The sequence below is a fragment of the Danaus plexippus genome, chromosome 10 (assembly GCF_018135715.1).
Source record: "Danaus plexippus chromosome 10, MEX_DaPlex, whole genome shotgun sequence".
Lineage (NCBI taxonomy): Eukaryota > Metazoa > Arthropoda > Insecta > Lepidoptera > Nymphalidae > Danaus > Danaus plexippus.
In genome coordinates, this window is record NC_083543.1 from 282,355 (window position 1) to 426,533 (window position 144,179).

General features: G+C 35.7%; 5 protein-coding genes, 1 long non-coding RNA gene and 1 other non-coding gene across 11 annotated transcripts; 4 read left to right on the plus strand and 3 right to left on the minus strand.

The window, feature by feature from the left end:
* Positions 1-8,021: 8,021 nt before the first annotated feature.
* Positions 8,022-10,866, plus strand: LOC116766739 (NKAP family protein CG6066). The gene is made up of 5 exons (XM_061521537.1): positions 8,022-8,693; positions 9,013-9,154; positions 9,230-9,444; positions 9,835-10,084; positions 10,338-10,866. The coding sequence occupies exons 1-5, from the start codon at positions 8,156-8,158 to the stop codon at positions 10,498-10,500; spliced, it is 1,308 nt and encodes a 435-aa protein (XP_061377521.1). The 5' UTR covers positions 8,022-8,155; the 3' UTR covers positions 10,501-10,866.
* LOC116766736 (GA-binding protein subunit beta-1) lies at positions 10,745-16,013 on the minus strand. The gene is made up of 10 exons (XM_032656814.2): positions 15,623-16,013; positions 15,283-15,441; positions 14,882-15,072; positions 13,958-14,148; positions 13,749-13,805; positions 13,569-13,642; positions 13,325-13,445; positions 12,890-13,176; positions 12,633-12,776; positions 10,745-12,313 (listed from the first exon to the last, which is right to left on the minus strand). Exons 1-10 carry the CDS (start codon positions 15,683-15,685, stop codon positions 12,143-12,145), a joined length of 1,458 nt encoding a protein of 485 aa, XP_032512705.2. The 5' UTR covers positions 15,686-16,013; the 3' UTR covers positions 10,745-12,142.
* A 709-nt stretch (positions 16,014-16,722) lies between these two features.
* On the plus strand, positions 16,723-17,858 carry LOC116766737 (transmembrane protein 138-like). Of its 3 annotated transcripts, none has more exons than XM_032656815.2 (4): positions 16,723-16,992; positions 17,060-17,132; positions 17,202-17,373; positions 17,487-17,858. In XM_032656815.2, the coding sequence occupies exons 1-4, from the start codon at positions 16,865-16,867 to the stop codon at positions 17,594-17,596; spliced, it is 483 nt and encodes a 160-aa protein (XP_032512706.1). In that variant the 5' UTR covers positions 16,723-16,864; the 3' UTR covers positions 17,597-17,858. The 3 variants fall into 3 exon arrangements, with proteins under 3 accessions (XP_032512706.1, XP_061377424.1, XP_061377425.1); XM_061521441.1 differs by having other exon boundaries at positions 16,883-16,973; XM_061521440.1 differs by lacking the exon at positions 17,060-17,132 and having other exon boundaries at positions 16,729-17,011.
* Positions 17,855-33,480, minus strand: LOC116766735 (E3 ubiquitin-protein ligase listerin). The gene is made up of 25 exons (XM_032656812.2): positions 33,293-33,480; positions 32,922-33,122; positions 32,583-32,714; positions 30,114-30,248; positions 29,849-29,961; positions 29,514-29,726; positions 29,234-29,390; positions 29,091-29,157; positions 28,830-28,947; positions 26,953-27,781; positions 26,565-26,754; positions 26,066-26,253; positions 25,545-25,648; positions 24,818-25,262; positions 24,408-24,743; positions 24,155-24,327; positions 23,737-23,917; positions 23,306-23,492; positions 22,894-23,124; positions 20,962-21,088; positions 20,727-20,867; positions 20,171-20,316; positions 19,610-20,004; positions 19,179-19,346; positions 17,855-18,260 (listed from the first exon to the last, which is right to left on the minus strand). Exons 1-25 carry the CDS (start codon positions 33,338-33,340, stop codon positions 18,201-18,203), a joined length of 5,085 nt encoding a protein of 1,694 aa, XP_032512703.2. The 5' UTR covers positions 33,341-33,480; the 3' UTR covers positions 17,855-18,200.
* A 1,732-nt stretch (positions 33,481-35,212) lies between these two features.
* On the minus strand, positions 35,213-44,683 carry LOC116766696 (zinc finger protein 1). Of its 3 annotated transcripts, none has more exons than XM_061521487.1 (4): positions 44,554-44,683; positions 40,067-40,239; positions 37,774-39,820; positions 35,213-37,690 (listed from the first exon to the last, which is right to left on the minus strand). In XM_061521487.1, the coding sequence occupies exons 1-4, from the start codon at positions 44,645-44,647 to the stop codon at positions 37,497-37,499; spliced, it is 2,508 nt and encodes an 835-aa protein (XP_061377471.1). In that variant the 5' UTR covers positions 44,648-44,683; the 3' UTR covers positions 35,213-37,496. The 3 variants fall into 3 exon arrangements, with proteins under 3 accessions (XP_061377471.1, XP_032512630.2, XP_032512628.2); XM_032656739.2 differs by having other exon boundaries at positions 40,049-40,239; XM_032656737.2 differs by having other exon boundaries at positions 40,049-40,239; positions 44,374-44,680.
* A 31,428-nt stretch (positions 44,684-76,111) lies between these two features.
* On the plus strand, positions 76,112-77,116 carry LOC133318996 (uncharacterized). Its single transcript, XR_009752710.1, has 3 exons — positions 76,112-76,229; positions 76,570-76,718; positions 76,946-77,116. It is a non-coding gene; the product is annotated as an uncharacterized LOC133318996 (long non-coding RNA).
* A 26,688-nt stretch (positions 77,117-103,804) lies between these two features.
* Positions 103,805-103,877, plus strand: Trnav-aac (transfer RNA valine (anticodon AAC)). The gene has a single exon. It is a non-coding gene; the product is annotated as a tRNA-Val (tRNA).
* Positions 103,878-144,179: the final 40,302 nt, after the last annotated feature.

Consider the following 144,179-nt stretch of genomic DNA (forward strand, 5'->3'; position numbering starts at 1 on the left):
AAGACCCGTGTTGTCACCGGATCAAAGCTATTATTAAAGAGATTGCTGTTGAACATTGCAGAGATTTGGCCGTCGTTCTTTTCATGTCAACACTAGACTGATATTGTAATAAACATATTTAAAACAATTTTAATACAGAAAGCATTGCATTACGTTACCTCAGTTTTTTTTTTCATTCAGTCTCTCAGTGAGTTCCCCGACTCCAAAGGTATCATACATTCTACTTATATTATTATAATTTTCAATAATTAAGAAGTTTCAACATGTGCCGTACAAATGTTTGTGTTATTTACATATTTTCCAGTTTCCTGTTAATACTTTAATATGCTACATTACTTTTAGGGACATTTTCTTCAGTCAAACAGTACTTCATCCTTAAATTATATTGAACGCTAAATCCTACTTCACTTTATTTGAGCCAACAATGACAAACATGTAAATGTTTATATCTGGTTGAGTTTTATAATACCAGTTATGTTTTGTGTCTGTAATTAACTAATAACTAATAACTAATAATATATATTGTAATTCTCGTCTTTAACGTCTACAATTTCAAGTGACATCTATGATCACTATCGGTTCCTCAAATCGACTCGCGATATTTGCTTTATTAAAAAATATTCCTTCAAAAGGAAAATTAATTAAGGTATCAGTTCAATGCTGTCAGGTAACTCGAGAAGAAAATTTATATTCGATTGATTTCTTTATTATCTTTTCCTTGTTTCATCAATTTTCCGGCTTCGAGTTTGATTGATAAATGGACGGGAAACTGACGGTTGAAATAAAATTCAGGATTCCTAACTAAATCCAATTTTCTTAGACACCTTTTTATAATACTATCTGTACTGCAGAATTTCTGACTGTGACTCGGTATTGATCGACGTGAAATAGATTTTTTATATTTGAAATTTAATCCATATAAATAAGATCTATTTATAACTCCTTTTTTTCGGTTAGAAATATTTTATCTGTTTAAAGTAATGTTTATGGAGACTAACTATTCTGGATGATGCTTTTTAGCTGTGGATATATTCTTAGAAATATAAACATTATTTATTTAAGACTGAACTTCAATTATTCTTCCAGCTATCATTGTTAGTATGGAATAGTCAAAATGTTTCGTTGAATTTTAGAGAGACAATTAGGTTTATCAAAGTTTACGTTGTCAATTAGATGCTAGCCTTTATACTTTATAGCCTCTCCTTTTCATGTTATTTGTATCGTCTATTGAACTTAATTATTTTTAGACTTGTTTTTAAAAAAGACTTATAGGTTCTGTTTATTATGTTAATCAATAAAAATAAATTATAAAAGCACAGATTCGGAAAACGTCGAGTAAATTTCCCATCTCTAAAGACTAACCCAGAAACAAATGCAGTAGTAACCGAACAATTTTTAATTGTTCCAAATACCTCTAAATCAATTAAGTGACTAGAATTATGCGTAATATGGATATCGGCGCAAATTCTATTATTTTAATAATCAATAATTGAGGGTAGTTAAAATGATCAGGTGTTACTTGCAGTACCAACTGTGCATATGCAGTCACAACAATGAGTATTGGTTGGTATAAATAGAGGCGAGGGTACAGATTAAAGACATTTCTCTCGAGCCCTTGCAGTGATCGGACCTCGACATAAAGGATTCCTCTAACCGTCTACGAATTTACCACTAAGGCATTGGTGACATCAATTATGCTGACGTCACTGTTTTTGAAACAATAATGTGGCTTTAGTCCCATATATATGTATGTTTAAATGTTTGAGGTTTTCGTTTGCTTCGCTATCAACCATTCTAATTAAAATACTTTTCACTGAAAGAATTCTTTTAAGAATAAGATTATTTTAATAGGTTTTCTGAATTCGTTCAAATAACTAATATAATGTATCTGTAGTCAAACATCTTATAAAAGTTTCTTTTACATAAATAAAGACTTGTTTTAGGAATCATAAAACTAATCAATAAAATATAAGACGAATTAAACTATTTTGTGGTCTGAAAGGTGCGTAAATATAAATCTATACATCTCTGAATACGATTTCAATAATTTTCTTAGCTTCAATTTGGCATTTTATGTATTTTAAAATAGGTAGTCAAATAAACTTCACGAAGTTTGTAAGAAATGTTCGTCTATCATATACTTTAATTAGTCCTAACACCAAAATATAACGCTTCAAGTGTTACTTTTCCTTTTTTATCGACAATATAAAAGTTGTTTACTGTAGAATGTAAAATAAACTTGACAGTTATTAAAATATATTTTTATTTATTATATGGAAAATATAAAGAAAACGAAAAGTTGTAGGATACAATGTAAAAAATCCGGTTATTTCAATTTATATTTTTGCGTGTTATTAAAATATCATCGTACAACGAAAAGTTGAGTGTCAAGGACCATGGATAACATAAAAAAGGACTTAATCGCCATAAATCGGCTGAATTTGAAGTAGTAGTTACTGACATACCTCATTTACATAATATACATAAATATATAAAAATACTATAAATAAATAAACATTACATATCAGAAGGCAAAAGTGACAGAAGATGTCTCTTAAGTTGATGTTTAAATGCAAGTGTACTTGGACTCTCTTTGTAAACAGAAGGTGGGAGTGAGTTCCAAAGTTGTACATCTTCAACAGAGAAGGATTTAAACAATTTGTATAAAAGTAAGGGATTATCATCATCATCATCATCAGCCTATCGGAACCCACTGCTGAGCAAAGGCTTCTTCTCACATGAAGAAGGTTAGAGCATTAAACACCACGCTTGCTCAAGACGGGTTGGCGATTTCAATCTTATAATTTGAAATTATAAGACCAGATTCCTCACGATATTTTTCTTTACCGTCCGTCAGTGGTGTCTAAGAACTCTTGGAAAGTAAATAGGACTCGGAAAAGATTACATTGGTACTTGCCAGGTTTCGAATCCGCGCCCACACGTATGAGAGGCTGGCCTTTAACCTCCTGGCCACCATGACTTCCAGAAAAGAACCAGGAAGGAAGGGATATCAAGAGGTTTTTTTTAACACAAGAGCGATTAGGAAGGATTCTGAGGGAGAAAAATTTAAGTAGGTACAGGGGAGAAGAATGTTTGAACATATTGTATATTAGCGTTAAAACATGCTTTCCGGTGGAAGCGGATAGGGAGTCACTTTAACTTACTGCGGAATTCAGAAATGTGGTCGTATTTACGCAAGCCGAAAATAAAACGGATGCATAAATTCAGAAGCCGATCTAATTTATCGAGCAGCTCATCAGCGGCATCTAAGTAGCAAACATCTCCGTAATCAAGTAAGGAAAGAATAAAATACTGTAAAAGAATAATTTTAGTTTTAAAAGGAAGTTTTGCTGACGTTTAAGAGAATGTAAAATAAGGTGAATTCTTCGACTTAACTTATTCTCTTGAGATGTCATTCAGAGGGCAAGATGTCAAAATTAATTTTATTGTACATTTGCCTACTTCCAATAATAATTGCCTGAGATTTATTTGGGTTCACTAGCAGACCGCAATCATTTGCCCATTTTTGTATAGATTTCAACTCCTCATTAATAGCCTCGATAGCTACCTGAAGTGTAAAAGGGGGACCCCCCCCCCCCCTATAGGCACCCGCCTATAGAGCTGCATAGAAATGATAGGGAAAAGAAATATTTTTGGAAAAAATATTTATGAATATCGAATAGAGTAAAGGAGGCAGGACGCCGCCTTGTGGTACCCCGGCATATGTGTTATTCCAATCAAAGGAGCTCTCATCGGATTTCATCATCTGCGTACGACCAACGACATAAGATTGAAACAATTTAATAACAGCTAAAGATATCGAGAGAGACGAGAGGATTCCTAATAAAATGTGAAAGTCGACCGAGTTAAATGCATTACTGAAGTCTAGGACAACTAATATGGTTAGTTCCTTGTTATCCATAGCTTACCGGACATCATCTGTTACTTTCAGATCCGAAGTAAAGCATAACTGGTACTATGGTGGGGTCGGAAACCGGATTGAAAGGGGCTAAGAAGATTATTGCGGTAGAGATTTCTCAATAATAAATTAAAATATATTTCAAATACACTTGAAACACACACCTCGTTGATACAGTGATATTCGGATAGAATACAATTTATATATTGTCAACATCGCTCCGCTCTGTTATACAAACACAATTTATTATACAACATATGAATATGCAACGGATTTTGATTCAATGTGTTTCAAAACTCACATGCTTCAATTATGTTTCTTGATTAGCTATTTTGACCATTTGCTGTAATTTAAAAAGAAATTTAATACCTATCATGAATTAGTTTTTCTTTTAATTAAAGGAGAGAGAGTTTTCGGATTTACTTACACTTATTTATAATATTATTAAGATTATGTTTGTGTGATTTTATAATTAATAATTAAATAGTTTTCCCGTTCACTGCGAGCACTACAATATTCTTATTATTTAAATTATTATATAATTAATATTAAAATTGAAAATTAAACGATGTTTGCAGACGGATTAATAAAACTGCTATGTGACAGCTTTATTACCAACAATGGGCTTTGTAACAGCGGGCTGTGAACGTTTATTACTTATTATTAATATAATAAATAACTCATAAAAAATCCAGTGTCATAAAATTGATCAACTTAAAGTTGTAAAACGAATTAAATTATAATTAATGAAGGCGATAAATTGCATCAAGACCTCTAGAATTGCCCTTTCTTAAACTCATCAAAGGAAACACTTACTTATGGAAATATTACGTAGAAGAGCCGGACCACTGCGACTGAACCAGAACTTTCTATGAGTTATATTCCCTTAGTTGTAGGGAAGGAATAAGGAATAGTAATAAAAAAATATATATTTTTTTCAAATTACAGCAAAAATTTTACTTACTGGCATACTTGAACATTGTAAAGTCATTTTTGTCAGTATTAAAATATAAAAAAAAATAAGTTACTTGAATTGATATCTTGTAACTTAAAAACAATCTAATGTCTATGTCGGAATTGAAAATGTTACGTAACTAGTCCGATATGATACGTCCGAACAAATGTATTTCTGGCAGGAATTCAGATACGGCCATTTTATTAAAAAATGTAAAAATCTTTCCTATTGGTTTTAAAACAAAAATGAGTTTTTTTTATTAAAGTTTTGCCAAAGAATTTGTTTCATTATTGAATACCCAGAAATGAGTAAATTATCAAATGAGTTAAGTAATAAAATTTTAAAAAGTTTTGCGTTTTTGACAGTAGAAACTTTTCACGCCTTTTGGAATACAGTTTGAAATTCTAATCTTCCATGCTACGGCTTATTTAATAATGAATTATCCAAATCGACAGCTATTGTTGTCACATTACTAATCTAGAAGTTCGAGCTTTCATATTCATTCTTTCTGATTTATTTAAACCATTTCTCATAACACTTATCTGTAATAGAAGGCATTAGGCACTACAAATGTTTCTCAAATCTAGAAAAGTAGAATAAAAAGTGTCGTATGTATGTGTGACTTTTAATCGTTCGGAAATTTCAAAAGGACTTCGAACACCTTTATTAAATATTCATGTTATATGTGTTTTTTTTTTCAAAGCAACTGTCACTTGAGTTGTACACGGCTTAAAAAATACAAGTCCGGCAAAATTTAAATAGCGGGAGAAGACTCACTCAATATTCAAAGGCTGATGAATATTCATCGATGAATGAAACATTGTTTATCGAAACAAAATCCTTAAATGTATTCAAGATTGATATTGGCGATACGTAACAAATGAATTCTTAAAAAGTATTAATTATTACCTACGTAAAATTCATAGTGATAAAATTTCGGTCGAAAAGCATTTTGTAACGTGAAAAAATAAAAGTAAGCGCGTCAATAAAATTTCCTCTTATAGACTAATTCCGAATATCTGTATCAAATAAACTCTCTGAATGTGTTTTCAATTCCGAGTCTCCAATTCCAATTTCAAACCAAACGAAATTTCATTATTTTCATATGTACCTAGCCCAGAATTTTATATATATTTTTTAACTATTTGTTATTCCTCTAGCGATTAATAAAGTTTTAACGAAAACATAATATTTGACCACTTTTGTGTGAGTTTTAAAAAACTGGAACAATGTAAGCACTCTATCAGAAAGGCAAATGAATTAGTAATGCTTAATAATAGATAGGCGTTCTCCCCTCGATCCATTATTTATCAACGAAGTTGTAAGTGCTAGTTGGAACTCGTTACGAGTGAATATTTACCACATAACAACGTTAAAGAGTGCTTTTATTACATTCTGTTTTATGAATAAAGAATTTTTTTACGTGTGATGTATAAAGAAGGGTTTGATGAGGTACATGTAAAGTAAATTTAAACTTTTATACCACTCAACTATTTTTTATTATTTTTATTACATAGTGTAGACCCTTCAGCCTCATTACTGTCATGAAATAATACTTTTTAATAGAAATTTGTGATGAGGAAAAAAGTGATGAACATTATATTCAACAATCATTTTTCTCGATTAATTCTATCTCATGCATTTTATTATTCAAATTGTTACAATATTGATTTACAGTCTGGGGACATCATATCATATCTACTTAAACTGTCTTTCTATAATATTCCGTACGTGGTCATAGGTTTAAAACAAATCCTCTCCTCCTCAAGAGACGTTACTATTTTATATTAAGGAAAAAAAAGTACCCTCGGAAAACCTCATTTAAAAAGTTTTCGTATAAAATGTGATATGTAACAATAAACAAAGATTTCCACCTTATTATCTTTTGAACTACTAGTGGATCAACTAATTCAGTTTGCTTTTATCAGAACCACTTTATAAAATAATTAACATCTCTTGTCTACAATTAAAAGTTGGAAAGCACTTTCCCTATCACATCCAAAAAAATAAAAATTTTGCTTTCCTTTAAAAACGTTATTTTTAGTCTAAGATCCAGCAGTAAAATCACTACGTTCATTATATTGTGAGCCAAACGTATATTTTCCATACGTTTTTGAATAGTATAAAACACTGACAACATCGCCAGTAAAATGGCCGCCAATTAATTTTAATTGAATTATTGTAAATGAATATTCTTACCTAAATTAAATGTCATCATTCATCCACATTATAACATTGTATGTAAAGAATTCTACAATCCATAGGTGCCATTGCTGGTCGATGCATAGTATTCTCAGTCGACGGCTCAAACAGTCATAGGAAAAACTATCTTTAGTTTTTTAAACTTAATGAACTTGAATAAATAAATGATATAAACTCAATGGTATGAACTACTTCTCAGCGGTATAGGCCTGAGCTGCCTGCTAAATGAAGTGGAAAGCTTAAGCCTGTCATAAGAGTCGTGTTGCTAAGTGTATCATAAAACTAAAATCTGTTTTTTCGAGTTACTTGAAATTGTAGGGATCTTGAACGATTATCAAGTTCAAGAGGTAGCCGGCTAACCATTCTCATCTGATGTTCTCATGACAGTCCTCTTGCCCATCCGAATTAGTGAGTAGGATGACCATTCCCTCCGGCGTTGATATATATAATCACCTCCATTCTATTTTACATTTCACATTCTATTTCTATTTTACAGAAAGACCAAAGACGTCGGGAAATAACATGTATACAATACAATGACAAAAAATGTATATTTACCAAAAAATAGAAGAAATCTATCAAGTACGATTCAAAACAAATATGATGCTATTTCGTATCAAATATAAAAGGTGTCAATTTGTAACTCGTTGATGAAAATCCTAACTAAACATTTAAATTTTATAGCCCCTTTAGTAAATAATATATTAAGTATTTTTATTTCTATAACAACTAAGGGGTAAAAGGGGCTCTGTAGGTTAACTAAATTGAGAAAAAAAAATATTGCAACGAATTGAAGACATTATGAAAAATATAGCCAATAAAGAAATTATTTAAAAGTCAATATCTCAACGTCACTTGTATAAACCATAAATTAAAAGCTAAGCAAAAACAAACAATGTATTCATTATCTATATTCTGTCTTGACAGTTGTCAATTTTTTTGAAATATCACTTTGACAATTCACTTTGTTGGCAAACTGTTTACGCTTAAAAATCTTTTTAGAAACATAGAGGTTATAGGTAATCACTTGAACAAATTTTCGTTTCTATGGTTTTGCTTCTTAAAAGAACATAATAGATATGGCTGGAGATCGTGACAAGCACAGGCGCAGTAGTTCAGAAAGACATCGAAGCAGAAGTCAAAGTCGAGATCGACGTAATAGTCGCGATCGTGAGAAACGGAACCGTAGTAAGGATCGGTCCCGGAAGAAGAGCAGGGAGCGTCATGGGAATAACCGGGATAGCAGAGAAAGACGCGGTAGCAAAGATAGACGAGATAGCAGAGAAAGACGAGATAGCAGAGAAAGACGAGATAGCAGAGAAAGACGAGATAGCAAAGATAGACAAGTTAGTAGAGACAGACGAGATAGCAGAGATAGACAAGTTAGTAGAGATAGACGAGATAGCAGAGATAGACGTAACAGCAGGGATAGATATAGACACAACAGTAGAGATAAGCGAAGAGGGAGCAGCGAGAGAAGTAAGAGCAGAGATCGACTGAAAGATAAACATAAGAGTCGAGATGGTGGTAGCAGAAACACAAGTAGTACCAGAAATATACATCGAGACCGAGGTCGCAGTTCATACAGAGAATTTAGTGGCGGGGGATTAGGAGGAGGTATGGTGCTTAAAAATACTCAAAAGATATTGACTCGTGTCATCTGAGCTCAGTTCTGAGACCTCACATAAACTTGTACTTATAAACAGTTTTTACTAAGTATTTTTAATGATAAAAATTAAAATACAAAAACAGATGCTTACCTAATAAGGAACTTTGTTGTAATAAGGAACTTAAAATAGGCTGTAGTTACAAAAACTAAGTAAAAATTATAATTTCATATAAGACATTAAGATTTAAATATCATGATCAATAAATGATTTTCTGTATTTTACTGATATACATATAACAGAATGTGTATGAATAATTTATTTTATAGGACTCGGTGGAGGAAGCCTTGCACCTCGTAGTCGCTTCAAGCCTCAGGAGGAAGAGTTCCTTGATGCTCGGAGAGAAGAGAGAGAAAGAATTGGAGAAATTGGAGTTTCATCGGTATGGGGCAAGTCACCCATAAGAGATGAGTATGTCAACAGACTTCAGTAGCATGTTCATGTGTTTTACCTATATAAGCTTTATATTAATGAGTTACTTTTTAGTTCAGACGAGGAACCTCCAGATTTGCCATCTCATAATGGCAAAGAGAAGAAAAAGAGTAAGAAATCAAAAGAAAAAGACACAAAACAGAAGTTAAAGAAGTTGAAGAAGAAACTCAAGAAGGCAAAAAAGGCTCGTAAGAAAGCAAAGAAGAAATCCAAGAGTTCCAGCAGCGACAGTTCTAGTAGTGAGGAGGAAGTGTGGGTGGAGAAAGGAAGTAAGGAATATAGTTGTCCTCACATAACTTATAAGTGATATGTTCTATCAGTTGTATGAATCGCTTGTATCTAATGTGTTGTACGATCACTAAACGTGCTTCAGCTTATAGTCACAAGTAATGCTACCAATGAAAACTAATTGATTAATATTTTAAAGCCCTGTACCAGTAATTATATTAATTGCGGGTCAAATATTCATTCGTGTACAAGCCAATTTGTGTAAAATTTTATTTCATTAATTAGTAAAATATTTGTAGAATCCTTTTGAAGGTCTTAAAACAGTTGCCCTTTCCTGGTATTGTAAATGACATTAATACATTTGTTATGGAATGTTGACAAGTCCAAGAGATGCAAGTTTAAATTTCAATTACATAAAATGTTATTTTCAGAAGAGGATGAAGTCGCAAACAAATCGTCGAAGACAGATGAGTTAGCATCAGAAGCGTTCGGTCCGCTACCGCGAGTGGGCCCGGCGCTGGGGCACAAAGACTTCGGACGAGCGCTGCTTCCTGGAGAAGGAGCGGCCATGGCGGCCTATGTCGCGGAGGGGAAACGAATCCCCCGGAGAGGAGAGATAGGACTCACCTCCGACGAGATCGCCTCATACGAAGCTGTGGGATACGTCATGAGCGGTAGCAGGTGGGGTTCGACTAGTACCTATCTATCTATCTATCTGTCATATACTATACTGTCACAGTGATACCGGACGGACTCGCTTAATAAAATATGTTCACCATGACTTAAATATTCATCTCATAACGTATGTCTATTCATCCGCCACCTATTCAAAGAACATAATTGTAAGCGCGATGAATGGACGGGTAAGATATATTGATAATAAAGTATACTATAATATATATATATATATGTCTGTATGTCGTGTTCTGTGCAGACATCGTCGTATGGAGGCTGTTCGTATCCGTAAGGAGAACCAGATCTACAGCGCGGACGAGAAGCGCGCGCTGGCCGCCTTCAGCAAGGAGGAGCGCTCGAGGAGGGAGGCCGCCATATTGTCACAGTTCAGAGACGTGCTCAGCGCCCGGGCCCGCGAGTGACGTCACTACCAGCACACTGATACTTGTACGATGTACCGAACACACCTGTGCGCTGACCGCGTTACGATTGTATTTTTGATGTTTCACACTTAAACCTCCGTTTGTACTGTAAAGTGGCATGTTTTATATACGAAGGCACGCACAAGGAAACGCTCCGTGTGTGGTGCGACGGCAGCGAGGTGAGGCGAGGTCACTGTCTGCTGTAGTTCTATTGATCGTTGTGTCAAAAATAATGCACTGTATATGAATGTAAGAAAAAATGTATTTGTTTTATAAACGCTAATTAACATTTTATATTAAAAATATACATTCTCAGAATCCTAATCTATGGCATATAATTTTGATAATAAACCCTAGTAGTGTCAATTCCTTGTGTCTTATTGAACATTATTTCCACGTCTCGTGTTACCATTACTACGAGTATCTATACATTAAACATAGAGAGAGCTTTACTTAAACTTTATTCAAATGATTAACATTAAAAACAACCGAATAGTGAAAATAACATCAAACCTGCGCTGTGTTCCGAGCGGGAGAGGAGTTCACAATATGTTGTGATATTATTTTCCTTAACATCTTATAAAATCTTTGTTTAATCATTATTTACATTTACAACACTACAAGTATTTGCTAAACAATAAAAAACTCTTTAATATTACAATAATTTTCAAACGAGTTCAGATTTTTTCATTATTTTTACAATATTTGTACATGTTGTATCGTTTCTCAACATCACCAAACAATACCTAAGGATATATACAAAATTATAAAGGCCTGATGTATCACATCTTGTGCTGAATCACAGCTATCATGTGTTTAATTAAACCTATATCATTGAACGAGTGCAGGGTCTGTGTGAGTAGGGGAAGTCAATAATGAAACAACGAGCGCTATGACTCATATAAAGTTACAAGTCAACTGAACAGATTTCGTTCAACAATCCTTTACATGCTTATGACATAATTTGGAGTAAGGCAGTTGTTCCTAGATGGCTAGTATGATATACAAGTTCACAGTCGCTCATTCATTGCTCTTTCTCTAGACACATTCACTTTCAGTCTTGAATATACTTAGTCCGAGTCCTCAGCGCCACACTAAACACGGACCGTTCCCCGTTTTCTCATACAATAACCTACGTCAATACTGTAATGAGCAAAGATTCAGTGATGAAAATCATCAAACGCTCCGTATGTCGCGTGACGATGCGAACTTGAACATGCTGTATATAGCCTATGGTTCATGTAAACAACCTTATCAATTGTTTACCTTCAACTTATTCTTTTATTACATCTATGAATCTATTTAATTACTGCGTTTTCTTCTATTGTACCCGTAGCGTCAGAGACTATTCATAAACTTTACCTTTAGTATTCAATGTATAATTTCTGTCCTGGTCAGTACATCCGTGATAGGGATGAGTTTCTCTGTTTTATACCTTGAACACGGTTCTATGACGGGATCGTGTCTGGATGAACGTGATCTAAGTATCTTCCTAAAATATATGGATGTAACATTATTCCGTCAACAGTCTGCGGTACTGTCGTCTGAACGCGGAGCTCGCTTCACTCACACCTAACAAGTCGAGTCATTTTACTCTCTGTTCTCATCAAAGTCCACATACAGCGGATTGTCGTATTTGGCATCAGTGCGTGTGTTCGTATTTGGCCAGTTTAGCCTTACAGTGTCGTAGCTCGGCGGCCAGGCTGGCCAGGGCGGCGTGCGCTTGTTGCAGTTGAACCCTCAGGGACGATTCCGACGCGTCCTCCATCACCGCGTCACTTTGAACCGGCGACTCGCTCAGCTCGCCGGACGGCTACAAACATGTGAACGGTAAATATCACTGACATTAGACTCGGGTTGAAAGAAAAAAAGATGTTCTGATACAGAGAACAACTAGATAGTTCTTAGTTAAATATAACTGATATATTCGGATGTACTACGCGTTTTTTTATTATTTTAACTACATACTGCCGACGTTTCGGTTACTCTGCAGCAACCGCGTTCACGGCAGACGGTAAGTGTCTGTTCAGTTGGTCTTGTTATGTATCGTCTACCGCCAACGATTTCTTAGTTTTCTTAGTTCTCAGTAAGGTTGTTTATATAGTTTCCTCTATGAATACATGTTCGTTAACCTCGATCGATATCTGTGTGTTGTTGGTGGTAGCAGCGTTAGTGGTGTTGGCGAGTAGTCGTGTGAGGTTGGCTTTGTTGAGAAGGATCTTGAGAGCTGGACGGCGGGGTGACTTGTTCTCTTTCACGCCGAGTAATTTTACTTTCTGAAATATAATGTGATGTTTAACACTGAAGCTTCATAGTTGGTACATTCTATTGACACAAATACAGATTAAACGAGCCCAACCACTGTTTAAAGTTTAAACTCTCAGTGTACCTGCAAGTCATGTGAACTGATGACCTTCTTAACAGTGTGGTCGGATCTGTTGACGGAGAGCATTTGCAAGCCTTTGACGCCCTTGATGGTGTTGAGGGTCCTCGCTCGGACCATGACCCCTTTAGCGTCGGTGATGTTTGAACTGGTCACTATGTTAGTTGTGGGCAAGCTTGACTGACTGTTGCTGGCTGTGTTGTTGCTGTTGTTGCTCGCGTCCACAGAGGCGCTGGTGGCGCTGACCATCACCGGGGCGTTGGTGCTCTCCTTCAACATCAGCTTCCCGGCATCTATCAGTCATTCATCATTGCTAAAGTCGATTATTATTGAAAACCCAATAATGATTATTCGCTTTTCGCTGTATTCTTTTATAAGTAGTCCACGGTGTGAAAGTTTACGGTTTAATCCGTGATATCGTTATAAAAGTATCCATTATACCGGACAGTACGACGGTCCGTCCGCTCCTCAGTGCGCTGAGTACAGTGGAGCCGCGGTCCCGGGGTAGGAGAGTGATGCCGTGTGCGCGGAGTAACGCCGCCCCGGACAGACCCGACGCCGGCTAGATGTGCATAATATTACATGTATAACATAATTCACATACGATGCGACCCTAAGATCACGGTCAAATAAATGTAGGAACCCTTTTTATTGATGTCTGCAATGCGTTACATTAGACTCATACCTCAGTCTTAGATTCTATTACGATAGTCTTCTCCGGAGGCTTAGCTTTGGTCTGCTGTCTGACCTCCTGTAGTCCTGGAACACGAGAATTAATAAATTTATTAGCTTTTAAAATAATTTCAATCCTAAATTAGTCTTTTGTGAGCAAGTTTAACGCGTTCTAGATCTCGGATATACTAACTTTGGATTGTTTCAAAATGTTGAATCTTTGGCGTTTCCTCAGTCACTGTGGGTCGGTCTGTAAACAGAAAGCATAATAGCAAGTGTGCATCATTTTAGACCCTTAACGTTCTTTGGTTTATGTCCGACTGTCGACTAAATATTAACATATCTGGAACAATAGTCATATTATTACAATGTCTTCGACACGGTGTCACATATCCTACATACCGTGTTCCTTGGCAGCTTGGTCGAGGACAGCCATGACGTCACTGGCCCCGGCGCGGACGGCGAGGCAGCGCGGCGTCTTCCTGAACTTGCAGCGAGCGAGCAAATCCGCGCCGCGACACACTAGCTCGCGGACCACGGCCACGTGACCTCGAGCACTCGCCCAGTGCAGCGGCGTCATGTGGAGCATGTCGCTGGAATGACGACCAAAACAACTAGTACACATTCTAGTAGAAAGACGTTAAAATTAAACTAATATTTTTCGGATTATACTAAGCGTATTTTATTATTTTTGCGAGATCGTCTCGTCTGCCCGTGATCACGGTTGCTGAAAAGTAACCGAAACGTCGAGTGTGTAGTTTTTAAAATAATAAATTACGCGCAGTATAAGCCGAAAAATATTAGTTTCATTTAAATGAATACTCGCGAAGGTCTTAGATCTCATTATAAAAAGACATTGTTACCACAGATTTAGTACCTAACACCACACAGACTCTACCCTGCCGGTGACGCTGTCAAAGCCATTAGGGCTAACAGCTACAGTCAAGTTGAACTAAAAAAACAGACTACTTGTCTATGGTATCACATTATTGTGAATAAGCTTGCACTGATACCATTTTATATTGTTAATTCTGATATGGACTTTGTAGATGTGTGATTATAAATATTACTCAAGCAAAAATATTTATATGAATCACAAACTCTACATCTCTCTTACTTTAGCATCAAACGAGAGCGATAGTCCATGGAATAATATAAAAAATATATAATTATAATGATAACATTAAATTGAACAAAGTTGATTTTCATTTCTTAGTTTAAAATTACCTTTTTCACCATAGCCACGGCTAGAAGTATCGCCGACTATTCCATTACCAATTTCTATGAATCTATAAGAATCTCAGCGTGAACAAATAATTCACCAACCGACAGTCCACCATAGCTCCATGGTCGAGCAGCAGTGCAACTACAGCGGCATGCCCAGCATGTGCGGCCAGGTGCAGCGGTGTTCGTTCAACTTTAGTCCGAGCATCCCGAGACACACCCGCCCTCAGTAATACACCGCATGTCTCCACATGGTTGTTGGCAGCAGCCAGGTGCAGCGGTGATGTACCCAGCTGTGAGACATATAGATAAATATGTTTAGTATTAATGTATATAGAGGAAATGTATAAAAGAGAGAAATATGACAAACCGACATTGACCCAAAGGCTTCACATATAGCAAAAATAATTTTAAAACACACAAGATTTAGATAATTTTAGTATTGTCACACATTTATATTTCTTTTATATGTAACACAATTTAAAATGTTCTAAGATCCTCACCCAGTCAGTGGTAAATGGTGCACCTTTGGCCATGAGATCAAGTACAGTAGCGGTATCTCCTGCTCTGGCTGCTAAGAGCAGTCTGCGACCCAGCTCCACTCCTCCGGTCTGTATTCGTCCACCGCCAACATTACTGGCAGCTGGTACTATCGTCTCTGACTGTAATAAAATAGTACATAATGCCTTCATTATCTCTAAATAAAAAGTATTTAAGAATTAATTTATTCTACCTCTTTATATGCACTATAATATAAACAGCTTTTTTGATACGGTCTGGTGAAGGATTCAAGTATATACTTAAGTCTTAAAATTTTATTAGAAGTTGTAATTAAACACTTACTGATATTATATGAGGTGAGGATAATCGAACGACTACATCTTCTTCACAGAGATCTGAAGTCATCTTGATCACCTAAGATATTATCATAGTTATTTTAACAAGCTATTTCGAAACGTCGATAGTAAGTTTGAAGTGTAATTTTAATTTTAAAAAGATGAAAATAATATTCTCTATACCATTTAATTCATACAACAATCTACATTTACATCCAAGTATACTTAGAATTAATTTATTGGTATGAGAAGAATAACAACTCTTTTTATTCATATTGTAATTTAATGACAACTTCGAACTTTCTAACTAATTTCAACTTTTTGTTATGAAAACACGCAAACAGGATAAGGATGTTGAAATCTAAGCGTTTTGATGCAATTGCGATCACTGATCTCAGACTTCCTTTTCCTGTCGTAGCGGAAGTTCTTCTATTATAGATAAATTTTCCCTTCAGATAGCAAAAATAGAGCAAATTAAACACTTACACGAGAACTTCTATTAATAAACAAACAATTACAAAGAGAACATCTTTGATGTTATTGCACTAAAATATGTAGACGTCAACTAATTTATCTGATAATTTCGAGGCTTATTTTTATACCGCGAAAAAATATGTCAAATTATTTTTAACAATTTTTTCAAAGTTTATCAATAAAATTGTGTACATCATATCACTCAAATTGTTATTTGCAATGGTTAAATAATATAAATAAAAACAAAGAATTAAGAGTTTTACTATATCAGATTTTAAGGTTATTTCTAGCAGTAAGGTTGGTACACCTGATATGATAATGTTTTGTTTGAAAATAAAACAAAAAAATGTAATGCTGTTTTAAAAATTTTAATAAAATAATTTTTATATAAAATATATTTATGTTAACCAGAATTCAATTAATTTACATAATCGAGTTAACTTACAATAATAAATGTAGAATTGTGTATTTAAAAAATCATTTAGTTATTTTAATACAAACTCATACATTCTTTTTATTTTAATTATAGTTATTTATTACAGAATTACAAAGAAATGGTTTTTATACTGCAAAAATATCGATTCTTTACATTAAACCTTAGTCATAAATAATTTAGTCTCGTATGTCAATAGTGGTAAAACTAAATTTGTATTTTGGTACTTGTTATAATAAATATTAAATTGCTATTAAATGGAAAACTTAATTAAGCCAAATGTAAAGCAACTAAATTGCCAATTTTATAACACGTAAACAGTGATTTAAAAAAACATCTATAATGAAACTATCAACTCCAAGATATACGTTCTGCTTAATAAGTCAACTAGTGTTCATGTTTTGCGATCTAATATTTAATTGCGTTAGTTTATTTCCAAAAACCCGCGATGGTTTGTTGGTATTATTTATGTACGTAAAATACTTAACAGTAAGTACTTGATGCTTATTTATTATTAAGCTTATTCTTTAATTTTAGATTTCAAGACTTATTTCTTATCTTGTCGATTACAATGATGTTGATGACTTTCTTCTCGACTTATTTGTTTCAAGTAAGTTCGATAAAATATCTGTCTTTATAAAACCAAAGACTTTTTTTTATTGTATATTATAAATTGCAGGCTGGCTTAGTAGAAGTTTTGATTCGTAAGTTCCGCGCTGCTGGTTCTGTTATCGTGTCGTATCTGGCTGCTAGTGTATTGCTCCACACGGCATGGTTGATGCAGAAGTGGTCTGACCCAGAATCTGTGTCAACTCCATTCCTTATCGTGTTATTTACATTCCAGAGATGTTGTAAGTTCAAGAGATATTCACCATTCAGTGATTCATTTCATTTATAGAGACAAATTTTAAAAATTCAATTTGAAAATCGAACGATATATTAATTTCTATTATTAAATTTCCAGTGTCCCCGTGGTATTACTTTTTCTACAAACGAGCCGCCCTGAGGGTTAGTGATCCTCGGTTTTATGAAGATATTGACTGGATAAGCCAACAGTTACAGCCTAACCATTAAAGCAGTCATGATTAAATAAGAAAAAATACTAGCGCATTTCATCAAGAGCCGGATCTTTGTTCTCTCTACACTTCCAAAGACACTTATTTAGCATATCCCAAGGACAGCTTCAGTATTTCAGTCTAGTCAGAAGAAAGAATATTTATTTATATATACTTACTGTAAGCTGAGTCACTTAGCATGAAGGTTCTAGTCTGCAGAAACTTCTCTAGTTAAACATTTGTCTCAAAGAATGCTGGAGATAAATAAAATATAAAATGAACATGATTTTCTTTATTTATTTCAAAAACTCAGTATTGTTACAAACACGACTGACAAAACAACAAATATATACAACGACCGTGACGGAGGAACATTCAGATAATTCAGTTTATTGTATTTACATTGAGATATTACTTTAAATATGGTCTGTGGCCTTACATCCTACATTAATGAAGACGGAATAAAAACACACTTAAAAAGGATTATTGAAAACTCTGAAATACCTCATATATTTAAAACTGATAATTTTCTATGTAGCATGTGATTAATATTTCAATGACGTCATCTAAACACTTCAACATTCACTCATGCTGTGACTCCTGGAAACTTAGCAGTTCTTGAATTAGAACTTGGAGCGGCAGAGGGGACAGTTGGACTTGTTGCTTGTGCTGAACCATTTTCTCTGAAACATTACATTAACATTAAAAGCAAATAACCAGCCTGACCTGTTCCTAGACAGGGTTTATTTGTTACGTAGATAATGATAAAAGCCATGACAGTATCTATTAATGGCAAAACATACAATCCGGGTAGAACTGATCAAGCGAAAAATGCCGGAAACATAACATTTATACGCCGTCTAAAATAATAAAGCCTTCATCATATATAGACTCTATTAACCAGAATTACTGCTAGATTTGAATACAAAGGAGGTCGGAGGAGTTTAATTGAAGAATAAACAAAATCTTTGCTACCACTATCAAAAAAAATATAGCAAACTAATATAAAAAAAACTTATTTAAATTCTGGATAAGTAAGCTAAGCATAGATGGATCAAATAAATTGTAAAGATGTTAAGAGTACGTCCACCGCTGACAAGAAAGTTAGCAACACAAGCAGTATAAGGATTTGAAGTATACGGTCGAATATAATGAGGGTGGGGTGCGGTCATTGACGGCCCGATACAGGGCGTCGGAGCTTAGGCGTGCCATTATCTGGATACTCAACAAGGCGAAAGAAACTCAGAGAAATGAGAATAAGAAATACAGAGATCTTCGGAGTCTTCGGACAAACAACGACAACACTCTGGACAGAGAGGGGAATAACACGGAAGATATACATTACATTTGTGGTGGGATTGAGACAGAACTGGTCGTGGAGTTACGGAGATGAGACATGGGATGGAACGAGAACTTGAACACTGATAACACGCCCTAAAGAGATGAAGAAATTGTGTGACGAAGAACAGGTGTGCAATCAGCAGAGTGTTTTGGACCGAGAAGGTCTCCGCCGCAGCAGGTTGAGATCACAGATTATAATTCTATCGTGAGAAACTTTCATCTCAGACGCCATCTCGCAACACATTGTTGTGTGAACTCACGAGACAGGGCGAGTGGAACTTGTTCCGGCACTGATGACACGGCACCGTGGGCAGGCGGCCGCTGGCGGGGTGCATGCGGCAGTAACAGATGTAACACTGGGGAGACGACTCCACGCGCGCCGTCACCGCAGAGATCCACATCTTCAGGGCGTTCAGTAAGGTGCCGTTCTACAGGAAGACATATGGAGGGCGGTTAGAGACGGTCAAACATGCTGCTATTAATAATTATGCAACATTAATGGCACATATGAAAAGAAAATAAAAAAGCATTTTTTCTAAGATTTTCCCAAGTAGAACATTTAAATAAGAAGAATCACAGTCCGTGAATTTTCTCCAAATGTAGACAATTTTATTTATTCGAAGAAGACACTACGTCTGTGAGAGGAACAATAGACAGGTTTTTAGTAAAAAAAAAGTCGGCCGAGTTTCACCTGGTAGGCCAAGTACAGCACGATCCAGTGCGTGTCCGGCGCGGGAGAATTGGGTGGAGTGGACACGTAGGGCAAGGCCAGGGGGTGGGACGGGGCGAAGCGGACCGTCAGCTCCAGCTCGCGCTCCTCCAGCTCTAGCACGCAGCGGACCTCGCCCCGCATCCAGCGGATGGACACTCGCGCCCCGGACAGCTCGCCCGCGCGCTCTCGCAGCTGGGTGAGGTGGCGCCGCACCAGGGGCGGGGTCACCGCGGCCGGCACCAGGCGCTGCAGGGCGCGCGCCGTGCGCGGGGACGCCAGGCTCCAGCCGCGCGCGCCGCCCGCCCCCGACCCGCCCAAGGTGGCCGTCAACACCCAGCACGACAGGCGGGTCACCGTGCGGCCGTTACACCAACCTGACGGATCGTTAGAAAAGATACGAATTGAATAACTGAATACAAAAATGTAAAATTTTTGATTCTAATTTTTGCTTGACACGTTCGGGACGATCCTCGTGTCGACCGTGAGGAATGTTCTTCATTAAAGAGTTAACATTCATTTGTCAGTGTGTAGATGTTTTACCGTAGACGTTTAGTTCGGGCAGAATGTCAAAGTCCTTGAGACAGTGGTCGGGCAGCGTGTCGGTCTCCTCGAGGGCGTAGGCCGCCACTTCCTGAGGCAGCAGTTTGAGGGTCGTCTGCATCCACCACTCCGCGTACTTGTTCTCCCTTCAAACACAGAACATCTCTTTGTAGTATATTAAATCATTTGTTTTTTTTTTATTACAAGTATTGCCAGTGATCACACGAGGATGAGAGACATGGTCGAGGTCCTCGGGTAAACGGAAAGGTGACATTGGGAGTTTCAGTTCGGGATCGGATTAGAATCGCAGTAACCGAAGATGTAGTAGAAAGAACCGAAGTTACCAACAGATATGAACCGGACATGAAGCTGGAACAAGTTACGGCCGATGGGATCTAGAGGTCACTGAGTAGCAATCCCGTACTTATAAACTAAAGTGGGTTACACAAGAGTTGGAGCAACGATCGAGTCAGTGTGATAGGGTCGAAGGTCAGGGGAGGTTATCGAACTAAGCGAATCGTGAGGAGTACGTAGTAGTAGTAGTGAGCGGTGGTACCTGAACAGTTCTATGTACATGTGCGCGAGGTCGGTCCGGGCGGCGGCCGCGTGTCTCAACACGGCCGCGGCCAGCAGCAAAAGGGAGCAGGACACGCGCCCCCCCGCAGACAACCACACCACGCGGGACCCACAGACACCGCTACAACATACATCACATACAGTCACTGCTCGTGTCGATGCATTTTCCACTGCGTACAGCATTACATGTCCCTAACCCCGGTGTTCATACTCACTCGACGTGTTCGAGCGCGGCGTCCACCATCTCCTGTAGCCGGATCAGCGTGTCGTCGTAATAGGACAGGGAGAACTCGGGCCGGGGACTGTCGTCCGACCGGGCGCTCCACTCGGATAACTTTTCAGCTGAAACATATAACACATCGTCTGATCGTTAAGTTACTCGATTAAAATAATATACGATTTTCTGTACTCTTAGAATGAAATTTATGCTCTATATATGTACATACATATCCTAATATAGGGTTTTCCATTAAGGGCGCTTGATCTTTGAAATGCAAAAAAAAAATACATGTAGGAAAGATATTTGCGAAATTTTTTTTTTATTTGGAAGGTCTATCGACCCCATTATGTATGGAATATGACATCATTCAAATGACCGCCACGGCTTCGGTTGGTGGCGCGCACACGAAAGGTCCAATTTTCGATGACTCTGGCGCACAAATCGGGCTGTATTTGATCGATGGCGTGGCGTATGTTGACTTTGAGGGCATCGGTGGTTTGCGGCTTGTTGGCATAGACCTGCGACTTAAGAAAACCCCACAAGAAAAAGTCCAGCGGGGTCAAATCGCACGATCTCGGTGGCCAGTTCACGTCGCCTCCGCGCGAGATGACCATGTCCAGAAATTGCTCGTGCAGAACTTCCATCGTAGCGTGTGCTGTGTGGCACGTAGCGCCGTCCTGTTGAAACCACATGTTGTCCAGATCCATATTCTCGATTTCAGGCCAAAAGAAGTTGGTTATCATCGACCGGTATCGCTCACCATTGACGGTGACGGATACACCATTATCGTTTTCGAAAAAATACGGACCAATCACGCCTCCGGCCCAAAATCCGCACCAAACAGTCACTTTCTGCGGGTGCATTGCCACTTGGTGAACCTCGTGTGGATTGGTCTCGTCCCAAATACGGCAATTTTGCTTGTTGACATAGCCATTCATCCAAAAATGCGCCTCGTCGCTGTAGATGATTTTTTTGCCAAAATCGGCGTCAACTTCCAACTGCTCTAATGCCCAGTCAGCGAACACACGGCGCTGTCTATGGTCATTAACCTTGAGCTCTTGGGTCAGCTGGATCTTGTACGGGTGCAGGCTCAAGTCACAACGCAAAATTCGCCAAGTTGTCGTCTGCGAAAGGCCGAGTTCCTGTGCGCGACGCGGAATTGATTGCCGCGGGTTTTCGAGGACACTGTCGCGCACAGCGGCGATATTCTCGGCAGATCTCGCGTTACGTTGACGCACGGGAACCAGCTGATTGTTAACTGACCCGGTTGACTCGAATTTGTCCACCAATCGACGGATAGTCGACTCGGCAGGACGATTATCGCGACCGTAAAACGGGCGAAGTGCGCGGAACGTTGCTCGAACTGAAGACCCATTTTCATAAAACAATTTTATGATTTGCACGTGCTGCTCGACACTGTAACCTGCCATGGTGGTTTGGGAGGACGGAATGAATATAACACACTGCATTTGACAGCTGTCACTCAAACAACATGGCCGCAATCAGCTGTCAAAGTTCAAGCGTCCCTATTGGAAAACCCCTTATTTTAGTCAATGACCCCGCCCCCTCTCATTCAATTTCATCTTACAGAAAAACAGTAAAGAATATATGTGATCTCTGAGAGCGACATTTTTTCCTTTACCATATCTAAGCTTCTCATAGTCCACAATCACCGTCATTATAACATTCTGCCTGTCATTCAAAAACTTATCCATACAATTTGCTAAGTGCGGCCAGTAGTACCTGGCCGATGTCAAACGTTACTTACGTCGTAAGCCTGAAGATGTCACAACTCACAACTACCAAATATGTTATTACATACGAGTCTAGTATATCAGTATGTTATTCATAGAATGTTATTGTTTATATTCCTACTATTGAAATAATACTTGTCAATCACTATACGGTGACTGACTGACTGACTGACCGTCGTCCAGCACCATGTGCTTGGAGATGAGGTCGAGCGTGTGGAAGGCCAGGTACTTGTAGGCGTGGTGTGTCATCCTGTCCAGCACTCGTATGGCGACGCTCGCTATGTTCCTGAGCTCGGTGTCGGCGCTCCTCGTCTTCACGTGCTGGTAGTCCATGTGCTTGGTGGCCGTGATGAGGCCGGCGATGGTCGCCACTCTACTGGACGTCATGTGCTCGTCCGCTGACTCTGATGATTAAATAAGGGAAATGAACACTTGTTCTCAGGAACGAGTTATTTAATTGGTGGAAAGACCTTATGATTACCAGCCAGCGATGGACGTTTAAGACATAAAACAGGTTTCCGTACTCTATAAGGCATTAATTTAAAAAATTATAAATATATCTATTTGGATCCGAGCCGTTCTCACTGAGTACGATGACGAGCATCTCGAACAGGTTCCTGTTGATGTCCGGTGCGAAGATGTCCTTCCACTCGGTGACGAGCGCGGCCACGTGCGGCGCGGGCTGCTCCAGCACGCAGCGGCGAGGGAGCTCCCTGATGAACGACGACACGCACGACAGGAGCTGGAGCACGGGACGGGCCAGGGCGGACACCTGGAGGGGGAGGGGGGCGTATAGAAGGTTTACCAACAACAGTGTCTATCAATATCAATTAAACAATTCTTTCTGCCCACAGCCTCCAAAAACTGTTGTGATCGTTTTTATTCTTACGTTTGTTTTACGACTACAATATTCCCCTTGGTCGAGGCGAGACAGTCGGTAATGTTTATTGATTACGTTCTCCTCTCTATCTATTTTATATACGGGGAGTAAATAAATAACTAGAGCGAGGCCATACCTTAGTGGCCTCCCAACCCTCGGCGCTGTTCCTGAGCGAGGTGATGAGCGAGCAGAGCGTGATGGTGGTGAAGTCCCACTCCGCGGCGGACATTTCCCAGCCTCTCTCCACGGACTCTATGAGGAAGTCCACGATGGCCGCGTTGCTTATTATTTGGCTCCAGGGCGCCGCGATCAGCTCTCTACGTATCAAAATAACTAATGTAGAAAATAGATTTGATTTGATCTAAAAGGAAATCAACCAGACCACTGCTGTTGATGGCGGAATGGTTCAGTCTCGTTAAACTTCTCTCCAAATTGTTGTTTCAATTTTGTTTTTGTTTTTAAATGAAGTACAACGCAGCGTCTGCGTCGGCTTACTATATGATGAAGAAAAATATAAGATTCGCTGATGCCAAATATAAGTACTCCTGCATCACCTCTCATACAGCATGACGTGGTTGTGTGTGTAGTAGAGGTCGACGGGGGTGTGTTTGGAGCCCCAGCCGGGGGACAGGGCGGCCCGCAGCACATCCGGCTCGTGACTGTGAGCCGCGAACACACTCCGCAACATCACCATGTAACGAGTACGCTGGACCCCGCCGCGCTCCGCCTGCCGAGAACGAGCGGAACAATTATACAACTCTTAGAGACTTCGATCACAGAAGACTCAGGACAAGGTGTCGAGCTCACCTGTAAGCTGTGGAAGAAACCGTTGCCGGTCATGATGTCCTTCAACTTCTCTATACACATGGAGTCCAGAACCTGCTTGGAGAGGTCCGCCTCCACGCAGACCTCCTTCTCGACTTCACAGATGGGTTCATTGTCGGGGTTCATCTTGACGTACTCCTGTACCTTGTCGTCGAACAGCCTGGTCGCGTACGACCAGTAGTAGCCCTTGGCGGCCGCTTGCTCCGACAGATATATCAACAGAGACGCCTTGTGTTTGTACGGCGTCTTGGTGAATATGTCGTCCAGCACGAGGTCCATGCGGTTCTTGGTCTCGTATATAATTTCATAGTGGCACCACTGAAATAACACACACGTTATTGTTGGTAAAGTTTCAGGTAAAATAGACTGTTTCTGCTCAGAACGACACTCACGAAGGCGTATCTGTCATACAGAGTCTTGATTATGACGTATTCGTACAGGCAGAGCGCGTATTGTTCCCGGAAGAACACGTCCGCCATGATGTCCGCGTGCCGCGTGACGATGGCTTGGATGAAGAACGAGCGGAACAGACTCTTGTACACATGCACCATAAGGTCCATTTTGGAAAGTTCCGCGTGGTCCATGTCGGAGGTGGCAACGATGGTCTTGACGACGTCATTGTCGTCTTCTATCGGACAGTTGATGTTCCCGAAGATGCAGTCACATCTCAGGGAGAACACCTCGAGCGGAACGGTCGGCCGGAGCTGGTCGTCCATCAGGGCGCGAGTGAGGGCGGACAGGTCACTGGTGTCTGCGGGCACGGACTCGCTCGGCAACAACACGTGCGGACACAGAGACGCCACGTGCTCTATACGACTCATGTCCAGTTCCTCTATGCTGCAAATATGCGCGTGTTTTTGGTTTCGAAGCTTAAGAATAACACACGCTTGATTAAACTAAAATTGAAATGTATCAAATGGATCAAATTGAGATGTCCTAGAAAAGTTCTCCTTATGGTCCCATTGCATTATTTTTTCGCAGAATTGTTGTAAGCTGCCTGAAATGTAGTGGATTGAACATTATAGTTCGGTTTCGGATACGGCGGTGACTCGGAACACTATCGCGTTATGATAACGAGGTTACCATCATTTAATATCGTGATTTTGTTTGTGTTCTCACTCGTGATATAGCCAGGCCCTCGCCCTGCGGAGCGCCTCCGACGAACACTCGCGACCCAACACGCGCAGACAGTCGAGGAGCGAGGAGTGAAGAGAAGACGATTTCTGATACATATACGGATGATTAGACTATTATATACTATGATGTATCATGTCTGTTGGTCCGCCGACACACACTGTTATGAGATCTGAGACTTTCGCGAGTATTCATTAAAATAAAACTAATATCACGGTAGCTGAAAAGTAACCGAAACGTCGGGAGTGTGTAGTTTTTAAAATAATAAAATTCGCGTAGTGTAAGCCGAAAAATATTAGTTTTATTTTAAATACATTCTTCGCGGATTTTGCATAAAACTTAATAGGAAATTATTATATGATAGAAACAAAGTACAAAGATCTGCACCACGCAATTGTATCTGTTAACACAATACTATGACGGCATTAGTATACTCGTATATATTATTATCGTCTCTATACAACAGATAAAACTATTTGTCTTAAATTATAAGTACTTCTACTGACCGGATGTTTTAGCACCAGTTCGAACATGACGAGGACGAGTTGTTGACAGCGGTCGGACACGTTGGTAGCGTGCAGAGAGAGGACCAGGGACGAGGCCAGGGACGACACCTCGCTCGGCGGAGGCACCGGCATTAGGGATGACAACACACTCAGCACCTTCACCACCGTCGACTCACTCACGCGCAGCTCTGGAGACGATGACGACGATAACACACGCAACACACGAGCACAGGGACCTGACCACTAGTCAGTCCGCCCTCTAGACACGGCGACTGATACTACGATTATCGTATTTATTTCGCATATTTTATTGTTCAGCCGACGTTTACAAGACGGGAAGTCGATCGATTGCCACTTGTAACACCTTGCATCGGTCGATTTATAAGATGACACAGTAGCTCAATTGTTAAAGGGACCCATAGCGACAGCCGGAGTCCGAGGTTCGAGTATTGCTCATCATTAGTATTTTCTAGTAAAGTATTATTATAGATGTACGAACCTCCCCGTTCATCGACAGCCATACATTCCAGTAACAGTTGCCGGGCCGCGGGGTCCTCGGGTCGCTTGCTGAGCCCCACGACGGCCGCCTCGCACACCGGGCCGCGCAGCCAGCTCGCTGCAATAGACGACGATCCCCGCGAGAGAGACAAGGACGGAGACAGACACCACTCCACCACTTGAGGAGGAAACTGAAGAAGAGCGAGACAGGTTAATGGTAATACACAGCGGAGCGAGTTGTTTGGAAACTATCGACAGTGACGATTGTTTACATATCGTCGTTTACAACTTATACGAATTCTTTTTATCACTTTATATGTTGTGAGGCATATTTACTATGAGCCACGAGATTTAATTTGGAGACAGAGCAAAAACGCAATAATAAGTACCTGCTGGAAGGAGTCGTACATGGCTTCGAGTTCTGATTCATTCAAATACTGAGCCAGAGTGAACATCACGTCGACCAGAGCGTTACATCTCATCGTGTCTCCGGACAGCCAGGTCTTGAGCACTTTGTCGTAAAAACCGAATACGTTCTGGCAACCGAAATGCCTCGCCAGAGATCGAAACAGACGCTCGCACTCGAACTCAACCAGCAGAGGCTGGAGCGACGGGAACACCCACTTGGAGACTTGCTTCGTTTGAGCAAAATCGAAGTAGCTACAACACGTGTTGTCCGCGACGTCGTGCAGGTTGTGCTCGAACCGCTCCTGTAGGCGCCGGTCTAGTTCCACTTTAATTGGTTCCTTTTGCGTTTTGTCATCTTCGTCAGCGAATTTGATGCAGCGCTGCTGCCTGGCGTCCTCGTGGTACCCCGTCTTTAACGCTTTCAACATTACAGTGTGAGCTTCGATCGAGTTTGCAATGTCGCTCCGTTCCAGGGACAGGATATCGATGTGCGAGGCGATCGTTGAACCGATGTTCTGCCAGTAGTTTCTTATGAGTTGGTCGTATTTCTCGTCGCTTAAGTCTTTGGAGTTTTGAAGCCAGTGTTTGACCAACATCGCCATCTGCGTGCCGGAATGTTTGATCATATTGGTCTTTGTCAGCCTGTCCTGTGCGGTAGCGACCAGCTCCAGCCACGTCCGGTGCACTTCCGTGATAACTTCAACGACCCAGTCGTCATTCTGCTCGCTCACATACTTCAGACATTCCGCTATATTTGATATCCAACCCTGTCTCTCACTCCTCGAACTCAGTAGATTTTTGTTTTTAAGACTGAAAAACACATTTACGAATGATAAATAGCAATCGGCTTTTATTACAGGGAGTGATCCAACAGTGACGGTAATCCGATATTTGTAGAGTGTATAAAATTATGAAGAAAATAGTATATGCTTCAACATATATCACCTTAGTTATGCAAAAAATTCATGTGAATCGGCGAGGACGTATATATCGTGGTGAGGAGGAATAATTATTGGAATACGAGCTGTCGTTGAGGAAAATCTCCTGAAGATATACACAGTGATGTAATAAAAACATGTGGATACTGAGCCTTTCCATATTGTGCAGTAGCGCGCTCAACATGGGAGTTCCAGCTTGGTCGACGAGTGACCATAAGTCATGTAGCCGGGTAACGGGGACTTCATAGGGCTGTATATTAATAATATTTCCGTTGATAACAAGATAGGAAGAACAAAAGAAAAACGAGTTGACATTTCGAGGGTGAAGTTGAAAAGTTTCATCAGAAACAAATAACTTGGACACCAGCTTCTTCCCGATGCCGAAGAAACTCACGGTGTGATCTTTAACAGGAAACATCCGTTTTTTGGAAAGGAGAAGGAATCAAAATGATGGAAAACATTGAGGAAGAGACACAACGACAGGTTCTTACCGCGACAAAGAAATGAGATTCGGCTGAAGTAACAACTCCGAGACAGCAAATCTTACAACTACAGAGAGATTTTAATTTCATTAGATCGTTTTTGTATAGTCTCGGAAAATTTTTGTCCAAAAGGAATTAAACGTCCAAAGAAAACAGCGCAAAAATGTTCCGACTTGCCAAGACGCCGCGAAATAAATAGAAAAATAAATGTATTTTAATTACAATGTCCTTATTGCATATTGACCATCACTGCTTTCGGATCGCCCTCGTTAATATCAAACATAAAGGAATCATACGCGTGTATGTTCTTAGGAATTCCTTAAATCATTTGTAAACATTAAAAACAACTTTCATAGCAATAACTTGTATAGAGTTAATTCTGATTTTCCCGCACGTTACATGTAGCGAGTCGATCACACTAATACTAATTCCTCTCACCCCTTGAAGGCGGCATCGAAGAAGGTCGACCAGAAGTCTTTGGTCTTCATGTCGCGAGGGAGTGACGACAGCAGGCCGCGCAACGACTCACACAACACACGACACTCCCCTCCACCACCTACACCACACACGGCTCTTAATATATGACGCTTAGACGACAGAAACGATGCCTGACACATCAACAACATTAACTATACGCTTCATATATGTCTGGTGCCAGTCTGTATGGCGGTACTTATGTTATATAATATTTAATCTCACCACTCTCTAGAACACCCACGACTCTCTTAACCAGGAGATCCTTCTTGTCTAACCACTCGTGCCAATTCTGAAGGGAATGATAGTATTAAATCAAAAGCATTCATCAAAAGGCTGTCAATATATAAGATATCTCTGTGCCGTACTGGGTGACTGTTAGCTATCAGCAACATGGCGCTCCAGGGCGAAGCGCCGGACTCCGGCCTGTTGGTGAGCGCCCGCAGCAGGCGGCGGGAGTGACTCGGGGGCGGCGCCCCGGGGTACACCGACCACAGCGAACCCATACAGGAATACCAGGAGTATCTATGGGAGGGGGGAGGAGTTAGGTTATTAGTGAGACGAACCAACATATAGGGTAGCGGTAATAGAGCCACACTAAGCAATTAATATGTATTTCATCTTATACTTAAACACTTATATATTCACCGGACATGTTGGGACTCGTGTGTGGCCAGTTTCCAGAAGGCGTTATTCCCGAGCAGGTGTTCCAGCTGTCCTGTCAGCCAGTCCCGCTGCTCCTCCAGCTGTTCTATATGTTGCAGGTGTTCCGTTAGTTTCAACAGCACGGCTCGCAGCGCCAGCAAGCTACAGCCCAACAGACGGGACACCTGCATACTTCGCTCTTCAACGTCCTCCACCCTGACGAGATAGAATTAAATGATTCCTATTATTGCAATATACACAATAATATTTGCACATACAAACACACACACACGCACGCGCGCGAACCCACACACACATATCGTATACAATACACTCACTTGTTACTGAGCATAGCCTCTGCATTTCCAGTGAGGTTGTCTATTAGTAATGACAGGATTTCCGACTTGCAGAATGATATGGCCTCAGCTAATTTTCCATCAGGGAATGTGTTCTGTCAGAAAGAAATTATTTACTGAGTCTCTAGCTAAAAATATGGTTACATTTATATTTTAACAAAACTTAAACATGGACCTATATAGTAAATGTATCCTTCGACTATATATAACAATAATATGACCAAAGTAATCATCATATTAATACAACCTGAAGACTATTGAGAGCAGCAGTCTGTGCTGGTCCGTGGTCGTCCACGCTGGCCAGCAACCAAGCGGGGAGAATACGTCGCAGTACTGGAGCCGCGCGACGACCGCACGTTGAGATAACAGCACTGTGACATGTCTGGCAATATGATGTGTTATTGGCGTTATAATTAGTCAAAGAAATTGAGTTTTTTTTTTTTTTGGTATAATCACATAGAATATAATATAATATCTGAATTTAAAATATAAGAGACACTAGACACTAGTGTCTTTACGTTTCTGTTGTGCTGATGTTACACAGAAATCTTTAAAAGCTCAAACCATTCCGTTCTTTTTAAACAACACGTTAGTGAAGAGTAAATGAAATAGTACATCAAGTTGTTATTCCCATAAACAACTCTAATTGGCCCGCCCATTACGGATTGTGAATAAAAATAACGATTGTCTGGGGATTTGTGTTACAAACTAAGCTACTGGTAATGAAGTGGGGACGCGGTCGTGTTCTTAGTGAGCTGGACCTTAACCAAGCTTATGAACAGACAAATGTTGATGATAAGATACCAATGCCTCTTACTCCCTACACTCCTATTTGATTAATGAAGATACATTACTTAGCGTTTGGGTAAATGCAGCACAGGCTATATTTCATCTAGAGAAATCTACGGCCTCTGCTAACAAGAAGGGAGTTGCTAGTTGTTTTAGTTTTTAGTATAATCAACATCGTTGAGGTTCTACATGAGGTGAACTGGAATCTAGATATTCACTTAAATATTTTTATTATAAATTAGTATTTGTTGTTGAAAGTAGTTTCCTTTGGCACACGATTGATGTTAATAGTTTTACCCGGAACCAGCTAAAGTTAAGGAGGTTTGGCAAAGGCCCAACAAATAAAGAAACTCTACGTGTATTTCCGAGTAGGTATAAGTTTTATGAACAATTTTTATCCGATAAGTCCAGACTTTTGAAAGCGCTATAAGGCTTGCTAAGAAACTTCTTAGGGACCTGCGGTTGAAATTGGGTTAAAACTGAATATATGTTTTGTTAGTCTCAAGAAACTTTCTATTTTCTGAATTGACATTGTTACAGTTACGGGAAAGAGAACTGCTTCTTATTGGTGATACGTCGGGTTATGGTGTGGAAGCGGTAGTTGTACAGGTAGTGGATGATGGTTCCGAAAGGCCAATTATGATGACACATGATCTTTGCAGAAACATGAGATGCTATGGATATTTTAGCAATGAAATTTGTATGAATATTGAAATTTCATTTTTATTTAGCAGCTCAGTTTGCTATAATCACAGACCATAAACCTTCGATTGGTTTTTGCAATCCAAGTAAACATAAACCATACAAATATAACCTATAACGTAAAACTCGTTTTTAAATATAAGTTTTTATCCATGTAAAATTAAATGTAATGTAGGAAAGTCGATTGGTAAAGTTGATACAATGAGTAGATGGAATTTTCCTACAGTTCCTTTAAACTTAATAACTCATACTTTTATGTTAAAAAGAAACAGAATTCGTGTGAAAAAACATCTGCTTTCCTCGAGGGCTATGTTTTATACGCTACATGGATGATGGATGGCCACATTCAACTTCTGATTCCACTTTAATAATATTCTAGAAAATTATATTATATTCCAGTGTCTACTTGGAGCAATAGAGCTTTACAGACTCCACATGGAATTTTGTATACTAAAGCTGTCACTATATATCTGGTGGTACTGAATGTAAAAGGAGTTCAAGGGAGTAGTTTCTAATGTCAGCAGTGTTGAGTACTAAATAATAATACACAAAAAAAACCTTCAAAGGTGGGTGGTATCTGACAAGAGCGAACATTTCTATTTGCTATGATAAGTGACTGGATGAAGAGATTATTACGTTAATATATAACAATACTATTCTGCATTAATAAGAATATTCAAGAATATATTGTCATCCCAACACTTCCATCAGGATACTACATTAAGACTAGACTCAGATACAGGTAGAACTTTAAGTTTTTGGGAGGTTTCTTTCTAAAGTAATGGGACACAGCATTGGTGTATTCTACCTAATCATCCAGGTTACATTGAAACAAGTAGATAAAGTAAAAAAATAAACTGACAAACTTGAGATACCATTGAGTAAATACTTTTCCATAGTTTTAGATATACAAACTATTTAGTCTGAAGATAAAATTATACCTTTATCCATTGATAACGAGTTCAATCCCTAAATCAGTACCAACAGACAAACCTATGGGAATTCTGATTCTAAAGATGTAACCAGATATACGGCCTGCCTTCTATTTAGAAACCAATTTTATGTTTTGAAATTATGTTATAGGTATAACTGAGAAAATCTTCACCTTGTAAGAAAATATCATATTTGTATTTGCGGGTACTTGTATGGTTTCATTTTAAATAAATAGTTCAACTTTGACAAATACTGAAGACAACGGGCATAATATTTTATATGTTATATTAACCTGTACAGTTTCTCGGACTCTCCGATCACCATCGACTGTGAGTGTTTGGTAGATGTTAGCCCAGCTTGGCAGCGCTGCTACCACTTCTTCTTTATCACCATTTTTAACTAGTTCAGTGAGCTCTTGTAAAGCCTGAAATCATTGTTATTGTTATTTGATATTAAAATGAGTCGCTTTTTATCATAAAATTTGTTATTATAAAATCATTGTATTAAAAAAAAAAACAATCCTTTATATCTTTTTTATATAATAATTAATTTAAAACTTCATTTTTTTACAAAAGAATACATCATAGAAACCCTAGCACACTTAATTAAGGTCGTGAAAAAAAACAAATACCTTAGTTTTAGTGATGGGATCTTTTTTGTGGAATTTTTTAAAACACACTGTATATTCAGGACTAAGGCCTTGGTCAATTGGTGTTGTTGTAAGTGTTGGAAATAAAGCCGGAAGAACTTTCCCGGACCCTGTTATAACGTATGATGAATCCAATTTCAGACTGTTACTAAGTATTTCTGCACTTCTGCCACTACTTGAGGGCTGGAATAGAGAAACGTAAATAGAAATTAACAAAACTAACTCCTAAATCCATGGAACAGATTAATGCCACTTGGTTTTATGTTTTTTCAGATTAACTTATGAAGGCTTTAACCTGAAAAAAATAAAGCAATAGATCCGCAGTATGGTAAAATATTATATGCAGTACTTACCCGAACATTATTCTTAGTTCTCTGGCTCTGTTTTGTTTTTCCACCCATAATAGATTTGTTGTATTCTTAATACAAAAATTTTAAAGTACCTTTATAGTGCCTACATCTAAAATTTTATGATTAATATTTTGTTTTAAAGGAATTGCAAAATTATTGACAAGTCAAACGTATGCACTTGACAAATAATTATTGACATTCACATTTGACTTTTGTAATAATCAAACTGACATAAAGCCATGCTCTCATGATTAAATTGTTGGTTGGTTGGTTGTTTTAAACGTGGCTATGATTGAATTGTTTATAATAATTTTAGATGTCTATAAAATATAATTAATTTTTATTTTATTTCCTTTGTTCTAGTTAATATCTGATGATACAGTTATTGGAGAGGTTACTCTGTTGATTTTTTAATTAATCATATCGAAATTTACCTTAATTTGTTACAATAATCATAATGCATTTCAGGAATCATCTTATTATAATTAATATCCTAAATGTTATGTAAACTAATGAAGAAAACGTTATAACTGGCTTTTTAATTTTCAACAATTTGTTTTTATCTTGTAAATGTTTTTCTTTTAAATTAAGTTTTTACTACCACTTCGCTTTTTGTGAAAAACATTTAAATATTGTGATGAAAAATTTTGTATGTTAATCAACTGATTAAACATCTTTAGGACGAAACCGATTGTGTGATCCTACACATGTTCTCAATATATGCCTCTGTTAATTGTTACTATCAAATAGTCACCCCAGATTAAGTTGGAAGAACAATTATTATAAAAAATTCCAATGGTTTTTACACTTATTACATTTGTTTAACGATTTAGCCGGATGTTTAAAAAGCCTTCACCTTACTTTTGTTTTCTTAGCTCTATCTATGGCTATCACTGCCGTTAATTAACTGAAATAATAAAAATAAAGAAGAATAACTTACATTGCCTTTCGACGAGATTAATTTGTTTGATAATACTAAGGCCAAAGCTCTTTTTTAGAAGTAATCACTGTGCAGATTATTTAATTGGATAGCCGTTTTCTTCTAGATCAGAATATAATATTCCATTTGATCAGAATTTAATGTATTAAATTGTGGCGAAACCGGTCACACATTACTTATAAGTTGGAAACTGACATCATGCGTTGCTATCCGAGTGACAAAACAGATGTCGTTTTCATGCAAGTTTTACAATATCCATTATAAACGATCTTCAATTTCGAAAACATTTGAAGAATAATACAATGAACAAGCTTTTAAAATAGTTTATTGGGAGTAGCTTACTTTTATTTAGAAAACATAGGTTCAACACCACATGGGCAAAAACTCTCATCCCTGGACTACCTGGACCTGTTACACTAATTGGAATCTTTAAACCCTCGAAGAGATGCGGCTTCATTTATGACTTGCTACGTTTTTATTATTTCATTCTTCTCCTTACTTCTTATATAGATAAATAAATTAATCAGAAATGGTCATTGTCCACCAGGTGCAGCATCTTTTACGTATTATACAAAATGACATATCTGTTTGATATGATCATGATTCTTTGAGCTCGTTTCCATGGATCCATGGATGGATTTTTTTTATATATCAATGGATGCAAGGATTTTTTCATTTAATTAATTCCAAATTATAATAGTCGGATCAATACATATTAAATGGACTGTTTCTTCTCATAGAATTCTATGAGCAGTCTAGTAGGTATGTTGACTGCGGCATCAAGTGATAGATGGTACATTATTCAAGACTCCTTACTTATATATATATACACCTGAACAAGTGAGTTTTAAATTTATTTTAATTAAATTCTTTTACGGTTAAAGTCATTCTTACAAACTATGTTTCACACTAAACGCCTGTCGTATATATTTTATATGGAGTACTAACTAGTAAGAGATAGAAGGGTTTACTTAAATAATAAATTATTTTGCATTGAAATGTCAATATATATATTTTTAATATTCATAAATTCAATATACATTATAATATCAAGTAAAATGAATTATTATATTTTTTATAGGCAATATTTTAACACAGTTTAATCTATGGTTAAGTTTAACAATCTATCAATCTATGTACCTTAGAATAACAAGTGACTGCCCCATGGCAACACACTTACAACAAACATGGCAATAGGAATTCACTTTGGCCTAACGTATCACTATATTTATAAGGAAAAAATACTTCTCTGCAATATTATATTGCACAAGAACATAACTTAATATGCCACAGTACATACGCCTTTACTTATAATATATCATTTACATGTAAGCATTAAAATTATTGGCACAACTTAAACTAAACTAGATGGGAGTTTATATATTACAGTTTCCACATCTTAGAGTATCATTAATTAATCTTTGGTTTATCTAGCCCACCGGTGATAATTTGGAAATCACTTACATTAAAATTATAATTAATAAAATATGAAAGGTCAAACAGGATCCTTTAATACAACTACGCTATCAATAATTTCATTTAATTTAATACATTTTTGCGCGGGACGATGAACATCAACGAATACTGTTTACAAATAATGTTTTCCATAGACATCGAATCTCTCTTCTGACGTGGAACGATGTAAGACAAGCTATTTGAAGTGATCGTGTATGGTGTAACAGATAATAAACTGAAGTATATTTTTCCTATGTGCGTCATGTGACTTTATATCAGCGAACACATAATGCATTATATGTATATAAATGTATAAATAGTTTATAACTACTCTCGAATACTGTCGCCCGGCCGTCGCTCGGTTCAAACGATATTTTGACGGCGATCATTTATGTAATTCGTTGATTAGAAACCTCCAAAAATTAACAATATCTACTTATTTTATATAGATAGATAAATCATTAGGCATCTCTTACAAATATTATGAATAGGAACTCTGTTCAAACATACTGCAGTGTTGGTAAATGCTATGAAACACTACCGGTCTATTGTTGCTTTTGTAATCGAATGCTCGTACCTAAAAATATTAAGTACATCGAATAAATAATTCTATATTGATTGAAATGCAAATATAATAATTCGTTAAAACCTTGACGTATATCTCAGATACTTAACAAATATTTGTATTACGGGAATTATATAAAAAATAATAATATAATTATATATATATATTCCAATATACAGATGTCCATAATTCATTATTGTCTCTTATTCATTGTTTAAAGTACACCACGCGATTCCTTACCTAAAATGTTCCAATACATTTAAGCAATAGTATTTACATATAAAATCTCATTATATTTACAACATATTGTTTATTTACACGTATTATATACTTATCTTTGGATTAATAGAAAGAGTTTTAAACACAGCAGAGATCCCACAGGAGTATTATGGAATGCTTTAAACTTATGCAAGGACTATCAAGACACTTAGCGCTAAAATACAAGAAGCTTAAAGATTTAAATTTAGTATAGATTAAGATTAAGAAGTGCTTTTATGACAAATTTTGATACACGAAATATTATTTCATACGTACTGACACTAATAAGAAAGTCGTGAGGGTGTCGAAATGCTAATGAACAATTTTATAAGGTGTTCTTCTAAACTGTTGTCTTTGGTATACATTTTATAAAATCAGTGACAATATTTTAACACAACTAGATACATAGATATATTGTCATAGCTAATTTAATATTTGTTCTGTTTCACCAATAAAATTTTCAATTAAATATATCAACTAGGTAATACGAGATTACTCCTAACTACGTCATATAATTTCACAGAAATATAAAAATAATATAGTAAAATGTATTGAGTATTATGCTAGGTACTGGCGTGAATTAACACATAAAATTATAATTATCTTAAAAAATATTTTTTTGGCATATGAGATGGCACAAAAGGTTTCTTTGGTACATTTGGCACTAGTTACTATATAAATAGGCTATTGTTAAATACGTGAATGTCATACGTATGACGTTGAGCAAAATTTAAATTATTATTCCGAAATAAAATACCGAGCGGGAATACTTTGTAACGTATCAGTTATGTGATTTTCGATGTCCTCTAAGATTCGTTGTTAATTTCAATACATTTGTGTGATTCAAAATCCAACAGATTATAATTGAAGATCAGATTATTTATAATTTAACAAAAATAATATTCGAGACGTATTACTAAGTAACAGCCTTGCAAAATAAAATTCGTCACAGTCAATACGTAATGAGAGTTTCGTATGTAGTTAAGGAACTAGTCTCTGTATGGCTTGCAGATCGCGAACCTGTGGTTCATGTGCTGGCTGTAGGAGCCGGAGTGAGAGAACTTCTTGAGACACTTGCAGCACTGGAACGGCTTCTCGCCGGTGTGCAACCGCTTGTGTTCAGTCAGGTGGTGCTTATGCTTGAAAGCCTTAGGACATTCCAAGCATTTGTAAGGTCGCTGACCTAAAATGAGATATATACATCAAAACCTTAGCTCAGAAAGATAATATAGAATTTTAAAATATAATTAAAATATAAAAACCGACCTGAGTGCTCGTATTTATGCCTCGCGAGAGAACTTTGCTTGACAAAAGTTTTATCACATTGATCACAAACGAATTGTCCTTCTCCCTCTTTCAACTCATTTCCAGCCTTTATTTTGCTCTTTTTAAGTACAGTGGTTTCATCTTCTAATTCGATTTGAGTCTGGAGATCCTCGTTCCATATTGGGCGGTCGTAAGACGGACTGGATTCTTGCCTCTCGGGCACTTGCATGTTAAGAATTGGAGATCGTCCGTTACTCAGGTCGTTGTAATGAAGAAGTTTGTCCATCGGCATCATAGGATTGATGGGCATTTTCTGTTGCAACATTCTTTTGTAACCGTTCATAGTTTCACCTGGTGAGGGTGATAACCGAAAATCCGTGAACGATGAGGACGAGCAGTTGGAATGTGGATACGTATTTATGTAGTTAGCGCGATGTGGGGTCGTGCTGCGAGAAGATTTTTGACTTAAATTAACCGCTTCCTCGGAATCGGAATGTGTTACTGAAATGCTGCAAGTCGGTGAAGGTGACGGGCTTGAAGTAACGGAGGCATTAGATTTTTTTGTAGATAAATCTAGAGGTTGATCAGATATCGCGACGGCCTGAGTCATCCTACGTACTCTGGCTCTATTATTTTGGAACCAAACTTGTACTACTCGGTTATCTAAGCCTATCTGCTGTGCGATCTTCTTAAATTCCTCTCGATTCGGTCGAGGGTTGATCGAATAGTGCCTTTTTAACACCATCTGTTGTTCTTCGGTTAGTGCGGTGCGAACTCTGATTTTTCTGTCATTTTCATTTATAGAGGCTTTGTCTTCCCGATCCTCTCTCCCGAAATCCTCATCTTCACTCGCACTTACCCCACTTTGTATAGATGCGCGCATTTCAGCTTCTAATCTATTCAGAGCCACCGTCTCAGCCACTTGAGCAGCTAGTCCTTCATGTTTTCTAAAAATATTACCACACGCTGCTTTGTCATGTTCCAATAAATCATTTTTGTCATTGAACAATACGTTACATTTTAAGCAACGTAGGGTATCAATATCAGGTTCCTCTTTAACATTTATCTGTGTCAATGGTAAAGCTTCACCGGGGTATTCCTGGCCAGATATAGGAGACTGCTGATCATTGTGCGTCTTAAAATAATATTTAGTATCGGATGCTTTAACAGTATTAAAATCCGAATGATTGATGTCGGACTCGCCGCGTTCATTGCTACTTAAGATAGATTCGTAATTACGGGAAGGAGAACTCGCCTCAGTTTCCCGGTCTTCTTGTTCCTTCTTTACGGTAACGTTGTCATCGTCGTCTATATCCATCACTAGTTCTGCGCTGGCCTCGGAGCGCTTATCTTCCTCATCCACTACTTCCTCGATTAAGTCTTCAGGGTTTGCGGGTGGACTCACAAGCTTTGGACTAGGAATCTCTATTTTTCGTTGTTGATAATGTTGAGAGGCCAGTTGCTCAAATAATTGGCTTAATGAAGTAGGGAAGGTGTAAGGTGCAATACCGTTGGCTGGGCTCATTGGCATACCAGGAGGCATATAGAAAGGATTTAATCCAGGTTGACCCAACGGGGGCCTCAGGAAATTATTTTCTTGAGATGACATAGATGCGAAGAATGCTGCAGCTTCGTTATACTTTGGCAATATTGGCAAAAACGAATTGCCGTTTGGCGCGATATTATTATTCAACTGACTAGCTGCCATCGCGTTTGCACGTTTCCGAGATGGACTCCTGTCTGGATTCAATGCCGGATTATTTGGCTTTATTCTTCCCATTTTGAGATTCATAACAAGACATTTCTTGGAAGTCATATGAGACGAATAAGAGCCGGAATGTGAAAACTTTTTTCCACAGTTAGCGCATTCGAACGGTTTTTCTCCACTGTGTATCCGGAGATGCTCTTTGAGATGATGTTTAAATTTAAATGCTTTATCGCAGTCATTGCATTTATATTTGCGTAACTTCGCGCTGTCATCATGACTTATCATGTGACGCTGAAGTCTGTAGACATTTTGAAAACTCTTGTGGCATATTTTGCACGTCTGTTGACAAGGATAGAAATAAGATTAATTAATGATTATAAATAAAAGTAAGAGCTGAATTATTAGAATAATGGCAAGAACCGTATAATGCTAGTGTTGTATTTGACAAATTCTGTCATCAACTAATAAAGAAAATAGATCTATACGTATGCCCTATATGAACACTATATATGCCCTATAAACTACAAGCTATAACTGATATAGTTGAATGTTACAATGGGCACTGACATATTTTATGCTATCCACCTGAGTGCTCGGCGCGTGCAGCGTCTCATGTCGCTCGAGCTGTTCGCGGGTCGGGTAGGCTCCGCGACAGTGGCTGCAGGGGAAAGGCCCGCCGGGACCCAGGGGCGAAGACCCACGATCCTCTTCCTCCTCACACGTCTTGATCTCGGAACCTCCACCAGCTAGAGGCCGGACTGTAACCACAGGGTTCTGTTACTTACTAGCACGCGGTACCATCACCCTAACATTAATCTAATAAACATTAATACTTCAATCCGAAGTATTTCACGTTTAAATAAATAACGTTCACATCTAGAACGATTCAACAACGTGTATAAGTCATCCATGTATGTACATTAAACTTCTAAATCCACAGCAATAAACATCAGTGAAACGATTAAAAATAAAGCGGTCGTATAACGAACGCCCGCAAACAATTATCCATATTTATTTGCACACCTTTTATATAAAAACACACACGACAATTGAATTCGCCGTCGGTTATTCTGGTAATGCGCGTTTTGCCGCGTAATATCGTTTTAAAGTGTCGTCCGCGTCGGGCGGCCGCGCCTCGTAAATCGAATTATAATAAAGAGCAAAACAACACGCGTTTATTAAGCACTTGTCCGTGTGAGTGCTCCTGGTCGATGTAACTCAGTACCCACTAAGCTAGTTTCGACGTAGGAATTTCATTTCCACCTAGGTCACTAGTGAACTATTTTTTTAAAGATCTGTTCCAGTAAATCATCATTATCTCTATATATAATAGCGTAATAAAATGTCTAACAAATTCTTTTTTTTTTTTGTATACCAGAGTTGTTTTCAAGTCTTGAATGTCACCAATAGAATGTACTTTTTTAATATTTAAATATATCTCAACAAACTAGTGAATCCCGCTTCAGAGCTCTCGATAGCCACTCAATAATATATAATAAATGTATCGTTAATTCCTTTCTGTAGATGGAGCTATCGTCTCTGCTAACCGCTCCCGATATAACGGTATTGAATTTTACAAAATACGACGCCATAAGCCGCACGTTCGAGCACAGCCGCCGTAAATAACGAGTCTATCGCGTCGTTAAATTAGCTGGGAAGGTTGATCGCACCTGGATGTAGCTTACAGTTATTATACTCAACTAAATATCACCAGCCTATGTACATGCGTTTACGATAACCCTGTCCACTTGTATGTCTTAAACTAGAAACATCGTTTATTTGTTATTATATTAAATTTTATAAGCCGAAAGTAAATGTTTAAAATAGCTTTGTTATAAAATAATCCAAAGCGAATATTAAAGAAGTGACGTTCAAATACTCATGTTCGCTACTCTCGCTAACAGATGCGCTACTAGTGTCGAGTTTTGTCATTTTCATTGAGAAAACAATGTTCAATGGAATTTAAAGTTGGTTTGTAGCTATTAAAGTCATCTTGTACTAATTTACATGTGTATTGTGACAATCGAGTGATTTCACTCGATTGTATTGCTTTCAGATGATTGTGTTGTTTAACAAAGCTTTGCGGAGTAATTTATCGTCAACAGTGTCAGGAATGAACACGTTTTAATGTAGTAATGTAATGGACAAGTTGTTTACTTTAAACGTGTATTTATGAACTACATTTTATTAGCACATCTATAAGTTTTCCTGCCGCTGTAAAACTATTAAGTCCGTGATATAGGTGCTCTATGAGAGATTTACGTGAGCGATAGTGATAGGAGAGAAACACACATTATATCAGTATTAATAAATTAATGATTATTTTTATAATTGTTATTTATTGCCTATTGTTATTTATTATTTTTTTATTTGTATATCCCTAAGTATTTAGCTACAGCCTCTGTGTCTTGTTGGATATGCAGATATAGCATTTAATCAGACATATGTAGTATCTTATATACACCTATAAATACTCTTCATATTTTACTTCACTACTTTGTGTATTTTTTATATAATTTTTCATACAAAAGAATGTTATTAACTTTACTATTCCCATCTACTCTATGTTTTTTTTTCAATAATTACAACACAATGTTGTCCAGATGTTAAACGTGTATTTTAAACAATGGTTTCATATTAAGTGTAAATGAATAGTTAAAAGGACTCGAACCTACCACCGTAAATCTTTAGCAAGGATATACTTTCGTGCTGATCACTCGCCTTTCCATATAATATACCTATTTACCACTTCATTCGATTTCAACAATTTAAACTGAATAAATACTGAACTAAACTGATAAAACTACGTCGACTTCCGGGAGGAATGAGAATGATGCACGTATAATATGTGTGATGTCCCGTATAACATGTTCAGTACCTTTTACACGAGGTAGAGCGGATGTTTTCCACCTACACACAACAATATCCAGTGTAAGCTGCGCCCGAGCGCTGCGTCCGTTGATAAACACTCACACCACACACACGCACACACCACACACACACCTCTTCCTATAGCGATACAATAATTATCACACACGCTGGTGTGTCAATAATGATAGCTGGTGGTGTGACACGGCCGGTGATTGGTTCCACCTGCGCTGTGACTGGAGGCAGGCGAACCTCCTCCGTACACCGTCTGCTTCCTTATCACTCGTGACTGTAGTCACAGACTACGTCTTTCGCATTGACTGTCTCGTCTCTGAATTTCGCTTGTTATAATTTAATTCTGATTCATTGAACTCGAGTTTTGTGTAATGATTTAGTTATGATTCAGTCTTAATTAGTCAACTCTTAATAATACTTTATAAATATATATATATTTTGATTATCACTGCTTCGGAACACGCTGGTCCTGTTTTATAACTTTTGTTTTGAACAATTGTTCGATTAACTATTTTAATTTAATTTAAGATTTTGAAATTACTTATCAACTGTATTTTTTTTTAGATAACCTTTTTTCTCCGAATTTCCAAATAAAACCATTTTAAAATAAATTAAATTTCTAAGTGGCGTCTGGTGTTTATAATAGCCATAAAGAGACAAATTTAAAGCGACTGAACTAAAAAAATAGGTAATTAGTTCATTTTATAATTTGTATGCAATACTGAAACAAATTTCTTTTTGCTCCTAACTAGAAATATATAAAAATAAATCCGATTTCTATTTTTGTAATTTAAATATTTTGAAATAACCGAACACAGTCATAGAAATTTTCTTTTGTTATTTTTTTTCCAAAATACTGCTGCCGTTTAATCACAACCCGATCCGCATCCCGACTCCGGGCGCCGATCTCATTTAGTATGTAATGTTTTTGTTTTTACTGTTATTAGAGAATCATAATTAGTGGACGTTAATGAAGTCGTTAGCGCTGTGTTCAACATTTCATTACAACCGACTATATCGCTGGTGTTTGTCCGTGTGTCCGTGTGTCCGTGTGACACTCGATAGACTTAGATGTATAGCATTATATAAAAAATCATTCATGCTAACAATGAGACATCTACTCTGTGGGCGAGTTTGTTATCAATTAATCAATTTATTTAGCAAAATCGAAAAGCTTCGATAATTAATATAAAAATATAACGACTCATAAAAATGTACAGATACGGGTGTGTTCAATATACCATATTTTAATTCCTAATAACACGAACACCTCGCTCGTTTACAAAACATGTTACATTATAAACTACGCAGCGGACGATGTTATCTGCTGCGCTCTATAATTGGAATTCATTGAGCAAATAATATCAAACGACGGCCGTCACAGCTTTCAGATCAGAAAACTGGCCGCGGATCTGATGACCGACGTGTGGCCGAAACACTCGATAAGGAAGTATATTCATTAATAACGAATGATCCACTCCACTCTCCAGACAGGCGGCGCTCAAAGAAGGATAAAGTGAAAGTAAAAGAAAAGCAAATAATTAAACAACATAATCGTTTACGATTTAAGACGTTTCAAGAGAGCGGCCTTCCCCCACAGAAACAAACGCGCTGTTAAGTCTGTGTGTACCTGGAACGATTCTCAAGTGGATGAGTTATATCCCGGGACTCGGGGGGATCCCCGACACCAATGGTACCCTTATGAAGACTTGTTCCACTTCTATTTTTTAATTCCACTGAGGTGTATCATCATCACCTGTCTCATTTTAACGGACAACTTTGTTTCACGGGACAGAGTTTTTGAACTTTTTATAGGCCGCAGATTTGAAAGAAAACTTTACTTCGTTATATCGAAGAAATTCAAATTCACATCCAATGAAACTACAGAGAATAGCGCTCAGGAATGAAACAGAGAGCGGGAAGGGACATAAAAATTATAAATATGTACATAAAAAAAATATAAAAACAAATAAATAAAGCGCAAATAAGTAAAAGGAAAGGAAGCTTACTGAAGGCAGCTCGCCGCCTGGCGGAGGTCGTCGACGTGGGGACCTGCTTACTCCTCATGTCGGCCAGCCAGGGCGCTGACGAACGTTCAGACCAACCGACAACTCCATAAGAGAGCTGTGCACTATCATCACCTCACTGAGAGACACTCGGCCGCGGCCACGACACGGCCTCCTACTCACATCGACAGGCGCCCCCACACGTTGGCCAGCTCCACAGGCGATACGAGTAGCTGTCACCGTAGCAGCCGAACATGTCATCGGTTCTCGCGACCATGGCCCGCGCTCCGAACGTGCTGGTAGCGGCGCGCCGCGCGGCGGAATGACACCGGCCCGCCTCTCGCCCCGCCTGGCCCTCGCCGCCCGCCCGCGCCCCGGCCTCGGCCCGCGCCCCGGCCTCGCCCCGGCCCTCGCCCCCGGCGTCCCGGACCCGGCGCCTCACGCCCCCACCTATACTTAATTAGTGTGCCGAAGCCGAAGTCGCTGCCGTGTCTCGTTCCCTCCAGCTCCTCGTCAGCTCGTCGTCTGATCTCTCTCACCTGTTCCTCCTCACCTCCGACACGATCTGTGCTCACTAAACTTCAACTGATGTCAATAATGCCAATACACATTATATCTACATATTTGTTTTTGAGCAAAGCAACGACTAATGAGCAAAAATATGTCACTAGATACATGAAAGTACTATTTCGTTTGAATGTATTCTTTTATTGTTAATTATAATTATTAAATATCTGAGTGTATTTATTGCCACTTCAGCAACACTTTTCTGTGTCCCACATATTGTGCAGACATTAGTACCGCTTCTTGTCGCTAGATGGCACGACGCGTCTCTAAGACGTGAAATAATGTTCTTTTCCCGTGTCACAACTTTTTTGTACCGGAATTAAAACATTATTGAAGTGAGTTCATAATATTAAATATGTAACGGTCATGTTACGATATATAAAAATAAATCAATCGGCCCACAGCGGTGCGTCAGATGAACTTTAGAACTAAGACGCATTACTGTAATGATGTCAAAACAATACAATACATAACATTACAGCAGAGGGACAACTAATATAATACTCTGATGGAATGCAGTTTGGACACAGACATAACATCTGTATATGCAGATCGACTGATTCAGGTGCGGATAGGTGGAAACATAACTAATGGGTTTTCTTAAAACGTAAATATTTTCAAGATAAGCATTTAGTTATACAATTACAGAATAACAAGTAACAACATTTCAAACTGAATACATGCGGATAGCGCGGTAGTTGTAAAGTAATCTAAAGGTCAAGTTAAAATAATATGTATATGCGTGTTAAATAAAATTATTTTCGTTTGAATGGATGTGTTTCCCTTCTCATGCGAGGACCGCCAGGATTCTGTCGTTTCGTTTTTGGTGTACTCTGAGGTTCTCATGCTGCGCTATCTGTGAGTAACCACAATCTTATTAACCTTTCATTTAAAAGCTCGACAATATATTTGTATTTTCTCTCTAGGTCATATTATCGTGTAAAGATTTTTGTCCCAGGAGTATGTATGGGCGTATTGAATATTGGTACATTGTGATGCATTTATTGTAATCGTAAATTATGAAACAAAGCCCACCATCCGGCGACGCTACCGCATTGTCACGTCGCGACTTATTGGACGTATTCAACCAGGGACCTTATGTAGAGGAGCCAGAGTTTATATTACTTTGTTATGGGGAATTGAAATTTATACGTTGTGTAACCTTAAGAGATGAAGACAATACCACCTTGTTCGCACGTGTACCACACTGTCTCAGTAACATTCTCTCAAACACAACAGTTAATAAAGAGCTACATTCTTTTATTTGCGATTCACTTGCAGCGCTTGTCATAACAATCCATTTATATATCATATGTATTTAGAAACATTGTTTTTCTCTCAGTATTCAGTCAGATTAGAACATAAATGTGACAAATTCAACAAGACCGCAGATAAAAATAGAAAGAACCAATCGGTCGTGTTTGGATATTAATGTATTAATTTGTGCGCGCTTTAAATATTATCCAGAGGGTTATAAATAGCCTCAGTTGTAATTGACTGAAGTGACATCATCTGTTACAAGGAATGAATCAAATGCGTTACTTTGTCTATGATACACAAAGTAAACAATCACAGCCGATGGGCTGGGAAATTAATTTATTGATTGACTTTCAGTCAGGAACTAAATTTATTTAAATGATTACTCGCGAAAGTCTTAGATCTCATTGAGGAACTAAATATTAATCCGCTGGAGGCTAAAAGACGTTTTTTCATGGTAATAACTCGTTAAACCTTTTCTCGATTATTAATGTTAGTCTTAAATAGGAAATTAACTGAATCAATTAAACATAAAACAACAGACAGTTGTAATAATAATAATGAATATTTTAAGTTGGTCTCTACGAAAAGGAAAATATGGATTATAAACTAAATATGTGTATAATTAAAACAAGATCACTCAGATATAAATGGAATGTATGAGTGTCTGAGAATCATCTCAGACGGAGGCTGGTCTTACGGAGTCATAAAGATGGACATCTGGTGTCCCGAGAACAGGTATAGGTACAGATGGTCACTTACATTGACTATTAATATAATTAGTTTATACTATATTCAAACTAATTGCAAGGAATTATTAATAGGTTGTTTAGTTCAAAAACCTTTTATTTGTACAATGGATTCCTGTTATCTATATTGTCTAACGCCTGTGTTACCATGACACTTTTATAGGTTGCTGTATAGCATCTTAGAGTGGGAATGTAATGCAAGGGAACTTGTGTATAGCGTAAACATTATTTAGATTATTAATTGAATAAATTTTATTGTTATTACATGGTCTATTAACAGTTATAGAAGTGAGAGTAGACTTAGAATACTGTTAGTAAGTCTTTTAACTTTACATTTGTTTTATCTCAAACTGTATCGTAGATGATATTACCAAGCATCGTACTCGCTACAAATCTGAATGTAGGTGAGTAATAGTTAGTTTGTAATTAACTCGACGAGGAGGGTTCCATACTATAATGTACGACTGTTATTATTTAAATAGAACTATAATAGTTGGTAGCTTATCGATATTTTAAAGAATCAATCAATCCGTACGATAAGAGTTCAATGCGATGTAAGTTGCCCGCATGTTGTGTGTACACCTATTGTTGAGTTTTTTTGCGTTTTCTAATAACGTTCGCTCGATGCGGGATTTGATAGAAATGTATGAGAAATATATTTTTAATTAAATATGAAGTTATTTGACCTAATAATAATTTCGCTATTATATAAATCAATGACTGAAACGTTGTGCTCCAAGCTTCGTGTTTGTTAATTGAGTTCGGTCTCGTGTTGTTTCAATGTACACATGTTAACACGGAGAGATATGATCGTTATTAACGAGACTAACAAAAAAATTAAACGTCAGTGAATGTTATCGGAGAGGAAACGTATTTAACGATATCGTGTAGTATTGAGAGATAACGCGGTAGAGTAAAAATAGTGTAATCTGTAGAGGACCGGGTTATCACAACCTGCAACCCTCCGTTAGTAAATATATAATAATATTTTGACACACGAAATTCAAAACATAAAAGCTTAATTAAATAACTATCAATGTATTCTGAATGCGAGTGTTGCTTTCACGTCACCTCAAACGTTTTCTCTACACCTAGTATATAATGACAGCCCAATATTATAATGACAATCAATAAAGGTATTCTAAACAAAAAGGCATTGTCTTACATAATGTCACATCCGTCATGTGGCCCCAGGCGTCGGACTAACAGACAGTAATTGTTATAATACTTGCATCAGGCTGTCGTATTCCGTTGTGATAAGGTCCGTTTCTGCTCGTCCTCGTTCGGATGCTGAGACCGTTGCCATATGGTCTCAGGCTGCAATGGAAGTGTCAAAGCTATCGTCTTTGTACTTGAGTTGCGGCCGATAATCGTAATCTGTTGTTTGTTGATAACAAAAGAAAACATCTCCCTCAATCTGCCATGATACGTGTTCAACCTGCTTACATGTGCTCGACTGCAGACTAAGACTCTTTGTAATATAGAAAAACTTAGAATATTAAGAGTTATAACGACTTAGAATATTAGCTAGCAGATGATCTCTGTAGTAATTCTGTGACAATAACTAATCCTGTAAAAGACAACTTCTTACTGAGGAATAATAGAAAAAATATAACAGCGAGGCAAGGAGTGAGTTAGATATTAGAGCGGAAGTAACATTTTAATAAGACATTAAATCTGGGCAGTGGACGAGTGTATTGATATGAGTGATGGAGTTGTGAGAGCTGGCTTTGAACCGCTGCCAATCCGATGCCGAGATTACAATAATTACTTGTAATTAGGTGCTAATTATTGGCAACAGTGCTGTGATGGGGTCGACGGCGAGGCTATTAAATTAACATAGCTTCTGTGGGGAACATTCATCATATATACTGATATGGGGAAATACATTATTTATACAGGTAAGAAGTAGCTCTTCTTATGCGTATTATTAAAAAAATCAAGCCTTTCATGTCGACAATTTAATCGTGTGTTTATTGTTTTCACAGCAGTATTGTTCTCGTAATGCATTTCATTATGTATATATATTGCTCGCGAGTCGTCGATTTAATGATGTTATAATAAATAGTATTTTTGCGTATTATTTCACATTAGTCACTCCGCCATTGTGTAGTTTTCATAAAACAGACCGCTATTGTTTGTTAATTAATAACGGAGTGCAGCTTCTTGTAGGATGACGGAACAGAATTCGAATATTCAAATTAAAGGGGAGACTGCGAGCTGTGCTATATGTTACTTATATTATAATTCGATTCCTAATCATTAATTTATATTGTTGTTTCCTTAGCGAGTACAAGAATAAGACTTGAATTCAAGTTTTCTGTTATTTCTCGTGTATTTACCACTGAGTTGTGGTTTGCGTCCTGTAACACAGTACCTTCACAACGTGGTTTATAAAAATAGTAATGAGTTTAATAACGGAGTTCAAACGATAAGCCTAATAGGTATGGACGATACACACATATACATATACACGTGTTAAATAAATATATATTAATTTGAAATTTAATAAATTAAAGGCGGAAGATCTGAATACAACTGATGAGACTATCTTATTACTTCTTTCACAAATAATGTTGTACTAACTCTATTATTGTTTGCGACAGCTATCTCATCCAATAAGTTACAAGAAAAAGGAAGAGTACAAATATAATTCATATTATATTAGCAATAATTATAATGTAAGCTTTGTGGAAGTTTCAGCGAACAAATCCGAGTATTTGTAAAAAAATTATTGAAGGTCAGAGGTCATTGTAAAGTTTCACAAAAGAAATGTAGACGTGAGGAGTGTGGGACGTTTCCGCAGTTAAATCTCTCAACTGAGGTAATTTCTTTTCCTTAACCAACTAATATTTTACGATTATGTTTATAGCTGTACGGACGCTCATCAAACCGTATGTATTTCATGGATGGTAGGATCGAAGAGCCACATATTATGTGCATTTTAAAAATGAGTTTATTTGTCATGTACTGTGAACTCGCCGAGAGTCCAACGCCTTGTATATTTTTTTCCCTTTTTGCTTTCGTTTCCGCTGTTCGGTGAAAATTAATGCGTACGGAATTTGGCTCCGTTATCTCGCTAAAAGTATTATGTTGTCTTCGTGTGCGGTAAATCAGGATGCCATCGGCTGGTGTTGCGAATGTGGAGCGAAATGCGTGTAACATTACCCTCGCTGCATTACGACTCACTCGCTGCACCTTATATTACGCTGCATTTATTTAAACTGAAACATTATATAGGAACATACACATGGAATATATATCAATACGCATTTCATGTAAGTTTACAAACAACAGTACCTACTGTTGTAAAAATTTGTGACTTAACTATTTGATGACGTGTGTATCAGTTCGGTTCTGTTCAGGGAAATGAAAAATTGTAAAAAAGAAGTGAACATCCTTTTATTTATTGTGTTCGGTATATCTCAGTGGCGTCTGTGGGTGAGGTGTGGAGAATGGAATAGAGCCACTGTGCCAGCTTTTATTATGTAACCTTTGTAACATTAGCGCGCTGAAACTTTTAAAAGAGTTTTAACATAGGAACAGATATCGAAAGGAGAGTAATAAATCACAGGTATTCATTAAAATCAACAAAGAGCTATCAATCAGTTGTATCGTCATCTTCTGAGAAGTGTTCTGAGACACGCGGCTGTTGCGTCGACGAACTCTCACCTCCGACCTCAGATAACACGCACACACCGACAACCATTGACGTCAACAACGCGCACACAACACATACAGACACAGAGACACCTACTAAATCGTGGACCTTATCACCATCACACAGGTAAAATTTCCTGTGTCATTCATTGAGCGTTGCACCTCGGCGGCTCCGGCCTCTCGTCCTCGTTCGGATTCTCAAATCACTAAGAACGCAGTTCTGATGAAGGAAACAACCTCTGGCTTTATGATCATCGTGTTTTACCTTGACGTCATTTTAACTTAAGAATTTTTCTTGACTTGTGATGTTATAAAATTTCTATATATTTGTAATAAAAAATACTGTAATAAAGATTATATTCAGTTTTTTTGTTATCTTTTCCGTAAAATACTCGACAGTACTTCTAAAACATCTCTTTACACCACATATAGAATAATACATATAATAGTTGTAATATTTTCATACTTATGAGGTCCGGTACTGAACGTCTCTAAAGATAAATATTGGTTAATAGTTGCCAGTGATAGTTTAAAGTATAAATGACCCAGGATAGTATCGATACGTTAGCGAAGTATTAGTAATATTATAATAATGTTCTATTTTCTATCCTTTCACTGGTAAGGTGCTACTGGTCGCCGGCCGGTCTCTCTCCTCATATTCTGTATATTGAACTATAATCGAGGGACAGCGTACTGTAAAATAACAAAAGCAACAACATACAATTGTATAACATTAGCACAATTGCGGTTTTCTTGTTTACTAATACTGCACTTTAATTAGTTTTATTTTGAACGATCGAGGTAAAAAAATATATAAAATTATATTCCTGTTAGTGTTATATTTCTGTAATGAATAATAAATAATATTTCAATAAAAAGGTCTTCTAAATATATCGCAAACTTTTAGAAAGGTCAATTAGTTACATGAAGTGTGTACAAATATTTTGAAGTCATCGAAAAACAAACTCGTGTTCGTTATCTCATAAGAAATGTAAATGACATGCACACGCACACGAAAACGAACGCACATATACGCACATGCACACGCACACGCAGGCACACACAACAAGCAACACACAGACATGTCGTCATTCATATCGTGTATATTTTTTGTCAACGACCTGCTCTTATTGGCTGTTGTAATATATAACTGTGTCTTAATTTATTTACGTATATTACGAAATATTAGGAAAGTAAAAGTCTTTTTAGTAAAATTGTATATGTGCTTACTGCAACACGAAGTCATTTTACGGATCTTCATACTTATTGGACAATTAACCCATTCGAACTTAAAGCTTTTCCTAACTTTCGTATAAGACGCGGCATCTTTGTATGGCTATGATGCAGTTTAAATAAAATTTTTAACTCTATTGATGTTTCCATTGTGAGAAGCATTAATTAAGTACGAGAGCGTGATGATCTTAACGAGATACGCAATATTCCAAGTAAATGATCCCGTTGACCTCAGAAGAAAATTATAATATAATACACGTTTAGCGTCCCTTATCACACGCGCCTTGGCCTCTGATGATAGCGGAGCACATAGGTACGGCGACCACCGGCCTCTGATCAATTAATTTAATGTGCGCTCATTATAATGGAAGCGCTGTTATCACCTTCGTCAGTGCCAATGCACCGATTTTATTTCCTGTAATTTAGTACATCTTGCATCATATATTCTAACTGAATCATTTTGCCTAATTGGTTTAGTAAATCTAACGGGAAGTTATTTATAACGTGGATGTGTCCTGCGTCACGATGCGACTGCTCTTATTTCTCGGCCCCATTTTGTTGGGTCGGAGGTGACTTTTTATCGTTTGTTTGGTACAGTCCGAAGGTAAATATCACAGAACGTACCGCCTACCTACTCGTATATACAATGATGAAAACATGTTTTCCTACTTCTGTTTAATATATACCTAACACCGCATAAATAATTATTACTTGATACGTTTGTTTTTGATTTATATTTTTGTTATTTGTACTCAGTGAGAAAAATCATCGAGTTATGTTGTTTTTATTACATTTAGGAACTTTTTTTCCTTTATTATTATTTAATACGTGAATCCATGTATTAAAAAATTATTTCTCGATTTTCCATACGAACATTTATAACGGAGCTGTTTTTTATCAAAATTATATTATTAAAATTACCGACAATTAGTAGAAACTTTTTTGATATAGCATCGTCAAATATGGAACATTGCGTACTTTGCTCTCGTTGATGTTGTAATAATAAGTAAACGATTGTTTCTTTGTCTACTAATGTAGTCCCGTTTGTCAGCGAGTTCAGTCAATCTGTCTAACGTCAGATTCGAGTTTCACTTATTATCGTACGGCGGCGATTTGCATAAGAATAACAAGGAGGATTATTGATGTAGGTACCTCCCGCCCAGCAGCCTCCACGCGCCGAGGATCCGCAGGGGCGAAACAATGGAATAACTTCTTACGTTTGTAATGTGACTCAGTAAGTTAATAACGGTTATTAATTATAACAAAGGAACAAATATCTGGCATTCAATTATTGATATGTGTTAGTTTAGCGAACTCTCAATTGGAAAGAATATACTGCTTGTTTTTAGCAGTAGATATTAAGTTCGCTCGTCCGCACCCGCTGCCGCTTGTGCTTGGCGCCAGCCGTAATCTTAATTTGTTCTCTTTTCATGTTTGCTCTGTATACATTCTCTCTAAAATGGAATAATTTTCTGTAACGCACCATCGACGTGAGCTGATGCTTGTTCCTCCATCGATATTGTATGCAAATACGACTTGTTAGTTAGAAGAAAATGTAGACCTTTTTCAATTACAATAAATCAGAATCTAACCATGCCGGGTCTAGAAAAACATTAGTTTGTGCATATATAATACGTATCATTGGTATAATGTTAATATTATGAGTCTGCTATATACGAACCGGTGTTTTAATATGAATTAAAAAGGTTTGATTGTTCTTAATTACATAATTCATATTTTATTGTTAACAGTAAGCTTTGTCTCAACAATTTAATCAACTTCCTTAACAATAACAAGGGTCAAGCTTAAGTAATTTAAGTGTAAAGTTCGTAGCTGGAAGTTGTAGCACCTTTACGGGCGGCTAATGCAATTACAGCCTTCCTAGCAGGCGTCGCTACTAACTTTAACATTTCCGTTACGGCCAGGGCTACCGTCCGCGTTACACTGTGAAACATATTACACTATACATATTATACACTAACAAAATATGATTTATAAATGTAATATTATGAAGGAAACTCAATTAGAAAGAAAAACTAAAACTCAAACATGTTACATGAAATCCATCGATAAATATCCGATTGTTCCGACAGGGACCTCAATCGGTCACTAAACTAACTCTGACCGCTTCAAATTAACCTTAAATAAACGAACGGAAACAGCGGTACATTCCCACGATTAAAATTCCGGATTCCCTTTTTGCGGAGGTGTTCACAATGAAAGCCTGAATCACGGGCCGCAGTCCGAGGCCCGCACGGACTTAATTCAATCATGATAACTGCGGCGGGTCGCGAGCAACAAATAAATTGACCGATGACCGCCCTTACACCTTAGGGATGTTCCTCGCATATTATAATACAGGACTTGGACAAGTTCTTCACATCGCTGACCATTTCGCCCTTCAAAATGTTTTATTTACTGACAGCTGTTAGCCGTCTTTCAAATCTTTTAAATAATCTTCCAGTGATTCTTATAAGATTCGGTGTTTTAGCTACAAGATATACTATTTATTAGTTTTCCTTGATCCGCATAGATCTTAAGTTCAATTATTACGTTTCCATCTTGATATTCCCTCCGATTTAGTATATTGTCTAAATGTTTAAAATATATTAAGGGTGCCAACCCTACCGTTAAAGAAGGGCTGTAGTACCTGGCGGAGCGCTATTCAGGGGCGACCTTGCAGCACCAGATAACAATTGAGAGTCGCCGCAAATTCAATATCCCGAGGTGTCGCCGCCTGCGACCATCTCGCCACCGCCAGCGCCACTAGGATCCCCTTTCCCCCCCGCAACACCCCCAGCACCCCCTGGTATCCCCCGGCGCCCCCTCACACTACCCTCACACCTCGTGTCCAGCGTCCACTCGAACACTCGGCCCCTGTCCAATGTTAGAGGGGATATAACCACTTAACGTGAACTGAAGTCTAGCTTCAATTGAATTTGGCTACCTACTGTCGCCAGTGTTCAAAATATAATTGAATTTAGCAACGTCCGAATTATCTCACACACCGTTACACCTCCTGTTTACCTAGAAAATATTTATTTTGAGTGTTGTCTCTGTACAAAAACAAAGCTTAAAGCATAATATTTCTTGTTTATAATTTGATAGGCAATAGATTTGTCATAATTTTTCCAGCGTCAATAAATCTAGAGAGAAGTATGTTAAAGTTACCGGAGACTTTGAAAAAGTTATGAATATCTAGAGACAGGTACCGAGCTTTATCAGTTGGTTTGTAATATATCTGGAGTGTAGGAGAGCGTCGTCCGAGCGTCCGTCGGCCCGCCCGTGGCCCGGTGGACCGGCCGCGGCATATTAAACGACGATTAACCCACCGGCCGCCCGCTCTGATTTATGTGAACTATTAAAATCTACGAAGGCAGTGAATTAATTGCGCTACTTCAGTGTTGGCTGCTTTATTAATTGGGAGCGAGTCGCCTGTTTTTATGGACATTTCCCTTTCCTTGGTGCCCTTATCTTGACCCGGTCCGATCCAATTTGTTCGCTCACGTTCTGTTAAATCTCGATAGCTATTAAACCCCACCTCGGGACGAAACTCACTATGGACGTGATCGATACACGAGGTTATTCTGCTATAATCAACGTGTCAAGGAAACCGGCGATTAATATTCAAAAACGTTGGTACCGCGACCTGCGGGTGGATTTGTAACTCGGCCGAGAGAAAATTATGTGCGTAGATGGACGGCGGACGTCAAAACTCGGTGGAAGTTTGGACATTTACATTTAAATGTGGACGAGAGAAAATATTACCCCGCGGTGTGCGGTGGAGCGAGGTACGGGAGAAATTATGAAGTACAATCAGAGAGTGTGTTGTGATTCTCCGTGTAATACGAGTACATTAACGCTCGTTACAATTATTATAATGTTTTTCTAACTTTGGATTGTTTGTATTTATATGTTATAACTCTGATTCAATCTATTATTCTATGTTCTAACATACCAACACAATACAAATAAGTGTAGTGAATATTGTCTGTATGTCTGTACACACTGTATACACAGCTATGGATGTGAGTCCAACCCTTATCAAAATAGGTGTTGATGAGAAATTCACAGCACCTGTGTCGCCCACACGCATTTATCTCTGAACGCGGGGTCCTCTCCGGCTAAACTATGTGTGTGTTATACATGTAGTGTCTGAATTTGAACTGGAATAAACATCAAATCCGTAGTAAAGTCCATATCCAGTGATACCTCAGATAAGAGCACTGGTCCCCGGAGCGATCTCTCCACGCCTGAAGGAGAACCCTCGATAGATCGCTCTCATAAACCTTAGCTATTTAGATCATCTTAGCGGTTTTCGCTTTTTATACTTCGTGACAGACGCCCAGATTGCAAGACCCTACTTATCAACGTAATAACATATTCGTATGGGTCCCGTATATTGGGCGATATCAGTAAGGTAGACAAGAGCTGATAAGTTTAATAGGTGTGTGCACATTACATGCGAATTGGGTTAAGGTATAAAATTGATTGAGAGATGCTATCGATACGGCTCTACGTATATATACATATATATACAGAGCGTTATAGCGGACAAAACTAAATACTTTCGTTGTTGTTATAGAAATATATAAGGTAATTGTTTAATTATAATAAGTCCTCTTGTTGTCATCTGCGAACCTGATCGGTGATAAAGACACGTCACTTTAAAGACAATGTCAAACAATGATGCTGTCGTTTAGACTTGCAGCCTTTCTCTGCTTGCTCAAATGATCTGACATATTGAATAAGATTATTTATATTGTGACTTTAAGTACACGGGACAAACATGTTTACGTCTTCTCTACGCAACTTATAATTAACTGAGAGTAGAACTTACGTGTGTGAACTATTATTACGTTTTATTCATATGACGTTTTTGATTATTTGTTACATGGACATGTAAAACATACTTGTTTATACCAATTATTATTTAATTATTGAAAACTTTCTTGGAAGTTTACGGTTGAATCGATCTATTGGTAGTTGGCATCCGCTTTGCGCTCGAAGTCGCATATTAGATCTTTTTAAGTAATTTTTGAGACGGAATAACTTTGAATGATATTAATTTGCTAGTGTTGAAAGTCTTCCGGGAGTTTTCATTATGTAACTGTTGTTATTGTTCTAACAACAATATTATGGTAAAGTAATAATATATTTTATGTGTACAGTTTTCACATTTATTACATCATGATGCCTCATTTCCATTGATGGCTTTGTTATGATATTAAATTTTCCACGTACTTTCTAATACGCAACCTAAATTGCTGCTTTTTTTATCAACTAGTTTTCATAAACAAGAACAAATAACATAAGTATTGTTATACTTAAAACTGTTTTATATATAAATGATAATGTCATTGCAATATATGACCTTAATTGGAGTGTGATTAAATTGAGGTTTGCTCAATTGATTTTTGTAAATTATTATGGAATTTCCCTCATGTAATATTTTGGATCTAACTATATATTAAAAAAAAATCTATACAAGTAAATGAACAAATTTATATTAACTATTGAAGTAGGTCATTTAATGCGGTGAAGAAATTTGTCATAAACAAACTTTATATTATCGCTTACGGATATTTTAATTGAACCGTGACACATGTACGTACAGGAATATCGAGAAGGAAAACTATTTATTAATGGAATTAATTCTATTTATATATAACACCACCTAACTGATAGCACACACCTACACACATGTAGGGACAAACATATAACCGATAATGCTACCTATGCTAAAATAATTAAACCGTCGATTTGATATTTTTTTTAAAGATCTAGTTAATAACTGATGTAGACGGAGTTGAATAAAACATAAAAAAATTGAATAAAAGATTTAACTTTTTTCAATGCACTATTATAAATAAATATCGTATGTTTGCGGCGATGAGTCGGTCAAATGATTTGAAATCACACTCGCGATGTTATTACTGTGCGTGTGTTTCAAGAGTACCGAAACTGACTTGGAACATGAAAATTTTATTTATACATATAAATACATCGAACATTTATATTGAATACATAGCTGTTATGTAATAAGTTAGTATATAAGTAAGATGGAGCAATGTACCAAAAACTTATCTAGTTTTATTGGCAGTTAGATTTGAAGATTATGAGGGTATCTGCGGAGGCTGGTGTCGGCAGCAGCGATGCCCGCTGGCGATCATAAAGACGTCTGAATGCGCCTCTAGGTGTGACCTCCGACCTCGGACCTTATCAACGACACGACTTGGACATTTCACATCGGATACTTTGATTGGATTACTCTTTATAATAACATTCCTCCTGTATAGCATCTAGTATAGTTATCGCTAACTCAATAGGGTACTTCGAAGTTTTTAATGTTGAAATCGATGAATGTGCTTTTTATTTTAGGTTGTATGATACTTTGGTATATTATTTTTTGTGGAAGATCCTATTGCTTATAAAATAAGTGGCTCATGGCGTATTTATCCGTATTTTGTCAAATTGTCTAGGCAAGTTAAATTTTCTTGTGTGTTTGAGTGTTTCACTTGCATCTGAACTTTTCCATTTATAATATCGTTACCTCTTAAGTAGTTCTCTCCATAAAGATGACCCAGGTCCTCGCTCCGGGCGATTCCTTGATGACTCTGAGTACATGACGTGCTCTCCTCGTATCACAGTACAGACAGTTGAAGATAAATCTTCAACAAAGATTTCATCCCAGCGTCTCAATAATTCAGTAATCTCATTTGAAGGAGAGTAACTCAGAGCACGGAGTCGACGAGTTTCTATTGAAGGAACGTTTCCGCTAATCTAATCACGGCTTTGTATCGCGTTTTTTATCTCTAGATATTTTTAATATTCTTTCTCTTGAGTCCGCGCCGCGCGGCTCAAAGGCGGACTCGAGTTATGAAATTGTTCGAGCGTTAATTGTAGACGTCCAGTGGCGAATATTAAAACGGCCTCGTGTGCGCTCAGCTTTATAGTTAACCTCGTACACGAGAGGACAAGTTTCAACATGGCTGGGAAAAATAATATTTAATTTGCGAAGTTGGACCCTAGATATCTTGCTTTGAATGTAATTACGCTCCGGCTTACTGTGTATTTTGTAACTTGATTCCGAACTCAGCTTTACAGACACTCGTTGAATTTTTATTTTTATTTAAATGACTGCTACATTTATAAGAACGTACATATATGAAAAACAGAAATTAAACCACTATTTAAATAAACATACTACCAGTTTCATAGAAAAATCTTAACTAAAATGTTTTTGACTATTATACAGATAATGATAAAAAGGCTTCGTTTTCCAAGCTAATTCCATCCCACATTGTATCCAGCATCACCTGGCAGTCATCCCGCCAACGACATTATCCGCTTCATTAAGCGGAGATAAAAAACAAAGCGTTTCCTAATGGGTTTTCCGATTACCAATCACTAGAAAAATTGTTGGAAGCTGTGTGACGTCACTCCGCCCACAGCCGCCGCTCACCATCACTGATAATTATATCACAGGATGTATTTTAGTATTCATTTGATGTTATTTTTACTATTATCTTTATTAAACTGATGCAAATCATCAGAGTAAATAATATAAAGACTACTTAAGATGATGGCTAAATATGTTCGAAAGGTTTTTGCATTTGATCTTGTATTAAAATAAACTCCTTCCAAGTTAGCGCGTTCCGGAGGACCCGAGCCGATATAACATTGAGACGTAAACTCCGAATCCAAAAGGTTTGGCAATAAAACAGGTCTGCGTACAGCGGCTCGTGGCCATTATTTCATTACTGGGCCCAATAAAACGAATTAAAACCTAATTAGAGACCGCGATTTTTGAACATTAAAAGAGGGAGGAATTAATTAGTGGAGGGCAATGTTCCACTTCGGCGAGTAATGGCCGATCCTGCCGTCTCCACGACACGACCGGGAACAGCTCACAGACCGGCTGGAGATATGACCAGAGAAAAACTACGATTTCATTTTACTGTCAATAAAATAAACTAAATAATCACACAGTAATATGTCAGTAAAAACATTCAAGTGAAAACGCTATGTGATTTAATTGTCGTATTCAATGACCGCTGTAAGCCGGTAGTTTGAGACACACGCAGTTGAAGGAAAAACCTCGGCCTGCGGTATTCTTAAGATCCGCTTTGAGGAGGTTCCATTGAGCCAGCGCTGAATTATTCTGTTTGTCCGAGTTCTCAAACATTTGCCTGCGCCGCTTCATTGTTTAGTCTTATTTCTCAGCATCACCGCGTGTCTGATACTTAATTATTCACAACGTGCCTTATAAATAAGAAAGATTTTTCCTTTTTAACTAATATACGCAATATATACATGGTAGGAATAAATATAAATAATTCTCAAAATGGAATCAATCGCCCTCTTCCATAAACACCTTAACTCTTATTTAGGTCGGTCATTTGGAGCAAAACAAATTAACTGGAAGGTTCTATTTTCCTATAATTGTTGGCGGAACTTTGACAGCGGATAAAATGTCGCGAGATTTTTGCTAATTACGAGGAAATATCGACCCTCCAGAGGGTTAGTGACTGTTATTAAGACGAAATTAAAATATTATTATTATTATTATAAGGGATTGCTTCGGAAGGTTTTCACTTATTAACGCTATAATAACTTAGGAAATTATAGAATTAGGTATATTTGACATTGTTGGGGTTCAAATTTTTAGAGAAAAAAACAGGAAATTAAGTATTGAATTAACAGTTGAAGCTATTCTTTAGAAATGCAGACGGAATCAATGACTGTAGTTGAACATTACATGCTGACGTATACATACAACTTTTTATTGTATTCGTACATTATTTATGTTGAATATTTTAATAAAAATATCTAAATGAAACAAATAATTAAAGATGACGTCACAGCCTCAGGTGCAGCCGTGATTGATGATCATCATCACCCTCATCTCACTCGTCACCCTCATCACCCTCATCACCCTTTCGTAATTGTTCGTTCCGGTCGGTCTTCATTCAACAATCAAAGTGCGCTAAATTAGTTTAGATATTTAAATTACAAGATGCGCCTGTGGCGATGCGCGCATTCACACGGCACGACAGCGACACGACCACGACAAAATGACGATCGATGTTACGTGACGTACGACTGGTGAGAGTCTAGTTACAGTAATGTGTCTTCATGCAACGTGAGCGAGTCAGTCATCCAGCTCTTTCACATTCATCAACATATATAAATTTATGTGAATTTTCTTAAACTACTTTTAAATATAAAGTAGTTCTCTAGGAATAATAGCCCTGGAGACGGTTGGTCCAGCTGTTCTCAGGGGAGGGTATATCACTGTCATCAGACCGGTATCCCTTACAGCGAGGTGCGATCCTGTCGGAATATATAAATATGTGTTCTGTTTATAAAAGATTGATTCCTCGTTTTGAAAGTTGCTTGCTGTATTTGATCTTCACTACGTGTAGTCTCTCTGCTCTCCTCTCCAAGCTTCTAATTTCTTTTGAATAATATCGAAGGTGAGTTTCGTCTCCTAAATATATTTAGGAACTTTGAAATTTATTTTTCAAGATATATAAGGCACGTACAGTTCTGTGTTAAAATGATTCATTAAGAAAACATAAAAAGTAGGAACAAAGTTTCCATTGTGTTCATGAGACAAAGGACTTTTGTTAGACGTTCGGTAGGTGTCTGAAGAGAACGAGACGCGGAGACAGTGAAACGGTGTCGACCTGGACGTGTTGCGAGTTACACGTCTATCATATACTGATTGTCACCAGGTCACATGGAGACTATGCATCGGTACAAATAGTTCAATCACTCTTATATTTTATTATATACGTACGTCTGTACGCTGTATAAATATGACCTAATCTTGAATACCGTCTTAATCTCATTGTGTGGGAATTGAAAAACTTTCTCGTTTCCAGTCAATTATATCGGAGGAAGGGAATCTCCGCCAGATATTTATTCCAAACGTCTCTGTCGCCTGACCGGAGTGCAGCCTTCGATGGTCTCCCGCTCCCGCAGCGAGATGCGTCGAGGGATTGTTTTTAATTAATTAATTTTATAATATCTGGAGGCGCGTCTTGACTTTATCGGCTGGAATTCGAAGCAATTAGTATTTTATTATGATATAATTTTTGGAAGGGTTGAGGTCGAGGTGCTGCCAGATGGGCCGCCGTGTAATTAAAACGGAACTGAGGTGGAGAGAACTTTTGCTTTTTATTAAATTATACACTTACGTTTAGGCATTCAAGAAAAATGTTCGGTTAAAGAGCAACTTGAAAAAAAATATTACGTGGGCCTGCAATAAGTGTCGAGAAAGTATCTGGAGTAGTGAAGGGAATATAAATATAGGATTAGGATTATAATAATTATTTAAAATCTTAACCGTTACGTTACGGTGGAGCTGAGGTGTCTATATATATATTCATTTTGGCTGCTGTGGTGAGTCTACATCACTTAAGCCCTCCTACTGTCTGCTGTAATGCGACATGTGATAGAGAAACATTAAGTTTCATATAAACAAACAACCGTATCCATCACAAACGTATATTAAATTTATGGAGCTTTTGTATGGTGAGTTTTATATAATTTAAATCAGTAGAGTTAGTTTTGATGTGAGTGATGTGAGTGATGTGTACAGCCATCTCTATGTCCTTCATAATACCTCACTCTATATGTTTATACGCTACACTTGAGATCAGTATTGTCATTTATATTCTACATAGTAAACTATTGTTAATCATATACAGTTTTTAAAGGACTATTTTATTTTTATTTCTCTAAGTTTCTAAACCGAAGAGGAATTTAATTATGTTATAAGTATCATAATGTAAACACCACCACTACTCTAAATGAGTTATCTCGTATGTAAACATCTTCATCAACCTATGTTTTTATTATGAGTCGTTATATTGAAATACCTACGAGCTACCTTCAAGGTGTGAGTGGGCGTGTCCAGGTACGCCTCACCTGCGCAGGTAGTCACGCCCTCCGACCGGTGGGCGTCACCTGTCGTAGACCCGATACGTACATGCTACGGGCTACACCTGTTCGCTTAGATGTATTAAAAAATGTGTACATAAGGTAAGCAATTATTTAAATAAAATTCTTAAAATTTTTATAAATTTACTCAATGTACAGTTATATATATAACGAAGGTCGTCATATATAAGATAGTGATGATTATAATAAAAACTAAAAGTAGGCGTATCTGCTGTAGAGTCATTCTATATCCGACAGTCTCTAGAGCTGTTCTCTACTAACGGACACTTAGACACGAATGAGGTATCACAGGCGACATCTGCTCCACTGACCTTATTCATGCATTACATATAACTATATATACATATACATGCCTTCACACAACAGCCTTTGATCGTATTCCTTACCTTCCACACTCACACACACAGATAATTTATATTGTGATTGTATAAATATAAGTAGAGACAACACTCCCGTCTATACAATGTAAGTTAATAAAACGGTTCCTTGTGATTGTACTGAACGCAGCGGAAAAAATATAAACATGTGACGAGTGAAGGGAAACGGAAATCCCTTACCTTCGGAGAAAATTATAGCCTTCGAGAGGACGCGGCTGAGGACGGCTCGGGTTTTTTGAGAGAAAGCGACACGGAAGAGGAGGATCCGAGCACGGAGGTCTTAGAGGAAGGGTTGACCTCCGCAGCTGACCTTCACTCACACGGACCGATACAAACTCTACTTATATTATATACAAATTTAATATAGGGAGTCTCTGGGAAATAAAATATGGTTTTGTTTAGAATTCCTTGTTATATAATTTGATATAAATTTACTATATTAATATTTAAATTTATTATCAGTTTGTAAAAAATGTTGTTACCAACATCTGATGGCTGGGAAACTATTTTTATATAAAAAGTAAATATATATAAATATTTGTTTATTATAAATCATCATATAATGTAGAGTGCGGTCCACACTCGTCTCTACACGCCACCTCGATGTTCGTTTTTTGTTCGCTCTCTCCGAACTCTACTCACTTTACATAATTCGGGTCGATCTATTTGCAAACTCTTTGTTTTCGTCGCGTCGTGTACAAGAACCTTCGTAACACGGACGAAGCCTATTTTGTAGAGTCATAGAACCGAAGTTAGATGAGTTCGTATTATTTTATTTTTATAAAGTTAATGAAAATTTTATATAATCTATATATGACGTATAGATGTAGAGTTCAAACAAATCTTTCAAATTCTTTGTATCAATATAATTCATGTGTGTGTGTCGCCTGTGATGGCGTCTGTCTCTGTTTATAATGGAACACCTTCGCCTCGTCCCCGTCCCGCTAGTGTTAGTGTTCCGGAGATGTTGTCGGAACAAACAGACTGATGTACAATAAACATGTAACGAGCGACGACAAACATGAGTCTGTTTGTAGTCGGCCGACTGCGGTAATTGAAATTTTAATGGAAACAGGTGCCTTCGACGTACAACGTACGAATACGTGGAGAGGACACGTTAACGTATCACATGTAGTCGGGGTGGTAAAGAAACTTAACATTGCGAACTAATTTTAATATATAACTATGTTACGTGTTTTATAAACATGTTTTTTATACTCGTACTTGTATATTGGCATCTGGTTTATTACAGTCGGCTCCCTCTCTGGATGAGGTTTTCATTCGTGTAATTGAATCAAGGAACAATCTTTTATTTATTTGAAGTATGAAGTGTAGATTTCGTTTTCGTGTAACAGGAGCGGTCGTAATTCCGTCTCAATAAAACCTTGATGTTTGTTCTGGAGGTGGCGAATTTCAATCAAAGTGTTGAGTCGGAGTAACGAGACGTCTTATTGTCGAAAAACAGCCTCCGGCGGAGTGAAGCGCCGACCTGGAGTGAAAGAGATGAGATGAGATGAGATGAAATGAGAAATTAGATTACGGCAGGTTTGAGGTACTCACGGCAGACGTGGATTAGTTCGTTACTTACTGTTCGCTGTTCCTCGTTAGCTTCATAGAACGGTTCCTCTTTGTAAGTCCTTTCATTTCACTCAACGCTCGTTTTATTTATTATGATTTTTATATATGAACTATACTTTTTTTATCAGTTGTTACATCTCTTTTCATTCAGTAACCTCTTGTCATTGAAATAAAAATAAGATTTTGGTGATGAAAATTTCATCTCGTCTACTCGTGATAGTTGTGGCAAAGTAACCGAAGCGTCGGGAGTGTGAACTTTAAAATAATAAAAAGTTGTTTATCAGAAAACCTTTGTTATATTTAAATGAATGTTCGCGATAGTCTTAGATATCATTAACCTCTCGTCAAATTATTAACATCCGTGCGTGTAGAGACATCTCTTACGTAATATTACGTCTATTTATTAAATAAACGCATCATAAGCGAGCTCTCCCTCCTCGCTCCAGGTAGGCCGCTGTGGCACAGCCTCACCCTCGCTCCGCGTCACTGATCCATCCAAGAGCACATCCAGAATATAATTAAATTATAAATATTCATCTCCGGTTCGTATAAATATTCATAAAAAATAAAAAAACAAACGGTTCGTGTATTGTAATGTGTTGCTGTATTAATGAAACTTATATTAGTTTCAATGAGATGTTTGAGATGAGGCCGGCTTTAATATTACTAAAATCACATTATTAACCGACTTACATAAGGTTAGGTCATGTTTGGACTTTGGGTACATATATTAAGGTGAGGTATTTGGTAGTTTCAATTACGAATAGGTTCATTACTACTGATATGATTCTTGTAAGGAAATAATCTCTGTTCTATATTAACATGTTATACTTTACAAGTTGCAGGTTTTTAAACACAAGCCACTCTCATATTTATAAACGTTTAAAAAACAACATGTCATTCAAATAATAAATTAATCAAAATGATTTTTATGACACGATGAAAGTTTCTTTTAATTGTTTGAGGATTGCATCAATGACTCTTTCGATCAGCCACCTTTGAGTAGTTGGTAGTAGTGTTCTTTGCATATGCCTAATATGTTTATATGTATGTGCATGTACATGTAAGCTTCAGTGTCTCCTCCGCATGTCGGTCGTCGAGGGCGCAATCAAAGTTTCCTCATTCATATGTATTGCCGGCGACCAACTCCGTCTATGTCCTGCCGGCCGCTGGCCACCACTCGGTACAACTACTCATTATTACCGCTGGCGCACGTTTTACATGTTATATATATAATACGAATTAGTTTAGAACCGCTTTTATCCGGCTCCAGTTAGGTTAAACATTAACATACTGTGTTGCATGAATGTATTATGAAACAGAATATTCTTCCTCAGTGAATCCTGTCCTGACCGACAAGTTCAACTCCCAAACACTGTTTACAAAGGATTCGATAGTCCTAAACATTGTCGGCTCGTTGCGGTCGAGTCTCCCTCTTTAAGTTGTGAGACCAATTAGTCAAATTGACGAAGCTACGATACGAATCGCTGTCTTTGATTGGATCCGCATTCATTTGAATATGTTACCTGACCGGTTCAATAATAACCACAGTGATCTCTCCCCGGGCTTATAATAAGTTATAGAATGTATGAGCAACAACTCTGATAGTGAAGCAGGTCTTTGGTGGGCGCGGTGGGCGGAGAGCGGCTCGATTTATCGCCTGTAGTAATTTATAACCTCTCACTATTAATGGACACTCTTACATACGTAACGTTATATATGACGCCTCGACTGTTCCGTCACTGTTAGTCTCTTAGTGGATTGTTTTGTTAGTTTTTAATCGCCGCGCCGTCTTGATACAGAACACGGACGTTTCATTCATTAGTGAGATGGTTTTGTGTTTGTGGTTATCATTTGATATTCTGCTTATATAATTGTTGTAAGAATTATAATAATTTATGACATCCGTAAGCAGAGAACATATTTGTTATATATCGCAGCGACATGGTCCCGAGCACTCGGTATACATCGTGAATGTTGTACGAGCATGCAAATGTCGTCACTAACATAATATTAGGATTTATTGTGACATTACTCGTATTATATAAGAGAGGACATGAAGAAACCTCCGAATGATTCCATTTAAGCGAGGGTCATCCTCTTAATAAGAAAACATGTTGTATCGTAGTTTTTTATTGTCTCCGTCTATTAACATGTGCCTCGTCCTCTGAGAGTATTATAACTAAGAAAATATGAAATTCAAGAAACACGACTTGTACTGTCGACGAAACAATAACCTTTCCTTGATATAATAAATGAGAAAAATAAAGATACTTTATAAAATTATAAAAGGATTTTTTGGTACCTATTAATTACGTTGGCATTTGTAGATTTCAAATAAGTTTATATAACGTGACATATGTTGATCCGTCATTCAGATTGATGATCAAGAGACCTTCCATCATCAGATTTAAACGAGCATCCGAACCATCTCTATAACATCTTCTAAACAAATTGTCTTACACGGTTGGTAAAAATAACAAAAAAATAAAACGTAGCGATAGCTTAATAATTTGAATCTTTCGGCAAAATATTTACTCGTCTTTAATAAAAGTCGTCAGCTGAATATACTTTTTGTGCTGTCAGTATATAAGCGAAGGTCTTCGGGAGTGCTCGGTACCTATCGAGACTGATGGTAGATAAGATCCGTTCTATTAGCATAGAGGACGCGGACCGCGGCCAAATATCCAGAGCTGCATACTACTAGCCAGCGACACGCAGGCGACCCCACCGGGATGGCCTGGGCCTGCGGACATTATCAACTTATTACATCACTTACTTTTATTGAACATTAATTCTGTCATATTTGTCGATTGTAGAGTTTCTTGAAGCGAACTTGAAATATTGCGAAATGTCGAATTCTATGATTCTTTATGAGAAATGTAAAAACTTTATTTGAAATTTCAGCTTCCTTATGAGGCGCGATATTGGATGAAGGTAATTTAACATATTGTCAATAAAAACCTTCCCCATTCCAATCAGACGCGTTCAGTCTCAATCAGGTGGGTCTATACAAGTGTAAGTAACGTAAGATCTCCTGTATGAATGCTCCTTTGGCGCTTGGGCTATGGAACACGCGGTTGAAAAAAATGCTTAGACTCAACGTATTAGTAAAAAGAATGTGAAAAACAAAATATATGCTACACATATCAATATGGACGACATTAATTCGCGTTTCTTCTGATAATCCATACCTTATATTTTTGTGTGTTCTATGCGAGTAAATCAAAGAAATGTCTATCGGCCATGTCTTCTCTGTACCTGACTTGTATATATATTACAATAATCGTCAATATATCTTTCAGCCCGTCATTTCACTATATATCGAATGTGTTTGTTGTCCGCTCGTTTGATCGCCCTCTCCCCCTCCCCCTTCCCCCTACCAGATCCTCGCTGCTCCTCACAGCATACTCGTCACGCGCTCCTTCCTTCAATATTGTGTAAAGCAATTTGTATGTAAATCAATTGTTGTTAATACTATTTATGTGGATGGTTATTGAGAGATACTATTTACGAAGTTTTCACAAAACCGTGAGCTGATATGATCCTTATTGTCGTATAGCTTGAGGTGAAAGTAGCGTGCGTTCGATGCGAGCTTTTAGGGCAGGTTCTCAAAAAACATAAGGTTAGGACGTGCCGCGGAGAATTGTTAAGATGCTAGTATTATGGCGGGTATAAATTTTATTATATTATAAATATGTATTTATGTGGTCGTTCGTGTGTCTCGGATGATGGCTGATGTCACTGACATTAACTAATTTGATGGATACTCTCCCTATTTTATATCTATGTCGATTTCATTTGCAAGAGAACAATTATTATTCAAGGGTATGTATAATTGCTTGTGATCAATTAGTGCTATTTCTGCAAAATTTTCGTTACAAATAATATCATAAATTCTTGGTTAATTTTATACTTCATGTCGACACTAGAATTACGTAAATTTTAAGTCGCATACACTATTGGTAGGTCTCACGACACCGTGTACGTATTATTTTTATAATACAATTTAAATATTTTCAATGAGATGTATCCTTTGAGTGAAGTTTGCGGACGTCACTCGGTGTAGTAAATAGCACTACAAATCACAGCGATCCGATCAACCCATGCGTTATTTATGTCCGCTGACATCCTCGGAGAAGCAATTCTTAATGGAAGCGGTATTCTACTTATCAAACTTCATACAGGAGTCAATTAACAATAACGTGTCGTTTGTTTTGGCAGGTTTGGAATTGTAAAATATGAGAAATTAATTTTAATCTGTTGTCATTTCTTTCAATTTTTTGACAAAATATTCTTTTTAGAATTTTATAGAAAATCTTACTTATTCGATTCCTACGTGCATTTTTCTTTCGAAATGTTTGAAAGACTTGCACCTCTGCCTGGTGCTAAGTGGTCGCTTTAACTGAGGACATCTTATAAGACACAAAATATGTCATACAAGATAACAACCACTTAAATAAATGTAACCAAATGGGAAACATGGTTCAAGAGTTTTATATAAATCGTCAAAGTTAGGAATTAATAAAATCGAATCCAAAATAAATGACATGTAAATTACTCGTCGGATATGCTGCTAAGATAAAGGTCATCTCAAATGAGTTCTAAAATAACTTAAATATAATAAATTTATACCGCATCCATATTTCGTTGTTCGGCGGTCAAGGCTAAGTTGTATAGCCGCTATCTGATGCGGTATCGCGGAGGCATCCCGTACATGTGATACAACCTTTAATTAGCTACAGTTTTGGATAATTTACGACTAGCTTTTATTTGGAGCATTCTCTTTCCTAGTTTTAATTTCTTACAAGAACATGTAACATTTTAGAATGTTTTAAAATTACGCATTGGTTGCTAATGATTGTTTTGGGTTAGTTTTGTTATATTAAAGTGTAGTTTTTTTTCTTTTAATGGTTATATCCATAAATATTTCGTATGGTTAATTTTAATTTCTTATTTAATTTATAATGTATGTAATATCCATTTATATAAAGTAATAAATCGTCATGTGTGTCGTATGGCGAACGCCTCTGGAACCTGCCTCCGATCCTAATTTATGTATTCTCATTGTCTCTGAAACCGAACACATTTAATATATTGAATCTTATAACAATCCTTTTTAATAGATATAAAGGTTCTATTATTTATACAAATTTCATATCTATTTCATTTGAATTAATATAACAGCGCATAAAATTTTATATAAAATCCAAGTGGTATAGGAACATGTAAAATGCGATGTATACGATGTGGTCTTGGCTGCCTGAAAACTCGGAGCGTGTTCAGGGTTCGTGTGTATGTATGTATTGTTCAGCAAAACATACAAATATTGAGACTTACCAGCGCTCGCAACCACGGCTCGCGGTGAACTTGTTTATTGAATTGCTTTCTCATAAAATGTTTAATAATATTATTTTTATAATATAATTACCTGCAGATGTCTCATGAAAGACATTTTTTAAGTGATTTGAATTAGGTTTTTATTAAGATTAATTCCGCTTTAATAGTACGTGTTATGTTTTATATGTATTCAAATTTAAAGATATAGTTTTGCTATAAAAAAAATAAAAAAACGATTTTATTTTTATTTATTAATAAGTATCATAAATAAAACAGAAGAAATATAATGTTTATCTCTAGACGTCTGCCCGTGATCACGTTTGCTGAAAAGTAACCGAAACGTCTGGAGGATGTAGTTTTTTAAAATGTATACATTATTTCTGAATCAGCATACATACATTGTTTCATATACATATATGTTTCACCTAATATCAACCGCTAACAATACTCTACTATAACTGTTTCTCACATCGAAAGATACGATAAAACCCATGTGGGCTACAATAAAAATAATCTATAAAACACTCCATCCCTCGCTGGACGTATTTGTTTTTTTAATAAGGGCTTCAAGTATTTATAAAGGCGAAGTTTACAACTTTCTTTTAATATAATCAGAATGGAAGTGTCCGTGTCGTGGCCCGCCTCTCTCCGTACTCGGGGACCGCAGTAAAGGCAGCTCGTTTATAGACGGTTTCAATCCGTCCTTCGTAAACAAACTGTTAGCGTTTTACTCCCGATCGTAAAACGACACCGAATCAGCGGTTTGGAGACAGCGAAGGCACTGGTATCGATATTTAACGTACTAAATAAATCCTTCTTATGTATTTATATTACGATTATATTGTGTTGATTTAATGTATTATTCTAATCATCTTCCAATTACTATCCTACATCGACCGCTCGACCAAATCTTGACAAGTGGATGTACATCAAAGCAGTCTAATAAGGAATGATCCGTTCAAGTCGGCATCCCTCCTGCGACAGATATTTGCATTTCATTTGCCGCGGGCTGTCCTTTACCAGCCATCTTTATATCCTTCAGGTAATAACGTCTTTCATGGACACGACTTGCAATATTATTGTAAAATCTATTCCAACAATTATGTACCTTATTTCAAAGCAATAAGGTTGAATGTGAAATTGTGAAGAACGGCCACTTGAACAAGGGTTGAGATAAAAGTAAACGGATTATAGCTCGTGTATCGTCTTGCTGTCCGGTCGTTTAATTTCACATACATATATATATATATATATACAGGTTTGGTATGGATGGGAGTTTGTATGTTGACTGTAAATAATATGTAAAATCTATAATATACTCAAGCAAAACATGATTATATGCTTAACAGTTTTATATTTAACAGAAATTACTGTCACAATAATATAGGCAAAAAAGCTTGCATTTGTTCTGATATAGCAATGATTATATTACATTAGAATTATGTGACAGTTTACTCGATTAAGGATGGCCTTAAATTGAGGCTATTTCAATTTCATAGTTGCTTTGGTAGACTGCCGATAATAGAGCACTAATTGGAATTTAGGTGCAGACAACACAAAACGGACGCCGTGATCGGTAAAATGTTAGACCGAGACGTATTGTAGCTGGAAGAGCTCTTGTATCAGTAATAGTAACGGCAAAGTTATGGATCATGTGCGTGTCTGTTATAGTTCTTTAATAACAATAATTTTTTAAACAGATTACTTTTATTAGTTGGGTTGTAAAGACTGCTGTCTAATTTTAATTTAAAATATTTTAAATTGATCCGACCCGTCTTAAAATATAGAAGTTATAGAGTGTAAAATTACATTTTACGTGATGCTTGAATTGTATAAGACTTTAGTAAACAATAACTTGACTTATCCTCGGCGACCGTCCAGCGTCACTCCTTGTCGCATCCATCGCCGCTGTGTTTTCGTTCAATGACAAAGATCCGTTCAGCACAATCCATGTCAATTTGTGGGCTGACAGGTGCGATTCAGAACTCAAATTGAGTCCGTGAGGCGACCACACATACATTTATATTTAACAGTCATCATATGATGAATGATAAAATACACTGAATAAACAAAAATAATATAAAATACTATAAAATATTTAATAGGGTCAAGTAATGTCAATCAAATATACTTAGCAAGTAGTTTATTTTAAATTAGTAAATTAGTTGATATTATCTTGTAACAAATTACATCGCTAGTTTTATCTTTTATTACAGAGAGAAACCATAGTAGCGGCATGGTCGTCGGAGTAGCTTTGAGTTTTGAGTTGATGGTAAAATAGTCTCCACGTCACTCGTACGCCAAGTCTAGTGAATAGGGCATGGCTTGGTCCTACACAAAACTCTCGATCCGAAGCTGGATCTGCGTGCACACTGAACTTTGACGTCCAGAGATTTAGAGATCCTATCATAGTCTCGTTGGTATATTATTTTAATACAAAATAAATATAGAAGCTACAGAAGAGGAGTTTTGCAGAAACCAATTAGCGTCACCCAGCATAATATCTGTATCAGTAATGAGTAATAACTACAAACAACGATTATCTGCGGAGCTGAGACTACGGCACGTCCCAACCTTCCGGTACTAATGACACTCATATTTTTATATAACTATATATTAGAATTGTTTCGTGATTACCTTCCATGAAATCATTTTATTCTCTTATAAAAAAGAGAGAAAGTTTTCTTATAATAAACATTTCTATAAAAGTTTGTGTGTTAAGTACTGATTAAAATACATTTATAAATTGCATTAAAGTTTATCTTATCCTGTGTTGTATCCTCGGTGTGGTGAAAAGTGTACATTAATGAGTCTTCACTTGGAAGTAATCTGCTTTACACACCAATAATCTGACATAAAAATCCCCACACAGCAATGAAATCAAGTGTTCCAATTTTTCGGTTGTCTTCGGTGACATTAAATTTGTAATCCAGTAATAGGTGCAGCAATTCTGTTTCAATTCATAACAATCGCGTTATAAAACGAATGACAATAAACGTCTAAAGCACTCGCCTCGTAAAAACATAATTTACCCCCCCTCACCCCCCTCTGAATAACCCCCGCCCCTCTTACCCTCGTAATTACGGCCACAATCAACGCTTGTAATAATGATTACGCTCTGTAACCTTCGCTAAGGATGCATTCAAATAAACAGCGGTTTTAAGAACCTAGTAAAAACTGTCTTTTTTTTAAATATTAACGAAATAGGTCTAAGAAAAAATACAATTACAGTTGGTGATAACGTCAATCTATATGTGATATTACATTAATATACAATATGAGGAATTAAATTTATTACATTGTCCGTTTTCAAATTTAAATCAAGAGTAATGTTCATATAGAGACAATAGTCTAATTACTATAATGTCAATCAGTTGAATATTAACCATATATTTGTGAGTGTGTGTCAGATCGCTATCATTCGGTTGTGAGCATCCAACCTAATCCGCGGTTTACTTCTGTAGCCAAAGTGTCATTAGAATATTGGCCGATTACTCCCCGAGGCGTATTTTTAAAGCTTCGTACAGAGAGTTAATGTGGAAAGTTTAAATTGAAATTTGATCTGAGGCTATTCACGAGAATCCTTGGCTTTAATTAAAAAGAGCAAAGCACAACTGTTTCAAAATTAATTGTATATATTACACCACGTGGCTAATACAATTTATATTTTGATTTCGTTATAGTTTATATTTCTTCAAGGGTCTTTCTTCTCATTAATATAAGTCTGGTTTTTGCATACATCACTCATTTCTGGCCAATGTTCTCATAAAATCAGTCTGCAAAAAAATTACTTTACAATTGAAATGTTAATAAACATCATGTAAAACTGAATGATTATGATTGTAAGTAGTGTGTTATTTCTAATTTTCCTTCATTACTTAGCACATAAACAAACATGTCTGTTTATTGAAAGGCAATCGTTATCATATTGGAACAACAGGCTTCGTTTACCTACACTGTTAATTAGTGTTAGCCGATAACTGACAAGCTATTAAGAACAATTAAGGTACAAACACGCCTTAAAAGAAATATACTCATAAAATGATTGTTTAACATTGGTTTAACATGTTTAGTGCACTCTAGCCAGTTTTGTGACTATTTCGTAGCATCTTAAATAAAACACAGAAAGCAGCAACACTGTTACTATGCTTGTGGTTCCGATTCATTCGAAATATATTAGTTTCTGTTGGGAAGCGAACCCACTATCTATAATCCGACCGTTACAATTCGAACGGGCGGTTTAATCCCAAAACACGTTACTCGCGCCAATGAATCAAAATGGCGGGTGACGCGTGCGCACAATCGGCCACATGTCCCTGCACCTCGTATTAGCATAATTGAATATTCTATTGTACGTGTCTAATGCAGTTACCTGACGATCGGTCAGCGCTGCATCGCTTTCGTCCTAAACGTCCCCATTCTAACCGCGACCTGTAAAGCGCTGAGCGATAATAAGTCCGCTCAGTGGTATAAGGTTACCTGTGTCGAAGGGTGCCGTAATACGCCATCTGTCGACGAAGGGACAATGCAGAGATTTATTGTCGCGAAATGCGCTCACGGGGGTTTGCGGGATTCGGTTTTTTGTTGGCTATCAAGTTTCCATTAGCTAATTTCATATCGATTTTTCGCCGGTGAAAGTTTTACCGTGCACTCATACGATTCGGAATTGATGGATCGTTTTTATTCATTCTGTACCATAAACGAGAGAATGGAGTTTACAATTCAATATTTATGAACGGAATTGGATTGCGGTTTGCATAATTTTATCTTGAAATTATAAAAAACGACTCCGCTTGGTCACAATTAATTCAGCATTGGAATATATTTTCGCTTATGATATATGTTAAGTTATTTCTCAAGTTGTGATGGTTGAATATCAGAAGGGGTGTGGATATGTGTTGAGCATTTATATTAATTGAAAACGTTAAACAGAATCGCTACCGTCATCAATAAAGCTCCTATGAAGGGTGCTCGCTACCTTCTGTCCGTCCCTCTTTCTAAACATCTGCATTATCTTACCTCCAGCTTCCCTCGAAATCAGCCACTGCACGGGCATTCACTAAAGTGCAGTAGCCATTTTGCCATCCACTATACAATTATCTGAGAGAGTTCAATCAAAATAACCTTTTATATCCTCTGCTTTAGAGTGCTTATTTCTTTACATACACGAATCTCTCAGACTCAGCTAGTATGAATGATGATATCTCTCGCATGAATCATTTTTAGTATTTTGAATCCTGGGCACAGGCACAAAGGTCTCATATCCAACGACACCGCGAGAGCGGTCGCGGAGTACACGCCGTTTAAGCTAAGAGGGTAGTTCACATGTTGGCGGTGCAATTTATCAAATTTTATTCGTTGGAAGGGCAGCGACATGTGCGCGTAGAATGAGGACCAGCGCCGGTGAAGGGCGAGCATTGAATTAAATATGGGAAGAGGTGGTTAATGGATTAGAGACAGATGAGCCAGCAGTGGAACGTTCACCGTCACCTCATGACTCGCAATCAGATTTAACAGATGTGACTCTCTGCTAGTGCCTTACTATTGTATTCAATGAGCCCGCTCCGGCTCCTGCGGCAGAGACATGTTTTATGAATTTAATTATATTAGGAAAGCATAATGTCCGCAATTCCTATCACTTATTCCTATTCAGATAACAAAAATGATTGTATTTAATCTTTATACCTGTTTAATATTAATTTAATAGGTATATATATATATGTATGGAACTGAATTTTTGCTCTTAGGTAATTGTCTTCACCAATATGGGCTATGTTGATTTTTTTTACCATAATAAAAATGATATAAAGCAGACTATAAGATTCAAATAAAGATTAAAAGAAAGGTGGAGTTATCGAATCTATGACTAATATTTCTAAATATTACTGCATAGCATCTTACCTTTTAAAATTATAAATTTATTTGATTTTGAGTCTAAATAAATTTTTTTGAGAACATAATTTTTCACGATATAATTTCTATTTATTGTTTTATATAAAGTTTGTTAAATGTTGTTGTTGATGGATGATCACGGACACCGCGGCGTCATTACAAGGGACACGGCCACGTGCCTCGCTAGAGAGATATTGAACGCGGGTCTGCGAGCACCAGCGCCAGTACGGAGTAGGTACAGATTGCATGTGAAGTGAACACGTTTTATAATATTATATTCATTACGGATACTCTCATGACCAATAAACGATATTACTATAATGTTCTGTGTTTCGTTGTTTACATTATCATAAAACATATGTCATACGTAACTTATTACAACGTAACTTATTCAAGACCGTATGAAGGCAGGTCTGTGATTGAGTTAAGACGATCTCTAACAATTACACATAAAGTTAAATGTTTGTATCATATAATGTCCTTGTTAAATCGATTCGATTTTCTTTGTGTGCAATATGTGTCTGTGTGTGAATGATTCTTAACATTAGGTTCACGGTACATTCTGTTCCCTGTAGGTATCAAGTCCTTGTGTTCCCGCGTGTGATGGATGGTATCGTCGATTACGGCCGGCGCTGACCTGTTCTTTCATATCTCGCTAATGACCGACACCTGCAACCCTTGCTGGATGGGTCCCGTTTTTGCTAACTTTTCCTTCATATTATGTGTAGGTATGTAAATTCGGGATATTCAATAATCTTTGGGTTTTTTTCAAAAACGTAATAACTTCAATTTTGTAAATAATTTGTTTGATTTTAAAGTATATAATAAAATGAAGCATTCATAAAACCAAATGATTTATATAATATTGTTTTGCAGTATTGTAATGAAATTGATAATATTAGTATAATAAAAACTATTAACAAATATTGCATTATTTTTTTGTTCTTTAAGCTTATCTCGATGTCCTTCCAGTAATGTTTGCTTCGTCAGCACCTGTCGGTGTTTGCTGTCGACTGTCAGATGTACAAGGGTCATTACTTAGGCTATTACAGGACGTCAGTAATTAATACAAGCGTTGCCTTTTCGCCCCTGACCTGCGGTCGGGTTAGGTGTGAAAGGGAAATCAATGGGGAACCTTTTATCTGGACTCACGAAAAAAGGTTTCGCAGAATTTGAGTAATATATCTTTTCATGTAAAACCCTGAAATAAAACATTTAATAAACGTGTTTTACATTTACCCGAAAAACGTTTATATGACCATGGATTTATATAAACGTGTCGATTCTTTTGATGTGGTTATTTTCTATTAAAAGTCTATGATCACAATGTATCTGACTGTGACCACTAATCTCGGCAAGTCTCAGCAGTCTGAGTCCCGTGCGGCTCGCCGATGTTATTTCCCATGCAAGCTGTAAATCAAGCGACAGCTCGTAATGTCCGTGTACCTGGGGTCCTCTAGTTGTGGCATCAAACAGTAATTAATCTTTCCCCCTCCTTCCCTCTCCTCCCCCTTACCCCAACCTCCCTCATGAGTTCTGCTCTCGAGAGTCCCCTCAGCGACATTACGGCGCCGATTTCAGGTGACCGCTGATTGATCGTTCGATGAACTTTTAATATTAATTAGATGTATAATAGTATTTAGTAAATATTCTTTGTATTAGATTACATATTACACGTACAAATAACGCAAACATTATGAGATAATCGTTACTGTTGCGATGCGATAGAATATTTTAAAGTGAATATAAACCGCACATGTCCATGTAAGACATAGTGCCTCATATCGCGTCCTCGCCACGATATATTGAGTTATCAGCTCAATGTCCGCACACCCAGCGCAATCAAATACCAGTCAAATCGCACCCACCGTTAGCTGTATAGTGTTGGTGGTACAGTTAACAACATAATTCTTTTCATATCATTGAATTCACTAATTATCTAACCTACTCAGTATAGGAAAGTCTAGCTTAGTGATTGTGATAGCTGTGAAATATGATGTCAGTTATTAAAATATACTTAATAAATGAAGTTCATTGTGGTTGAACGTAGTGGCTATGAAGCTATATTGGTATATTAAAGCATGTACATATTTTCTATGGTATACGTATATATGTAACAATCTGATTGTGTCCTCAACTCTTTTCATTCACCATATGCGGTAGTAACTGCGTGGTCGTTGATCGAGCGATGATTTACCGGCGGTCCACATACTACTCTGAACTTCGCAGATGTCATGAGAACATTTATTACAATATATTAGAAATATTCATGAAAGTTTATACCTACTATCTAAATTAAATGTTACTTTACCAACGATTTTTTTAAATTTAACTGGTGAAGTGATTGTTTGTTGTATCACTTTAACTGAACAGCTTATATTTTATAGATATTTTAAAAGTTCTTTTGATAATTATTATCTATGAATATATGCGAATACTTATGTTACTATTACAGAGCAAGTCATTATTTCTGTATACTTCCAGAATTTAAAATAATGATATATAATACTTAAATAAGAAAATTAAAAACTACCTGATTTATAAACATTCCAACAAAATTAAATGTAGGAAGAAAAATATATACAATTTCTAGCTAATATTATAATAAAAAAAATCTATTGAAATCAAAGATGAATCAAATATGTTTAATTTATCCGAAATAATTTCCGCTTAAAATCACTACAACAAACAGGATTAAAGGTAAAGCATACCAGGAAACAAAATGAAATATTGCATGAGCATCGAAGGTCCGTGTAATCTACTAAGAGTGAATGAGATAATTGTGAGAGAACGGAAACATGGAAACACGGACACATGGATATACTGACATACGGACACACGGACACTTGGACACAGGGATATATGGACACACGGACACACGGACCCGCACGGTGGGTATACATCACCCGTCCTGACTGATAACACTCCTTAACGTAGATTTGGTCCAAGCTCTAAGAGGGAGTAAGGATGGGAAAATATACAATATTAGAGAACATAACGATTGAAAGACTCCTTTTTAGTTGAGATGTTATAGTATTTGGATGTGATGGGAACATTAATGGATTTGTTTTCTTATTTTAAAAGTTTCTTAACATAAACAAAACATTCAATATCTTTAATTTTTATTGTATATAAAGTATGTTGGATGTTTACGCTACAAGTGTAAAACTTAAAGTCATTTTCTAATGTTGGAGGGCCGCCGGAAAAAGGCCCTCCTTACCTTCCACTAAAACTAGTAAATAGTCGGATTAACTGAACGCATAAATCAAGAGACGATGCCCTCCCAGCAGCGAGTGATAACAATCGGCCGATATCAAACCTGGGACTCGCTGCTAACTCAGTTTGGAGTTCATGTTGATTGACGATCCAATAGAGTCTCTTATTATCTAACTAGTTTGGGTTGTTACCGGAATATTTGATGTTTTGGGAGATAATTTGCTTAACTAATATTGTCCTGTTTTATTTCGTCGTTGAATTCATAGTGTTTTGTAAAAATGTTAAATGTTTTGCTTACAACTTAAACAGTTTTTTTTTTGTTTTGGTAACATAACATCTCACAAACAATTATTTTTGTTGGAGTTTGGGTTATTTTCTCTATGAGTTCTCCTTAATTTAATATATGATGAAAAATCTAAAACAAAGGCATCACATCTTACATTCCTCATTCATGGCGTAATTTTTTAAATTAGAAGCGGTCCATTTCATCCCAAAGCTGGCTTAGTTCGACTTCCCCCAACTCGCAATTAAGGCAGATCACTTTCCATCTAAGAAGGTGATTCTTATTATTTTTCCTCCCTACCACGGAACTTTAATTGGAGTATTTTATTAAGGCCAATTTGTAGCGAGTACCTGAAGATTGCTCTCGGATTTTGCTTTACGAGATTGTTTGCTTTTTAAGATTGAGGGGATTGTTTGATGGAAGTTTTGAAATGGGCGCAAATATATGCATAATAGTATAACAGAGACAGTCTTTTATGTTCTGAAAGATTGTAGATACATTTAATTAATTGTTACTTAATAAATAATGTTGTAAAAGAGAATAATCTTTTATAATGAAGATATCATAAGAATATTCTAGTAGGTATTTTTTTTAGTCATATACCCTTAGGAGAAAATATGTGAAGCCACCAATTTTGGTCTTGATTTGCTTTAGAATGAATCTATTATTAAAATGAGAACTAGGTAATGTTTAAAATTGTCTTAAATCAAAAACGAAGGCTAGCACCAAACCTCAACTCAGCACGTAGTATTTTTTGGTAACTTCTCTGGTCGATAGTGAGGTGTTTAGAAGCCGGTGAGCGCTGAGCGGTGAGTCATCGCAATTCCCACGTCTCAGCAATTGTTCAAATTGACCAGAATGCGTCGTGTTGACCCCGCGTCGCTGTTAATTGTCTCCTACCTAAAGACACGGCTTACTGTGGAGTGGCTCTTTATTGTCGCCTTACTTTGTATGAATTTTTTTAGGAATATTTTATAACTATTTAGTGTAAAATTATGATGAAATGTTTATATTCTAATCAAGTTTGTTCAATTTATTTAAAGAAAAGTTGCTGTTTTGTAAGTTAGTAAATATATTTTATATTGCATAGGGCATACATATAACATAAACTATCTTGTGTCAGGAATACAGTTCATTTAATTATTTACGAAGTTGCTAACAAATATTCTTATTTTAATATCGATCGTATAAAACATGTTTATAATACTCATACTGTATATAAATCATAATTGACCCACTCCACGGAACCAGAGCGAGTCAAGAAGCCGGCGTCCACGTTTTACAATGGGGTCTGAGTCACGACATCACGCGATTAATGGACGCTTTATCATTAATGTTTTAGTTTATATCACATTATATGTATATACATGTGTTTGTGTTCTGCCTACATGTATTCAGGCCATCACGACAACTCTGTGTAATAAAACTCGCTCCAGGCTCACATGTAACCTTTACCTACGCATCTGGCTTCAGCTGGTTTATTTTGCAACGATATTAATATGAAGGTATTGTGTTCTTAATGTTATTTAAACGTATGAAAAAAATGGTCATTAAGGAGCTTGTAAATGTGTAAGTTTCGTTATAAATCAGAGTAACGGGCGCGCCATAACTGCGCTGTCTTCAGATGTAACGTCGTGTTGTTAATATTATTTTTGCATCTCGTTTATGGCTTCTGTGATCTGATAAAGCGTTTATATGAACTTTTAATGGCGTTGACTTAGTTGCCTGGATATTTATAGCTAACCAAATATGCATCACCGTATTTATATGGTTTTCTGAAATGTATTATTGAAAAATGGCAATTAGATAGAATGCCTCGAAATGTATGCTTATATCTATGTTTGAAATTCATAACATTTTTCATAACAAACGTAAATTTGAACAATGTGTAACATGTACATTAAAGGAATTTTTAAGGACAACGGAAATTAAAGTTTAAATGAGGGGCAGGCTCTTGATATTCTGGTCGCAGATTCGAACCCTGATCGATTTGACGAATTTTACAATGTATTTTTTCTTATTTATTTTCTATATTAATAGATAACATATTTAATAGAGTTTGCTTTAGGAGACGTACCGCGGAGTGCGCGTGCGGCGGTCGTTGGCTCCAGTCAATTAGATGGAGTGGTTGAGTGTTTGAAGTGGGTGTCATCAACACTATCCGATCACTTGTAAACATTCCTTTTAATTTATTAATCTCAACACATTGCTTCGTATCCACCTCCACTGAGATATGAGGTTATATTATATGATGCGAGCCTCCGATTAATCTTTAATTGGAGTGGCCACTGAAATAACTCAAGTTGAGATCTCTGTGTGTCATTGTCCTTGCTTTGTGATATCAAACTTTAGTTCACAATAACTTACACATATCTGTAACTAAAAATATACTCTACTTATTGAATATTTAGAAGACATGTCTTCACTTTTAGCATCTTTGATCTCTCTTCCTTCAAATTGTCTTTAACAAGTCCAGTGCCATCGTTAACTTGATCGATCTATCTCATTTGGCGTCTCCATGTGCTAATTGTAACTAATTGTTGATAGTTGTACCTAAAGGATGTGGACGGTCCTCGTGATTTATGAAGCAGATGTGTTATCAGACTGCTGTAATCAACACCTAGTGGTCGATGTATTACTCTGTGATGTGAATCACAGACGCATATGCGACCTCGATACCGGGATTCGTCAAAGGTTATAACATTGTGAATAGACGTTACTTTAAGCTTTAATATTTATTTAATTATATATCATTAAGATTATGTACTGACATACAAATAGAGGATTCGTGAGGTGTTACATAATATGAAGGACGTCAGGGAGCCAAACGTTCAGTAATCGCTTATGGACGAGCTGATTGAATCACTTATTAACACCTGTAAGAAAATGTCTCCATAATTTTTTTTTTTATTTATCAAGTCAAGACTTTAACGGTTCTAGTTTAAATCGGAACTTTCAATTGTTCGTATGCTCGTATAAGTAAATTTAGTTAGTTAGTTTGGTAAATGATTACTTTGAAGTTTTTTTCTTTCAAATTGTCATAATTTTCTTAGTTTGTTAGGTTATTACTTGAATCTTAGTTGGGTTTTGTCTGTGTGTGTTTTATTCAGGTAAGGCGTGTAAGTTCTGTAACATAATCTTTGTCGATGCACGGTAGGTAAGGCGGCGTGAGAAGCGCTCGCATCTGCCGCGTCCACACTCCACTCGTTTTATTAGCGACAGACAAACGTACTTTTTAATTATCCTGTTCAGTGTTTATTGCTGTCGCTCTTGATGACAGGAAAGTGATGCAACTGGGTCAGTCTTAATAGTACAGATGATTTTAACAAGGCGCAGAATTGTGGAGAGATGTCGAAAGAATAAAGTTCTCTCTATACTTTAAAAGCCGAAGCAGTCAGTCTTATGTATGAGTATATTTAGAAAACGAATGACGAAAATGAGATGAAATCATGAACCCAAAGTATACTCTCCTAACAATGGTGAGTGACTGTCGTATGTTTCACGTCCAAGTCGTTATCTTTACCTCCTGTACCTAAGCCTCGTGCTATTTTTACGATAGTGACATCATGTTCCATGTACAAAGCAACATATTGTCCACCGGCGCTCGGCTTAGCGACGCCGCACCGTCATGTCTTGCTCATCGTTTGACAACCGAATATTTATTGTAGGCATGCTCCAGGGAACAGTTTCACCATTAACAAGTAGGCGGCACCATCTAGTTACGAATTTATACATTACATTATATTTTTTATTCTTTGAAAACTTTTAGAACGGTTAAGAAATCCATGAAACTATTCAAATTACACCATTTTCGAAATCATATTCTTAGGAAAAGCTGTGGTATTTATAATTGAATGTGGCATTAATTTATAAAAGAACTACAGCTCTTAAAACAACAAATTTTTAGTGGACAATTTTTTTTAAGTCGGTTAAACTAATGAAGTACAAATTGAAACGACATTGCTAACTGAAGCTGTTTCCTTGACCCAAGTTGTACAAATGGATCATATAAACCACAGAGTATTAAATCATTAGAGCCATCAGTGGCACCCACAGGCCTCATTACCGGTGTAGGCGACGGATACGCCCTCTGTCTTACCTTGTAATCTATATGTGGCTGATTGAGTTATCTACGGGAGAATATAAATTGTATTACAATAGAAGTGGAAGAAGAAATACTCTTGGGAATTGTTGGTAATAGCTTGTTAGGATTAAATAGATAGATAATTTAATTTGTCACGAATAAGATTTCTGCCACGTGTTTTTGGACTGCAACTGTTACACTATTTTATCGCATTTAAATTATACTTAATAAAGCTTTTAAAAAAATCCAGTTATAATTTCAATCACTTGCAAGAAGAATACGGTCGCCTCGTTATATCATCTTAATGAACTCATTCAGAACTTACAATATGTTGTACGCTAAATGTGGCTTCATATTATTTTAACATTATCAAATAATGATAACTTGGGATCATCTTAATCACTATGACTAAATTTTCCTACTTCATGAACTTATAGATTCTGACTATGTACTGCAATAACTTGTATAAATAGTTGAGTAAACATTATAAACATGTCTTAAGATGTTTCCAAGACCGTCTTGTTTTAGTCAAAGTTAGCGAAGGTTTCTTGTATGGAGAGGGATTAAACCCGAATTCAACGGCGACCAATCAAAGTTTGAGCTTTACGGTAATCAATTACAGCGGCTTGCAAGACTTGCACATGTAGGGTGAGACCTTCGCTCTTGATAACTGTATTGAAGAGACCCATTAAAAAATGTATTATCATTCGAAAACTTAGTGAGGTTTAAATATCTTGCATTCTTCAAATTAAATAGTTAATTTGGTGACTAAGATTTTATTAAGAAATGTTTTAATAATTTAATGTGTATGTCCTTTTTGTGTTTTTTCTTGAAATTAATCTGCTTTTATATTCTTAATACTTCATTTGATTTTATTAATCATTCATGCTTTTTTGTAAATTGTTTCGGGGGTTTGCGAGGGTACGAAATCGGTACATTCACCTTATAACTCGCAAGGTAGCTCGCTATGACCGCTGGGCCGTGGCTAACGCCAACTATTCACCAGATTAATTAAATTCTGAGTTTGCACAACTTCACCCGTAACGCTAACTTAACCTGCCCGAATTACTCCAGCTCACAGTTAGCTATTTGGTTTGATTAATTTTGTATTCATTGAACATATCTTCTGAAGTTCAAAGTCTTAGATCTGGAGTAAGACTATTGAAATAGGCGGAGGTATTTATGCTTTCGAGATGATTGGTTTTAAAGATATCGGGACAAGTACTTAGTTTTCAAGGGTCGCTTAATTAATTGTTATTTATGCTTGTTTTTGTTTATCTAAGGTCTGATTATACACAGTTCTTTCTTTTCTGAGACAAACAGTAATCTCACACTTGATGGGGAGCAGTCAGCTTGTAAAGGGGCATACAAAATATTCGATAATACTTTCAACAATTATTGTGAAATTAACATCTACTGAAATAAGTAAACTAGAAGAATGTGCTGTGAATATTTATTGTATAATAAAAATGAAGACGAGATTGGGTTTTTATAAATAACAGTTCGATTTACTTGGTACGGACATTGTGTTTACATCGCTGCTCATATTGAAGTCAAAGGGCAAACACACGTATAGTTGGCCACCGCAACCACTTCGCAGTTCGCAACTTGCCAACAACTTGCTGATCTATTTGCGTATTCTACATGCTAATCGGATATAAGCTCGTCTGCCTCATATTTAGAATACTCGGATATTGTAATTATAAGGAAGATAGCAGGATATTTGAATTCCTTTTAAATATATTTTTTAAATTCTTTTGAAAAAATATGATACAAATTTTGAAAAATAAGGGCTTTCTTCAAGAATATCTACTAAAAAATAAACCGGTATATGTAAGAAAAATCTTTATTTGAAATAAGTGTTAAGTTTGAAACTACTTCAATCGATATTAATGTATGAATGTTTTCCGTTGGACAAGGGAGACTGAGGTCAAGTGAGCAGTTGTTTAAGACGCCGCAGGGTTTAAACACCTCGTACATTTCACCCGCCTCTCCCCTCGGATCACAGACTTTACTTCCTGTGCAGCTTGTATACAGCGTGTTCAAAATTATTATTGAAAGTATTATAAATAAAAGAAATTGGGATTTTAATTAATTTTAATTTAATTTGTAGTAAATCTAACTATACTTTTAGAATTAATGACATATGAATAATTTTGATACAAAAATTATAAAAATGATCTCAAACATATCCCTGCATGTCTATGACATTGTTTTTGGCGTTTTAATACGTTGTATAGTATATGCTAATTTGTTATGTAAATTACAATCACTTAAACAGCCTGTATACTGTGATTCCTCTCAGGCACACGTTACAAACTTTAGGCAAATAACCCCCTAAGGTCCGAACAATTTCTTAATAGGCCATAACTCGACTTCACCATATTACGGTGTACGTGCTTTAGTGTCAACAAACATAACATTGCAATTCTGTAGGTTCATGTATTGGTTATACTTACCAGATAGAGTTTTAACATTTTTAAATTAATTATGAATACTTTTACCTTAAAAATTTGCTAAATGTCCCATTATGATATTACTTATCATGAAAACTCAAAAACAAATTTGAAATACTCTATGCAATCATAAAAAATATTGAGGCTATGAAAATGTAAGAAGACAATATATGGAGAGTACAAAAACCAGAATCTTCAAAACCTTTCATGAGACCCTCATAACCCTCTATTATGGACCTTGAGGGCTGTTTGTCAAAGCGCCGGAAGTGGTCTGCGAGGCCACACGTCACTTCCTCCCACCCACGACCTGTTCGCACGCGACACGTATTGTCCGTTTCCTGTAAAGCCTGAAAAGACAAATACAAAGATGAGTACGGTTTTACCTTTGAAAAGAATTTTCTGTTTTCGTAGCAAAGAAAACAAAGACCACTTTCTGTTACATATGATAAATATATGTTTTGTTAAATACTTTTTAAATATATTATTTATTTTAAGACTTTCATATAATGTTACTTGCAGCACAATATTCAAATTAATTATAAGCCTTTAGGCTTCAGCACATCACCAATTAATGACCGTTAGTTAAACTTACAGTTGCAAATGCAAAACTCAACGCTGGTGACTGCTTAATTACTACCATCCCAAAACTGGCCCGTCTTAGACAATTTCCTCTCAAGTTGATTGCAAGTTGACTTGTCTGATTGTAGGCTACCACAAAACAAACCTTACCACATTGGAATAGAAGCTAATGCATGTTTGATGTGGGAACGAGTGCTATGTTGTAATTAGTCGGGGAAAAGGCAGGTCAAAGGGCCGGAAGCTGACCGCGTCGCCATGCGTGCTTCCTCCGCGTGTCACAGCAATGTCTTGTGTCGGAAGGACCCGGCCCGACGTTTCAGAGTTGATGACAAGTATGAACGAGTATCATAAACATATCATAACACGCTCAAAAACATTAACAACGATACTTAAGCAGAAATAAAACGAACAAGTTTTGTTTTGAAATGTTGTCTGTGAGCGCACTCGAAAACGGGAACTGCTTTATTAATTGGATAAATAATAAAATGAAGACATAGCGGGCTCCAGGTGCGCCGCTGCAAGGGCTCACGCTCCGCTAAGCAAAGCTTGAAAGAACATCAAAGCAGTCTTTCAATTACCCAACTAATTGGCTTGACCGACGTCTCATCGTATAAATTGCTGTTAAATCAAGGTTCAGTATTTGAATAATTAGTTTGAGTTTTGTTATGGATATGAAAAAGTGCTTTTCTGGATTACGACAGATTTCGTTAGTTAATCTGATAATAATCTTCGAAAAAAATTTTATATAGAGGAGATTTTCTCAACAGCTGTATTTGTTTCGTCCCCTTAAGTATTCTTTTGAAAATATGTTAATTATTTATGCTTTTAATTTAATAATCTTTGGGAATACTTCTTAATAAAAAAATGTGTTTCAAAAGCATTTATTTAAATTGATTTTGCTTTAGACTTCGGACTTTTAATTGAAGTAAATTAAGCCATTCTTCAAGGAGAAATGACAATACAATAATATAATAAATATCATTGTATTGACATTGATTTTGATTAAAGAAAATGTTGAATTCATACAATTAATGTTAAGATGATATATTATGTTGTTTAAAGTAGAGTTAGTATAAAAATATACGGTGAAAGTCATCGACACGAACAGGACTTGACTTGCGATCGCCGGAATATCGCGTTCCAGGGATGAAGGAGCGATTATAGTAACGCCGAAATTTCATTTTATATATTAAGTCTTACTTAATTTTATTCCAAATTTTCGAGTTTTATATACGTTTATGATGTATAGTAAATATTAAAATGATTAAATTATGTTTTTCATAGACAAGTGCTTGCATTATTGTAACACACAACACCAATTACAAACTAAGTCATTATAAGGTCATGGCCTATTAAAATTAGCAAATAGCTTTTAAAATAAACACCGGTTTCTGTTAATATTTATGATGCATATTGAAAGAGTGGCTATTAGACTATAGGAAGGAGAGAGACAAATTGAAATTTTTGATGTCAATTGTAAATGAATATAAACTGGATTATGGTCAGAAGAGTACTGAAATAAGTGAGTTTATCTAAAACTTTTTAATTCCGACTGAACAAAACACTCCCAACACAATAGCAAAGTGGAAGGAAACATAAACACAGAAACATTTCTATCAACCTGGGTCACTCCTACCTTCTATGAATTATGCATCGCCTCACTTCAGATTTCTCTCCAACTGAATTGTTCTCATGGACTTTTTGTTCTGCAACTTTTAAAACTTTGACATCTGATATTATTCCAGAAGAAGAATTGTTACGCGAGGTTTATTTTAATGAAGTCGTTCATTAAATATGTGTAATGAAAAATTAGCATAGAAATAACAGCACCGATTATTCCATATTAATTGTTAGCTTGTTATAAATGGCACTTAAAACATTAAATATGAATAGCTCAAGGATCACAGAGGCGTATCTAACTGACCATGGTGCAGGCTATCTCTAAACATTGGGAGCTCGCTCACCCCTGAGGGTCCCAAAATTTCGGGTTAATCTTGTTCTGGACTTAGGCCAAGACAAATATGGCGGACGCTTACTAAATGGTTGAAAATTATTGAATTAAAGGGATACGTTTATCTTGAGATTACGTTTTGTTCTTATGTTCTACTGGAACTTATATTTGTATACCGGGAGCTTGTCAACAGCTTATGGGAGAAGAAATTGTAACAATGATATGAAAATTTCAATGTTTCATATTATTTAAGAAACTGTTACGTTTTGAGTATTCGTAACTTGTAAAAGAAGTACTTTTTAATCTTTTTTGTCTGAAAATTATAATATTAACTCCTTAACTTCTAAGGAGCTATGGATTATTTTATTTTGTTTTCTTACAATTTTAATAACAAATATTTATCTTTACAAACATTTTTTTTATAAAAACAAAGAAAACAGAAGAGGACAAAATGGATTTATAGAATTTATAATTAAAGGGTTCTTCCATCGCTCCTTCTGAACTAGTTGTAAACCACGTTCGCGTCCGAAAGTCTTAGTGTGTTGTGAGGGACAATACGTCGTTACATCTGTCTCGAAGGCCTGTTGTTTGTCAACTTTGAAGGATTCTCGAAAATTAATTATTTTAATAGAATAACAGTTTAGGAATAATTCACACTTATTTTGAGTATGTCTTTTGGATCAAAACAGGGATAAGGGTATTAAGTAAGATATTAGAATGATATGAAAAGCAAACTTTAAAACAAGCCAAAAACCTGATGTGCTTAAATTCTAAAATCCAACAAGAAGGAAAATATTTGTTTTATGAGGTAAATTGTACCCCCGTAAATTACAGAAACATATGTAAACAAAGGTTTTAAGAAATTTCTAATACACAAACAAAGCCTAAAACGGAGTTTTTAAACAAACATCGGTCCAAGACGGTACAATTTGCATGTTGTAATTTTAATTCGGGACCCGTTGACCGCGGCCCGGCAGAGGCCTACAATGGCCACCCTTTAACTTACCTAATGTTAATTTAATCCGAGACGAACAATTGGCGGAACTTCTGACTTTACGTCTTGTGTTGTTGTGGTGTTCGTACATATTAAGATAACCGTATTTCTTATAAGAAGAAATATATTAACAAACTAGTATTGATAGTTAAAATTCACGAACGATTTCACTTGAATTCTATTTGCGACTTTTCAGATTTTATTAATATATAAAATAATGTAATTGTACCATATAATTAATTTAGTATCTTAATAGGAACTCGTATTTATCTGAGACCACGTGTTAAGCTGGCTGTGCATAATTAAGCAACATTCAAAGGCGGGCGGGGGTCAGCGAGTGCCGCTTAGACCTGTCGCCGCGTCTTACCAACTTTAATGCTAAATTATTCCGAGAAACTATTTGTTGTTGACTCCTGACCTTGGTATTAACAGTTTGTTTGTGATTACATTTCTATGTATCCTTCATCTCAACTGTGTTGTTTGTCACTATATTAACAAAAGATTCAGTAACAGACGGCCTAGTTATCTGTTATGAGAATTTCTTCTATTTTATTTATTTATATAAGATGTGTGGTTATTATTTATAAAATATCAGTAATAAAGTATGTCGAAAGTATAATACGACGCGCGACACCAAACGGGAGGACCTAGAAAAAGATGATTTGTGGTTCGAAATAAATTATAAATTTGAGGAACATCGTCACTAGAGGGATGTTAGGACCTGAACATATAATGTAGGCGAATTTAAAAAGGAGTCGACACACAAAATATGTTTATAAGAAGAGATGTTATTTGATTTATGAACACAGCGCAGAGGACGGGCGCAGAGTGACTTTAGTCACAACGTTTACACGCTTTTAGAAAAATTACCTTCTTTTTGTACACATATCTCTCTATTTTTTATTTTGTTTTCATAGACGTGATATTGTTGAATTATAAAAGTCAATGACAGCTATTGTTTGATTTGTCTCCAAAATTAAAACGTATCATTTAATCATAGTTTTGTTTGGCAAACTTATTGACACAAAATCGCTCAGTGTCGATGACTTGGACAACATGTAGGCGTCTCTACTCACAAATCTGTAAGATTTATCCCTGAGTCGGCTTCAAACTCATTAGACTGAACAGCCCGGAGGTCACACATAGTATTTGTTTTAAAAACTTTACCACACACCGCTGCTTTAAAGGTATGCAAAGATATTAATTTTTAAACCACAGCCTTATTGTAATTAAAAGAGATCTCTTTTAATGAAATAACTTAAATTACTAATAATAATACTTATCACAAGCACTATCCAAAATTTTCTTTGGTTTTCGGGAACAGTAAGTCATGGTTGTGGTTGCTGATTTTTTTATTTATGGCTGCCGCCTGTATATGACGCGTGTGGGATTTGTGAATAGACAGGATTTATTCAGACAACTATTTAAAATAGAAGTTTACTATGTTACATACATATAATTTAAAATATGAAATGAAAATTCAAAAAGAACATTTTACTAGTCATGTGAAACAACAATGGAGTATTTTAAAATAGAATCAGCAGCGAAAAGATTGGGCAATAAAGTAAACTATTACAAGAAAAGCCAACAAATAGGAAAGGCGCGGGCGAGTCGCCAATGCACTCTATTTTCATCGGACGTGTAAACTACGCACGAGAACATTAAAACCTTCAAGGCAATAAACTCCTTCGCAGTTATTATTTTCAGAGCGGCTTTTTATGAAGAGTAGACGACCACTAATATGCAAATGGACCTTTCTTATTCTGCAACGGATTATTTGTTGCCGAAATTAAAACATTGAATTGAAACAGAGCGGGGGAGACAATTGTAATGCAAATTACCACGGCTTGCCACCTACAGCCGAAAAAAGGGCGCGCGAAAAATCGACGCTCTTACGTAGGAATTTATAATATACTTTTTATTTGGAGTTAAGTGTTGTGCAGCCATAAAGGGCCGGGCAAATGACGCAATATCGGGCGGCGGCGGTGAAGAGAAATGACGTTATTATTTATATTAATTCTTAACGCTAAATGACGTCTTACGTGCTCAGGCCACCTCTTACGGTTACACGGCGCGCCGGCAGGGCTGGCGGGTTTTATAGCCTTCTATATTAACATTAATTGCTAGCATTGAGGGACACTAATACAAAAAGAAATTAACTGCATACCGTTTGTTATATAGTTGAGGATTAGTAAACATTTTGTAGAAAATTAAATAAATATTGTAGGTTTTTTTTATACAGAAAAATAATCAAGGAATTGTTAATAAAGAAATCGCTATACAATTTGGACCATGACCATATCTAATATTCCGTCAGCAGAGTAACAGACGATCAGACAACCCTAGCATGCTACCAACCGGGGTTCCAAAGGCAAGTTTTTCTCAAGTCACCGCTGTAATTGTGCCACTTTACATAATGTCTATTTTAGTGCTGAAGCATTTTTCAAAATACAACCCTAATGAGTCGTGAAGGGCGCTGATGTCCCGTAATGTAAGGTAGCAACTCATTTGCAACACGGCGAGAGATTTATGGCCACGTTAAGTGAAGTCGATCGCCGTTTCACTTTCGCTAACAGCACTCCAGATCAGCAATTTCATCTGAAACGTGTGATTTGTAAAACGTTTATATTTAATGTTCGCTTCATTATTATAAATATCTGCAGACTAAAGAAAGTTGAACTTAAAGAACAACATCTCTTAAGATTCGTCGTGAGTGCTATGCTCATGTATATATTTCGATTTAGTCTTGAAGAGTAAAAGAAGTGCGTCTGTCCCATAAATATCAGTTTGTCCGTCCAAGTATGAGGCGAATTGTAAATGTGCCATTTACGAAGTTCGCCCGCGGTCGGATTTATCGCTTTTTCACACAAATCTCACAGACACCTTGTTTTATCCTTCAAACTTTAAATGAGATCAACTGCGCGACGAGACTTTATTTACTACACTGGATACCAAAGACCCCACGTAGGCGACTAAGTTGGCATTTATTAACCAACTTCCTAAAAGGAGGGTTCCTTATAATGTGGTATGTTTTGTGTAAAGAATACACTAGAAGCTATCAACATATTACTAAAATGTATCATAATAGTTAGTAGTTGGGAGTTCTGTAGTTGGTTCTTTTTCCGTACAAGGTGTGTTATGTGTTTACGCTAAATGTTGGAAGACACTAAAACTAATGTAAACAGCCGGTTCCGCCTGCTGCAGCCACCTGTCCCACCACCGAACATTACTCTTATAAGGTGTATAATAAACTGACGCCGTGGAAGATATTTATATCTGGTGTGAGCTGCAGTGTGGGACAATCAATCAGCTGTAAAATTAAATTTAGTAAAAATATTGTTAATAATATATTTCATAAAAATAAAAATTAATATTTATAAAGGTACGATATAATTTTTGAACAGCACATAATTCTCTAGACACGCCTAGTTATAATGAAGCGTATTGCTGCGTGTTTTATTTATTGTTCAATGATTCAGTCGCACGCAACATGTGCTCGCAAAACGTTTCATTAAAAAAGTCAAACGTGTAAAAACAATCTCACCATAAATATTTATTTGGGACCTCGCAACCTTTGGATAAGTTTATTAAAACATTCAAGCCAAAGCAACCCTTCGCTGTTGTTGAAGATTATAACAAGAATAAAACATTTATTAGCCCTGGTCTAAAACTATTTTCTTGAAGTACTAAATGTATGGATTTGTTCTTATTAATATTTTTTACTTTAACAGACAGCCGTTTCAGTGATTTCGTGTCTTTAGATGGTATTGATGTAGCGTTCATTAGTAAATTACGTGATAAATAATCTTTTACCAAGAACCCTATAATCCTTTAATAAAACCGAACACTTATACCACAAAAACACTTCAATAATATTGCTACAATATAAGTGGCAATATTGTCACAACAGTAAACTTTTCCTGTAAGTCGTTTTCCATTAATTTTATTAGTTTTGTAAGTTCCTGAGAGGAGAATCACTTATCGTAAGTGGAGAGTTCACCTGAATATAACAAACACCAGTTACATAAATAATACACGAAACAGAACGGACCAACAAAAAATAATACCTCCGGCATATTATTGATGGTTCTGGTGGACTCGCTTACCACACGTATTATATTAAATATACTCGTGTTGTTCCTGTGACTCCGCTCGCGTTAAAATGGATTTATAACTAACTATACGTGAAATGAGTTTTACATGTCCCTTTTATTCTTTGAAATTAATTTATTGACGCATTTGTTGTTTGTAATAAATATAAAAGCGTAAATTCATAAAAGCGTTAGTTGATGTGTGTTGTTTTGTAAGGAGTATTTTGAAGATGACAAAGAAACATTGCTGATCACGTCAAGATTGTATTTTTTTTACTTATTTAATGTATTAAAAATGTTCATTAAAACTAATTTTATATTTAGTGTATTTTTCTGAGACGGTACATTTTGTATGTAAGTGTGTTGTGGTCAACGTCGTGATAGATAGATTGACAGTTGACTTTGTTTTAAATCTTTACTGTGACATCAAAGAACATAATTATTGTTACTACATTTTTTTTTTCTAAAATGTTCCTATTAAATATCGTCCGCTATAAATTTCAAGAAAATCACATGAAGATTATGTTGCATATTAATAGCAAGGAAGGAGCGGGCATTCCGAACGTTTGCAACTATGCTGAATATTTTTAATCAATACAAATTAGGTTCGGCCGGCCTCGGGCGCCGTGAGGATATACAAAGATAAGACGGACACACTGGCTCATGAAGAATTATTGATGGACATAATTACTATACCACTGCATGTATTGATGATACATTTGTATTTAAAACTACATAGTTAATATTACCAGTCGCTAGATTGTAAATTACTCACATTTTTTAATTAATATTCCAGCAATCTTCATCGCCGATTCATGGTATGTAGTTGTATGACTCAGAAATTACATTTATTTCAATGATCTATCGAAATTCAGAAAAAAATACTTAGGTCCGAAACATTATGAAAGTGAGCAGTGTGTGCCGGATGGTGCATACGCGATCTGATCCGGGATGAAGCGGGCTTAAGATATTGATTCACCAGCCCCAGGTACCGTTATCCCAACAATGTTCGAACATTCATCGGCCAATCTAAGATTCAAGTTTAATAACGAAAATATTTTGATTCTTCAACATCCGTTCAGATATTTTATGTTCTCATTTTAGATTGCTATAGCGGGATCTTATAAACTTATACTAAAACACAACACATTATAATGTCTTTCTGTGCCAGTTCGAGTTATTAATGTTGTATAAAAATGTGCCACGAAGATTTCCAAGGCAAGGTTTAGATCCGACCGCTTTAAAGTAAATAATCTAATTCAAAAGCTGTACCTAAGTGGTGTCCATAAAACACTGGCGGCTTTCTGTTAGAGTTGAAATGTTGAGTGTGGCCAACAGTTAATGGCAGTATTGTGTAGGGGTTGTGGGGGGCTGGAGGGGAGCCGAGGGGTTGACCGGGGATAGGAGGGAGGGCAGGGTGAAAAGAGATAACTTACGGCGGTTTTCTTGCAGCATTAAAAACGTCTCGACTTTTTAAAGTACAAAAGACCGCAATAAGCGAAATACAATAGGTGTTTGGGTTCGGATTGTTAACACAATATTATCTATATTCCGGTGTTAATGTACATACATGTATACGTACATACATACATACATACAGTAGAGTTATCGTTGTCAGGATGTCCGTCCGTTTGTCCGTCGGTCTGTGGGTATATCAGTGAGTCTCGCCTGACCCACTTACCTACCAACGTGATGACTTTCGTCATTAGTATTTGTTACTCATAATAAAACAATTAATTCAATTCAATTTAACATATGACCGCCTCTCTCTCTCTATCTCTCTCAGTAATTAAAAATATGTTGTATGTGTGTAAAAGGAAGGCTTCAGGATTCTAAAACTAAATGGATGATAAAATAATATCAAAAGTAATTTTATGAAACTTATAAAATATCTTATAATTGTATACCGAAAAAAGCCATCTTCGACATTTCTAAATCTAAGTTGAAGAGAGCCGCGGGCGAGCGTCGCTCTGTCCTCAACTTAAAACGAACTAAACTTCACATGTCTACATTCAAACTTACACTCAGACGCTTCTAATAAACTCCTAACAAGCAACCTAAGTTATTTAAGAGATCTCACATGAAATGCCACATGTAAAATAACTTGATCCGGTCCGTGGCTGAACTACTAGTTGGTTAAAATAAAATTAGGCAAATGTGTTAGGCTGTGACATTTGTGAGGCTTTGTTGCTCCAAAGTTTAGCAGTGACCATTTAGGCCTTGAGCAGTTCAAGAGTTCAACAAAATCCAAGACAACGAATCGTTAGTAATAGTAACTTTCACGCTAGGTACAACAACAGAACAAATCGTCTTCATAAACATGATTTTCTTTCTAAAATAATTTTTCTAAAAGTATTACATAAATATATAAGTACAAGAAGAAGAACTTAAAAATTATGTTTTGATAATTTTGTGTCAATTTATCAAAAGATATGTTTTCATACAGCCCCTTACACTTTGTTCAGGGTGAAATGTACAAGTCATTATTTTATACTTCATAAACTTGCAGCGTGACATCTGCACCTTTTTTATTAAAACGATCATAATTTTTATTGGGAAATAATTCTAGTAGATAAGAGATTATTTATATAAGAGACTCAAAATATTAATAATAAACACTTAAGAATATTCAATATCTTATAGAATATTCCATTTCACCGTGCTTAACACTTAGGAAATTCGTCCCCAGTCGCCCCGGGTAACGGTGAAACTTAGACAATAACTGGGAAGATTAGCCGCCCGGGCAAACGGGAAAGGTGTGTGCAAACAATACATTGAATATTAAGGCCAGGGTAATGACATACACGGAATAGTTGAGGAAACGCTAGAGGAAATGGAGTTATCTAATGTTTGTAGTTACATTTGAAGCCGTCTCTTGTTGTGATGCAGAAGCTTGCTCGGATGTATCTAATGCTAGATACAGTTATACGTTGTTCAATTATAAAATACTCATACAATTTCTGAAGACTACGTACTGAAGACTCTGTTAATATCAATTAATATAACGTATAAATTCATGTATAACCTATGCTGACTCCTTACATTAATCTAATTAATGAATTAATTCTATTACGAGTACTGAGGGGAGGCTCGCTTCTATTTTTCTGAATGTTTGTATCTTGTTTGCGGTCTCAAATTATTCATCCCTAATCCTTTGCTTATCCGGATTAACACAACAAGGGAGGTGTTTTCTTCACATTTTTCAAGAAACGATATCGGCAACAATGCGGTAGGGTCACCACTATACGTAAAATAAACAGGAAAGCCTCATGATAGTTTATATAAAAAAGTGCTTTCTAAATTATTATATTTCATTTCAGATATTAATTGTAATGCTGGTAAATAAATGACTAAATATACATATACATATATGTATTATGTGGGTTGATGTCATGACTCGCGTCTAATGGTATATTGCACGCTGTTTAAATGAAGCTCGCTGTCTTCATATGTGTAATCGTCGACCTAACATTATCCGAGTATCTCGTTAGTCCTACTTATTTCAGCATCATGTAAACCCTAAGGTCAGGGCAATATTTCAAGCGGTTGCAATAAAAGAAGAAGCAATTAGTGGTGTTTTGTTAGTGAGTGACGTCGTCTCGGCTCATGCGACAACATCTCATTGTTAATCTCCATGATACTAATTGTTTATAACTTTTCTTGGACTGTCATCGTCGGCTATCTCGACTTTACGGCTAGGAAAAGGGGAGATTTGAAGCTAAAAAATGTTGTTAGACACTTTCTTTGTTTTTTTTTTTTCACCCATCAAACAAAACATGAAATATTATTCTTCAAGTGTCTTTTACTGAAATTGTTAAGACTTTGTATAAAATTAAAAATTCTTTCTGTCATCTTTTTTTTTCAAGACTATTATCCCGTAACTAATTTGAATGTTTATTTTATAAAACTGATATATCATTGTTAGTTCTCAAAATATGTACCTATTAAAGTGGAATATATTGATTTTGCGTAATAAAGGCGTTAAACAAAATGAATCGTTGCAATTGACATTTAACCGTAAAGTCCCTGCAGATTGCATTTCATTTGTTCACTAAAATATCCTGTATTTGGAATTGTTTAAATTACCCCATAAATACACGTAAACGGTTCGCAACAAAGAGATGTCAGAGCCGCGACGCCAGCAGGCGATAAATCTGCAATACAACGAATAACTTTCACGGCTGAAAATATCAAATGTAAAATGTAAATTTAACTACCTAATACTTAAGCTACAAAAGTGCGCTTTAAAGCGCTGTTCGTTTGATATTTGAGTGCTGTTTATGTTTGTGTCGCTATGAAGAAATAAAAACGTCTGCTTGTGTCGAGCGCTCGCGTTATGAATGTGCTATGAGATGGGATCATGGAGCTAGAAGCGACACCTTTGTTGTTCAAACTTCTACTTAATATTTTATATTACTCTAATATTCCAGTTTTATTGTGAAATTTCTATGACGCAATACAATGTAAACTATATATAATAAAAAGGGTAAGCTTCGTCGTTTGTCCAATATATTAATCACATATTCCTAATTAAATTATGATTAATTATAATATTGATAAATTATAATCAATAATTAACTATTAACACAGTATAGGCTGTATAATGTATTGTGTCGTCTGTGTTCCTAGTCTATGCCAAGTGTCTCTTAGGTGGTGGTGCATCGCAGGCAGTTTGCTTGATATAATGCACGTCGCAGCCGTTATTGCTTCAACCTACTTATTTATAATTGTTACTACCACCACCACACTCGCTTGACCCACAGCCGCTCCTTGGTCTCGACGAAGTGAGACCATGTCGGGGTGAAAGAGTAGAAAATGCCAGTCCAAGTTACGGTGGCGGCTTTATGGCCAAGGGTAAGCTTCGAGAGCCAGTTAGGTCGGTACGGGCAATTTAGTTTTCTTTCATAGTGTCTGTTAGTGCGACCTTTATTGCGTTCACCAGGCTGAGATGAATCATAGTAACGAGCCGGTGTCGGATAAAACAACTATATATTTGATGCTATCTTTTGTTTTAATAATTACTTGGAACGGAAGCCCAGCATTGAATCACTTTGTTCCATTTTGACTTTATACTACTTGGAAAAAGAACATCTCCGTATTACTGCATTTATTGCTTTCAAGGCCATTTGTCTAAATAAAATTGTCTACATTTAAATGGGATATCAAAGCATATACTCGTATGTGTACAATTACTTTCTTAGTACTGTTTATAACTTCTCTTATCTTTCAATAAAAACACATATATGTATATTTTTTTGCTTTGAATATATTGTTGGTGTGATTTTGTTAAAGAACAATAGATAAAAAAGCACATTGTTTATATTATCTATATAATTTTATTATCCGTAACTTAGTTGAAATCTATTCGACTTCAGACACGGAGAAAGTGTAGTGATTGTTTTTATATTTTAATAATATTTTGTGTTAAATTATAGATATTATGCTAATGTTAATTTGAAACTAATATATCAAAAAGGGTTAATGGACTATAAAATTTTCACTTATTGTATTTTTCACATGTGTATTAGTTAACAAAACTTTTAATCCTTCATATTTTCATCATATTCTGGGTAACTTCTATAGCGAGATTTGAATTTTATTGAAACCAATTAGTAATAACCGATCAGACGCGTCTATATAGTCTTAGAGTCCGATTAATTTTATTGTTCGAGCTAATTCTATCAAAGACAGCTTCTCTTTAATGGCTCCCAACAAAATAAGACCCTTAAAAACTAATGTTCAGCCTTAAGACCGCAAATACCTCTTTGTGATTCTACGATACCGCTATTCCGCTGCCGCGAACCTGGCTTGTCTTGAATTTCTTACTCATTACTTCATTAATGTGAAAACAACTCAACGTGGACAATTTTAAAGTTCAATTTCGAATAACGCTTAGTTTCCTCTAAAGGCGAACTGAGACGCTGAACAGATTAAAAAGTTTGAGACGGTCGCGCGATGTCATTGTAAGTGGTAAATGAGTAAAATAAGGCAATACATTTTAATTAGGAGGAAGGGATCTGCCCTTTATTCCTTACGAGATATCTCGCTCCTATATTAATTGAATTTCATGTTTAATTAACTTGAACCGAGTCCCTGATAATCCTTCGTTCATCTCAATCGTTGTCTTGATCAAACTTAAATTCCGGAGTTTTTGACTGGAGACATATTTCTAAGACTCGATTGTTTATCCTTTGAGGTTCAGAAATCCGTTGATTTAAATTTGAGTATCGTTTGCCTTTCACGATAAGGTGTTATTGAGATATTATTAAAGTTATTATTTCATATGGAAGGGAGTCTGACAGTGTATCGACAATAATATAAGTGTTAGAACTTCCCTTAAATTGTGGTAATGACGGTACTCCTAAGAACATATTATATCTCTGAAGTATTTTGACGGTTACAGTTTACTTACAAGTAAAAACTTATCAAGGACAAATATTATTTTAGATGTTAGTTTGCAAGAAAACATTTCCATGCGGAGTTCTTGTTTATTTACGTCCCTTTACGTACGGGATACTTGGTGACAGCAGTGTCACTAAATGACAGGAGCCTGTTGTATCCCAAAGAACTCTTCTGTCTGAGTTTACGACATATCACGGAGGAAGCAATTAAGCATGCAATAAAATTTAATTTCTTTTGGAATAAATCAAAGACTTATCCATCCGCCGTATCATGTCAAACGTGAAGAGTCACAGAACTCAACATTATCACAAAAACTGGAACTAAACTAGTTTGAAGGAATCGCATCATTGTAAACATTTCTTTCATTGATCTGTACTAAATGTTAAACCCAAAAAAAAATAAAATAAAAGGAAAATTGTGCGTCAATGTGAGTATGTCACGTAGATATAGTTTATTGATCATGCAAAATAGAGCTTTAACTTCTGATCGACAGCATGGAAAAATATAGTCCTTTAAGAAAGTGTTTGTACATAAGTACGAGTATATTTTCATATCACGTGTAACACTTTAATTTCAAATTTATTACTTTTATTTTGTGTATGATTAAACAGTTTCAGTTATTGCAAAAATATTTTATTTTGCCTGTACATAATAAAAATGTAGAACATAGCAGAAGTTAACTCAATTACAACACAAATAATAGTGACATTAATGATTTAACCTAAAGCAGTTTCGGACATTAAATATTTTAATGTTCGTCTCCGGCTGATAGCTTTCAACATATCGTAATTTTTTAGTTTTTAAAACACACAAAATTGACTTCAAGCGAATGTTATATTTATGTTTATTGAGATAGAGATTATTTTGCTATAAACTCTAATGCAGTTGTTTTATAGGATCATTAAACATGTTATAGTTTTGTTAGGTGTTGAGATGCAAGTCGTGTCGTGACTGCAGACTTGTCACCAGCGACCCGACCTGCTGTGTTGCCGGCAATTTTTATATCCATTGTATTACAAATGTTCAACCTATGGTGTTCATACATTAATCGATTTGGTAGAAAAGGGTCGATTTGAAATGAAAAAATTTAATTAATTTGTTTTATGCAATAAATTAAATAGCACTTTAAATATGTTAGACATCTCCGTGGATTACTGACTTCCCTTACTGAAATAGATTGAAATGACACGAGAAATGTATTAATTATTAAAACACCTATATTAAGGTATAGCTAGAGGTAATTTGAATTTTTATTTTTAATTAGTTTTATTTATTATTTTAGTATTGATTGACAGATGGTGTCACTGAGCAGTGGCGGGATAACCACAAGCCCAGCCGGGAAACTGGCTGGAAGAGGCTGCAGCAAGCCTTGGGGTCTAAATAGCCTTGGAAACCACCGCAACCATCTTCCCAAAAAGTCATCATGTATACGGATCACTGATACGTGATGACCACGACGAGTCTGCAGAGACTTTTGCGACGATGACGATGATGTTGATGATGAATCATTATTTTTAAATAAATCACCTCCTACAATATTAATTTGTACATTTTATTAGAAATATTTAGTATTTATTGTATGACAGTATATTTCAACATCTCCATTCCTAGTAACAAGTGCCTGCGGCTATAAGGCAGTGCCTTAATCCAAATACGTATCAACAAATCGACCGTTAGATTCGATCAGTGATATATCGCCCCTTTACAATATATTATGAACGAGTAGTATATTATATATACGGTATTTAATTTTTATATAAAAATGTATATAAAATTTTAATATTTGATATTAAACTTCGAACAATATGAACCACTATTATTTTTTGTTAAAGAACTAATAATCAGCTTAAATTTCATATCACGTTATTCTCAATGCGTATATTGTAGTGTATAGTGTCCAATAAGAAGTGTTCTCCGGGGACAGTTGCCCGCGGCGAGGGTGACCACAGTTTATCAGTCACCCGATCTGATAGAGACCTCCACCAATCTTACTGAATTATAAATCACACATCCAGCCCTTCACTAATTAAAGCAGCGGACACACACGGAATCCATTCGTGATTCATATTTATATTAGTTTATACTGGAAGTAATAGGAGGTTCATGTGGTTAAATATTTAAAAGGCTCCGAAATGGTTTTAAAGAAATACTCAATAAAAAAAAAACAATGCCTTTTATTGGTTCTTTTTTGTTGCTATTTAAATGAAACGTCGAATTTTCTTAATAAATAGAACATTAATTAATTTTCCTTTTTTAATCGTCGTATGTCAGTCCAAGTTTAACACTAGTGTAGTCCATCTCACCCCGCACTAATTAACCATCAACAGTACAGTTTTATTGCAGTTCGTGTTATCGGAACAAGTTGAACTGTCCAACATATGTGAGTTTAGAATTGCCTAAGAATTTATGTCCAAAGATCCACTTTCGATGCCATAACGCCCGCTGGGGTCTCATTTTATTGCGTCTCACTTGATTCAAATGAAATACTATCTTAAATTATTGTCAAATTTACATTCTATGTTCAATGGACGTATTATAATTTGCATTCGTGCAATAAACAAGAAATAATAGATGCTTTTTGCAGTAGATCCTCCGCTACCGGTTTCTATAAAAAATATTAATTCGCAAATATCATTAAGGAAGATATAATAATTTATCTTAAGTAGTAAATTATTCACACAACCGTTTCTATGTTTGAGGAAAACCGTTCGAGCGATCACTCAAACATCGGAGCTCCTTCCAGTAACGAATTCATGCAAATCGACGTATTTACAAAGCAAAGCCGGTGCCCTTAAAAAAAGCTTTATAATAATAAGAGAGAATGAAAATCTCGTTCGGTACAGAGGTATTCGTATTTTCCTCTTAATTTAATCAAATCATGGACTCCCGTGTATTTTTCTGAGTCATTTATTTTTAATTTCGAGACGGTCGAGGCTGTCGAAGGAAATCAAAATGTTATTGTGTACTTTGGTATTATTTTAAATGAGTAAACGTGACCGGCTCCCTCTTAAGGACGTTTCCTTAAAAAACATGCTTTTAGTTGGATCACAAACATAATATTAAATTTCATATTAATTTTGTGAATCTTCGTAACATTTTATAAGACACAGACTGGTCTGTCTGCCGACGGGGACTCATAAAATACAATGAAGCCTACCTTTTGATGGTTGTTAATAGTTCATAACGACTTTGAACATGTCCTCTGTGAGTCAACATGTGTTTGAATATATACTATCATAAGTGCGTCATTGTTTGTGGTATTTTTTAAATATCACATTTATTTAAGATCCGATGATTTCGTTTCAGTTCGTGTATTTTAGCTTATGGCCCCTTTTACTTTCGTAACGTCTTAGATGCACAAAACGCTCTATGTAAATAGCACCTTAAAAATGTTGAAAGACAATCTAGTATCAAGTATCGAGTGAGTGCAGTTTAATCGCGAGTAATTTGTTCAAATGACGTTTCATCCTAGTTCCTCTGTCATAACGTTATAAATAGTTCAGAATAAAATTAAATTTTAGTGAATTATTTAAGGATCCTTTCAATATTTTACAGGAACAGATAGTCATTAATCAAATATGATAATAATACTAGAATAAATGGTGTCGATGAATAAAATTTGATATAGTTACTTATTTAAAACATTCAGTTTATTCTAATACTGTAATACATTTAAAAGCCTTTGTTTTCAAGTTTATATTTTTAGAAAGGCGTTAGTTAAATACAGACCTATACTTACGGTACTGTGGTCATGGTTTCCGTGGTGTAGCGGTTATCACATCTGCCTAACACGCAGAAGGTCCCCGGTTCGATCCCGGGCGGAAACATAGTTTTGCTATTATTAGTTATTAAAATTATTATTTTTATTTTGTAACAATTTCGTCACATTAAATTTATATCATTCTTATATTTGAAATTTTATCACTATTATTTATAATATATTATATAGACAATTATGAAAATGTATACATATTAGGCATGTAGGTGTTACGGCTTCATTAAACTTTACCAAGAAATGTAACATTATCTTCAAATCTCTCTCATCTGTTTGATTAATATCCTAAAACTATTAAACAGGCCGCGGGCGAACAAAAGTTATTATTATGGATGCGTTGGACCCGTTTCAGGTGGAGTAACACGGTCATATATCAAAGTTTGCAACTTAACCGACTGCGAGGTGAGAGGGTATGAGTTATTCTAACCGCACGCCCGCTATTGTTGGGATCAAGTTACAAGCGGATAGCACTCCGATTAAGATTACTATAAGTAAGATTCGATGATGAGGTATTTCCATCATTCAATTTTCATAATATGTTTCGTATTACACATAAAATAGGTTTCTTTCAAAATGATAGATACAAATTCTCACAAGATATTAATTTAGGGCTTATTTAAAATATAAGAGAGCCAAAGCAATAATACATAATAATGAAATGTGTATTTTTATATATACATCAATAAATATTAATATTCCTGATTAGACCACAGAAATGAGAACGTATTTATCGCGGGCAGACCTGTCGCAGTAATTGAGTTAGCTCTAAGAAATGGAAACGGCTCGCCGGAGACTTCAAGTTTTGTACAACTAGTGTTATTTACGTACGCCACACCTTGCATTCAAATTACTAACTGTAAATTTCAATGTTACATGACGTGTTGCTAAGATAAATGTTCTCACAGGAAATGTCTTAGGACAGATTCCGTAATAGCATTTCAAGCATTTATTGAGATGAAATCTGTGAAAAATGCTACAACCGCTTGGAAAAATATAGCTTAAGGTTTTGGGAAACTGTTAGAGGGAGGCTGAAACACGTACGGAAATAAACTTAGGTGTTTCCTGGACCCCCGGTGTGACTGACAGATGTTTATCAATATGGCTTATCAGAGGATTACGATGATAAAAAAACTGTGGACGTGACTCAGCATGCAGGAAACGTGTTCCGATTGCATTTATAAACAATTTTCAATTTATTACATCAATGGACTATAATAGTAGGGCAATGATAAAAATGACTCAAAAAAAAGACAATAACAACAATAAAAGCGACCGGACATTATGTCCCAAATTGAAATGGTAACTGTCGAAGTTTGGCCAATAAATGTTGATTATAAGACTGTAAAAAACTTGGTCCCGTCATAACGTTAATAGGCGATGGCCAATCAGAGCGATTTGCTTCATTGTAACAATAAACAAACACCTTAACATCAGAAGTAGTGACAAGAGTCATTGGCGATCCGGTTTACGACCGTGGATATTATCGAGAGCCATTAATAGCTCCCTTTACGACACGTTCTCTCGTAATCATATCACAGCATAGATATCGATTGGTTAGTGTTTGGAGACGGTCAATCACCTTCTACGATCAAATATCTGACGCTATCTTATTGACCTATATGTAATTGGAATTAGATCGAGATTCATAAATCAAAACGCTGAAATTAGAATTAAATGAGGTTCACTTTCCTTAATCTAGAGAGAATTTTAAGTTTGGACAAGTAAGAAAGTAATTTATATATTTTGAGGCGGTATGATGTTGATGTAAGTTTTTTTTTATTTTAGATGACAAACAAACAGTCGAATAAATCCTATTATCGCAGTGACGTCATCATTCAGTGTAATGGAGACGGTAAAGACGAGGGGTTGACAGAGTATAAGTATTGTAATGACCAACATATGAAGATTAAAAATGTAATTAAATTATATTAATTTTATCAGAGAAAAACAATTACGGTTATTATATCTACGTAGATAAAGAGTTTAATCAATTCCAGCAAGTAAATACTTCGTTTCGTTTAAAAATTTAAAATAAATTGTAAACCATTTTTCTAATCTAATGAGCAGGGCAAGAATGAAGCATGTAATGTGTATAAATTTTAAAATGTTACCATATTGTTTTTAGTTTGTAGACAAGATACCATTACAAATAATATAAATATAATAAATTAGAATAGACTAATTCTAAGTAATTATCTCAAACTTTGTCTGTCAATTCTTGCTTTGCCTATCACCCTGAAAGTCGGTTAAAGGTGTCGAAACTGGGTAACATAATACAAAAATAATGCAAAGTATACTTACCTTAGAGAGAGTTTATTAAAAGTATCCAATTAGTGTTCTGTGTGTCTCTATGACCTATGTATACCTGTATTTCCACTCACAATGGTTAAGGTAAGCCAATCAGGTTCATGTCTCACGTCGTATCAATCTCGGCCGCTTCCTGCCCACTACACTGACGCTAATGACTAATTACGCTTGCTTAATTCCACCAGAACGATGTACTACAACTATCTCACGGTTCAGACAAATACAGACCTTGATGCCATTACATTAATTCCTCGATAGGAAAGAAAGCAATTCAAGTAAGACGTTTTGCGGTTGAGGGAGTAGGAGCGCGCTCATTAAGTATTTACCGCGGCTGTAACGTTCCGTCTGTATATTAAGCCTTATGTCGTTAGCAGAGAGCTCATACTCGAATGCCTGATTTATTGGACTTATGATGAGATTACTTCCCACAAGAACGGTTTCCTGAGGAGATATCGGCACGTAATGAGTTGAGTGCTATTCAAAACATCATTATCTTCGCTGGGATCGTTCCACGGCTGCCTTTGTATTCCTACACTGCTTGTTCTGTTCAACAGCCATTTCAGCTTTAGAACAAATATTTTTCATGTATCTGCCGTAATTAAGTTATGAACCTTTGTTTGATTGAAACGTTTTAAATAAGTCGGTTGTAGTTTACTTTGGATAATAGTTGTGATAGTATTATATGAACAATATATGTTTTTAATTTGTTTAAGAAATTTTTTTTACTGAAGAAATTATATTCTATTAAAGGTAACTGCGTCCCGATCGAGCGGCTGTACACAATGAATACAAACCAGTAAACATTTTACATCTGAACTCTGTAATATCAGGAGTATTTGAAAAAGATTGTCTATTTCTCAAACCTCTTTTATTATTTTAAGGTCCCAAGCGGTTTAGTGTTAATAATGTTATATGTGTAACTTAACCGACTCGTGTTTGTTTAGTATGAAGATAGCGTGAACATCAAAAGTGATTCAAAGGGTTAACTCAGTTGTTAGGCGTCTTAGAGTCCTGAATAATTTGATATTCCTCTCTTCTAGCCCATACTAACTTTATTACAAGTAAAGATTCATAACCAGTTAGTATCGGCTACGGCAACTCTTGCTTTATATCAACTTTATTGTGGGTATAGTTAATTAAAATATTAATTTAATTTCTTGTATAGAAAAGAACAATACTTAGAGCACTTTTATATTTTAATCAAAGCCGGTTATAGCGAAACAATACAGAATATAACAAAAACCTAAGAATTTACTTAGTAGTTAGTAGTATTGTTTTTATATTTTTTAAACTTGTATTGTAGTACAAGGCGTTCAATCAGAAATAAGTGTTTATTTAACTTAACTAGTGATATAGTATCCATGAATTACCTCTGATAATATTATCAGCCTAGCTCAGCGGCGAAGACAAACTTTAGTCTCTAAGAGTTTAGTCGACGTATCGATTCTGAATATCTGGTATCATCTAGTTAGTTACCCGAGTTGGCATAAAGTACGGTTTGATGGATTACCGCGAGGCATCGCTGTGCTCTTAGATAACTTTGTTACCTACACAGAGCTCGGCCCGGACCAGATTTAATGCACTTAGCGTTCAATTAACATATCGCATTCTATATTGTTCATGCTCATCCGGACAGTTGTTCTTTGAAAAGCGACAATGTATGTATATAATGTGTCCAGAGAAGTGTTGAGTTGTAAGTCTAGATGTGATTTTTATTTGGCAGTCTTTATAAGACTAGAAACAAAGAGGTTATGTCGGCTTCAGCTTTCTACTTAGGAGAAATAATGATGGGAAGTCTTTTTAATGGTTCTATATGACAAAGTCCCAAAGTGGTCGATACAATCATAATTAAACACTTTATATCACAATGCAGGGTCCGAACTTGAGATCATTTGAAGTTTTATATTGAATCGTAATAAGGCAATTTATAGAATTATCTGTGACGTCTGAGATGAGGAGTGATCCGCGTTAGGGCTCATCACTCATTAGGGAAATGGACCAAGTTATGGTTGACAATAACGTTTCTATAATGGCGTGTAGCTCCAAGGAGCCCATTGGATTAATATAATGTGAAATGTGGTTTAGAATGATTAGACATTGGTTAATGACCACGTTAAGCTTTATGACCTTTTTATTGTGTGCTTTTATAGAACAGGGGACGGGAAGCAATCACTCATAGTAAAATTAATTCTGAGTTGGAATTCGAACTAAGTATCTTTATGTTACGAATGAACTGGTTTCTTTACACTCGTATTCGACGTGTGAGGTGGTTTATGATGTATCATAAAACATGTTTATTGAATATGTTTGTCATCGAGGAGAAGACATTCAGGAAGAAATGCAAAATGATAATTGTATATAAAAGTGCACGAAATCGCAACATCGTAGCCGAGAACAAGTCGGGAGTAGGTTCGCCATGATTTGACTTATGAAAGGAATTACTTTAATTGTATAACTTATTTTTTTTTGTATAAAAGCTACGAGTAACTCTACGAGTTTAATTCATATTGAATAAGCATTTTTAACAATTCCAAAGTAAAAATCCGTGCTACTTAATCCGTGTTAATAAAATGATCACCTATAAGTTATTGATATATTATCTCAGTTTCTTGTAAGAGATGGTCTCTGTAGTCGTAAATAATACGTGAAGTATCTCGGTCGTTCGTGTAATGTGCGCACTGCGACGCATTACAGCGCCTACTCGCTATTCATACCGCTATTAAATATTATTCATATTTGCAATTTGAATGTTTATTACACGAATTTTTGTTACAGACGATCTAGGGGTCAGGTCGCCTGCCAAGACTGTAGTCGAAATCGAAGTAATCTCACTATGATTGCGTCAGGTTGGTACAGGTGTTCTAATATATGTAATTTAGGAAACCTTTATCCCTATTTACGCTCTAAAAAGCATTTATGCGAAAAGTAGTAAAACTTAAAAAAAATGTAAGTTTAGTAGTTCTGTATATCGTGTAGCGTCGTTTATTTTTTTTAATGTACGGTCATAAGACAAATCAATACTAATTCAAAATATATGTAGTAATATATAAAGTGAAACTTTCCAAATCCTATTTATAAAAGAAGATTCCATCGCAGCGCCTATCCCACTGATCCAACGAACGACGTCTCTAAATCACAGATCTGTATTTATTTATTTACTCACACGCGACAATTTACATATAAGAAACCAATTCAATTCCACGCGCACCGCGTTCACAGAGATTAAGGCTATAACCCCCCCCCCGTGGCTCCCCACAACCTCACCCCCTCACCCCCCCTTCCCACGAGAAGACCATCTCATATAATCTAAATAAATCCACTTTATATTCATCCACCTTAAAGGCCTCAATAAAAGTAACTAGTGTGTTTTTACTTTACGAGTGATGTTGATGATGATGCTAAGGCTGATTTGATTGCTATATTATTACAAGAGGAAAGTAAAAAGTACGAGGAACTCAGTGGCGTACTACATTAACTGTGAAGGCTGGCTAGAAGTTCCGTCTTATTAGAACGGTATCTTGAAGGTGTTTTTGCTTTTATTAAATCTTATTATTATAATGTAATAGTCTAGCGATGTGACCCTCTTGCAACATCTCTGCATCGATACTAAATGTGTATTAAATACTACAAATTCTCTAAAGGCATAGAGTCGGTTGATGTATTCAAAATATGTTCAATATTTAAAATGATTCGTAAACTAAGATTCTTTTAAGTAAGGTTTTAAGTAATTTTCTTTTCTATTCGTATTGTAAACTAAGAATAATTGAATATACATAGATGTTTCTCTGAAATCAATAAAAATAAACAGTCAACTTACCAATAAGAACATAACTGGCAGCTCCACGCTGTCCTTGTTCCTTAGTAATTCGCAGTTTGTATTCATACTCGTCCGAGTCGCGACACGCCGCTCCATCATTTCTATTCCTATATTACTAAAAGGTACTCCTCGGAACCTTGATATGGGAGCGAGATTTGTATTAATAAATATTATTTTATATAAATTTTAACGTTACATAGCTTGTATATTATAAGCCCCGTACTCATATTTTGCATCTTCATACTTTAAACTGCATATAAATCATAGCAGCTTCGTGCTCGCACAACCGCTTAAGCGCTAGCAATATTCAATATAGTTTTACGAGCGGAGCGTCCAATTATTGTATAGTTTATATTTTTGCATATTTTTGTTGTGAAGCTGAAAGTTTATGTGTGTAGTGTCCGTTTGTGTGTAACGATCGAGACAATGCTAGACAGCGTCCACTCAGCAATCAGTTTTCGAGAGCTATATATTTACATAAATAATAAAAAATCTCGTAACTGTCAGAGGGTCCGTTGTTATCGTTGTCCGACTATTAACTTATGAAAATAAGCTACAATAACACTTTGTTTATTTTGCGTTATGCCTTGCCGGGATATATGTGATGGACTCAGGAGCCGGGCAGAGGTCGTCAAAGTTTCTTTAGTCATGCTAAGCAAATGTCACTACTGGTATTATTTATTACATTGGTGACATGAAAATTATCTTCCATTTTGAATCGAGGAAAATTCCAAATTATTGTAAACGCATAATCTTCTCAATAGAAACTTTTTAGACCATTCGGTATATTAAGTAAAAAAATAACGAAATCATGTTATTTTAAGTAAGCCTTAAAAGTATCGTTATATTAAACGTTGTCGGTAATAACATCGACAGTTTGGGGTGTCCTGGAGGTTTCTTCAAATGAGAAATATGATAGAAGTGACCCCACGTTGGGCGCCACTCTCGGACGTGACGCGTGTTATTACTATAAACAAGTGAAATGTACTCAAATATAACGTTACAAAGAAAGAGTTTCACTTCAAGAATATTTACATTTTAAATAACATGAGTATATGTTAGTATCGACTATAGGTAGATACAAAAGATTTTCTTTTGTGTTCTAATATCTCGCATACAGTTTATTCCTTAGCTTCACCCTTGACTTAAAGTAGCAATAAATAGTAACCGTTTTTATAAATATAATATGGTATTGTCTCGTCCATTGACAAAACGATATGTATACATTTGATATTTCAGAATAATGAAACTACAATAAACAAGGCACCCCGACCCATAAATATGAATGTCTCAGTGGGTATGAATTACATGCAATCGAACATAACCGACTTGCACCCTCACAAATAAACATTACATTCGAAGGAAACACTCAAAAATGGCCGACAAAAGCCCCGTGAAATCTCGACCCACCTCATAAAACACGTGAAACAATATCTCGAACGCACCAAGTCATAGCAACGACAGATATGCACTTCAAAACAACCTTAAGTTAAGGAAACAAGGTCTATATTTGAATGTTTAATGACATTGTGGCTGACGTTAGGATTCGGCTTTTCCTAAGCCATAAAAGTATATTGTGCGTCTGTAAACGTAGGCGGCTGTTTGTCACCATTTGCATAGAGATGTTGAGTCGCTCCAAGATTTGGATCCACACAAATAATAAGGTCCGACCTTTTCATTGCGTTCAGGTGATAGGAAAATATTTTGAGAAACCCAAGAGAAAAATAGCACAAACAAGGAATATAAGAAAGGTTTCTTTAGCAATTGGTTAAGTTATTAACTATATTTTTATATTTACATGCGGAATACAACGTTTCTCCTTGACGTGTAAATACCGAAGAGATTATGATGATATTCCTTATATATGCTTAAACTAACTGCCTCCCTTCACTAAGCCAGATTACAGATGTAATTTGTAAAGGAATTGATATAATAAATAAATTCATAACATTGTTGTTCATACAAGCAATCGGATCCAATGCGGTATGAAGTTTTATTTAAATCAATCGAACAAAATGGAAGGAAAGCAAGCATTTGAATTCAAAAGATAACCCAACAGTCGATTTAGCATAAGCGTTATGAAGCTTGAGAAGTCTTAATCAGCCCTCTTTATTTACAACACGGAATACTCGGAGTAATCGGGTCGGGCGTAAAAAGAGGGGGAAAAAACTATTGTATCACGCAAGAGGTTCCGAAGATATTCATTAGAGTTTATCCGTCGGAATGAATGGAATGGAATGAAAAGAGCCGAGGTGCTGCTTACAGGCACGGATTCTGGATTCCATTAACTCATACATTTTATTATAAATTGTTCATTCAACTTTAAAGAATATTTTAGAAAAATAATGTAAGAATATTTAAATGTTTGAATGGTTTCTGGCACATTTTCTTAACGGTATATTTTGATTAATTCAATCATATAATTTTGTCGAAATGATTTTTCTTAAGTTATTCTGATGTTAACTTACGTGTGATGAAGTGTTTGAATGTCACCAAGTACATCTCTGTGTAACAAAGTCCTTGATTCTGCTAAAAAGGGTGGCAGTACGCGACGCACGTCCCGCTTTCAGCGCTGTGCCGGCGAGCGGCTCACAAATTATATAAATAGGTGATAAATATGGCATACTCTATGTATATATGTTAATCGTGCCAAATGGTCATGCCTAATGAAATGTTTTTTGTAAACGCATATCAGGCTTATGTCGAGTTAGTTAAGTTTATGAGGACCGTCCATTGTAGCAGCGGCCTGCGTCGTGAGACATGCCAAGAGAAGTTAACCCGATGATGAAGAGCGGTTGCCTAATTTTGAGATTAGTAGCGTAGAGCCTTCATTAACATAACCCTAACGAACAGCTATACAAATATTACGGTATAGTCTACATCAACTGTACTATTCTGATTTATTTAATGCTATGCCGGGGATGTTTCAATTAGTGACAGTGAGTGTCAGTAACGTAGTTTTAAACGTACTCATTACAAACCAGTAGAAGTTCTCAACAGCCCGCAGCGGTGTCGCTGTGTCCGAAACATTCGGACGACATCCGCACAGTTTGCACTTTCCACTCCAAAAGTCGCCTGTTGTTGACACGCCGGCCGCTCTGTTAACTTGCTAATGATACAGACATGCCCATAACACGTTCAATATCAACAAGACGAGATGTTCTGAATTCTGAATCTGAAACATTGTGAATAGCTGTTACAGCGAGGAGTCGGACGCTTACAGTGTTGTTATTGAAAGTGGAATGTCGTAGCAAGCAAAATTATACTTAAACATAACGTATGCTATTGGACGTAATTATATACGAATATATAATGTGAGTCGTAAAATAATAAATTCAATTGTAATAGACTGTCTGTTTGTTGTTAGATCTACTTCAATGATTAGGCAGAAGCCGGATGACGTGAGTCGGGGCAGGTCACTGGTCACTGTTGAGTGGTGAACCATTGGACTGTAAGTTACACGTGTGTGTGATGTTTCAATTAACTTCAATAAGAACAACATCTATACCTCATATTTAATATTCGGAATTGGTATTTTTTGGGATAGACAAAACATGTTTTATTGCATATGATACAATATTAGTATTACCTTTTTAGTTTAGAAAGCAGGCGAATAAAACAAAAATATTATTTATATATTTTTTATCGAATTTCATATACGTGAAAAACTTGTTTGATTATTTCATTCAAAAGTTTTAAATATGATATAATTAAACTTTGAATTTATTGTAGGCAAAAACTAAGGTTTTACTATATAACCCGGTACTTATTACTCAGGAAATATACAATGTTGAATAGATATAATATCCTGACGATAACTTACCTAGGAATGGAAACATTTTACAAAAGTCAATCGTGGGGTTGACGATAGTTTGGGGGAAATATAATTTTTACGCTCACTGCTCACGTCAGGATAATGGATCGGTTCAGTGATAGAAGCTTCATTCATGATATTAAATTAAACTAACACACATTATAACACATACCACGCGTTATAAGGATAGCAATAAAATGTAACAAGCGATGTACATTCATTCCAAGTATAAGAAATGTTATATATTATATATTATATATTTAGAGTATATTGTTGGACTAAATACATCACAATATATGTCGGCTGTGAAACTGTCATCGAAGACATTAACGAGGCGACCGGTTCGCGACCGTACGCGCTTTGTGGTAATGCGTCTTAGTTTTTTTTGTACCTGAGATTAATTATAATGAATATAACATTTGTTAGCTGCTTGTTTGTATTAATAACGTCCGCGCTTCACGTGGCTCATTATGTTAGAGTGTAATGGAAGCTGTACCAACAATTGATTGATTGGTTTTACGTTAATCTAAATGTTAATATTCAAAAGTAATACGAATCGTTACATATCAGAATCATATTCATTATAATTTCTTATTTACCTCACATTTCATTTATTTAGAACAAATACATTTGGCGAGAGTAGCCAATAATAGTAAAAATGATATAAAATAAGTGTGTAAGGCAGTTTTTCATGCGAATTGAAAATGGGAAGTATACTAAGTAATTATACAATAAGCTGAAATTTTATCATTCAATATTATTTGCTGTAGCAAAAAGAAAATATCAAAACCATATTAATTACAGTAAGATAAAGGAAGACTTGCATTAAAACAGCTTTGCTATAATTCTTGTTAGGATTTCACATTCAATTAATGTACTAGAATTAAAAATAAAATATCTAGTATATGAATTATATATAGTTCCACACGTTTATTAATCGTTGGTGCGCGACTCACAAATCATAACTTCCTGGACAGCGGCCGTGAAGCTGTCAGCGGATGGAATCCTTTATTGCGTTTTGTTACCTGATTGATTCGGGACAATCATATACAACACCGTATATATAATATATACATAGTTTACACACATATACATATATGTTGGTGTTATAAAGATCTTTTCCCAGGTCGTGGTGATGAATTTTCTACTTCCACGGACCAGCAGACACCGCGGTGTCGTCAGAGACTGTCGGACTGACGGACTGACTTGCGGTGAACAATAAACACGTCACAGGCTTCGTTAATCAACGACACTACACCTTGACAGGACTTTCACACCGTACATATCTAACGACAGTTTAATAATTAACATCAACCGGAGCTTGGGGATGTAAACGATGGTTTACATTTCATACTAACATAACGACATTTTTATAATATTGTTTTAAAAAATATACACTGAAATATTGGCGTTAAATATCAATTGAATTACGCCGAAGATTATATTAAGTCGCTCATAAGATTTTATTAGTTAAATCTTGTAGGGGTTGATTGTTTAACTGCTGGTTATGATGTGGTACCAATGGCCCGTCCAAAACAATACTCCACCTTGACATAACACAAGGTACAGCGGCTGGGGTGAAGAGGAGATAGGGGGTGGGGGCGAGGTATAATTAATTACGGAGGACTGACAGGTGCGCCATGACTGGAAGCTGAGTGACGAAGACCTTTTTTCTTTTATAAAACTATTCTATTTACGAATAAAGCAACGCGAAATCTTTAATATCCGTTTTATAATAAAATATTGCCAAAGTACATTTTGTTTTATGATTATTGTAATATAAATTTAAGCCACATACTGCATTGATATGCAGAATCATTACTAACTACCTGATAATACAAATTAATTCAGTCGTGAAGCAAACACATCCTGATATACGATTATACTCCGAAATTCTAAGAGTACGAAATATTACAACGAATTGTGTACTCAAGTGCCATACTCATAAAGCTCATTGTCAAAGCGATGGTGAAATTTGAATAATGCTGTTTAAAACGTACAATACATAACTACAAATAAATATCAACTGAAATAACTCTGAATTAACTGTAAAGATGTTCTGGCCTCAACATATTTATAGATAGGAGTGATGATACTGTTCCAGTCAGTCGAAATACTACCTATGACCATGTGATAGTTTAAAAGGCACTGTATAATATTTTATTTTCAGTCACGAATAAAACGGATCTAAAATAAAAAAATATCATTGAGATGTTGTGTAGAATAAAGAGCTTTGTTTAAAGTGGCACAGGTGTGACGTGTGTTTTACTATTAAAATATCTTTTGGAGTATATATTAGTTGTACCGGCGCTGAAGGTGGTAGGTACATAGGTTCCTTTACATGTACCGATAACACAAAATACACATTCAAGTACTAACATACCTCTCTAAATAATACAAAAAGCTTTATTAGACACTGTCTAAATTGTAATGAATTGTCTAAAGTTAAAGTACATTAAAGAAAAAATGTATACAAGCCGCGGGCACAAGATATGGGTCGTAGAACATAAGCAGGTCATAATGTATTTATATAAGTAACAAAAAGGTCGCTTTAATTCTGCAAGGCGTGTGTATCGCTGCTGGGAGGAGAGCTGATGTACATCACAGCAGGATCTGTTCCGGCGTACAGTGTTCACGCCAGGATACTTGTCTTCAGAAAAAATATTAGCAGCAAAAATATTCTTTAAGTTTTGAAGATAAACGATCGTTCTTGTGCTAGTTTTTTATCTTTAAAAAATATATGGATGATGTATGCGTGTTGTTACTTCAATGGCAAATTCTAAAACGGGTTTCTTATAAGTTTTGTTTAAACTTTCTGTTTACCGATCGGACAACTTTTGAGTGTGATTAAAATGAATGTAGCAACAATAATTTTAATTGTCATATAAATGGTCGCGCGTTGTCATGTTGTAGACGGAGGTTGTAGGGAGGTGCAGTGTAATGAGACGTTTCACTTCGCATATCATTGTGGCTCACTTCATTTTGTGGCGACCAGACACGTGCGACTTTTAACAAGAATATGTTATGTATGAATATGAAGATCAGTCAGAAGTCTAACGTCTAAACTAACAGCAGTTCGAAATACATGAGGAATGTTTAGTTTTGCAATTAAGTCATATTTTTGGTATATTTAAATAGCGTGGAGTAAGTGTGTAGGCCGGCGCGGGCGGTCGACTAAGGCAAGCAATTAAACGTTCGGACCACTTGTGAACTATGCGAATGAACCTTAAGATTTAGGGCACTTACATAAGCGATTCGATATCTCAATATATTATAAATATAACCGACAGTTATAATAATGTATGTATGTGTTCCGTTTTTAATGTATCTGTTAACTTTAAGATATATGTAAATAATAATTATCAGGAAAGTATTATAATATTTTCTCTGATATGAAGTTATACATGCTTTATGTGCATTCCAAAGAAAAATAAAAGTATTCTACATGCGTACATAAGTCTTCCAGTTCCTGTAGCATACGTTTTGATTTTAATGATACATTAGTTTGTTTGTAATTTAATAGATAAAATATTAGTTAATCTTATTTATGTAAAATAAAAATAAATTCTTTATTTCAGTTACCGGCAAATGCACACTCTATTTCAGTGGCCACCGTGGAAGGCTTTCTCAAGATATTAACTTTAGTCAAGGTATTCGGATATCCCGAGGGTCTATGTAATGTTGCGAAGAGAAATTTAGTTTTAAACCTCCGAGGTATGTTAACCTTTCAGTCTTTGACTAATGTGCTCCCAAGGAATTGTATCAACTAAATACGTATGTATAAATATAATTCACAAGTGACTATTTCGTTATACCCAATCTATTCTATAACATTAACTGTAAACTTTTGATATATATTTGTACAAATTATCATCAAATGAAAGTAAAATATGTGCAAAGTGAACAAATAAAAGAGCATTTTAATATAAAGAGACACATTAAGTGTGTATACAAGATAATCGTTTTATTCATCCGGAGCTATAAAGACTACGTTTAATCTCAGAACCTTGAACACAATAAGTTTAAAGATGTTGGCAAGAGTAATGTCGCATTTGGCAGACAGAGGCACAAAGCACAAGCAATTGAAGTCAATGGAGGGCGGAATTAGTTGCATTTATTACTGCGTTAATATCAAATATTTGACGTTTAAAATGTGTTTGACATATATCGTTGAAGTAGATAACTCACTTATACAAGACTGAGGCTATCAGTTGAATAATACAAACAATCGGATGAGAGTAAAGTTGCAAAATTAATTTTGATCTACAGTTCGAGAGAGATTAATAAGGAAAGGAAATCAAAACCTCAGAGGACGGTTCACCACAAAGGTTTAATTTCGCCAGAGTAGCGTTGCTGGTTCATATAAAAATACTATAAAATTACGTTCATCTGTAACAGTCAGAATAAAATATGAAACACATATAACTCGTGATATTAATAAAGGCAATGAAGATATACCTTTATATTTATAATCCTAGCGAGTTAGCTAGTAGCTCATCTGTTTATCTCGTTACTTAAAAGTTCTTTTGTAATAGAATATTATCTTTAAATATATATGTATATGCACGTTCATCTCGTTAAAATATCATAGGTTTCAAAAGCTGATATTCTTTAATTTTTTAATAGTTCATGTAAAAAATAATATCATACAAATGCAAAGGAATCTATTCTGAATTCTGTTATACGTCAACTTGTTAACTAATAAATAACATATTGAACTGTAGTTTCCTGAATGGAGTCAGACACATCGTTTGTCGAAGCCAGGTTTCACTCATATATTATCAAGCATCATTTCGGCTCCAGCACGTCGCGATCGTACGTTAGCTGGTTTAATATTTGAGCAGCAGGCAGGTGTGAGGGGACGAGGAGAAAACGTGTACTCAGAGATGACTTCATATAGGATCAAGTCATGTAACGTTATGTTACAATAAAGAACAGATTCATGTAATGTTTCGTCTTCTTGAGAAACTTTTCTCTGACCAACAACACGGACAACGTTCAGGGTTTAGTATTTGATGAAATATTTGCTGAATGTCTGATAAGGTATTTATAAAATCTGGGTTATTATTGGCTGGATGGAAAAAAAATATAGTAAGTATCAGACCGAGTAAGTTTCGTGATTGATGTTTATGTTTTGGCCCGTGTTACATCTGAATATATGATGAGGATGACTTTACCAAAATTACTCTTTACCATAACTACTTGTTTGGAAGAGCCGCAAGGAGTAACGGAATTCCCTTCCCAAACAGATCTTCATTATTGAGTTACACATGAAACAGTCAGATCACAGTAATGTAGGTTATGTCATATTTTCTCATCGAGTCGTTACAGCAATATACATTTTAACGTACACCATTAACAGACGGCAGAGCTACGTCCTCAGTCCTCGGGGACTTCATCAATAGCAAAGTGATGCGGGAATATTCTATTCACACAACGTTTTAAATAAAGCAAGTCATGTATAAAACTTATAAGGCTCTGAATTTTATAGTCTTATGTCTCCGCCGAAAATAATATATGTATTAATTTATCATCAACAATAAATAGTGTATACAGCCTAAACAAAGAGAATATTAAACAATATATGTCGTACAGAATAAGGTCCTCAATGAGTCTTGAAGGGAACAACCCTTTACATTCAATTAACCGACACGTCGCAGGAGCGATGGGAAAAATCACACCATAATAGAATACAACACGTCCTCTGATGGAAAACAAACATCGGTTGATATAAGAAGAAATAATTGATAAACAAAATGATCAATACTTATATTAACACTCATGAAATGATAATGAAACAGGAAATAATCAATTGAATTATCTTTTATATACAATGATGTATTAATTAGTTATTGTATTGTGGCATAAGATTACTTTTACATTAGCAGAGTAAGGAATGTACATTGTACGTGGTATGTACAAATAATGTCATACAAGTCGCTTGTTGACACAATTTTTCTAATTTCTTTAGCGATGCTCCGATCCCTCCAATGTCGTAACATAACATACTCGTTGGTTGCGACAAACAGTCGTTCCGTAGTATTGTAACAAATATATGTATACAAGGAGGTAATACAAGCGTAGTGCCTACCTTTGATAAGCGAGGATAGTTCACAGTAACTAAGAGATTAAGACTCGTTTACAGACATTTACAGTACAGTAAACACAGGGGAGAAACAGTATTGATTCAAAAACCATATGTTTTATTTTAAACATTTCATACTGCTTCCGTTTGGGTATATTTCTTTATCATTTTAAGACTTGGAATCTTTCCTCTCCCGTCCGTGCGCTATCCGCTGTTTCCTATGTTCCGTGAGCAGGAATGCGTGTTCACGTATAATACTCGTAATAACAGTAACATTATGCGAGCGAGGGGACGCCGCGATGTTAGCTAATACTAGACATGTTTGTCGATCCTTTAACTTATTGTATAGTATTGTATTAATAAAAAACATTATATTATTATGCTCATTGATATTGTCACATTCTTTAAATTAATGTTGCCAGGCTTATTCCGTTCTCTCAATGTAGAACATATGGAAGTATTTGTAGATTGAAATATAAAATAAGGGAAACCTATAAAGTTCTAGTCACAATATCTTTCTTAAAATATGCTTTATAATTTTGGAAGATACTTTAAGATGGCTTTGTAATTAAAAGGACGATCTTGGTTAGTTAGTTCTGATCTTCAAATATACACAAGTTCATTGCATAAGGATCATCAATACCGCTTAATATTGATTCACTTCATCCATTCTTATTATAATTATCAACATAATACAACATTTATGGTCTAATAAACAAGTGTTCTCACTCACTCACTCACTCACATACTCACTAACAGTGCGGTGAGTTATTAGCTTCACCTGAGGGCGAAGACGATGTATCGGAGTGTTTGCCTCAAACAATAGATTCAAATTGTTATGAACCCTCTGCTTAATGTGTACCAAAGCCAACTAACTTCCTCACTCATCGTCAAAACAGGATCAACTTTATCGTCGTCTCACAGAGTTTAAATTGCTTCGGCTTGTAGAAAATATTGCTTGCTACACTGCAACTTTGTATATTGACTTAAGTAAATGTACCTATTATTACCTCGATATTAATTCTCATATCGATACCAGGGTCCCGGTCTAGTGGCTTTTGTTGGAATCAATTAATTTTGCGTTCATAACAATGGCGCCCTTTCTATGTTATATACACTTAAATGTTTTTATGAATATGATTACATCTAAAGTTCGTTCTTTCACTGAAGTTTATCGTAGTTACTTACTAAGCAATAACGTAGAGAAAATTGAGAAATACTATAATTATAATAATTAAAAAGATGACGTCATCTCTAAAGGAATTAAATAGGTAAAATAAAACAACGGACAATCACCATCACCATAACCATATCGCCAGTGAAGACAAAGCGACAGTTTACAAAATCTTTAAACCCGTTAAAAGCTGATCACGTTCTGGTAATCACCAACAAGGACGTGTGCAAACAATTTGGAGGCTCGCAACTTATTAAAACATTCGTTCGACACCACGTTAATTACTCCGGCCGCTCGCTCCACTCCGAACCGGCCGTAAATAAATTCAGCCCGTGTTTGAGTTTCGGTTAGGTAAATGGAAACGGGTCATCTCTTGTAGATTATGGCTTTTAAAGCTGATACAGGAATATATCATCGATCGCCCTTTAATTCTCGTGGCGTATTTGTATTATTATCATTACAAACTTTATGTATTTCGATTAAACTGATAAAATATAAAGAAATTCTCAAGGAACACCCTTCGCAAATACTATTGTTGACAAGAAATATATTAATTACACTAACAACTCTACTGCTTAGATGGAAAGATTGGATTGGTTTGAACCATTGCTTCATTCAGTGTACCCGCAAAATCTTCCCTAAAACCGTTACAGTAACACAGTCACACCTGGTCAGTCGCGGGTTCAGTCTCGGCGGGATACGGGTTGACAGCTGCGCAGTTATCGATCTTCATCCGTGATTATTGAGAGAAGAATCAATTTAATAACAAATGAATAACCAGAACGCAATACTACCGAACTTACTTTGGTCACTATTTTTGATATGAGCGAAGTTACATGTATATCAAAGTCGTCCCAAAACAAATCATTAAAGTGAATCGAGATGAAAAAAATAAGTAAAATGTTTTTTTTTTCTTCAAATTAACAATAATATGAGTTTCTGGTCCGCGTATTCTACAAACAATTGAGTAATAATCTGGTATTGGCCCTCAGGTTAAGTATAGCAGTGTTCCACGAAGCCCGCATCGCGACCAGACGACAATTGAACACGCAAACCAATCAACGTATTAACGGTGCTCTAAGATATTAACAATGTACCAAGCGTGCCTTATGATGTACGTACCTTGTAAGTTGTAACACAGTCACTGTAGGCGTGTCTTTCTCATTCAAATCTGTTAAAATTTATAAAAATCTGTTTCCCTCTTCACATGTTTACGATATAAATTATCCACTCTATGTGAAATTATAATAATTACAGTATGTAATAATCTGCCACGTGTAGTGATGTATTTCCCGCGTGATGGAGGTACATGTCCTCATGTTAAATGACTTCAATTGATCTATAACGACCGATCTCCAGGTGCGAGTGACTCACAACACTATTTATCTAATAAAATCCTGCTCATATAATTTACGTTGTTCATTTAGTTAGGATATTTTCTCGGCTCATTTTTCTTACGATCGCTATCGTTGGTTAAATAGGCTTAGTTTTCATTCAATATTATAATAAAATAAATGAAGTTTTAGCTTAATTAATTATTTCTTTATTCAGGAAAATCACAATAATATTTTTGTATCGGTACGTATCTATAGTTAGTTTTATCTCGTCCATTTCTTAAATTTCCTCTATATTGGGTCATACTTACGCAGGTGATCTAATTGACTGGCTATTGGTACCATTTCGCCCCATCAAGTCCTTACCTTTGCTAGTAGTTTTATCTTGGTTATTTATATTTATGGCTAAGTAATTTATTTAAGAGCAGTAAAACCGGAGCCATTTTAATGAAACTGTGTAACACAATGAAACCGAACAACTTTGTAACCCTCATACCTGCATACTAGTCACTTTCGACGAGCATGTGTAAAGTAAAGCTCGGGTACAAAGGTCAAACTGAAACTACCGATGTAACTTAAAACGTGTAAAATTAAATAAAGGCTCTTTGTGAGGTGCTAACAGTTAGGGCCCGCATCTCACTCTGTAATGTTATACTTACCCTCTCCGTTACGCGAGATTTCATTTTTGCTCGCTTTTGTTGTTTGATTTCTTATACAAAAAGATTGTCACTGAACACATTGAACTGGGACATATATTTTTTAGCTCATGATCGTTATTAAGACTGACGTTCTTATCAATAGTTTTCCATTATGAGATGATTATCAATAGTAATATGTAAAATATCTCATTAAAGTAACAAAAAAGCATCATCACGCTCTCACTTAGTGTGATTAAAATTCCGTCATAAGTGTAAAATAAGTCCCAATTAAACACAAAAGGGCTGAGGGCAACAATTGGCGGATGGTCCGGCATGCGGGTGCAGGAAATTATTAATTTGGACTATTAAAATCACCTTCGTAATTTAGACGAACAAAAAGGTTCCCCTATTCTTTGGGCCACCTATGAACCCTTAACGATAAATGAAAATGTGCTTTTGACGTACTTTGAGATATGAGTGAGAGGTAGCTGGGGTGCCGTTGTGGTTAAATATCGTTTATTATTTTAATTGTCTTCAAATAAACTGACCTCCTTCCAAATGTCACAGGTAGGTCTCGTCTTGTTATTGAGATACCAGAGCGGAGCTGCCCTCTGGATGTATTCTTCATCTTGTAATATTTTTTTGTAATAATTACTTGTTTTTAATCAATACTTTGATTCCTTATTATCTTGGTAATCATACTCATTAATTAAAAATACTTTTGTAATCGAATATTATATATTTTTATTAATATTAAATGTAACACTAAATTAAACATTTTATTTGCTTCTTCCCGTCAGCGAAAGAAATAGGGACATTTCCAAGTATATATATGTATATGTATTTCTTTAAATATGGCTTGTCGTATTTTTATGTGGTGTAAATTCGTCTTAGTCTTGAGAGTGACCATGTATACATTAAAAAAGAGACAAGTTCAGATATGTTTAAACCAAAAGTAATCTAAAAAATAAAGAACTTTTCTTTGTAATTTAAAATAATAATAAATAAATATATTTGTATATTTACAAAGGTGATGTTAGTGTTTGTGTCTTTACAGTTCGTCGATGAACTTAATAAGGAAGGCAGATGTCGCAGTTGGGGTTTTTCGTTTTTTTTCATTACATTAGCTTATTTGTTTATCCTGAGCTACAATAAGTGTTGATAGTAGGAAATTAATAAGTAAAATTTATAAAAAAAGTGTCTATAGGTAATACATCCGTATCTATATGTATAAAAATGTTAAGTTGGTTTGTGGATGCTTCAAAAACTCAAAATGTTCTGCACCGATACAGCTGAAATTGTGACTCGATGTACAACACGCTTCAAAGATGTTTTTATCTATTTTTCACCATACTAACATATCCCTAAGTGCGCCCTTAACCAGCGAAAACTCTGCAACGGCACACAACTCTCAGTTAAAAAATTAATGAACAACAAAATGGAAGCAACCATTTTTGCGGGGCCTTTCATAGTTGAAGATGTCTTCATTCTCCGAATTCCCATGATCCTGACTGATAAACTATTTAAATTTAAAAGATTGCAATTCTCAATTTGATTGGCGTTCGCAGTCACAATTAACAAAGCTCAAGGTCAGTCTTTAGAAACGTGTGACTAGATATGGATGTGGATTACTTTACACATGAACGATTGTGTGTTCCGTGTTTTCGTGTTGAAAAACCAGATAGGCTCTATATCTACCCAAACAATGGGAAACAAATAAATATTGTATACCCACAAGTATTGAAAAATTAAACTTCAATAAAACATATGTTGTCTTTTGTTGTTCACAGCGAAGCGTGATAGGGCACAGCTAGTTGAATCACAACGATGTCAAAATTTATTGCATAAACGTCCTCCGGCATCAAAGTAATTAATTTTTAACATATATCTAATCTTCTGAACAATTTTATTTCCATTACAATAATTTTATACTGAATGTGAAAGTTGGTCTCAGTACCTAACAATGATCAAGCTATTGAAACTGTTTTCGATTCTAACTACTCGTATATTTCATCCGCCGGTCGCAGTCAGTAGTTCGTATGTGTGATCTGAACCCCATGTTACATTTATTTAACAATAGATCCAAAAATCGCAAGTCAATGCCTTTGACAATAAATGTATGAAGAATTTCGCGTTATAATATCAAAAATTAAAACTCGTTATTAAAAATCTGTGCTCAGTTTATGAGTAGGGTGACCGCGTCGCACGGGGACGGACAATGGGCCGGTGACGTGCCGCGTGTCTCTGCCGTGTGACGTGTGCCGTGTGACGTCACATGAGGGGCAGAGAACGGGGGTAGGTTAAGGGGCCGGGGGGTGAGAAGGTAATGCAATATTTATACGAGGACACACGAGTGACACGCGCGGCCTTCTATTGTATAGTATTATGCATTTGTAGGGAACAGTTCATAGAATTGTTTTTTTTTTTTAAACAATAAAAAGACAAAATTTTACCTTATTCTAAAGAAAAAACCCTTACACCAAAGATCCTTGCTTATAATTTAAGTTCAATATTCAATACTATTCTTAATCTTATAATATGTCTGTATTTTATGTGTGTAACATATTCATATCGCCACCCGTTAGAAATATATTTTAAACAGTAAATAATATATTATTTTTTAGAAAAAATAAAAACGATTTTATTAATAAATATTTCATGTTTAAACGTTTGCAACTGTTGCTTACTCCTGCATTGCACTAATCCGTCTGCTTGGGGTGCAACGATAAAAAGATAATGCGGGCTGAAGCCGCGTGCGCATCAAAAAACACACTTTAATGACGCACCTATAGAGAGCGGCTTATCGCGCCTGCGCCCACCGCCGACTCTGTGCAGATAAAATAACAAATGAGCATAATTATAATACCTTAGCGAGGGGTGAAGGAGCGGTGCCGCTAAATAAACATCCCAGCAGGAGGTCCAGACGTGTTTTTATTGGCGAAGCGCGCTGAGAAGCCAATGTCCTGAAAGTAATTATGAAAATATATTTCGGATTCCTTTTCTCTCGACGCTTTTTAGAAAATACTATAATTCATATCATTTTATTACATATCAATCCATAAAGGTTACTGCGTGGGGCTTTTACATTGACTTGTATTTCAATGTTGAATATGACGTATAAAAATTGTAGAACTATAAAGCCGGTGCCGGCGGGCGGCTCAGGCGGGCCAGGCCAGTCTAGCCGACAACAATCACACAACGTGCCATGTGTAACAATAATTAGAAGGCGAAACAAAAAGCCTTTGATAGTAACCCTCTCAGCTCAGGGATCTCATAACTCGTAACCGGTTCACATTGTTTGCGTGTGTTATAAATCACACGAATATGTCGCACGGACTAAAAATCATTGGGAGAGTAATTTATAGAAGGTCCGAAGTGGGGATCGCAAGGTGAGGGCGAGTTTTTGTTACTAGTCGCTGTGCATGTATGTGTTTTATAACGGTCGACTACACGTCACTGTCACAGTCATTGTTGTGTCCCCACGCGACGTCATCGTGTCAAACGACTCTTGTTCGAGCATTCATATTGATAGTTTACGGATTTATTTGTTTTTTACGCTCAATTGATTTTTTACCATTTTATAAAATCATCATTCTTTCAAGCTTTCTGCTATAAGTCATATGTATGTTAATGAATTTATTTGTTTGTACATTTATGCGACATATTGATAATTAGCTTTGAATATATATGTAATATAAATGTTTTGTGATTCTAGATAATAAAACAGAGTAATAGTATTAGTATAGGTATGTGTTTCATTTATTTTTCATCATCCTCGCCGCAGTGACAGGTTAGGGCGACAATCTAATAAAGTGTCCCGCGTCCCGCTGAGACTATCCGATTATGTGTTCACAATCTTGTTACCCTACACTGATTAATACTAAGGCCGGCCGATGGTGTTACATGCTTCCATTTTATAGAATTGAAACGTAATGAAATTAACCGTGTATCTTGGACCCTTTTAGATTGCTTTTCTCTTTATACTTATATCGAGACGATTTCAATATTGAAAGCGGATTTACAATAATCAAACTTTTTTTGATAAACACGTAAAGGCAGCTACTTTTAGAACACTTTGAATTGTTTTTCTACGACAGTATCGATTTTACAGTTGCAACTCACGAAATAATAAACACTATTAACCAGTTTTATTTGCAAAATTTTATACTGAATATAAATCTGCTTTGTTGTAACAATTCTAACAATAAAGTATCAATAAGATGCAAATCAGAGCGCACTTTTACGATCTGTAAGGGGTCGCGTGTGAATTTATCGCTCACCTTCCGTGACGGCAACAGGTAGCTGGATATATGGAACGTTTTAACCTACATTACTTCACAGTACTTCTAATATTTATAATAAAATAGAAAATTCTGCAATAAAAAAAGTAATTTGTATAATTAAAATGGACTAAGTAGAGTAATATTAATTTAAATTTTATTATTATATATCATACTAACCACATTGTATGAATAAACCGAGTGCGAAACGCACGCTCTCTATTTACCTCCTAAACTACTGATTTGAATATTAGTAGTGATGGGAAAACAAATAGTCATGACGATAAAAATAATAATTAAAATATACATATATCATATATCATATCACTGTAACATTATAAATGCAATATTCGTCATCTAACTAAATAATAACAAAACTCAGAAGTATCGAACGGCGTTTTTTATTTTGTCTGAACTGTTATAAATAATATATAAAGAAAAGATGTCAACAATTTTGAAGAATTTTTTGAAAATTAAATTTTCATTGGAACAGTTGGAATTTAATGAAATAAAAATATATCTATTATGCGAAGTAATGCCTTACAATAAACATTATAATAGTATAATACTTACAATTCTATCAATATATGTGAGTGTCGATACAGACGACATCCCTGCTAGTGTTGTTGGCAGTCCGTGTTTGCATAAAATCCTCATTTGTCAAGTACTAATGCGTCCGCGCCAGATCACCGGCCGCCATGTTGTGATGTTACGTCACACGATAACCTTACCGTTTCACACTTAGGTCCTTTATATATTCTAGTTATACAGATATTTGTTATAAAACATTCAATAATACTTGTAACGTTGTCACTAATCGTCTCGGTTATCATGGACTAGAGAACTTTTGAAATTTAATTATAATAACTGCATAATATCGTCAAACCGACCAACAAGTTTAGTTCAGCAATCCATTAAAGGTTGTAAAGGCCGACTTTCAAGACCTCTATAAACACTCCAATAAATGCGCATTAAAAGATATGTCTCCAATTTAACTTAAATTTATGGTCACCATAACACCCATAGGCATAAAAGATAATTACGGAACATAACTCAACTTAAAATTTCATTGCAAGTTTTGTGAGAACCGGTCATTAGATTGTTTTAACAAAACCCGTATTGGATCGGGTGTTTCGTGTCAATGGTAGTAAATAATATTTGTTTGTAAGCTAGTAGAAGCGTTCGATCCCCTACGAAATTTCCCATAAACGTTAAGAAATGTCCCGTTTATACTTCATAAAATTTATATGCAATTTTATTTTGTCAATAAACTTCGATCTGTCTGTCATGTCTGTTGCACTCGAGAGCGCTAATGTTGTCAGAATTTGGGGGAGTAATTAAGTTACTCTCATATAAATAGTGAATTAAAGTAATAGAATCGTAAGTGCTATAGGTTTACACACAAGATATATGCGTGTGTTGGAACGCTTCAATGCGACCGCAAAAACGTTTATAGCGCAATCAAAGTTTTTATGAATAATATAGAGATGATTCTTTGTGATATTAATAAAGTTATGGGGTATAAACTGACAGACATACACTCGCCGAATTGTGTTCGAATAGCTGGAGTAGATTGAAATATAAATTCACGTAAACATTAAATTATGAATATTAACAACGTTGAAGGTTTCAATGACTGAGCTTCTGAAGTAAATCAAATATTGAATTCACCTTTCACGTTGATAACGTTCTGTAATACACTTAACGGAGGGAATCGGATTGAAGAGGTGAAGGGAGATTTGAAATAGACGTCTTCATTTGACGCGATACAGTTTATGTTAATTTAATATTTGGGGAAAGGAAGATACGTGGATACTTTGGAAGGGTTTAAGAAGGGCCGTAGGAACCGTTTATATATGTAAGTATTGAAGGAGTTTTTATATACCTACATTTAAAACTGGCTAACTGTAGTTTAAGTAATGTGATTAAAGCAACCCTTCGTGATCTCACCCTCAAGATCATGTATATAGTTCTGTAGCGTTTATTACATTCAAAACATAAATTTCAATTTCGATTCGTTACATGAACGCGTCATAAAGTGCAGTGTTCGCCTCATCAAATTATTGTCGAATATGACTTCAACGACACCACTCCTGTGGTTATTAAGACACACGGACAACTACTTATGGAATATATGAAAAATATTTACAATTAAAAAGACTATCAGGATGTAAATATGCGTATGTTATAATTTAAACTAAGTCCGTATTTTGAATGTAGCTATATAATGTTATAATAATTTATAATAATATATACCTATGTATTAGGGGAGCATAAAGCAAGGTGCACACTAGTTGACTGACTGACGCCGTTCGAGCTCGTCCATTGTGCTCGCCCTCACAGAGCCGCCTTAAATAATATTGTCGCTGGATTTATTGCATGGAAAATTGCACTTATTGTCGTTATATCATAAATAATTTTTATGTTAATTATCAGTTCTCGTTAAGGTGGGGGCTTTTATGGTGTAACGGTTGTGATTTCGCCCTAACTTATTATTATTAAAGGCGTCTGATTTTTTTCCGAATTACCATTTCAATTATTTGTATTTTTTTATTATATTTATGTCACCGTTACTATTTTTTAAATGTGTATATACCCTAACATTACTATTAGTTTCTCTGCCATACGTATGTTAAATTTCGACTTCTTACGACAATTATTACGGTCTTCTTACAGATTAACTCTTAATCTTAATAAGTACTGATAATAATCATCAAAATTGTCGATATTGTTTTAAATATATTCTGAAACATAGAATATATGCCACTCTAGTTTGATACCTATTAAGGACTTATACCTAAGCGAACTACAAAGAATGATAACCTTAAATGTAAATATAAAAGTTATTACGTACCGAATATTTGGATTTGAAATTAATTTGACATTATATAATATATCTTTGAATTTCATATATAAAGGTCTGAGGTATTTGTAATCGACGTTTGAAACCCTTTAGTTTTGACACCCTACATGATGGATGTGGTACATTTTTTTCCTCAGCTCCCAACATTATTTTAAAATTCGTAATGTTCCCAGTGACACGCTGAAACGGCTGCAGCCGTTGTAGCTCTATCAAGTTAAGCCCAATCATTGAAATACGTCTGCATAATAGATATGTAAAGCACGAGTAAGCGGCAAAAGTGATCTTTTTATAATTATAGATATTTTATATTTATGTAATCACAAGTAAAGTTATCTTAAGACCCAGAACTTGAGAACAGTATGGAAACAAGCTTGCTTTTTAGCTTTGCATTAATTTAATTCTGTCATTTAAATCTTTTTAATCTGGCAAATCAAAAACAGAGTCTAACCGAGTCCCCCATTCACGATACATTAGCTAATACCCTTAACAATGTCTCCCGGGTTCACACGCAACAACAATTCACGATTTAGTTCCCTATTTATCCTTCTAGCAAACTATGGTCTAAATGTTTTGTATGTTATACGTAATATTAGAGTTACAGATTATTTTATATAATCTCTTATATGAACAAAATAAATTGAAAGAATTTTTGGAATTAGTATATACGTTATAGGTAACATAATATTTTGTTCTTGGTTCCAACAATAAAAATCATATTCCAAAAGCTTCGTAGAATATAGTTATATTTTTTTAGCTATTATAGCGTCATGGGCAAACCTTTCACGCAACAAAAACTGAAGGTAATTTAATGATAGCAAAACGATAGAGATTTAAATAAGAATGAATGGTCAAACAATAGGGAGACTGCGAGCGTGGGGCGAGCGGATGTAATCGCCTTTTCATCTGCTCACAATCGCCGAATTATGCACGCTTTTATTAATAATACGATGTTGCTTTCTCACATGGCTGGAGATTGATTCCGAGTCAGTTGTTACCTATGCTTTGTTTTGGATTCGACATTTTAGATTTGTTTAGTCTAACAAAATGTAGGGTAGAAATGACTGCTGTGATATTTGATTAGGTGCTCTTTTAAGCTTTCCAATTTTGTTATATTTATTTTTATTCTGTAAGGTATCAGAAGCTGAACACCACAGCCAGAAAGACCATCGCCATATCCAGAGAGAGACCAGACATGACCAGATCGGATATGTAATTCTGGAGCAATTACAATACAATCTGTGCATCTGATGCGAGATATCATCGTCGGGGGATCTTTTCATCAAGGTTATCTGTTCCATCGACACGTGAACACTTCTGGGTTTAATACGAACATATAACTGTCTATGAGATCTTCAAACTTTTCAACAACTATTTGTTGTATTTCAAATGGCACTAAAAAGGCTAATAATTAATCGAATAGAATATTATACTCGTATACTTAGTAACATTTTCAAGAAACATTACTTATATAACGTTTATAAGATATTTAAATTTTTTTAGCTCATCATTCTTTAAAACACAAGTTTTTTAAACTCCAGGGAGATAAATTTGAACTATGGGAATGAATTAGTATTTTCTCACGGAAGGTACAACGGCCGTATCTGGCAATTAATGGATCCGCGGACGCGTGGTTCAAAGGTTTTTAATTTGCGACACACGTGCGTGGCGAATGTTGACGCGTGTTCTGCTCACTTCAAGGAGCTCTCTCCGCACAGACCACTATAATAAGGAATATGTTAGTTACTAGTTATTGCTATGGGTACATATTTTTATGTTAATTACTTATAAAGTTTATCGATAGAAATATTTACCGACAGACAGACTTTCCTATTTAATTCGTTTAGTTTTAGTTCGTTCAAACGAATTTTAGGAAAATGGAAAAGAAAACAAAAAATGTTCGGTAGAAAAACTGGTGAACTAGTGGCGATATTTATAAAAACGCGGACAAGGCAACGTCAAAGCGAGGGCACAAAAAAACTAATCGATTGTTAAAAAATTCGCTAACAAACTGGCCAGTTGACTCGCAGCTTTTTTACGCCAATAGAGCCGTTTCCGGTGGCCGGACGCGGCCCGAATCCAGCCTCGCTCGGGACGGCCCACAACAGGAGCGCTTACCTTAGTTTTTTATTTGTCCACTCTGATTTATGGTTGTTTTGAATTTGTTCGGACTGTGCGCCAAAATGCTTTCGGCACTTGCAGGAAATCTGGCGATGCCTTTTTTCTCGTTCCATCCAGTTCGGGAAATAGGAGGAGTTGGAAATTTTCAGTTTGAAAATACGTATCGATACAGACAATTCTACTTTATCTAACGGACTTGTGAAACTGTTTTCAGACTAAACTTCGGAAGTTTTTTTTATCAATTTTTATTATCCTTTACATGGACAATGTTAAACGTGCTATAATTTTCGTGAAAACGAATATTATTTAGGATTTTGCTGAAATCGTTTTATGTCAAAGCCATGATAAAGTACAAACTTAATATGTTACAAGCAAAATATAAAAACGAAATATAAGTATGGAAGATTAAAAATATTTATGTTGTTACAAATTCTAGTCGCAACAGAATAAAGTAGTATGTATAGATAGAAATCTCTTTGATACAAAAAGCTGTACAGTTTAAAAGAGAAAACAAAATATTTTTCATTAGAGGCACCGAACAATGACAATTGGATCGTAGTAGGTACCTCACAGATTACTTGGACTTATTGCGCCTCGGCAATCCCACTCCGGCTCAAAAGAATAATATGTCTTTATAACGGATCCCGTGGCTTTCCCTGCCTTACTTCTTACACATTTTTCAGTAAAATGTGAGAGCTTCTTTAGTATCTTTAATAAAAAACATTCAAATCTCGACCCTACGTGTTCAATATAAAGTATATTTTTAAACGGGTTGGGCATTTGGAAATAGATTGCATTGTCTTCTCGCGTAAATCAAGCCAGAATAAGATAATGCAATATTCTCGTTAAATTTGAAACCCTATTACTATAAAAATAAGATTTAAATTTATATATTCAGTCACTGAGGTACGTTACTTTTAAAATTGAATTAAATACTCTCACGTGTAAAACGTCAGTGTACTTATGAAATACAGTCTTTATGTAATATTAAAGACTTAATTAAATTTTTCTAATGTAATTTTCTAAATAAATAATACGAAAAAATATTTTCCTATTAATATTTCTTGATTAAATGAAACGAAAACGTTACTGACATCTCTATACAATATTAAAATAATAAAAACTTATCACTTCCAACAAAAGTAACATTGGACAAACAGAAAAGAAAAACAGAAGCAATATTAAAAGGTTCCGCAATAAATGAGAAGCTATCCCCGCGACAATAAACACCAAATTTTATTTGGGTGCAAAAGAAACACCTTAATTCGATAAACATAATCTTTCATTTGCTGAATTGTTTACGATAGTTGCCTTTCTTGTATCTCCGTCCTTTTCTCGTTTGGTTTCTTTGAATATTTTCATCTCACCTTCCGAAGGTGCGTCCAGAAGTCCGGGCGTTGGGTCCATTTTGATCGCGTCCTGACCCTTCGTAATGATGATTGGTTCGCATCACTAAATTGGAGGTGGCGTCGACATACGAATTCACTTAGCACACTGCTCTCCATTGTTTCTTACGTTTATATCCTGGCACACCGGAGACGACCGTAAATTATTAGTAACATGAGCGAAGCCTATAAATGTACAATTCTCTTCAAACTATATGAAGCTTTTTTCAATTGATCAGTTACAAAGAACTTATAATATGATAGATGAAATTCTTGAAGACGTATTTTATTGTTACGACTATTTTCTCAAACAGTCTGTCGTAGTCTTTCCTATTAGGAGAGCATACGATAGCACTTGTATAGTAGGAACAATAATGGTCAGCATTGAACCTTATGTCATATGTTTTTGTAAGACATTAAGACAAACCATAGAGATTCCCTAATAGCGCGTTGCGTATACTAATAATAATTTATACACATTTTGTATGGAACTCGCGTCATTACCTTCCTATAGATTTGTTTGCGATGATATTTCATTTTCAATAGCGCCAAGAAAAGGTTGTAAGGTTTATGCGTTCCTTTATTGTTTGTGATATATCATTTGCCTTTGATCGCGATCGTGAATACTTGATATCGGAGTTAGTGTCAGCACGAAACAAAATAAAAAGTATTTATTAGGTCGTTTTGATTTTGACGTTATGGATTAATGCGCAAAATTGTTTTTCATATAAGGTCCTTTTACAGAGTTTTCTTATTTATTATTCGTAATAAACAGACACCTTGTCTAAGAGCCCATTACATCATACAAATTGTGCCAAATTTTGTAGCATCTGGCAAATAATGTACACAGACGTATCTATTGTATTCCTAGTTATGGCTCGAATGGCCTTTACAGTATTGAATATTGTTGATTAATGTGTTTGGCGATTGGCCACGCATATTTGTGACATAAGCGTTTATGTTAACAGAGGTGTGATTACAATTACACAGATACAGGATGTTCAGTACGACACACCAAACATAAATTCTGTATGTTTTATTTAAAGACAATTGTCATTACAAATTCTATAGCGTTATACAGCTATAGCATGAACAAATATGTCTATGTAGTAACAAATTATGTTAGGCATTAAGACATTAAACTCGCTGCAGGATATCTTCGGAGAACAACCGTTTCGAACGATTAACTCAATTCATTTGAAATGCGCTGAGTGCGTCGGATGCGACACGCGCGACCTTCCGCTATGGAGGACGGCCGTTGAATGAAACTAATTGTGCCACGTGGCCAGGAGTGTGCGATGCGCTTTGCTGACACTACCCTCATTTTATTACACCATATCAAAAAAAAAGCACAATCGATTTTGTACTTCATGTGTTCACCTTTAAGTAATTTTTTTATTGTACCTGAGAATGCTATCGGCTCTTTTATAATGAGTTATTTAAAGGAAACTGTGACAAATGAACGTGAGTTTGAACTTTGAAGTACGTTCGAATGAGTTTGAATTGATTCCCCGATCGCTCCGGAACGAGATTAAAATTTAGCGTCTTTCAATACTGCTCATTGTTACCAAAGTAAATTATTTCATTTGACTCGATATATCTGTACAAATCTTTTTATGTTTTGGTTAATGTGGCTGTAAAATATTTGATAAATAATATCACAGTTTAATATAATATTTCATTTACAATAAATATTTACATGTTTTATAAGAACTGTGACCTACTTTCTCAACTGAAATATTCATCTGCTTCATTGCCTATATTATTTTTAGTTAGCTTCAAACAATATCACGAGATATGTTCAAAAAAGGTTTCTATCAATAGTGGTAATAGTTTTCATAATTTTTAATATTAACATCTACCAGATAAATCTTTTGAATTAGGAACGAATAACCTCAGTTATGCCATTTAAAAAGCGTGTGAAGTTGGCAATATAACCGGCGCACTTTAAAAAATATTGGGTTATAATGTATTACATTAAAATTATTTTAAAACCCTCAAAACCAATGGGAAAATAAACATCTATCTATCTAACATAGATATATCGGACACAATTATCATATTGGAGGATAGGAATAATCCTGAATTAGAGATGAAATAAAGACGTATTTAATTTATATTTTTCATGTACCAGTATTAAGGACCTTGTTGTCTTTATGATGAACAGTGTTTCACCTCACCCCGTGTGGTCATTTTGAATTATTGTATCGGTTACTCAAAAACGGACCTTAGTAATATGTAATAAGATTAAAGTTTGCACAAAACGTCGGGCATATTAAAAACATCGGGCAGCGAAATGAACTACGGAAGATGTATGAGTACGAGGATTAAAAATATTTGTACGGGCCATTATACAGGATGTAATGAAAGCCGGAGCTTCTTTATTAACCATACAGGGTGTTCGTTAATTGAACCGGGGATTTCTATGCCCTTTCACTGTTTGACGGAGGTCCAGAGAAGATTTTACCAGGTTTTTGTTTGAATGAAAACTGACCGACCTTTAATAAGGGTAATCATATATAATTGACGTTTATGAAATTCAGATATATGTGTGTAGTCATCAGTTAGACGTGACATACATGTTGCTACTAATACACAAATATGCTTCATAGTTACAAGATTGGAAAGGTTCATCTCTGACACGGACATTTGCAAAATGACTTCGCTATGAATACATATTAAAAAAATACCAATGAATTTATTTCTAGACTTAAAATATAAATACGTGAACATTAGCGCATGTCAACATTGAAGAACAATAAGAGGCGAATATGTTTAGAAATATGTTGAGGTAAATATAACAGTTGTGTATGGAAAATGTGTTTGTGTGTTTGTTTGCTTCACTGTGTTCCGTGTATGTGTGTCTGTGCTGTTTATTGTATTGTCTGTGTGTGCGTGCCGTGCTCGGGCATTCATTACGGCAGTAATGAGCTGCGCCCGCTCTATTCGCACAGAACGACGACTGATTACCATAGATGAACTTTATGTAACAAATGCTACCGTTTTTATCTGAAATCCTATAAATATATTTATATAAATCGGAGATCAGTTTTATTGTTTTCTAAGTGAATACGAAAATTGATTCTAAAATAATAGACAGTTAAAGAGTTGCTTTAAGTTAATAATGTTTCAAAAGAAGTAAATCAATTTTTATATTGGAAATGTTTTAAAATTTTACAAGACTATTTGTGAATCGAATGTGTGAGATTGTAAAAAAAAATATATACTTTTGAACATAACAGAGGTAGGTATAATTTTGCATGAAACAATAATAGCATCTACATATTAGTCTTTGGCTTCAACGAGTACATCACCTTTTAAGGCTTTTAAAAGGCTCTCAGGGCGACTAATCATGAGCCCGCGGCGCTCGAGCGAGATTATCGCACTTTAGCGGCTGTATATTGTGAGATGTATCTCGCAGCGACCGACTTTGTTCACACTCTGTATTTACTTTGATTCAGAACGCATGTTTTACTTCATCTAATTATTCATTATTTTGTTTTCCCTGGTAATGATTTCAATTCTTGACGTGTAGGTATAATATATGTAGTTATTGTTGTTATAATGTAAATTCTTTTTCAAGACTGCGTCGTAACTCTGACATAAAATTATGAACATGAAATAATGGAATAGGTCATGAAGATGTTTCTATTTAAATTCTTTTGAATTCTTTTCGAAATTCACTTTACAAATGTGATAAACAACGTTATTATTCTCAATTTTGTTAAAAAATTCCCACTGATTAAACTCAACAAATAGCGTTTTGACCGCGTAAATTATGAAATGTCTCAAAAATATGTTAACAGTGTCGTATCAAAGTACCGGACATCGTATATTATACCTAATGACGTATCTGAGAAAGTGTCAAAGAGAATTATATAGCGGAAACAGCTGATAGTAAATCTGCTCCAGTTGACCTTGTGACCGCGATGTTACTTTAAAATAGTCCACCTTATTAATTGAAGGAACATTTTTATTTATAGCGAAGTCACCTTACATGATAGTTTGACACATCAAAAGAATTCAGCGGGATATTTCATTGAGTACATCTTTTTTGATGTCATAGAAAATTATAACATAATTATTTTTATGTGTTATGTGTGAGCATTATTAATTTAATTTTTTTACATGAATGTCCATTTTTCGGCCTCCATGAATAACCAAAACGTTATTGCCCCGGGAGTCGCCATTACTGGCGTATCCTCCTGCGGGCATATTGAGCTGTGGAATGTAATAAAGCCAAGGTAATGCGGACGTCGTTTTTTACAGCCATTACTGGACCGCCACCTTCCAAATGAACTGCTGGATGTATGGGTTATGGTGTCGGAGAGATTTATCCATTTCTTTATGACTTCAATTTCATTGTTTTCATTTAAAAGTACATGTAATACTTAAAAATATAAAGTATAAGAGAAGAATATATATTCTAGAAGCTCTCAATGCGAATATTGTCGAAAATATCAATACATATATGTTCTGTATAAAAAATGTTAATATGAACAACATTATACGTGTTAGAAGTCGGTTATCAATCTGTGTACAGAACAGTTAGAGTCGCTCTAATTGCTCCGTATAATAAAGCCATCGTCGCGATATTTTTCTCAGAAAAGTGGCCGCTAATGTCTCTCATATTAACATAAAATGTGACGTCTAGAGTGGATGCAACATACGACCATAGCAACACTTTAAAATATCGATACAGATAAAATATTAGAAGTGAATGAAGACAACGGTCACGTCACAAGTTATATTCCTTATAATAGATGTAGGCCGTGTAACGGAAGATGCTTAGAATAAAACAATCCATACTTTAAAATGTGTGAGCACTTTATGAAATTTCTTTTTACAGTGAATTACACTTTGATAAATATAATCAAAAATATAATAGTCAAAATCGATAATGCTTTCTAATTAATAAGAATAATTTATTTAATTGAATTTTTTAATCAACTTTCTTTTTTAAAAAAAATTTGGAAGTCAGTTAGATTATATAACAATTTGTATATTCTATTAATTTTAGCGATACTTTATATGTCCACCCTGTATAAATGTGTTATAAATGTATAAGATTTTGTTTGTAAGCATCATATTCCAAATGTCCGTGACAGAAAATACTTAGAACTCTGATTTTTATGATCAGGTGTTGTTTGCTCTCAACCCCTGTGTGTTTAGTTAAAATGTTTGCACACGTGTCTATAGAATGACCCAAAACGATTATAATATAATGTGGACGTGGAGGAGTTTTATGTGAACAATGTTTTAATTGAACTGATTGAATATCATTCAACTGACATACGACTGAACCGTAGTAACATAACTTGGAATAATCTTTACATACACACATACACCTCAGTATTCATATGTTAAAGATATTGTATTAGTGACTGGTATATGTATTATTTACATTATTAATAGTATGTGAAAGTTTTAATATTATTCGTTAATATATATATTATTAAATTATATCACAGTGTCTGAGGTCGCCGTCAGGTGAGGCGCTCTCTCCCCGGGAGGTCGCCCTTGTTTGCTAACATAAAATGTTTGCGCTCAAGCATCTACTCTGATCTGTAAACCGATTTCAAAGTATCGATCATCTTTATTATATTTTTGATATATATTATAGTCTTTAGTTGTCAAAATTATAATGACTTGGGAATAATTAAAAATTTAACAATAATTGCATATTTTTCATCGTCTATAGAAGATAAGGAAATGTTAACGTTAAGTACATGGGTACATATATGTATTTAATTTATTATATGTAACAAGACCAACTGAAAAATGTAACTATTTTACTAGACCCTCCTACACTGTTTATTGTTATGTCTGTCAGTATATCTATCATCAGGTGAGTCTCGTAACAGGGCATCTCTCTCTCTGTATCTTCATTGACATTACTGGGTCTTTTAGACTCATGTTATAAGTGCCTCAAGTTTAGAGAGAAACTTAAATTAAGAAAACAGATTTTCATGGTTTTACCAATTTTGAAGAATAAAATCGAACGAGGAACACAATAAATATTATATGATAAATTTAATTAAGTAATTCATAATCCATTGAATTGATATCTACAAAACTATTGCTAGCAATCTATTCCTCTCATGACAGATTAAACGACAACATTTGAAGTCAGGGAGAGGCAAACATAGGAAGCAAATAGACTAACACAGGACGTAGTCAGTGTGATAGGGTCACACTCTGTATGAAGAGAATATTTTACAGTTCCTTTATGAAGAGAGAGAAAATAGCACTCATTATTAACAATGCTGGAAAATAAACCCCTATAAAAATATAAGTATTTCACGTATAATGTATTTTTAAACGAGACTTTGTTGATTGCTTTTATAGGAGATAGGTTGGATGCAAATTTTGCACTATTCACTACCGTAAACAGAGTTACAGTCGCACCCTCGATAAGGCAAAGATTACGCTTAGCAGGAACGGAAAAATTATTATAAAAATATTAAACACAAGAATAATATCACTAACGTTCACATTATAATACGACTTGCATACAAGTTGTAAGTCAAGCGAAAGCTTTGTTGAAGAATGTTGTCAAGTTAGCAAAGTCAATCGCTGCTCTCATTATAGTGAACTCAGCCTGATAGTTTTACGAGCTGAAAGTAAACGTCGGGTGCAGCAAAGAGTTGCACCAGCGAGGTGTGGCTGGCTTGTTATTAAGTTGCCACTTTTATATCCGCACCACTCGCTTTTAAATTGAGACGGAATTTTATTATTTTAAATTACTTTCTGCTGTCGATGTAAAAGTTTTCATATAAAGATAATAAAGTTACATGCTGTCTGAATACATTAAAATGCTTCATTTCATTATAAATGGATATAAATCAATTTCATTATTTGTGTGGTTATTTTTATTACGTACAAAACTAATGTTGGCATCTTTTTGATACACTTTAATAGAGACCACCTTAATAATTCCTGTGTTTATTTTAATAATAAGCAAGTCTATATTCCGGCCGAGGCTCCTGGATAAGCAATTAATTCTTTTTTTCGAAGCTCAAACCATTCTGTACCCGAACAGTACCACTTTGTCAGTCTCTAATGAACAATTCTCATTAAAAGCCACCGAAAGCGCTGAAGAAGCCATTAAAACGTATGTAATATCCTTAGGTACCTAATTACTGGAGCACTAGAACGTAGACTACCTAAAGTCCTAGGTAATCAGCCGAGCTGGGGTCGGGGGGTGGAGGAGGGAGAAGCCACTCTAATTATGAAGGAAGATTGAGTGGCGTAATACTGAGAGGTAAATAAATTGGTATTTCATCTTTTTTTACTCGTTTTATACGGAGCTTACTCTGGCTCTGTTTGAAATTAAATTAAAGTGGGATTATAAGCATTTATTTTGAACTTTATAAATTTGCTGAATAACCAGACCGTATCTGTATTAAAATGTGGAAAAACGAACAACAATTAATTTCACTAATGAACAGTTGTGAAACAGAGCAACCGTGAATAAGTTTACTAAAGAGTGATTTTTGTATATAAATATTTGGTAATATTAGTTTTACGAGATATAAGATATGGACGTCATAACTCAACGAGGCCAATAAACGCACACAAGCGAAATGTCGATCTGTAGTTACATACCTTATCGACCTGGTTACAGGGCGCGCCGTCACTAAATATAGAGCACCAACACATGCGCACAGTAATATATACACCGTCCACACACGGACGACCGTCATCGCCAACAGGTGACCTCGACTGATACCTGGACCTCTCTCACCTGGGATACCTCAGGCCAATCAGCGCGCATCACACCTGCGCAGCTCGATAGAACAGGGCGTGGCGTCACGAGGCGGGATGCACCTGTTCCTACCTGACCTAAGGTACAGGTAACTACGGATTGGCGGAGCCTCGAGACTCGTCTTCCAATGGGATAACGGAACTACACCTGACAGGTAACACAGTCTCAGGTATTGGCGGGTAAGTAGGTCACGGACCGCTCTACGTTCATGCAGACGTTATTGCGCAGATGTTACGGCTTACGTAACTGTGTAGTTAACGTTATGTACAACGATAATAACGTATGTTAAATACATGGGCTCAGACAGTTGATCAGACTACTATTAACATACCTATGTGAAATGTCACCAGGTCAAGGTCACCCGCTCCTCTGTGGCTGTTGGCTTTTTCCTCTCTTTAATACGACCTTTCGTATACCAATGTGTATGATAGAGTTTGTTGAGTGAAAAAAAAATTGTACATTATGGGAAATTACCTACTAAAACGTTCCCTAAAATTACAGTCAACTAGTCAGTCAAGCTGGTAGAGAAATGCTAATATATCGTAATAAACCGTGATCATGTATTATAAGTCGAAGTAGCCGTGCATTTTAAAAGCATTATAATACATATAAATCACTAGTTCCAACATAAATTTCTAGTTAAAACTATGTCTGAAGCTTAGGTCCCAGTAATACCTTGAGAGGGGGCACCTAAAGACTCATGTAGGAGGCAGGGGGAGAGTTGGAGATGGGTGGAAGGAAGGGAGGGGGAGGGAAAAATGTTCTACCCTGTGTTTTAAGTGAAGTTTAAGTTAGCTGTTTAATTAAAAATAGAAATGTGAGGTAGCTTCATTATGTTGAGATGGTAAAGGAATATTTCCTGTAAAACAAAAAATAGAAAGAAAAAATGAAATATCAGTCTTGGATATACATAAGATATTTTAATCACTTTAGAATCTTTTATTTTTATATGAGAATTCTAAAAAAAATTAATTTAAAGGGCCTGTCTGTCGGTAATTTTAATGTATGCATACTTTTAAAGTTGGGACTGACGAATAAAAGATAATGAAATTATTGAAGATGGCCATATCTCTTTAATAAAATATGGGATAAAATATATTCGAAACACGATGCAGATAATTTAAAGGTAAACTAACAGCGAGCAGAAGTTTTAACGAGCGCGCCGCAAACTTACACTGCAGAGACTTACAGTGTTGCTGGATTGGATATAAAAAATATGTATTATAAGAAACTAGACGCTAAACTATTAACAAAATAACATACATATAGGAAAATCACTTTCTTATCATCGAGTAATAGACTTGAGCGACAAAAACTCCCGAAAATTTACGCAAGCAATTGTAATTTTTTTACAAACGATTGTTTTTTTCTTTTTTAACATCAGATCCAAGAAATTATTCAATATATTTCATTGACATTCAAGAATATTAAAAAAATTCAAATATTATCATATTGAGAGACTGAGTTTTCGGATATAATAATATTATATAACTCAGTTAAAGTGACAAAATATAAACCGACTGCAAAAAAAATCTGTTATTGATAAGTAAATGTGGAACAAATCTAAGATGATATTATGAAAAAACAGGAATCATTGTACCTTATTGTAAAAAGAAGGTTAAAATTATTTCAACTTTTGTTTTTTTTCTAGAGAAGATAACGCCTGGTATGATTTTACGAACAAAAAGGAATTTAATTTAAAGATTCAAAGAGGTGATACATAAATTCAGCTCATATTAAAAGGCATTACAAAAGTATTCCCAACGGACGGCAACAATCTGTGCGAGCGAACCGGAAAATTAGACATAGTTCATACAATGCGGAGCCTCGTCAAGTAATACTCGGTAATGAACAGTTTACTACGCTATACATAAATGTTAGATTCAATTATTACGTCACTGTTACTGGAAACTAAGCTGTCGCCCGTTTACACACAACGTTACCATACAACATTACTTTTGAAATTAATTCCATCAGAGCTGTATCAATAAATTGCAAGGACTCGGCGCGGAATCCAATCTAATAAAATCATATAAAATATCAAAAAGATCAATTTTAAAGTCCATAGGTAATATGACATCGGTAACAAATCGCAAAACTTTCTGACTCATAAACGAATAGAACTTTTCCAATCTCGTGCTCCGCGACGTCATATTCTCTAACTATTTTATAGAAGCCTTAAAAAACCTTACACATTTAAGGATATCTAAAAATAATATGATTCTTATAAATGTTTATATTTATGATAATGACATCAATCAGACTGAATCAACCTTATTGTTTGGAGGTGATATATAATGTGTTTGTACTTAAGTCACGCTAATTTAGATTTTCATCAAAATCACATATGATAAATGATTAGAAATAACATTTCCGAATCAAAGAAATAATATCTCTGTGTTATGTAACGAACGTTTTCTGACTAGTGTGAAAGTTATTTTACAATTTTATAGCGAACTTATGACGGAAATAAATTTGAACACTGTCGCTCGGTAATTGTGAAACAGGAATATTGAAAGGATTCTCTCGTTGTAAATAATATAACTCACACGAACATACACTGTAGAAGTGAGGTCTTCTGGCTGCTTTTTAAATAGGTTAATGGATGAATTAAGCGAGTTACTTCAGAAATAATGAAGGTAGGTCAAATCTTATGATGCCTGGACCTCTCTACTGATTTCAAATTAGGCGTATGTTATATATTAATATGTATAGGTATGTTAATAAATTATGTAATATATATATCATAATACATAGCATGACCTGGTCCT

Excerpts from the sequence above, each read along its gene's own strand:
- LOC116766739 (XM_061521537.1), top strand. The coding sequence starts at position 8,156 with ATGGCTGGAGATCGTGACAAGCACAGGCGCAGTAGTTCAGAAAGACAT. Across the intron at positions 9,155-9,229 it reads AAGTCACCCATAAGAGATGA|TTCAGACGAGGAACCTCCAG; the intron begins GTATGTCAACAG and ends GTTACTTTTTAG. Across the intron at positions 9,445-9,834 it reads AGTGTGGGTGGAGAAAGGAA|AAGAGGATGAAGTCGCAAAC; the intron begins GTAAGGAATATA and ends TGTTATTTTCAG.
- LOC116766736 (XM_032656814.2), bottom strand. The coding sequence starts at position 15,685 with ATGACTTCAGATCTCTGTGAAGAAGATGTAGTCGTTCGATTATCCTCA. Across the intron at positions 15,442-15,622 it reads CCTCACCTCATATAATATCA|TCAGAGACGATAGTACCAGC; the intron begins GTAAGTGTTTAA and ends ATTTTATTACAG. Across the intron at positions 15,073-15,282 it reads CACCATTTACCACTGACTGG|CTGGGTACATCACCGCTGCA; the intron begins GTGAGGATCTTA and ends TATGTCTCACAG.
- LOC116766737 (XM_032656815.2), top strand. The coding sequence starts at position 16,865 with ATGAAACTATCAACTCCAAGATATACGTTCTGCTTAATAAGTCAACTA. Across the intron at positions 16,993-17,059 it reads GGTTTGTTGGTATTATTTAT|ATTTCAAGACTTATTTCTTA; the intron begins GTACGTAAAATA and ends CTTTAATTTTAG. Across the intron at positions 17,374-17,486 it reads ATTTACATTCCAGAGATGTT|TGTCCCCGTGGTATTACTTT; the intron begins GTAAGTTCAAGA and ends TTAAATTTCCAG.
- LOC116766735 (XM_032656812.2), bottom strand. The coding sequence starts at position 33,340 with ATGGGTGGAAAAACAAAACAGAGCCAGAGAACTAAGAATAATGTTCGG. Across the intron at positions 29,727-29,848 it reads GAGGCTATGCTCAGTAACAA|GGTGGAGGACGTTGAAGAGC; the intron begins GTGAGTGTATTG and ends CTATCTCGTCAG. Across the intron at positions 23,918-24,154 it reads CACGTCATGCTGTATGAGAG|AGAGCTGATCGCGGCGCCCT; the intron begins GTGATGCAGGAG and ends TTTGATACGTAG.
- LOC116766696 (XM_032656739.2), bottom strand. The coding sequence starts at position 44,647 with ATGGTCGCGAGAACCGATGACATGTTCGGCTGCTACGGTGACAGCTAC. Across the intron at positions 40,240-44,553 it reads GTGTGGGGGCGCCTGTCGAT|TCCGGCCTCTAGCTGGTGGA; the intron begins GTGAGTAGGAGG and ends CTGTGGTTACAG. Across the intron at positions 39,821-40,048 it reads AGGTGGATAGCATAAAATAT|ACGTGCAAAATATGCCACAA; the intron begins GTCAGTGCCCAT and ends CCTTGTCAACAG.